We start from the raw sequence: 144179 nt of genomic DNA, 5'->3' as shown, positions 1-144179 counted from the left end.
TGCTGTCTACTTCAGGGTCCTTTATATTAGTACTCTTTTCCTGTCTTTCCTCTGTGATCTGTCTACTGCTAGTCCTAGTAGCTCAGCCTGAGTGTGATACTCCTTTTTGAAATTGCTCCAAGTCAGAGAAAAAAGATCTACTCATATATGGATACCATTGTGAGGGCTATGTTGTTAGCTAAACTTAGCTTTCCTAGTTATAAAGTCCTGTAGTTCTTAGAGGTTGAGCTCTAACAATAGAGATGATTGGCTACCTATAGTCTTACAGCAGTGAAGGTACTTAATGCCAAGTACTCTGTTTAAAAAAGGTGTACGGGAGAGGGTGTGGCTGCGCACAGCACTATATTACCACTAGGTAATATAGTTTGCACGTGCAATAGAGAAGTTGTCTTCAAATGATACATCTCAAGTTTTCGTCATTTCTGTTAAAAATACCCTCTTTAACTTGAGTAGACTGTTTTCTAAAGCTCTGCTTCTTTTTTCACCTCCTCCAAAAGCAGGTAGACTAGTATGCAGTTTAGAAGAATTATTTTATATATGTCTGGAGGGGAAGCATACAGGTAGGCATCTGACTTTGAATCACTGATATTTTTCAGGATTGTACTGATCGTAGATTGAAAGACTTCTCTTTGTGTGTAGCGTACTATTAAATAATATGCACGCTAATTATAGTAAATATGATGGTGCGAACACACTGACATTGTTAAAGTTAATGACCCAAGTCATTACCATTTAACATACCTTTTGAAGTTCACTCAGCTGAATTAATTGCAATATTGGAAAATGCTGAGTGCATTGGTTCCAGAGGTCTTGCAGCAGAGTTTTGACTGGGACTGAAATGATGAAACTGCTGAGAACCCTGGAATTTGCCAGGGGTTTATCTGATTTTTTTTCTATATCTTTTGTAGTTTGTAACTACACTATGTAATTAAGAGACACTTCTAAAAATGGTGGAAAGTAAGATACTGTGTATGTTTTTGTCATAAATTTACTGGTTTTTTGGTTTGTGGATTTTTTCTTTTTTTCTAGAGAAGCATACATACTTCCCCCCCGAATTGTGTGCTTTTTTATTTATTTTTGCTAAGGGATGGGACTCAGGAGAAGGGGGTTCTGTTGCTAGTTTTAACAGGTACTTCCTTCCTATGTGACCTTTGGCAAATTATTTTAATATCTTCCTGTTTGAGATCATTGTCTGTAAAGACATATGTAGTAATTAGCTGTCCAAAATATTTAAATGACCCTTGATATGATCTACTCTGAGCAACTCTGAATGCCTTGTATCATTTAAAGTATTTACCTTGGAAGCTCACCTGTGATGCTTCTATTTTGCAGAGCTAATGAAAGGCCATGTAACTTGCTTAGGAGTTAATAAAAGACAAGAGGGAGCAAGGATATGAAAATAGATTATCCAGGTCTCAAATTAGCACTTTAACTGTTGGATCATTCATCTGGTGGCCCTACTTTCCAGGTTAGCAAAGTTCAGTTAACTAACATTTGTGATGTGCTTATGATAGGGTGTAATAGAAGTTCAGAGATAGGAAGTGTACTTAATATGCCAGCAGACAGTGAACTACGTGCAGCCGTGTGCTAATAAATTGTGCCCAGAATTCACAAGAAGCCCCCATAGTAATTTAATTGTGTTCCATGGATAGTGCACCAAAGAGACAAAGGGTTCTTTACGTCTTTCTTAATCTAAGAAGGAAATGGTAAGAAAAGGCCCTAGTGCAACTAACAATGCTAACATATTGTAAGCCTCTCCCTCCCCCCCTCCCCCCCCTTTTATTTTTAAATACTCGTCCTAAATTTCTTGCTGTGGTGCTCAGTGTTCGGGTTCAGTAATCAGAGGACCAGCTTCCTCTACAGGAAGACTCAAGACTTGGAGTGCAACTCAGGTTGATCTTTGTGGTGCAGTCTTTTCCCCTGAGATGAGCTATATAATAAATAATGCTGGGCTGTGCAATTTATTTATATTCTCTCAGTGAAATCAGAACTTCACCATGATCAGGACTTTCAAGTGTCAATTTGCTTCTCATCATGAAAGCTCAGGGCTTTACAGTTCCTCTGGAAAGGAAATTTTATGCATGAGTAATTGAGAGCTGGAAAGTGCCCCTGTTTGTTTATTCACCTGAAAGGAAACTTCTGGTCCAGGTTGAAAAGTTACAATGTATGATTTAAAACAGAAAGGAAAAAAAAAAATAGTTTTGCATTCATCTAGATTTCAGAAAGTCAAAGCTGACAGGTTCAGTACAATATGTAGCTTAACCCTCTCCCCAAAGCTGAAGGTTTTTATTGATTAAAATAGTACGTGCTAATCAATATGTTGGAGATAGCTTTATTTCTTGCACAAAGTTAAACATGAGTATTGCAAGTAAATTTGGAGTATTATACGGTCTATGTTTCATCAACATCCTTGGTTAATTGCTGAGAGTGTTTGGTGTGGGGATTTTTGTGGTTTTTTTTTTTCTTTTCTTTTTTAACCATGTTAAATGAAACATTGGAATTATACCTGTAGGAATATGACACACTTTAGGTTTTGAATGTTAATGGTGTTTTGTCCGCAGGGAAAATCTGAGTATGAGCAGAAGATAGTATTGTCTTGAGGTGAAGATCACCTATGCTCCTAGGAACTGCAGAGAGCTCAGGAGTTGCTAAAAGCAGCCAATGAAAAATAGACCCTTTTTCCTGTCCCTAATAAGTGACGTGTTGCATGTCCTTAGTGTGCAAAGCTTTTCCAACGAATGTTGCTCTCACTATGTCCCATACCTCAGGGAGAAGCAGGTAAGAGGAGGAAAACAGACAAGAACTAGGACTTAGGAGACCATCATTTTGGTCCTCTGTTACGAATTTATTTGTGTGCTCTTAGCAAGTCCACATCATATCTCTGATTCATGTCTCCCTCCATTTAAATGGGTACAAGAAAGCTTGTTTTCTCTCCTTTCTGGGTTCAGTGTTGTTTTGGACGCTGAGATTAAATGCGGAGGGTGGCAATTTACATTGAGACTGAGCATCCTTCCCACTCACAACACAGGGAGGCAGTGCTGTTTGTGTAGAGCTTGTTGCAGAATTGGGCCTTTGCTTTCAAGCTCTTTGGAAGAGAATGGTATGTTGTTATGTACAGAAGCCATCTCACTGTGACCTTTAGGGGCCTATAGTAATGTAAACATTGTTCTTTGAAAGGGCCAGTTATGCAATCTTAAACGAGAAACAACTGCTCTTTAATAGGAAAGAAAAAAAAAAAAGTGGAACACCAGCTGGGGAGACATAAGGTTAAAAAGGCAACTATAAATACAGTGTGAAGAGATTCTGATTTTTCTGCCATAGGGTAGATTGGAATTAGAGCAGAAGCAAAATTTTGCCCACCATTCTTCATTTGATTTATGAATTTTTCTACTTGCTGACAAGGAAGAACCTGTGGTCTGGGTGCAAAGCACCTGGAGGCTTTTTCCTCTAGTTCTTTGGCATCCTGTCTTGAATTGAGTGGTTGACACTCAGCTCTTTTTAAAGGTGAAAGTGGGCAGAAAATTCTCACCCCTGCCATCTTTAGTTCCTGCAGGTGAGCACGCTGGCATACAAAGCTTCCCAAATGGCTGTCAAGCCATCTGGCATATCTAGAAGACCATGTACAAGGACAGGGCTGTATTCTTGACAGAACTGCATTAAAGTATGACTTCAAGTAAATAAAAGACATTTAAACTGGTAATGATGTCCCTGTCTTTCTCTAACCCCACTTAACAATGAAGGATCACAAGTAATTGGTCATTTGGATTTAGGGTCTTGATAGCATTTTTATGTAAATTAGCAATTGCCCCTACAATGATGAAATATGATGTCTAGGAACAGAGTAATATCAGATTAATTTGTAGTTTATGTATCCTCCTTGGATGTGGCACACAAATTATAAACACAACACTAAATGCCCTTAGTGAAGCTCCTAGTTGTGTTTACTGATATGAAAGAAAAAGAGATCAGTTGATGATCATAAATATGTCCCAATAGATCAGAAATATACCCAAAAGAAGACATTTAAGTAAATATGTTGCTGAGGCTTGTCCGGGAGGTATGTGCATATTCTTAGGATGATAGCAGAGGTTTTCTTGGAAAAGGAAAATGTCTTGGAGAAATGGAGCCAAGATGTTATCAAGATGTTATTAGTGTGAAGAAAAGAGGCAGACCTTTGCTGTCGTAGTGCTTTTGATCAGCTAAATGATTTGTTATTTATGTAGCATCACCTGTATGCATAGTGCAATTTGGAAGACAGAACCCTGGGTCTGAGATGCTTGCAGACTTGAGAGAGCCTCCTGGTTTTTCTTTCTTCCTTTTCCTTTTTTTATATTTTCTCTCTGCAGTAAATTTACCTCTGGAAATAATTTCACCCATGCTCCCTTGGTCAAGTTTCAACTACTTAAAATGCTGAAATACATGAGGCACCAGATAAGAACAGAAACAGCTGTTAAAGTCAGATCTTAAAGAGGATCTACCTGCACTGCATCCAGTTTGTAATCTTGTGCCTCTAGCTGATTCAAAGGCAGAGATGCAGTTTTCTAACGGTGTGGTTAACTGAGGACAACACAGCAGGCAGCACTGATGACTCAGCCAAGTCTCCTGGGTGCCTAAACATCTAACTGGTTGCTGTTCATTTTGCCAAACCAAATTTTGACAAGAGGCCTCCAAAGCACTCAACCTGCCTGATTTAATTTAAAGTCCATTAAAGACCTCAGTTTGGTTCTGAATGTGAAAATTAATGTATTTAAACTCTGTTGATTGCCTTTAATTTCTACAGTGATGTATCACTTTAAACCAGCAGTGTATCTCTTTTCCTTGAGGACTCTATGTTTCAGTAGCCTGTATTATTAACAATTAATGCTCAGATTTCTAGGATGGGTATACTCTAATTTTAGTAAAAGGCCTCGAAGGAAGGGTCAGTGAACTGTAAGAAATCAATCTTTCATAAGCAGTCTTTGGTTCTTATTGAAATATTTATGAATTGTAAAGCTATCTTGACGAGGCAAAGTTCAGCACAGAGGCCACTTGTGAGAACATGACAAGGTTTCATAACAGACAATGTGTATAATTAAAGCAAGAACGTAGAATGAAAGCAGAAGGAGATGTGTCCGTTTCATTACATAAGTCTTCAAGGAGTAGTAATCTGATGTGACTGCGTATTGCAAGAGGCTGTTCTTGAGTTAAGTCTAATAAAGGCTTCCCAGAGAACATAACTATGAGCAAGTGAATAAAAACTATTCATTTAAACTTTTCTCTACTATTGATGGATGCGCATAAAAGTTCTGAAGTAATAAATGCTAATTTAAGCTTTGCATGAAAGGAGGGATGTATAGTTATTCTTTTATATATAAATGACATGAGGTAAAATAACTGACTAGGCTTGTTAAACTTTTGTGATGTAGGAGAATGTTCCCGCTTTTAGAAGAAAGTTGCTCAAGTCACTCACATGTTCTGTAGCTGAACTGGGATTAGCAATAATGTATTTTGAGTCCCAGTTCCTGTGAATTTTCTTCACGTGGCTTTTACAGATTTGTCCAGCTGTGTAAATGAGCATAATGGGATAGGGCAACAATTCTTCCCATTCCAGCCCACAATCACTTAGGCTGTGAAGCATGACATTAAATGTATTTTGTCTTGTAAAAAGAAAGAAAAATATGGTTAATAGCTTTAAAATCTTCTCTCAATTTAAAAATGTTTTTTCATCTACTGAGTTCCACAGACTAAATACAAACTGTGTAAGGTTTTCAGCTTAAACATTTGAAAATGTTTGCAAGGCAAGTTAAATACGTAAAGGTCAACTACACTTAACCACTTACTGGGAAAACCAGTATGATTCTGTAGTTTGATTACTGTACTTTGAGCTTCCTGAAAATCTCTTTTCTTATTTGACATTTTACACAGGGTTCTCTTCCTTTTCTTGTGAAATTCTGTTTAATTTAATCTGAGATGTTAGACTGTCAGAGTAGTCATCTCTCAGCTCTAGAATTTTCCCTGCTTGCACTCGCAGCAGGAATTAATAGGTCTGGCTGACATCAGGGTGCCACTCTTGGAGGTCAGGGAAAGAAGGAAAGTTTGAGAAAGACCTACTGTATATGTATATATCTAGAGTTGCCTCAGTTGTGATCTTAAGAGTTGTTACTAGTAGATAGATAGAATCATAGAATAGTTTGGGTTGGAAGGGAACTCTAAAGGTCATCTAGTCCAACCCCCCTGCCGTGGGCAGGGACATCTTCAACTAGATCAGGTTGCTCAGAGCCCCGTCTGACCTGACCTTGAATGTTTCCAGGGATGGGGCATCTACCACATCTCTGGGCAACCTGTGCCAGTGCTTCACCACCCTCGGTGTAAAAAATTTCTTCCTTATATCTAGTCTCAATCTACGCCCCTTTAGTTTAAAGCCATTCCCCCTTGTCCTCTCTCAACAGGCCCTGCCAAAAAGTCTGCTGCCGTCTTTCTTATCAGCCCCCTTTAAGTACTGAAAGGCTGCAATAAGGTCTCCCCGAAGCCTTCTCCTCTCCAGGCTGAACAACCCCAACTCTCTCAGCCTTTCTTCATAGGAGAGGTGTTCCATCCCCCTGATCATTTTCGTGGCCCTCTTCTGGACCCGCTCCAACAGGTCCATGTCTTTCTTATGCTGAGGGCTCCAGGGCTGGACGCAGTGCTCCAGGTGGGGTCTCACCAGAGTGGAGTAGAGGGGCAGAATCCCCTCCCTCAACCTCCTGGCCACGCTGCTTTTGATGCAGCCCGGGATACGATTGGCCTTCTGGGCTGCGAGCACACATTGCTGGCTCATGTCCAGCTTTTCATCCACCAGTGCCCCCAAGTCCTTCTCGGCAGGGCTGCTCTCAATCCCTTCATCCCCCAGCCTGTATTGATACTGGGGGTACTGATACTACCTGACCCAGGTGCAAGACCTTGCACTTGGCCGTGTTGAACCTCATGAGGTTCACACAGGCCCGCTTCTCGAGCTTGTCCAGGTCCCTCTGGATGGCACCCCATCCCTCTGGCATGTCGACGGCACCACTCAGCTTGGTGTCACCTGCAAACTTGCTGAGGGTGCACTTGATCCCACTATGTCATTGATGAAGATATTAAAACAGTACTGGTCCCAGTACAGCCCCCAATGGGGTGATGGCCAGAGTGTTTGCATTGCCTACTGCAACTATTTTGGTGCATTAACTTTCATTTGTGATGGGATTTTACATCTGATTTAACATCTAATTTATGGGTAAAATTCCTGGGAAAGTGCTTGTCATTGAAAAAAAAAAGCAGCTCTCATGCCTTTGTCGACTCATCCAGTAGGTCGTATGTCTTGAAGTAGGAGGCTGTTTTTTCCTCTTTATTGGGCAATCGTGTGAAACGGTACTATGAGTATACTTTACTGTTTAGTGTTTAGATACTACTATTTTTGTTATAAGGAAGGACGTCAACAGTGTACCTCAGATATTTAAGGGTATTTGTCAGGGAAGACAGAGATAACTGGCAAGATTGGGTAATATATAAAGGCAAGTTCCAACCCTTTGTTTTGTCTTTAGGTTCACATCTCTTCCACAAGGCAGGGCACTGCTTTATTTTTTAACTTCTTTAAGGTGTTGCTACAGTTTTTTGCTTTCTATTTTCCTAGTTCAATCCTGTCCTTTAACCATGAGGGAGCCCCTCCTCTACTTCCTCTGCTCCCTTCCCCTACCATCTACACATTTTCACCTGCTCAGACGTTCCTTGCAGCTCTGTTGCTCTCCCTGTTTTTGCCCATTCAGCGCTGCACCCAGCCAAATTGATTGTACCTCTCTTACAAGCATTGTGGGAAGTATGGCTTTGATCCAGGTATATAGTATTATTGATTGGAGCAATTGTCTTCGCAACTAAAGAACTTCACGTAAGTGAACTTGCTTATTGTGTAGTGTTTTTATTCCAGCATTTCCAAGATTCATCTGTTCATCATGAGTTAATAAGATACATGTTATTTTTACTTTTTTTATTTTACCACTGAGTTTATATAAAACTAGCATTTCCAGAGCAGCTTTTACATTACAAAAGTGATGTGTGATTAAGCTTTGAATTTTTTAAGAGTTTCCCACTACCTTTTATCCTTCCTTCTCTCCCTCTTAATAATATGCTCTCAGGGCCAGAAGCTACCACCTAATCTTGCTTTCAGGAAGGACTGTTGCAAGCCATTAAGTTGCAATGGCTTCACAAGTTACCACTTGCAAGCTGACTGACAATAACGAAGCACAGTCATGTGTTCCATGAATTAGAAATGTAAGGTGAAAACGCATTTGTATAAAGCACCACAAAAGTGGGACTGAGCCGTTCGTTTTGAATGGAGTCACTTGGTGCTTTGAGGGTCACTGCTCAGTAAGACTTGTGTTGAGAAGTTCGTTGGTTGGTATAATTTATATTTTCTGGAGCTAGAAGACAAAAGCTGTTTTTGCACTCCCTGCCACTGTAAATTTCAGTTCATGTTAGTAAGATTTTAAAATCCTTATTAGTAGATGGACTTTCCTGGGTTTCTTCTGTGTCTAAAACACCAGCCAGCCAGTGTTTGCAGCTGCTTTGCATTGGTGCAAAACTGAAAAGGTGTTAGGTCTACAGAACGGAACCCCATATATTTAAGCTTTGGCTTTCTGGTTGCTAAATGAGAGGTGAAGACAAAATGATAAATGTTTGTCAGTAGGGAGAAGTGCATATCTTCAATTGCAAGATCTTACTGTTTATTACTTACTTCAATGGCATTATCTACAAAGGCTGTTAAAATCACTGTATAAAGGAGGGAAGGAGAAAGCTAGCTAATTGCATTATAAAACACAGTCTACATCACAACAGGAATACATTAATTTAGAGTAAAATTAGCAACCTTCTGCTAACAGAATAATGGATATTTGTAAAGGTTTATCATATTAAAAAAAGAATAAAGAAAGGAGAAGCCCTAATTGTGTTTGTTAATTCACAACTTCACCACTATTGTAAGAAAAACTAAATGTGAACAAAGCAATAATCTGCCTTGTATTCTTGGAAACCAACACAAATGCTGGTTATCCATTGCCATTATTTCAGCAGATCCCATCTTAATTACAATGAGAAACACAGAGAATAAAAGAGCCATTCCAGATTAGACAAAACTGTTGCTTCCCTAAGCTTCTTAACATTAGTTCTTTCTGGGGCTGCTTTTGTTCTTTTCTGTCCTCACCTTCATGTGAGGGTGAATATACTGTCAGGGATGTCAGTACACAGTGATACCTTACATCTGACCTAGCTTCACAGGTTTATAATGTAGCAAGAAGGTTTCTCCACATCTAAGTATTATTTTAGTCTAACTCACATTATTACTTGCTTCATCTTTTTTTGATGGTAGTATGTAGTTGTAGTGCAGAGTTTATCTATATTTATCTAATTTTTTTTAAAAAGACAATTGTTTCCATTTTCTGATAAGTTCTAGTCAGCACGTGTCTCCAAATGTGTCTAGTATTCTGTCCTTACTGTAATATTTAACCTGAAGAATGACCAAATGCTACGAATCCTGGCAAAAATAACTATTTTCTTTGTCTTTTGATGATAGCAAAATGGTAATTTAAGGTAAATTAGGGATCACAGCCGCTGATCTAGCCTGTTGCAGATAGTGTCATGTGGTAATGCTGTACCAATGACAAAATAAGCTTCTGTAAGTTCTCTGTCCATTTTCAGAACAGTGTGCCTGTCTAATGCACTTGCCATTACCATGTCCCAAGGCATAATGAAGAGGGCCAGGGTCCGAATGCTGCCTGCTTCTGCCAACTGCTACAATAAGACAGTATCTCTCAACACTAAGCAAGAAAGAAACATTCCAGAACATTCCTGACACACCATCTTACGACTTAGAAATGAATCAGTTGGGGGGTTCTGCCTTTCATTCTGCCCATCTGAAGGAACTGTGTTCCTTATTTATCCAGATAGACACTGCCATAATCCTCATACCACTGGGCTGCATGCCAGTACATTTTTAAAGTGTATTGCTCCTGACTTGTGTGTTCATCTTACTCGTAACATGATTGATTTCAGTCATTGGGCCAGAAATGCCCTTCCAAATTGTCACTGCTTAAGGGCACTGCTCAGGGAAAATACAGACACAAATCATCCCCCAAAATAAAAAGGTCAACTAGTATTGAATTAGTTCATTTACAGAACTCTGTGGAATTAGCAATGTACTCTTAAATTGCTTCTTAATTGAGGACTTTTGCCTCATTAATCCTAAACAACTTATGAACACCGTTAAAGTCTAATAGAATAATGAGTGAGACTTCAGAGACCATGCACACATACTGTACTACAGAAGGCAACAGGTTACTTTGTAATACTGAAATACACAAACAATGCAGAGCGTCTGTAAAGCAGCAAGCCCTTTGCTATCTATAATGAGAATGTGTCCCCTACTTTTGCCATAATAAAGATTCAGAGGCTCAAGTTGATAAATTATATCCACAGCCCAGATTTTTGCTAGTATAATCCAGAGAGTTCTAAGAGACAGTTGTAGTAGAAATAGGGTGTGTTAGTGCAGACATGGCCATGCACAACTTTGGAACCAATGCAAGACAAGGTCGATATGCCCACAGATTTCTGCCAAAAGAAAATAGGATGCAATATACCTGCTCTCAGTGACTCCCTCCTCCTGTCACTCATGCAGTAGTTTCTCATCTGGTTTTCTCCTGGCTTCTTGCGTTTGCTCCAGTGGATGGATCTTTAGCTATATCACAGTCTTTTGACATTCACTATGAGTTATTTTAGTCTTCTCTTTGTTTCTCATTCCCTTCCCTTTCCCCTCCCCCTTCCTCTTCCCCCTCCCCCTTCCCCTGTTTTAGTTTTTCTCTTAAGATTTTTGCTAGTATAATCCAGAGAGTTCTAAGAGACAGTTGTAGTAGAAATAGGGTGTGTTAGTGCAGACATGGCCATGCACAACTTTGGAACCAATGCAAGACAAGGTCGATATGCCCACAGATTTCTGCCAAAAGAAAATAGGATGCAATATACCTGCTCTCAGTGACTCCCTCCTCCTGTCACTCATGCAGTAGTTTCTCATCTGGTTTTCTCCTGGCTTCTTGCGTTTGCTCCAGTGGATGGATCTTTAGCTATATCACAGTCTTTTGACATTCACTATGAGTTATTTTAGTCTTCTCTTTGTTTCTCATTCCCTTCCCTTTCCCCTCCCCCTTCCTCTTCCCCCTCCCCCTTCCCCTGTTTTAGTTTTGCTCTTATTTATCAGAAGTCTGTCCTTGCTGATATCTGTGTACTGTATCATTCGAGCTCTCTCACTGGACAAAGGACTCTAGGTAAACCTACAGATTTTGCAAGTGTTGGCCAGTTTAGAATTGCTGCCAGCTTAATATTGCAGTATTATTTGATTTCTCCATGTTGTTTATTAATATATTCCTCCTCTCCCTTCCCCTCCACTCCCCTTACCTTCCTCATCTCTTTCAAAGAAGAGAGGTCTGTCTTGGGTATCTAGATATCACCAGTTCAGCCAAACATTGCACCTAGCTTTGCACGTAGAAAGACTGAATTAACTGTGTGATGTTATTACTCTAATCTTTGTCTTTCCTCACCCGTCTTCGTAGATGCTGTTTGTGCCTCTGACCTAGAGCTGCATGTGTAAATTAGACTGCAAACTCTTCAGCTCTGGGAGCAGGGCTTTTTTTCAAACTGCTCTGTAAAATACCTCAGAAAATTTCTGGTGCCGTTATGAATAATAATGAGGATAATGAGGCAATTTCCCTTGTTAGTGTTTAAAAAAAAATCCTGAAAGTGTTGGGAAGGATGGAGGGAGTTATTAGCGTCCTCTTGCAACTTATCCACAGTCAGCAGGAGCATTCACTTGGCTTGTCAAGTAGTCAAGGAAGGGCACTGTCTTACTCCATTTGTTTCCCACCTCCCACATTTCTGTGGCATCAACACAGCTGAGTGGATTGCTTCTCTATACGTCTTCACAGGTAACACCCCCTCCCTTTTTTTTATTAATGTCAAAAGACATTTTCAGCCCTGCAGGGGACAGACAGCATTACTGTCTGGTCTCATGTTGAGTTATTAATTTAACCAAAAATTTCAATTTCAGATAGCCCGAGGTTAGTCTTCTGCATTGGCAGCCCCTCATCATTCCAGTAGTGTCCCTAGGAATAACCTTTGCCTGCCTCATTACCTTTTTGCATGCATAATAGCACCATGTACTGTGGGATTAAAATAAGCATGGATAAAAATGGTGCATGGTTGTCTAGGACATTTTATAATGGTTTCTTCACCTGTTCAGAAAAATGACAGTCTGTTCAGCATATAACTTATTGTTCAAGGAATGTCAGGGGGGAAAATTCACTTTTTAAAGACCAACATCCTTTGTTTTTTGTACACATCTGTAATCTCTGTAAACTGTATTTCAGGGTTCTAATGAGGCTGCTATTTGCAAACATGTTTCTCCAAGTGTATTAGATGGCAGAGAGTATTAACAAGAAAAAGGAATTAGTGAAGGACAAAATGCAAGGAAAAAAATCACAGCACCTTTTCCTAAGTCAAATTTTAATTGAATTTGTATGCAGCAAAACTGTTCTTTTTCCCCATAAATGTTAAGTACAGAGGTTTCGCCACTCTGTTACAGCCCCATAAATTAGTTTGATCATAACACATCCTTTAAAGAACAACTGTTGCTTCCTCAAAAAGTTTGTAAATCAAGCCTAAGCTTAATGTACTTTTTCTTCCCTTGAATTTTAATGTTATTGGTGTTTTCATAAAAGCAGTATCTCTGTTGCTTGTTTCCTACTCAGTCCCAGTTCCCTGAATCTGACACTTTTGTAGATGGCTGTGATAAGCAGATCATCGTGATAATGAGTAGTAAATAATTGCTAGACACGGGCAAGCTTCTAAGAAGCAAACCCGAATGTTTCCAGGTAATGAGAGGGAAAATGTATATATATGAAATGGGGATAAAGAAATTGAGGGTCTTGCTTTTAAAATTCTTCATCACCCACAAATGGTATGACATTTCTCAAAAGACCTCAGCTTCTAATTAGCACCTTTAAAAAGTCAGGTTTTTTCAAAAGACGTGTGTGTCCCAGCAACTCCCATTACTCACAAGAGTGATAATAATTGTTCATATATTTTTCAGTTATGTGTGTCTCATGGAGGAAGACTTGGGTGCTGTGCTTTTGGAAGGGATGTAGTATGTACCTCGTGGGGTGTTAGTGAAAGCTGTATTTTCATACGGGGGAAAAGTGAGTGTGGTTTTAAGGTATGTTTGTATCTTTCTAATTGTGAGTTGCTTCAGGAGCTGCACATAGCTTTGACGACGCGATAGGATAAAATAAAGGGAGTTACAGCAGTTTAGTTGTGACTGCTTTGACAAGAGAAATGTTTGTGTGGGGAAGGGAATACTGGGGGACAAGTGTAAAATATTTTTTGTTTTTACTTTGTTTTAAGGGAGTGTGACCACTCTGGATGCATCAACAGTAAATAAAAAAGACTGAGCATTTGCAGTTCTTGAAGGAAGTTTGCTTTGGGGGAAAAGGTAAAAGCAGAGCAGAGCTGGTCACAAAAGATGATGCCTGACTGGTCAAGGGACTAGAGATAACAGGAGGAGGGAAGTAATGGTATGATTGTGAGAATGAAAATGCCATGTTTCATGTGGGCTTCTCTTTCTAGGATATCTCTCTCTGCATTAGGGAAGTATTATAGTCATATATATAAAAGATAAGGAAAGACAGTGCAAGGAAGCTGACTATGCCAAGTATTGTAGATTTGAGAATTGATTTGATCTTCATATTCCCAGGTCTGTAACTTCAGTATAAAACGGTCCTTCTCCTCCCTCTATGGGAGTTACATAGTTTATGTAATGTTTATCTATCTTTATGTGCTGTTACACAGAATCATGATTTTTCCATTCATATTTTATTTCAATGATCATTTTCTTTTTATATTTTTACTTCATTACAAGACACAATACAAAATGACATTTTCATTTTTACTTCTCCTTTCAGTAATGGGTGTCCTCACTTTTCTAGCAACAGACCCCAATCTTTATGCAAATATTATTCAGAAATAGTAAAAACAATAGTGAAGACAGAAGAAGCAACAGCCCTGAAGTATGCACAAAGGAGAAATGTGTCTAAGAATGGTGTCTTATTTGATAATAGATTTTCAAATGTTATCTTCAACTCATTCACGTATCAGAGAAGCTGAAGTGGTTTTCTTAGTTTTAAAGGTTAGTTCTTCAGTATCAGTGGACTGTCAGAGCTGAGCAGCATAGGGTATCTTCTACCTATCTATAGCAAAAGTATTGAGGAGTTTGAACTGCTTTTGCCAATAATGTGTTGGATCTCCTCCTTTTCAGTTTGAGGAGAAGAGCAACTGCTTTGGTCCTTCTTGCAGAGTATGACAAATAAGAGAGAATCAGGTATCTGCTCAGTCATTTCATATGGCTTAATCTTTAGAAAGTCATATGGCTGGAGTCAAAAGCAAAGGAAAATGTGAGGACAAGGTACTGGAGCACAGGGGTGATCCTTGACTCATTCTGCCTTAACTTTTCTAAGTGGTGGAGTTTGTGTTTTGGGGTTTTTTTTGGAGTGTGGATGCAAGCATCGTGCCTATGTACAATGTAAATGCCAGCTGCTGAAATAGAATATATTGCTCCAGAATCAGGGGAAAAGGGAGCTGAGCAACATCACACAGAACAAACACACAGAGGACTTTGGATAAACATGACAAGTGTGGTCAGCAGAGGAATCTGAACAGCTGGCAGGAAAGGTAGTAATGAACTATAATAGATTTAGGTGTCTCTGCTTAGGAATTTCTGTGCATCTGTCTTCAGTCCTTCAGCTTCTTTTTCACTCTGGCTAAGAATTTTTAACTCCAGTCTTGCAACCTCCAGCACTGGTACATGGAAGTCTTTGAGGGGACTGTATTATTGAGTTGGAAATGGGTGAAAGGAAAAATCCACTTAAGTACCTTTATTTTACTTTTAAAATTATTTTTATTTTACCCTAGTGTTGGAACTTGCCATAACCCGACAATCAATAGTCAGTACTCAGCACTTTAAAGCGGATGCACATCATGTTTTATAGAAATACTTGGTTTCACTACATTCATTACATTCAAAACTAAACTAGTTGCAAAGACTCAGTTTTCTTACTACTTTAGAGTATGATTCTAGTTCTTGAAATCACCAGAGGCAGCTTGGTGGCATAGGGAATAATGGTTTTAACGCTACCAAAGATAGTTACTTTTGCTGTTGTGATGGTAGAGGTGCTCCCAGCCCTGCTGCTTTCACTGGTTTGCTGGAAAGTGATGAATAATCAAATGGGTCATTTCTGCTCAATTGCTGTAATTTATTGTCCCACTGAATCCAGATTTTCTGAATGTTAATGAAAAAAATACCTATCACATCAGCTCATGCCATTCTATTTTATGACCTTATTAAATCTTACGCTTTCTTATCATGCAGTGACAATTACTAGAGTATAGGACAGAACTCCTTCTCTGCATCAGCTGTGGCATGTACACTTTCTCTTGTCACCAGTACAGGCTGAATGATTTAGACCAAATGAGCAGTCCTGAGAGATATTTTTACACTCTCGACAGGATTATATAACAAGAGGAAGGCCATTAACAAATAAAAAGGAATAAGCAGGAGGGAGAAGGCAGGTGAAGAATGGGGAAGTAAATCTTTAGATCTGTCACTTCATAATAAAATAACCTTCATGTTAAGATTTAATGAGCTGGCTATCCCACTAAAGAGGGAGGAAAATAACTGTCATCCTGCATATCCCAGGGATTTTTGGCACAAGACTTATCTGCTTACCAAGGCAAGACTGGAGGGGTGGGGGGTGTGTGTGCGTACACATATATACCCAGTGTAGTCTCTATCCTTATTAGTGTGATGTTTCTGCCTCTAAAATCAACCCAGTACAGAAATGTCTGTGTCTGCAGGCAGAACAAAACTTACGCGCTCTCTACAGTGGTACAGTGAGACTAAAAGACTTCAGTATATGACAATGTTTTATTTTTATATACTCCCAGAAAGCCAGTGTTACTTTTTTCCATCATGAGAATTTCTTAGCTCTTGCATTGATTTCAGTAGTTACTCTTCAGCTACCCTTCTCATTAATTCTGTAGAAAAATTATCCTTGTAGCAGGCATGATTAAGAACTAAGAGCCCTCATTCACAGCAAAGTCTGCTTTACTACTAGATGATTCAAAACAAAACACTTTTAATATTTCTGATATAAGGAACTGAACTTTTTAAAGGGCCTGCTTTAAAGCTTATTTTGAATTCTGGATTCATTGGAAGGCATTTTTAAGAGCTAATGATTTTTTTATTATTATTATTATTATCATTATCATTATTATTATTATCATTATCATTATTATTAAAAATAGCCACACTAATAATGTGTTTTACCTATTATAATACATAACTCACTGCCACACTATACAGGCAGTTGTCATGTGGCCCTATCTTACAAATGCAATCACAAAACACTGTCTTAGCCATACTGGTTTTTTCAGCCGCCTTAGCCCTCTAAGAAAAATAGCGCATCGTTTTTACAGTGTGCCTGGCATAGCAGTGTTGGTAAATAACAACCTAATCATTATATTACAGTTACAGAGGTACTAGCCACTGTATAAGAAAGATTGTCTGTGCTCTGAAGAGTTAAAATACTAAGAGATAATAGGGTTTTTTTGTCTTTTGGAAGGTAGAGGAGTTGGAAGTATTGCTGTACTCAGTTTAGAGAGAGAAATCTGAGGACCCCAAAATCAGATAGCTGGTGTCACACACAAAATGTAGCAAAGAACTACACCCAGCTGTCCTGAGTTCCGGTTGAGTGTGTTAGTGTTGTTTTTCTCATATTCTCTCTTTTCCAGTAGGTTTTACTACTGTAAGCAAGGTCATTCTACTTTTCTAGGCTAGCAGGATAATACTGTTCCACCGGGGAATTAAACATTGGAGTTTGGCACTCTGCAGCCACCAGTGAAATACTGTATTCAGTAAAGACATCTTTCAGCAATTCTCCACTAAAGAAAACAGCAGAGAATGCAGCAATTCAAAGCGCTCGAGATGTGCCATCTGATCGGCCCTCTAGGTTCCTCCTCTTTGATCTGTAAGATATTACATGGTGTGCTTTGAAGCGAGGTGCGGAGACTGTAGAGAAGGAGTGCTGTTTTCTTTATATTATCAATCACAAATTTTGAAATCAAGGATAGGAGTCAAACAACTCATTGTAGCAGAGTTCATGCTTCACCATGTAGTACTTTCTCCTTTGAGAGGACAGAGTATCTTGATCAAAAGCTAACCAATATGCTGAACATTTTCAGCACGGCTTTTGGTGTCAGAGTAGGACTTGCCAATGTGATAGTGGTGGGGCTGCATCTTTTATAAACCCTGTCTGATTTTCTAACGCCTGTGAGAGGTTCTCCCACGCTGGACAAACAAAACGAAGTTACTTCAGGGCAGATAGTTTTGATGCCACAGTAAGTCTGAAGTTGATAGTAACAATTCCTAGCCAGCAGATCTTTTCTTTAGAGGTGATGCACAGTGACAGGACTCTACAGCCCTCTGAACAGCTCTCCTGGGTTTCTGGGAGGGTAGTGCTTCCAAGTGCATTATGAAAGTTTTAATTAAAATGGGTAAAAGTCTATAGTAATATTTTCTTTCCTTCCTGTTCAGGGAAGAAACATAGCATTACAGATGCTTCAACCATGCGAAATGCTAGGATGTCAAATTGCTGGGTAATTGCAAACATCGGTCATCTCTGCAAAATGTAGCAACACATCAGTGATTGGGCTTGCTCAGGGTTGTTTGTTGGTTGTTTTTTTTTTTACTAACAAAGCTTTCTGTAGGACTTTAGGCATTGACCGCTACTTGAGGCAGCTAGTGGCTGCTGTTATTTAGTAAATAAAGCTGACAGGGAAAAAAAGAGCAAATGAGCAAAAACAAAAAAAGGGAAAATAGCCTTGAAGCTGTGGGAAATATTGGAATACTAACTACATAAAATCAAACCAATATCGCACAAGTAGAAGAGGAAAAAAAACCCGCAAAAAATCACAAACCTCCTTAGCAGAGGACAGATTGGGATTTATTCAATTTAGTTTAAATTAGTCTGTGGTGTTTGTAACCAGGAGTAGTTCTCTCCAGTGTTGCCTCCTGTCACAACAGAAGGGTTCGAGGATTTGAGTAAGCAACCAAATGGCCTTAAAACAAAACAAAAAATAAACACATGCAGGGAGAGAATCCATTTCTCTCCTTATCTTTTCTCTATCTACCAACCAAAGCCATCCTTCCTACCACATATTCTGTATTAGCTGCATTAACAGCTGCTGGGAACATTCTGTAACAAAATCTTCTGGTCTATACAACAGGGCCCTGGGGAAATCTGATGTCACTGAGCAAGTCTGTGACCTGCTCAAGTGAAGCCATGACTCTGTGGCTGGGGGGCCCCCCCAGCCATGACTGTGGCTGTGAAGGCAGCTCATTGCTTCATTATTCCTCACAGATTCTGTAATTACTCCCTCTAAATTCTGTGAAGATAGAACAGGACTGAAAATGAGACAGTGGTATGCATTGTACGTTGTGCTGAAGCATGTTAGCACTCTTTAGATGGGCTATCGTACATTAAATGACAAGATGCTTATTTTACTAGATATTTGCTTCACAAAAAGCCTTTAGTCTGTAGGAGGATGTTAAAAGTTACAGGAAATGATGTAATTTTGCAATTACATTAAACTTCATAATGCTACAATAATTCAGTTACAGGTGAATTTTTGGGACTGAACAGCTGCTTTCTTTTTTGACTTTCAAGGTCTCGTTTAAGTGGTGTCAGTTAATTATTGCTGGTATATTTAGGCTTGAAGTAGAAGAAAAGGCTTTTGAAGTGATACTTTGTTAAATGCAATCTTTCAGAATAGTTTGAAAATTGAATCCATTTTACATAATAATCTCTGATATGCTTAACAATAGGTGAGTTTTGGTCCTTCCTTTGTGTTGAAAATATTCCCTTAGTTTTTTGCATTTTCAGAATGGCTCGCCTTCCTGTAACGTCTTTCACACTTTTGTCAGTAGCAGAAACGTGGGCGTTAGGCTGGTAAAACAACATTGACTCCCCCCCCTCGTGACTGGCTCTCTCTGCAGAAGGAAGTAGCATTTCTTTTTTATGCTTTTCTTAGTAAATGAATGCAGTGAACGGAGGACAGTAGAGTTAAGCAGTAGTTCTTAATGGAGTGTGGCAGCCTGCTTTGTGGACTTGGAGAAGCAGTTCTTAGAAGACCAGGTTTTAGACCAATCCAGTAGTTTTGGCTAGATACTGTGATCTTGAATTCTTTAGGTGGACGTTCTGTCTAAATCTCATCTGTTAAGTAGTTTCAGAATAAGGAAAGTTTTGTATGTACAGTGGCTATATAAATTCCTGTCTTCTTGGTCTTCCCCATTTGAACTTGAGAGCTACATATTTTTGACCGAATGTCCTCAAAGCACATCTCTCTGCAGTGCATTATAAAACTCATTCTAAGCCAGACTATTTGATTTCTGAGACCAAAATTACTTTACTAATCAGAAGAGACCCTCACTGTATTAAATAACATTTATTAGTTGTTTGCATTACAGTGTAGATCTCCACCTTCTCTCAGTTTTAGGTTTTTTCTTCTTCCAGCAGCGTCACCCAGCTTTCACTATCTTCAAAGACAGATCAATGCTTTATTATACTTGAGCTTGTGAGCTGACATTCTACCTGTGTTCAAAACAGGTATCTATGAACAGCACATGTTTTAATAAGCTTTAATTCTTCAAAGTATGTACAGGATGAGGGGAATGAGAGTAATTATAATTTTAATTGCATCAGTAAAGATTACCTCCTGACTCTGGCAGGGGGAAGATAACTGATTCTAATAGTGGGTTAAGGTAGCTGACTGTTTGAAAGAAAATGAATTAGGCTCAATATGGTAACAGTAATATCGAAGTTCTTTGCTAATCTCGGAGTTTGTCAAGAAGCTATGGCAAGGGAGGAAAGAGGTTGGAGGGGCAGGGGAGTACTTGCAGTTGCACAATGTCCTAAGTAGTCATTTGCGCTAATGCAAAGGTGTTTTTTTTTAAAGATTAAGGGCTCTGCCAGGCTCAGTGCTCCCTTGTGCTTTGTACTGTAGCCCTATACAGACAAGATGGATAAAACAGAGGAGGAGAAGGTGGGCAGAGGGAAGCTTGTCCAGTCACTGTGCCGCTGAGTACAGAGTTGGGAAGAGAAGCTGTGGTGGAACACCAATAGACTCCAGTCACTTTAGTAATGGCTGTGTTTTAGGCATGCTTAAAATAAATAAAGGGTGAAATAAATGGGGGTGTGTGTGTTTGATTTTCAGGACTAAGGAAGGGGGTAGTTGTTTAATCTTAGCCACACCTTTTTCTGAATTATCCAGTGGTCATGTTTCATGACTTCATTGACAAGTTACAGTACAGGGCTGTATACTTGGAAGCAATGTGGATTAAAAATGGTGAAGCCTGCATTCCAGTTGTTAGGGTTTTGGTATTTGTGTATGTCAGAAGACACATAGTGAGGAGGTTTTTATTGAAGTGTACTACTGATGCCAGTTTGGCTAGAAAGAGGTGGACTAATATATGGTCAGATGACTCTGTAATACCAGAAGAGGATGATAGGTTACAAAGTGATAATCTGGTTCTCAAATAATCAAACTTTGTGAAGGAAGGAAAGCAATGTAGTTTGTCCACCAAGAGCAAAGGAGCCGTATCTTATTATAGCAATTTTATAATCAGAGTAAAAAAGCAAATTCATTTTATTAATGCAAAATGCCCTGGTATTTTTGGGTACTGCCTCCATTTCTGATGTACCTGAGTGCAGCAGGGCATTAGATGTGGACTGGGGAGCTATGCATGTGTGAAGGAATGCGGCATGTAAATAATGAGAATGCCACCCTGCTTCTGTGTTCAATGGAGACCCTCATTCTGGTTCGAAATAATCTGACAGCAGACTCTACTTGCAGCATAATTTCTAAGTGGCTGTTCATTAAATCACAATGCAATGAACTTCTTACAGTTATTTCTCTGCAAACATAATTAATAATGAATAATTTTACAATACTTGTCAAAGGCAGTTAACATGATAGTCCTATTTATTATAGAGGGTGGCCGTTACATTATATAGTGTATGATATCTTGGATGATAACAACTTAAATGTATGTAATAAAATGTTTGAAGGATATCTTGATTTATAATGGCTTGTCCTAGCATCCCCTACTATGTATGTATTAATAATACATTTTATAACATCTCACTTAAGGTGAGTGCCATACCCAGATTCTCATTTTGTCAGGCTAACATATTTGTAGTTGATGCTTAATTGTATGTGTTAATGTGACACAGTGGTAGCTGGAGTGTAGATCAAATCCATCCAGAAAAGGGCTATGTACTATGTTGAGCAGAAAGCTGAAGGTTTTGTCTCACCTTTTAGTCTTTGTTTATGTGTAGACACCATCTGGCTAGGATGGCTATGGTAAGGACTTTAAGGGGGTATGTATCACTATTCCCAAGACAGTGAAGTAAGGCTGACTAGCTAAATTATTAAAAACAGAAAACAAACCCAAAACCCGTGGTGTTGCGCTGGCTTAATCCAAGGGGCCCATCATTTCCAGTGTCTTCTCCCCACACTGGTGATAGGCAGATGTCTGTGCAATATGAAGAAGGTAAGCACAGATGATTCTTGTATTCACTTGCCACCTTCCTTGTCAAGTTGCAATGTATTGGTGATAGCTACTTAGTAATCAGAGGCTTTCTGATTGCAGGACTGAGTGCTCTATTTGCTGACAGGGTAGTTCTGTTCTTTTAAGTGGGATCTAAGGTTATGAGCTCATCTGTATGGGGAGGATTAATCAAGACAATGAATTCTTATCTGGTGCGTCTCAGTAAAGGGTATTACAAATCAAAATTCACATGGTAAATGGAACAGAACTCATGGCTTTGTTTCCAGTGATACAGGATTCAAGGTACAACCACTTGTTTAATGTAGCAATGGAGCTGTCTGCATTTTAGAGAGAATTGCCAGTGTATATACATACACAGAGAGGTTTTGCATCTTCCATTTTGCAAAAAAGCAGAATAATAGATGTTGGTTTTGCAGTGCAAAGGACAAAGATGTCCTAGTCCTGGAGTAGGGCTTTTACATATGTTCAGACAAATAAATAAGGCATTTTAGTGAAGTACCTTAAATCACATTTTAGGTAGAATGTAATTGGCATTCTTTGGGTTGTAGTTCAGACTAGTATGAAAGCAGGATGATACTCTTGAATTGTTTCGATGCTGCCAGTAAAAGGTAAACTTCAGTTCTGATCCTATTCCTGTAGATTTTGGAGGTTTTCTGGAAAAAAGTGTCCAGTACACAGTTTTCCAGCATAAACTCCCATACAAGGCTCACTATAAAACCAGTGAAGCATCCCAAAGCACTCATACCAGAACATCTTGTTTTATCACGGAAATTAATGTGCCACTCGTACAGTAATCTAAGATGTCAGTAAAAGACTCTTTATTCATAAATAACTGATATGCAGTAATTTACGTCTGTACATTTATCTTCAAAAGGCTATAGCCAAACAATTTTTGCAAACTCTACATAAAACATCCAAACTGTCCATTATTACTTTTTCAGTACAATATAACACAGCTGTTTGGCATTACCAAATATATATATGTATATATATTTATATATGTACACGTGCTGAAAAAAGAAGCCAGTGCAGCCTTTTCCAAGGAGTCTTTCCCAAGTATTTTACTGTACAACATTCAGAATTTACATTGATAGAACAAGGCACAGAAAGTGTGGTATGAAGCCAAGGCCATGCTTTTTATTTAATGTTCTTCTGTCTCTCTTCCCTACTCCTTCAGCTTCATACTAAAGAAAGCATTCAAACCTCTGCTCTTTTTTCAGTTCTAAACACACTGAAAGCGTGGGGAGAAGCAGGGGGAAGGAAGAATGCTCAGTCAAATGAGCAAGAACCAACATTTTCAGAACCTATTCATTGCAAAAATAAAGGAGCAGGAGAGAAAACAGGTCTCTCTAGGGGAATAGTTGTGGGGTTGGTTTTTTTCTTTTTAAAAATTATTATTTTATATTTGATTATGTTGAAGTTCCCCCTCCCCTTTTCACCAAAAGGCTGGTCAAAAGTTTTGAAAGTTGAAAATGCAATGGAAATTTTCAGTTAGCTTTAGTCATGCATAACACTGTTTTAAGTCTCACCAGACTGACCAGCATCACATTTTATCTCATCCAAATTAACAAAAGATGTACACTTAACGTTTTTGTACCCATGTATAAACTGAGATCAGCAGAGTCACAGTGGGCATGAATTTGATTAAGAGGTGGGAGGAGGCACTACATCTCCCAAGTCACAAATTACATGATGTCAGTTTGCTGTTCCCAAATATATACCAGAGTATTTATATGCCACATCCCCAATGAGGCGCATATCCCCAATGAGGCGCATATGTGTGTGTGTGTGTGTGTGTGTGTGTGTGTGTGTGTGTGTGTGTGTGTGTGTGTGTGTGTGTGTGTGTGTGTGTGTGTGTGTGTGTGTGTGTGTGTGTGTGTGTGTGTGTGTGTGTGTGTGTGTGTGTGTGTGTGTGTGTGTGTGTGTGTGTGTGTGTGTGTGTGTGTGTGTGTGTGTGTGTGTGTGTGTGTGTGTGTGTGTGTGTGTGTGTGTGTGTGTGTGTGTGTGTGTGTGTGTGTGTGTGTGTGTGTGTGTGTGTGTGTGTGTGTGTGTGTGTGTGTGTGTGTGTGTGTGTGTGTGTGTGTGTGTGTGTGTGTGTGTACTGCTTACTGATGCATCAGGGAACTTTGTGAGGTTCAGTAATGGTATCTGGTCTTTAGATTGAAAGTGGAAAGAATGCAAAAGTCTACAGCTTCATGTAAAAATATTCCTCCGTCCCCCTCCAACTTCAGTGCACAAATGGGGGAGAACTGAAGGAATTGCTTGAAAAGATATCATCACCATAAGGTTAGTATTCCAAATTCCAGTATGGGCAATACCAGGTCTTACACTTTTTTAAACTGCAAATACAAAGCTTCAGTCAGTTCTAAGTGAGGATTTGTTAGGAAACGTTCTTGTTCTCTGTAGCAAATACACTTGCTGTTAGATCCATGTCTTCCCCCTCCTGCTGTATCAGAAAAAACTTTAACCAGGCTTGGTGCAGAACACCTTTAACTTCATTTTGTGCTACACATTTCCTTTTGGGATTAGACAATAAGATTTATATACAGAGACCAGATAACACAGGGGTTTGACATCTTAAATCTGCAGAAGTACATTCTCAACCAAGGTTATCACACCAGGGGCAGACAAACTAAGTAGCTGCTGACAACACCACGGTCTACAGTAGGTGAGTGTCTAATCTCATCAGATTACAGTACACTACACTACAGATCAGGGATGGGTCATCTAATCTCCCTATCCCTTAGCTAAATTTTCACAAGTGACTTCAGCTCTAGTTACCCTGTGACAGCAAGGCAAGGCGGCTACCCATTGAATCCTGGCTCACCTGGATTCCCTTGTCAAGCACAAACCAGTATTCAATACAACTTTTGCAATAGCTTGAAAATTACAATACACCCCTACCCACCCAAGCCCCAGACAAGAAACACTAGTAGAATCTGTACTATTCACCTCTAATACAAAAAATATAGTGGCAAATTCCTAGACATTTATTTTATTTTTGGACAGAACAGCGAACATGGATACTGACAGATTTTTCTTTTACTTGCAGCAATGAGTAGAACATCAGTTTTGTTTTCTGCATTGCAGACACTTACTATCAAATGATTCTCTAAGTGATTCTTTAATCTTAGAGTGATTTATTTATTTTTATCCATGTTGGAAAGGAGATTTTTGCTACCATTTATGCTAGTATTGGCAATGAGAGAAAAGAGCTAGACTGTGCGTTGCTAGAAAATGACTCATGATCTTTGCCGGCATATTGAGTTTTATTTGTTGCTCCAGGTATTGTGTGTTATATACCTAGTATTTTAGTTACTGTACTTGCTCAGGAATCCTTTAAGTTTCAAGTAATTTTAACTAGACAGTTTTAATGAGACAATCATTATATATCCAAGAAGGGATATGTGCCATTTTTTATATGCTGCTGCGGAAAAACCGCCAGCCTCTTCAAAAACCCCGCCAGCCTCTTCTGAAGCAAGAATAGTGTCAAGGGAGTAATTTTACGAAAGCATATACCACAAATGAACAGCCCATAGAAAACACTCTTCAGCAGGTTTAACATGAAGAAGGTTCTCAGTGAATGATGTTAACCATTTACACTGCTGTGTAAAAAGTGGGAGAACTTCCTAGGTATAATTCAAATTAGTAAAAGAAAGGCTAGAAAGACAAATCTTCAGATCATTCATAGTTGTTAAAGACTTAGAAATAATTTCCTGTTTTCCACTCAGTTAATTACCATCCAAGAAATAATGCAGCCCTTTGCTTAAATCTGTGTTTTATAGGCAGAAATAGACTGGGGGGAAAAAAAAAAATCCAAATCATGAACAGAACTCTACAACAGTTCCTCACTTGTTTTAGCTTCACTGGATGCATAAACTATATTTTTTGTAGTGGAAAATATTATCTGGAATTGATCAGTTACTGAATGTTTTAAAACTCTCATTTAGCACTATCTTTCAAGTGAAAAAAAAGAATGGACCTGTAGGATGATGTTAATACCATGTAGTCCTACATGATCCCTGTTTTAGTGATTTATGCTGAATAAGCTTCTCTCTCAACCTGCTGAAAGCAAGCTGTGCACAGGCCCATAGAGGAGGAGACCAGCTGTTGCCAGAGATAAAAATAACAACAAAAATAGTTCCCTGTATTTTAAGAGACTTGTGTCGATATCTTTTCATCTACATCTTACAAAAAGCCCAATAAAATTTTTGTGGGAGTACATCTTGGTTTTATGGGACTTGCACTGGTAAATGAAGTTTGAATTTAAATCTGCAGAGCGCAGGGTTCCTTTCCTTGTGGCTTAAAGGATTTTAATGTAAACTAGTAAGACTGCAAAAGCAGTGTGGTAGAAACTGTAAATTAGCTTTACGATGCTGCAGTCTGGCGGAGCTGTGACGTGCACCATTTTGGTGACAAAATTGTAAGTCATTTTTAAAATGCAACTATTAGTCCTATATGATTCACAGCACAGAAATATCTGGGAAAAGTGCTTAGGAAGATGAAAATATACTAGAGCAGATTCTTTGGTGATGTAAAATCAAAATGGCTATTTCACCATCTCACACTCAGGGCAGTTAGATGGAATCTTAAGTGTGTAACATTACATTTCTCTTTCTTTTACTTTCTAGTTTGTGAAGAGATTTTTAGAATTATTTTTCAAAAGTCATAATTTATAAAATAGAGGAAAGGAATAAATTTTCAGTTTCTGGCCTCTAATCCTGCTTCAGATGCTCCTTTACATCTGTGTTTTGGATCAAATCATATATATATATGTATACAGATTTCCAAAAAATCTTTTTAACACAGGATGTTAAAAATGTGATTCTGGAGTTTTAAGATTGCTAATAATGTTCAACATATCTATTTATATAGCATTTGCATACAAATTCTAAATTACCGTTCTGAGAGAATACTGTATTGCAAAGCATACTTACATCAGGCTTGTGGGGGAGCTGGCAAAAGTCAGCTGCTTTCTACTGTGGAAAATAGGAAGCAAACATTTAACATCTTTACTTGTATTGTTTAGCTGTTTATTAATGGAAACAAAATCCATGTTGCTGCCTCATTTATATGGTAGCAGAAGCATTTACCTAAAAACCGTTCTAATTTCTCCTTCTCTAAAACTGGGACTGTGCATAAAAAAGGGAGGAGAACTGGCATAAGCCTCTATAAGTAAAAGTGCTAAGTGCTATTAATATCATCCCATGATGCCAACACAAAACAACAGAAAGAGAGCATCTGAAAACAGGCATGTCAGGTAATCAACAGATGCAGCAGGGGGAAAAGGGAATAGAGAAAAAATGTAGCGTATTTTTCCATTCAAAAGTCTAACTTAACTTCTTATTGTCTAGTTACTGCCTACCACTATTCATCATTATCATGGAGAACAAATAATTTCCTTTTTATGATTTTTTTTTTTTAAATGATTTTGAAGACATCTTTGTCACCTCAGTCTTTCTTTTCAGCTACACAGTTTTTCCTCACGGTTTGATTTTCTGGATGTTCAGGATGTATTAGCTTGAGTAATCTGCATAGTAAAGTCAGTTACTGTATTCTCAGGCATCCTGCACGCTCTCGCAGGCGTTTCTTGTGGCTTTATGCTAATAGCAAGATCTTAATCCTCTGTGATTGATACTGAATGTGGGAACAGCAAGAAATTGAGGAAATGGAGGAACTGTGATTCAGCCTGCATTCCTGTTGAACAGCAGGTTATTGGCCACTCCATCTCCAAAAAGATACAGAACTAGAGATGATACAGAGAATAACAGCAAGGATGTTCAAAGAAGTAGAATAAACCAGGGTTTTTCAGTCTAGACAACAGAAATGAAATGCGAGAGAAGCCTGTAAAAGAATGCATAATATGGACAAGGTGATTTGGTAATAGTTACTCGGTATTCCTTACTACATAGAAATAGGGGAGCCCTGTGCAATTGTTAGGCAGCACGTGTTGAACAAAAGGAAAGCTTGGAAAGGAAGGGCTGTTTAAAAAAATGCAAAAGAAGATTGTGGCATTTGTTCCTCCTGGATGTTGATCATGAAGGCCAAGTGTTTCAGTGGGTTCAAAAGGGGTCAATTTGTGGAAGGACAGTATCAGTGATTCTTAGACACAGTGGTCCAGCTGCAACCCCCTGCTGAGGAAGTCCTTTAGTACAGGGAATGTTTCTTATGTTGTTTCCCTAAACTTTCAATCCTGGTCACTATTAGGGATACCATACAAGACTAAATGGATTTTCACCGGACATAGTATGGCAGTTCTAAGACTTGGGTGTACAGCTAGATAAGCTCGCATTAGAAATGTAGGCTAGCGGTTTGGTTACTGTTTCAAACCCCATTCCAATGGGAGAATAGTAAATAAGCAGTATTGTGCCATTTCTAGTCCACTTAAACAATACGAGAGCATCCAAACAATAATAGGTTAGAGAAAGTCAGAGATCTTGATTCAGATTCACTACAGTAAGATCAGTAACAAAGCAGCTGCTTTAGCAAGGTTAACCAAAGTAAGGTTAACAACAATACTCTATTGAGCAATGTAAAATTAAAATCTTACCTTAGGCCTCAAACTGAACGGTTTCTTTTCTGGCATTGTAAGAAACTTTGACATTTATTCCTTTTCAGTACATTAATTCAGACACTAGACTTCATTGGATTTTGCATCTAACTTGGATTTTGATGTACAACCCAGATCCCTTCAGTCTGAAGGCCCTTTTAGATGTGTTTTGGAGGAAGTCAGTCTAGACACCTTCTGGTTTCTCTCTCTAGGTTTTTCCGAGCATTCAGTAGGCAGAGTTGGGTGTTGCTGTACATAGAGGTTTTTCAAAGCTACCCAAGTCTTGAAAGTAAACACTGTGCATTTCCTGAGAAAAAGCTTTAAGGTCTGAGCTCTTTTTGACCCTGTATGCTGTGTGTAGCTCGCATATATTTGGAAAACAAGAGGAGAAAATACATACAGCTCTTTGGAATGACATGAATATGGTACAGCACCTGCAGGGCAGTACTTAGGTCTTTGTTGTGGTAGCTAACCTAAGCTATTTTGAAAATTAAAACTGCATCTGAGGAGAAGCTGAGAACAAATTAACTGCTGGAGAGTGACTGTAGCTGGTTTCCCAGACAACAGCAGCTCACTAAAACTCCACTGCTTTTCTGTGGATGCCATTCCCTATTTTTTTAAATTCATGACATTTTGTCCAATGAAGAACAGGTTTCTGAGGAGGAGGACTGGAAGTCACTAGAAATACAATTCAAACACAGATAGAACCATGTGCTGCTGAAAACAGTGACAGCTTGCTGCCAAATAGGCTGGTATTTTTGTCTCAGTCTTAAATATGCTTGCAGCCATTATGAATTCCCATTGCAAACAGGAACTCTCATGTCAGGCTGCATGAAGTACTAAAGTGCAGAAAATGTTTGGGGAAGTCTAAGCATTTATAAGTCTAACACTGTTCCAGCCTGCTGAGCTGGGAAAGCAATGAAATTTGCAATTTCAGATCAGCAAGATCAAGCAAAGTCTTACATCAAGAGTTGTTCATCGTACTTTTCAGAACTGGAATCCTGGGTAAAGAAATAGTTTCAGATTATGATAGATTTGCGCACTAAGTACCTACCCTGTGGCCTATCATGCTGCTCTCGGCCAAATACAGGGGTAAAAAAAAAAACCCAGAATGCTTGTTTTCAATTTCTTGCATTTCCATAAAGCTCCTAAAGACTTGTGTTCCTATCACCAAAACTGATAGCCTTGGACCAGAGCTAACGAGCACCTTGGCTAATTTTAAAGAATATATGAGTAAAAATAATGGTTAAGTTTGGCTCAGTACCAGTTCCACTAAGGACACTCACTCACAGTGACAGCTCTCTTTTTGGTTCATTTGAAGTAATAAATTATTTTTGTATTAAATGGATAAACAATGAGGAGAATTCTCTAGTTAGATTCTGGGTTTGGTGGTAAATGCAGTATGTTTGTAACTAAACCAAGTGTAACACAGCCAGCTTTATATCCCCTAAAATTTCCAAATTGTACAATGAAATCAAGCCAATTTTTGGCAGTACCATGTGGGGTTTATTGTTTCAACCTGAAACTAAACCAAAATTAAGCTGTGCTGGTTGACTTCACCTTTACTTTTTAGTTTAGCCCCAGAACATGAAGTAATAAAAAAATGTGTAAACTTGCTAAAATAGGGCTGGCAATTTCCTGCATTTTATTTGGTTATTTAAATCCACCCCCAAAGAAACATTCTTTGACTAACTGAAAGTTTGCAGACTGAGAACTTTAGAAAATTTTTCTCACACACACTGATTTCACAGAGAAGGGTTTTGTTCTGTTATTTTGTTAACAGAATAGGCAGGAAAGCTCTGCAGCAAATGTACATTCATTAAGTGATTGAATTTTTAAAATAAATTGTTTGGAATATACATGATACTAATTAAATAGTTATGAGATCTTCTAATTCCTCAAACATCTGAACAGGATAAGGCCGGATTTTCAGTTTTTCTGTAGCAGATACCAAGTGACAACATGATGCTATCAAATGACGTTTTAAACCCACTCTTTAAGTGTGGTAAGTTAGAGATGCAGGACAAAGGGGAGTCCTTGACAACAGGACTTTGTCAAGGCCCCAAGACAACAAACCTTTAAACTAGGAGTAACCTCTAGTGGCTCTAAATAGTCAATATCATGTTTGCTGATTTTCACTAGGCATTATATTAGCATTACTGTTTCCTAAATACATTATGTCATAATATTTACCTTTTATGGCTCTGTATCTCACTCCTTCCTGCCCCAGGAATGATAGATGTGTAGTTTTGTTTTTGACATTAAAACATGAATTTTAAACGAGAGAGGACAGGGAGAAGCTTGTGTTTTCCTTATTACTGAGATGATTTTTAATAGGGCTTCTTCTGCTCCTCCAACTGAAAACTGCATTATGGAAATGAGTGTCTGTTTCCATACACACAGTGCGCAGGAACCCTTATTTCCTCCCTGCCAAAGAGATTCTCTAGTGTAATAGTCAAAGCTGGCCATCAGTTCTTGAATGGAAAAAAGTGACTAAAGTCCATTTTGTCTGCTGTAGTTGAAGTCAGGCTCTTCAATCTCAGTTTCTGTTATGTCTGAGATTTTGGAGTGTGTCCTTCCTATTTCTTCCAGGGCACAGGCTAGGGAGTCAAGGTCACCATCGTGCTGATGTCGGGCTTCCCAGAGGTCCAGAATGACAGCAGATGGACTGCTTTGTGTAGCAAAATAGGAGAGATTCCTAAAAGGAGGGGAGAAAAAGGTGAAACAAAAAGGATGAGGAACAGTATATACTGTAGCTGCCATTAATGTGAAAGTGCCCTCTGTTGTGCCTAGCACTATGGATGTGTTTAAGAAACAAAAAACCTTCAGCAAGACCTAGATGAGATAGTGGAGGCAACCCTCAAGAGGACACACACTGGTGTATTTATTCTTCAAATGTCACTTGCTCAGTTTAGCAGAGGTAGAATGAACAAGGGACTTTTATATTCTGAGGTACATAAATGCTGGCCAGCAGTACCATCCTATATCATTTCGAAAATAAGTCAGTTCTGGAAAGCATCATTAGTAAACTTAGCAAGTATTCATCAGGGACAGGAATTATATAACTTAAATTGATGCTTGTGATGATGTGAAGATATGACATCTTTTAATTTGTAAATTTATATTTTATTAATATGTAGGTTTTAGGACTTTGCAGAGGAGATATTTGCAAAGAATTTGGTAAAACCAAGTGTTTATCTTAAACACGTTACCCTATAACCCCTTCTATTTATGGGCTTTGGACATAATCATCTGAATAAATACATTAACTTCACAGTCACAAGCATAAATGTTATTTATAGCATTTGTATTACATATAGATACATATCTATAAATACAGGAAGAAACAGATAAACCTGTAGCATAGAAAAGGAAATTTGGACTTGAATGCTATTGCTTGGCTTTTTAAACCAACTCCATGATAATTAAATATTTGCTACTGACCATTTTTGGACTGTTACCCATCAGTAAAAAACTGGCAGATACCATTTTTTTTTTCCTCAAGCTTCGCTAATTACCTTTCCTCAGTACATTCATCTCTATTGGTGATCGGAAGTTAACATACAGTGAACAGTTTGTGCACACGTGTGTGTGTACATGTAGTACAATTCCAGCTTTAAAGACATTCCTTGTAGCAACAATATGAATAGTTTCAGTGCATTGAAAGAACAGATTACTGTCCCAACTGAGGAGCTAAAGCCAGGCTGTTACTCTTGTCAAGTAATACCTTGACTTCAACAGAACTGCTAGGATGGCAGTGGCCTGTATTTTGAAATAGATGGGGGAAATACTATGATGTCACTAGTGGATTATGATGTACAGCAGATACGTGGAAATCTATGAAGTCAAGTATTTATGCTCTACCATCTGGTTTTATAACTACATTTTGGTTTGTTTAAACTGCTCAAAACCTTCCTTTTTCTATCTACGAATTTGATTTTATAAAAATAGATATTGCAAAGACCCTACCAGGTATCTCCAACACAGAATCAAAAGTTAAAGGGCTATCATAAATTTAGTCTTACGCAAGTCAGTGTAATCTCCTTAGTACACTGTCTCTGTTTCCTGAGAAAGAAGACATCTCCTCCAGCTTCCTCTACACATGAAGAACAGAACCCAGGGGAGATTAAAGTGCCTGACAATAGGCAGCAAACACTGATAAGTAAAGCAGAATTTTCTGACTCTCTCACTATAGATTACTTTTTTCTTTGGTTCAGATGTGGTTTATTGAGATTGCCATGCAAAGCAAGAAGTCAATGAAAATTTATTTTGCTTGATTTAAGTATTCCTCTACCCTCTTGGGAATGTATTTATGGTGTTTGTGACAATCAGAAAATATTTCTGTGAGTGAACTGTCTCTACCAATTTAATTTAGCCAAGAGGAAAAAGCAAAATAAGTAGTAAATTAGTTTTTACTGCATCTTTCAGTTTTAATAATCATAATATTATTACTCCTAACAGTAGATCATGACTTTCTTTTTTAAATTCCTCTACCCTCTTGGGAATGTATTTATGGTGTTTGTGACAATCAGAAAATATTTCTGTGAGTGAACTGTCTCTACCAATTTAATTTAGCCAAGAGGAAAAAGCAAAATAAGTAGTAAATTAGTTTTTACTGCATCTTTCAGTTTTAATAATCATAATATTATTACTCCTAACAGTAGATCATGACTTTCTTTTTTAATGCCTTTTCCTTAAAAAAAAAAAAAAATTTGCAAAGTGTATAATTCATTTTGGAAAAAAAATACGAATAAATTAGTTTTTACTGCATCTTTCAGTTTTAATAATCATAATATTATTACTCCTAACAGTAGATCATGACTTTCTTTTTTAAATATGCCTTTTCCTTAAAAAAAAAAAAAATCTGCAAAGTGTATAATTCATTTTGGAATACAAAATACGTAGATAGAAGCCAAGGCAACAGGCCATCCAATTTTTTTTTGAGAGAACACGCAACCTCCTAAGTCCTTTAAACCATGGCTTTTGTAGTACACAACAGTGCCAAAATCCTTCCACGGTGTTACATACTTTACCAAGACCCCACTCTTGTGGGTGTACAAAGAACAGGTCAAGTCCAGAACAAAGAAACTGACCTTAGAAGCAACCATCAGGTAGGACAGGGCACACGGGTTTATTCAGAGGAGAGAGCGCTTCCTGTTTTCAGCAGCTACTCGTATATAAAAGAATGTACAAACGACAGCTTATCCTTGAGAGTAAGTATGTTAATTGCTATGCACACATCTTTAACACCAGCAAACAAACAAATAAACCCATAAGAGCAGCAAGTTATTGCCATTGCATATGTAAATGTTCACCTTTCAAAATTGCCTTCCATTACCTGTTAATGCAGGTTTTTTGTGCTAACATCTCCCAGTCTTTGCCTTTGGCATTGGGTGTGTCAAATGTTGCACAGATGCGTTGTCTAATAGAGTAGGGGATTTTGAATGCTTTTGGACCCATCTGTGCAGGGAAGTTGCTGTCATCATGTGCAAAGAAAGCGATGGTTTCTCTTTCATTCTACACAGAATATAAAAGCAAAGCATTTAGTTAGGGCATCAGGCTTTCTGTCTGCCTGGGCTCTGGAAGTGGCTCTCTTTAGCATAGTAACAGAGTAACACCAAGAGTCCTATCATAACACTCCACTCTGTTTAGAAATGGGGAACTGAGACAGGATTTCTGCATAGCCTCTTCAGAATGAGAATAGCTGTAAGTGCAGACAGTTCTGTACACTTTTTGCTGCCTTGTTATGCAGGGATCTGCCTGCAGTGAGCCTGCCTACGTATACCTATTGATGTATCAAGTCTGCTTTTGGAGGAAGAAAGAATCAAACCTGAGCCTGAGTAGTTTGTAGAATTGACAACAGAAAATTAAATAGCTAAGAGGTATTTTTCTGATTTGTGAAGGAACTTCTAGAACATCACAAGTACCTATGTATAAAAACATTTAAAATAGTGTCATTTTCCTTCTACAAGGTTCCTCTTCTTGTTTATTTTTGTGTTACAGATGAAGTCCAATAGAGCAGTGATTGGTAGATGGAATGCCACAAAAGCATATGGGTTTCTAAATCTTTAATTGCTTAAGCCTAAAATATGGACACATAAATCCCTCGTTTGTGATTTTTTTTTAAAAACACCTGAATTCTGTAAGTACCTCAGTTCTTCCATGTTAAAAATCTCTTTGGAATCCAGGTCCTTTTGTGGATCTGGCCCATTCTTTTCCTATGAAATTATACCAGTCATGTGTAATAAGAGTCACATTTCCATGCATTATTCATTTCAGTGCAATGCATCATAAATATTAAATAACAATGATGCTATAGTCTCTTCATATAACATTTATGACACATCCCAAAAGTCATCCATGCAAAGTAATAGCAGTGCTGTAGATATATCGCATGGTCTGACTGTTTCAATTAAATACGCAGAACAATAGTAGATTTTCATACCCTGCACATGTGAGATAAGCTACTGCTACTCCATGCAAAGAATAGCAGTGCTGTAGGTATATCGCATGGTCTGACTGTTTCAATTAAATATGCAGAACAATAGTAGATTTTCATACCCTGCACATGTGAGATAAGCTACTGCTACCTGGTTAGTTCAGGGAATTGTAAAGCAATGAGCAATTCAAGTATTCAGTTGGTTTTTATATATTTATTTTACAGTTAAATTATCCTCACTCTTCAATCACTTTTTGAGATAGGCATGAGAAAGCCCTTCCATACTAGCAAATCCATTTGAAGACAGAATTGTAACATGCTCTAGGGACTTGCGGACAGATAGGTCCCTTTGAAAAAAGAGACCAAAAAAAAGGCAGCAGCAACATTGTATTGAGGTATATAGAGAATGACAGACCTTTTTTATGAAATAACAACAAAGAACTGGAAAAACGCTTGGCCGGATTCTGAGGATGTTTTTATACAGAATGTTGTTTGTGGTTTTCTTACTTAGTTGTTGCATTCTCTGCATAGTGTATTTAGCAAAGGGCATATATCGTTAATCCAGAAGTATTAATCTGGATTAATCAACAAAGATGCGCAATAATCTAAAAAAAGCAGCCAATGTTTTCATTGCTGAAGGACACATCACCAGGTTGCTTGACTACCTGTTTGATTTCTTTCACCTGTGAGCAAAGTTACAATCCTTGCAAGACATTCTGTGTACACAAAAATGCTCTAATAAGCGAATAGCCAGTGGCCTAACAGCATACAGCAATCCATCTATTTTCAACTCTCGGTGCTCTGCAAGCTATTCAAAAACTTTTTGCAAGAAAACTATTGCCACCAACTCAAATATAAATTATTTTTAGTGTTGTAGAATCTCTGTACTTTGATTTCTGCTGGAAAAGGAATCTGTAAGGCTTTATATACTTGTTACGGTTTTGAACAGGGCATAAGAAACTACACAGAGTTAGAAAGGACAAAAATGGGGAGGGATCATGTCTCATACTACACAGCAACCTAACAAAGCAAAAAGGAGGGAGAACACTTCACCTCTAGAATGGATGTCTGGATCTGTAGGATTTGCTCATGACCCTTGACTTGTCGGACACAGATCTTGCAGGACAGCTGTGTAGTCGCAGGAGTGTAGCGCTCCAGTGAAAAGGCACAGTGCAGTGGCTTCTGGCTGCTGCACCACACGCGAGAGAATGGGACTTCCTATGAGAGAAACGTTTCCCACAAGAACGGGGAGGCAGGCGTGAGGAAGAGAGAGAGAAGTTGTGACAGTCACAAAATAGGGGAAAAAAAATCCATTATTTTTCTCTGCAACTGCTTTCTTACTAATGTCCCTGCAAACTCAGACTAGGACAAAACTACTAAATGACGATTCAATTGATAAATACTAAGATTTTACATTTAGTGAAAGCTTAGATTTCATTCAGTGACACAAATGATGAGAGACTCCCATCTGAAATGAAACTTAGGAAAGATGCACTTCACTTACTCCTCCTAGGCAGGGATCAGAACTCTTACTCTAATCTGTGTCTCCTTGCCATCACCTTGTACTACAGAATCCAAAAAAAGGAACTTCCCATCAAGAACTGTACTTCCTCTGTAAGTTAATGCAGCATAGAGCATGACAGCATATTTTCTATATTTATGGTCCATCCAAATTTAAAAACACCCACCTGCCTGGGTAGTCACGTGCAGCCCACTGCACATCATTGGTCAGTCTCAGTTTTACTTCTTAGTTTCATCCTGTTATATTCTGTGACTACTTTCAGTGACTCCTCTACTTCAGCCAGGGACAGTTTATGGGATGAATGCCCTCATCAAATGCTATATAGACAACTGCAGCAATTAAATCATCAGAGATTTCTGGCATCTCTGGTTGCTTTGAGTTCCTAAAAACGTATGGAAATAGACAGGAGAAGTACATAGGGGGCAGCTAACTTCTGTTTTATGATTACTTTCTAAATACCAAAGTTCTGTTACTGGTCTCCTCTCTTTATGCTTTCAGAACATGTTTGGGGTTTTTTTTCCCCATTTTCAAACTAACATCAGCTATAAACCCACTATGGTGTTCTACATTGTAGCCGTGAAGGCATGTAAATACTAAAAACAATTAAACCAAATATGTTCTTTATTAATTTCAAAATATTGGAAAATACTGTAGAATCGGCAACCTGGAGAATAATGTAAAAGGGAAGAAAAGACTGATATTAATATTTTGTTCTATTGTATCTTAGCATTCATCCATATAATTATAGGACAGCATTAAACAGCTTCAATGAGCAATTATTCCAACACGAGAAAACTAGTTTAAAGATTTTTACATTAGTTTTTCTAGAGGAGAATTATGAATTTTCAGATTATTCTGTCCCTTTTTCAGGTACTATTTTTAAATTTTAGAATTGACTTGAATGGCATGTGAAGCTGATCCTTCAAAGAAAATACAGTAATTACTATATGCAAATTTAATCTGGGCATGCATTCTGCTTGCATTTTTCAGAGCTTTATAAAGGGTTAATAAGTGACACCGACAAGGACATAAAATGTGCTGCCTATAGGCAGCTATAATTCCTTCAGTATTTACTACTGATAGTTATAACTGGGTGACGTACCAACTAGTCGCTTGTCATAATTAGCTGTTTAAATCAAGTAAACCATGCATTTAACTCTTATGATCAGTTTATATATGGAAGCTCACCTGAAAGATTACAGCTCAGAAAACACGCATTTCTTCATTCTTGCCTTCCTATAAGCAATTTTTATTGGACTTAGGTTGCGATCTTTTCTATGTCCCTGAAGAAATTAGCTATGCGCTGGTAATCTGAGAATGTACAGCTTCAAAGATCAGCCTCACCCTATACTTTGAAGTACAGTCAAGACTAAAACTAAGGAGAACATCGTTGTACTCATAGCTGATACGCAGTTTACTGCTTCTTAAGAGTGTCTCAGGCTATCTGTAATGATGCACTAAGTGATAATGACAAGCTCTGCATTTAGGTCCTGAGTTGGTAGCAGTAGCAAGATACCAACAGCGATAAAGAAAACATTAGCAAAATATTAGAAGTGGAGCAACTGTAATTAGATTTTTCCAGAGTAATCATCTCTGCTTTCATTCAGAGTGGAAGAATCACTCAGCTGAAAAGAATTATGTGAAACATAATGGGGGGGGGCAAAGCATGGTGGAACGATAAGTGTTTAAAGCATTCCAGAAATGCTTTCAGTTTTATTCTCCCTTTATAATTAAGTTCCTAGCAGACAGAGGGAATGTAAATCATCTCATAGCTACAGACAGACACTGGATCCTGCAAGAGACACAAGATGCTAGGAAGACAGCTGCTCTTAAGCCCCAAAGGTGCCTGTCTGACTTCTTAACATGCTTGTCACAGCCTCTTCCTGCTCTAACACCCAAGCAGTTTTTTGAGGGTTCCCCCTAGTTACTTGTGAACATGGTGAACAAGCACTCAGCATCTCTCCTGCAGGGTGGCCAGGACAAACAAATGCACTTAGCATAGTCTAGAGAAACTCTACCACCTGCCATTAACTGCTTTTATGCCACAGTTTTACATGATGATTTATTCATCTGTTCAAGCCTTGAAGCAGGATCTTTACTTATCTATCTGAGAAATCATTAACATAAATCTTTCCTCATCATACTATCTGATAATGGTTTCGTTTGGTGGACCAAACAGACAATTATGGAACAGGCTCTTTTCAGTTGATCTTGACAACCACAACAGCCAGCTTGTTTTTAAAGTGAGGTACGTAGGAGAGAAAACAAGTAAACACTGGAAGAAACTCCACTTGAAGAAACAGATTCTTTCATATATAAAGAAAGAGGCTGGAACCAAATCAGAGCTGTCAACAGAGTTGGGACATTTCACAAAACATTTCACTGAGGGGGAAATACAAAGCCAATATAAGTTGTTCTGCAGTTTCTGTTAGAAACAATTATTGTATTTCTCAGCTGTCCAAGTCACCCAAACTATACTCAATTATAAAATGTAAATATTTATTTGGCTTCAGTATCAGCAGTGTGTCAGACCATTCTGTCAGCAGAGGTTTTTTGCACATGCTTCTTTCTAACTGAGTGGCTGCTGAGAGAATGGGTAATGCGCCTGCTATGATCAAAATCTTCAGCAGGTCTGCCATTAAAGCAAGCACAGCACTTAAGCATTCTTCTGTGGGTTATGACTCCCTCATCCGACTTTTTATTTTTTGTTTTTATCTTGCAGCAATAAATTTAATAGCTATTTTGGACTGTGTGACTTGCATTAGATTCAGCAAAGTGAGGTCCTTGCAACGCGTGAAGATTAGTATAGAGAAATTTGCATTGGCTATCATGTCTTGTTTTAACAGCACCCTGCAGTTCAGTTTTGACTGGAAACTCTAGGCTATTACTTGCCAACAGAGAACAAAAATACCTGAGTTTAATATACCATAAGCAATATATTTATTCATAGAAGTTGTACACAGCATTAAGAAAAGTGCTGAACCGCACACAAAGTATTTTGAGGCCTCTGAGTCACTCTCAGAACTTTGCATGCACCAGAGACTCACAACCAGCAAAGGAAGTAATGCCCCAAAGAAATAACAACTTTACAGAAATTATCAGGCAGAAATAATCCTCCCTGAATTCTTAACTACAAAGAAACATGGAGGCTAGAGTAGTAAAACCTCTTACTCTGGTCATCAGCAAAGTTGTTTGCAGACAGCACAGTAAGTGGTGTTTTCTGCAGGCCATTTTTCTAATTTATCATACCACAGTGTTATTTGGGTTCTTAGGGTCTGTTCCTCCTTCTGTAGTTGCAATGCCTTTCTGCAACAGTCTTAGCAAACAATATGAACAGTAATTTCTACTGTGTCCAATATAAGGGAGTGAAAGTGTTCATCTCTGAACAGTTTTATATTCTATTACTAGAGCTATTTAAAGAAGTTGCTTTGCTGCAAGAAAAGTCTAGGACATTTTTCACCACGGTAAGGTGGTGTTTTTAAGCGGTCACCATGGCAAGACAAGTTCAGTTAAAACTTTCCTGATTTTTTTTCTCCTGTACACTGGACATTTAACTAATACACATTCTGCATGATGGGCCTGTGGAAGGTGTTTTGTCTGCCTTCTAAAGCAGTCAGAAGAGATCAACATAAGATAATGCTACATATATTTAGTTCAGATCTATCGAACAGTTATTAGAAAGCAGTTTTCAGAAAACAGACTCTTTCTAAATGGCGCTTTGAGGTTGAATTTTAGTCTGTCATGCAGATTTAGTCTCCAGGATTGGACAAGGGATCAAGAGACAATAAATTAATCAAAGTACAGAGCTGTGTTTATAGTATGGTGTGAGGCAAAACTCAATTTGTTGTATTAAGAGAAAACTCCCATGATTTTTTTACTGCTCAGGAAGGTACTAGTTTTGATAGGTATTTGATATAGTAGTGGGGGCATCCTAATACTGATTGGTTTGTCTTTTAAAATGCAATTAAGTGAGTAGATTAAACAAAACACTTAAAAGCAAGCAGTTCTTCATATGAAGCTGAAAATGATGCGGTTTCTTTCAGTTCTTAAGTTGTAGCATAAATTATCCTTGTATTCTTAATGATGTAAGAATTTATCTGGATGTAGATCAGCCCATCAGCAATGGGCTCTAAGTTTCAGAGAAGTTTGGAGAACATGGCAATACATTTAGAACAATTTTTTTGCCAAAATACTGAATGATAGATAACTCTCTCTCTATATGCTTCTGGGAAAAGGGAGATTATATAGTCTAAGTAAGTTCTGTATTTTAAAAGACCAGTCCACTGTATGTGCCAGCACATTGCTTATAATTTCCAGTAACCAATATACTTAGAAATTCTTTTGTTTTGATTTTTACTTTCCTGTCTTCAACAGCGTCTTTAATTAATATAGTACAGAAATATAATTTGCTCTTCCTCAGTTCTCATTCTTAGTATATATGTGCTGTAATTTGAACTCATGACATTTAAATGTCATTTTCAGCCATATATTCATAGTTATATCGAAATTGGAATGACAAAGATACAAGAAACATCTTCACGAGTGATAAATTTTAACAAGAATATAGGCCTTCCGTTGGAGGTAATTGAAATGAGGAAAAGTACAAGCTTGCATTTTTGTAAAATGAAAAATGTAAAGCATTCTGTTACATATGAAATCTGTGTTTGTCAAAATCATAAGGCAATGCATTTTTGTTGCATGCTCAAGAGATTAAAACCACACCTTCCAAAAATAAAAGGGACCATTGTCTTATTTGGGTTATGCCTGTACCAGTGAAAATTCTTACTTCCTCTGAATGCAAATGTAAACAAATAAAATTGACAGGTACCTGACATGCAGTAAATGGTTTAATTCTCCAAAGGAAAGGAGGGATATCAAGGACAGATATCTGAAGGCTGAAGGTATTCCCTTTGAAATGCAAAAGTTTTGGTTCCTCCAGTAATTGTCCTCCTTGGAGTCTTTCATCCGAAACCACTTCCTGCAACGGTAGAGTATTAGGAACGAACACCAAATCTAATGAACATTCATCTTTATGAAAGGTGCCTAGTTCACCTACAGCATTACCAGGGTACAGCAGTGGAGTATTTCTCTCAGGGCCAGATGATGGGCATTGACATTTATATTTCACCACTGGAGTTAAAAGGATGGTTAGGCATTGTCAGCTCTATTTCCATGTACGTAATGATGGTACTTGTGACACTGAATTTTCTTGTTGGCTACCTCAGTATCAATACCCACATACCTTCAGACTAGGAGCGCAGTACTTGAGAAGGAATCTTTAAGGGTATTGCAACACAGTAGTGGCTGTCTTCACATTTTGGGGTTTCAAGTCAAAGCCAGCCAGTTTTCTTTTTTACTGAAAGTTACTCATGTTTGACTGTTACTATTTTATTGCATCCCACAAGATCACTATTACAAAGGAGAAGTTTACCAGCAGTTCATTACCCAGAGCACTCCCTAACATCAGCATGAAGAGGGAAGCAAGACTATGTCAGCCCATTTCCAGGTAAAGCTATTTCCCTCCAAAGAGGAAAATGGAAACTGTTTAAACTGTGACATCATTGTAGGTTAGTCCCTCTTGTGTTCTGGAATAACACAACTACCCTTGGTATTTTAATTAAGCTTTTGAATAAAAAGCTCCTACAGGTTGTGTCTAGTATTCCTTAAAGACTCGACATACAAAGCTGAGCGAGATATTTACTTAACAGACTAAAAGGACAATAGACAACATAAGGCATGCTTGGTGAATAGTCTACTCAGTTACAGATTAAGTCAATAGCAGTTTTGGTGAGGAAGTAACTCTGGGGACTTTAAAGAGCACTGAAAGAAACACAGCAAGCGTACACATTAGACAAAACGCTTCAGTTTCATTTCTCCTCTCTTGGACATTTCCAGAATTACTGGGCCAAGACCCTGAGCAATCTTGGAAGGGCTGACTTTGAGCAGGAGTTTGCACTACAGCCCTCTAGAGGTCTGTTCCAACCTAAATTTTTATATAATCCTGTGAATTTAAAACATAATAGTAAAAAAAATCACCCCTGCCTGTACTTACGCAATGTTTATTCCTGTACTGTCACAGTAAAAATACTAGTGAGGAGGGAAAGCTTGCAGGAGTGTTTAAAAATCAGCTAGCAAGAAGTCTTTCAAAATTACCTTTTTTATCCTCATAAATTATATAAAATCTGTGTACAATGAAGAGGTTTAGTGCTTGTCAGTAGTAAAGTTATTGTTGGAAGAGCTACTGGAATCATTGTGACCTTCTGAAAATATAATGACTGCTAGAGCTTTCTGAAACTATAATAATGGATTTCTATTCTAAACCAATTTACAGGCATTCAGTTTGTTTTAACTCCTGATGGCTGGGTTTATATGAAAGAAGGAATAAGAAGGGAAACTTTAGGTTTTGATTTTCAACAGCAAAGGGACTAGCTTATTTCAGAACTATTTTCAAAATTCCCTGAATGTGTTGCGTTTTTTTAAAATGTACTGTAGTTGTAGAAATACTGCTCTACCTTTAATAATGCATAATGGCCCTTAATTCCACAAGCGTCAGCAGGATTATGGCAAAATACAGAATACAAAGGACTTGGTTCTTTTATCTTTTGAGAGCCAAGAGTTTCCCAACACAATAGGAATTGCATGAAGGGCAAAGTCACCTGTTAGAAAATTAAGGTAAGTTTTCACACCGGGACAAAATCAAGGAACTTTGTATTCCATATAGGACTGCACTGTAAAGGATTAACAGTGTCAAACAAAACTTGGTAAGCCTGACTCCAATACTTTATCAAAAAAAAAAAAAATCTGTATTTCCCATGTTCACCACTTAATATTTACAACACTAGCATGAAGCTGATGCAGCATACTTTTAAGGGAAGTATAATTTCATAAATATACAGTCGTCTCATTATGTACAAACACCCTGTTCTAATTTCTGTGAATGTGGAAAACTGGTAATTATTCTTCTAACACTTTTCTACAGAAAAGCAGCAAGTAACTTTAAAATCTTACTTATTTTAATGTGCATTAAGAAAAAAGTAAGTCAGTCTCCTTCATCGTTTTGCTGAATGTGACAGTAATTTGAAAAACAAGATGGTACAGTCAAATCAGGCTGCTATGGGTGGGGGCTTTTGTGGGTTTTTTTAGTTTAATATACTGAAGGTAAAATTCAGCATGAATGAATCACTGAAAGAGACTGCACCATGCTGTAATGAAGGAGTGTGAAAAAAATAAACAGTTGCTCTGAATAAGATTAATCTCATTTCCCTCTTGTGGGCCTCTTTCGTAGTTGTGTTGCACAATTTTGTGGGAGTTTGTTTCTCTATCTTTAAAAGTTCCGAAGATTTTTGTACATTTTTATAAACGTGCTGCACAATACTAAATGCATACAGGCAGGGCATAACTGATGCAGAGTCGCTAAAGGCATCAGACAACACATGTTTATATTAACTGAATGTAGGACTCAAAGCTACTTCTATGTGTTCACAAATGCCTAAGAAGGAATTCGGGCCTCTGAATTTCAGCAGACTCATCCAGGAAAATACTGGTAACCCACAAATTGTGTAAGTGTTATAAAGGGTATAATTACAAAGCTTTTGTAAGTCTTTCTACAATCCTTTCAGTGGCTTTGCTTTTATTAGAAGCACATAGACATTAGTGCGTGCTTCATTAAGATTCATGTTTCTATTCTGTACGACAGGAAAAGGAAGCAAAAATTCATCTGTCACAACTGTCTTCATTTCAGTTCCCAAAAGAAAACCATTTTGTTAAAGCTTCTGAGTTTACTAAGGCTGCAAAAGCCAGTGAATTTCATTGTTTTGTCTTGGAATTCCATGTAGAAAAATCATGCTAATTTTAATCAGTACCTGGGGATTGTTTTGTGATTTTTTTTTTTTTTAAAGGGGAAATGCACAATTATAATTTAATTTTTGTTTAAAAAGATGGTGGGGCAATCTCTTTCTTCTTGCTCAAATTGTAAAAAGGAGAGGAAATCCTGAACTGACTAATGACAGTGTAAGGGTAATGAGCGTGATAAATACTATACATCAAACGATAACGACTTACATTTTCTGCTTGTAGTGGAGTAGCACTCAGCTCCAGATGCAAGCAAGCGCTGCCTGTGCCCATGTCGTAGCCAAGGCACTGAGCCCAACCTAACACTCTTTGCTTATCAGCTGTAGCTTTGTGCTGTGTTAACCATGGCTGTGAGATTTTTGGTTACTCTAGAATGTGGGCAGAGTGGGTTTCCATCTGCCTGGCAAAAAATGAAAAGAGTTTGGCTGTCCTAAAGCTCTTGCAGTGTAAATCCACAAGTGAAACAACAGTGCAGAGAAATTAAGGGACTTGGAATAAGTCATGCAGCTGTGGCATAAAAAAAATACAGTATTCTCATTTGTTTGAGTTGTGGACTATTGCTGTTGCACAGGGACTATCCCCAGGAATAAAGGAAAGTTAGTATTCTATGGAAAAATAACTAAAACCAAATTAACAAAGTGAAACCATTTACCTGAAATGCACAAGGTGTGTTATCCATACAATATACTCTCAGATTGTAATCCAGAGAATTGCAAGACAGGCAGCCAAAAACCGCTACTTTCAGCTGTCGAACGGCACAGTCAGAGATCGGTTCTCCAATAAGAGCATAAGTTCCAAAGCTGTTTAAGAGAATGTGACAGGCATAAGGATCCAACAGGCAGTAGCAAGAAGTAGTTTCCTCTTCCACAGACATCACTTCCTGCAAAATGAAATTCAGGACAATAGGAGTTATGACATTATTTGTTTATTTTTATTCAACTGGAATGTAAAGTACTTCTGAGAGCCAGTCTGTGCACTCTTTACTCATGCTGACCTCAGGGAAGGGGAGAAGATACCTATATGAGTAAATACTCCCAGTTTAGCCCTGAGTCAGCAGTAGGATTTATGGCAATATATTGTGCAGAATTCAATGTGTACAGCATATAATAATAATGATGATGTGTAAGCAATTTTAGCATCTTTTTTCAAGTGCTCTTGACTTTCTAGCTAATTTTTTTTCCCAATATCAAGTTAAGAAATTACTTTGAAGATTAAAGTCAATAAGCAAACCTTGAACAATAGTTGGTATTTGACTTCCTTTCAGAACATCCATTACAGTTATGTTTACCTTCATCAGAAAACTACCTATCCCACTCTTTTGCCTTTCATGCTTAGTTCTGCATTACAGCATTAGATGAGGTATCTGAGCAGTCTACAGTCTGGTGTTACGCTCCTCATTAATTCCAGGGTGTTTGTAACCAACACTGATGGAGCTGACTGAGTATTAAGTGCATCTGAAGTAGGAAAACTAAGCTGAGCTTGAAATGCTTTAAACGAGAGCAACAAACTACATAGTGGTTTAGAGGAGGAAAAGGATAGTGAGTTATGGTATCCATGAATGTTTTAACTACTGGTTTTTTCCCTCACTATGCAATGAACCAAATAGTTCCAGCAGCAGCAGTGCAATAAAACCTGATTGACTATGGATTTGCGTCTAGTTACCGAGTTCTGCAGTTCTAATAACATGTACAACAAACACTTTAATAGTTGGGAAATTCAGAACCTTTCCATCCTGTGTGGATTTCTGTAATGTTGAACAACAGTTCGGTTCATGTTTTAGCCATCCCTTCAGGAGTATTATTAGTAGGCTGTCTCCCCAGATGATGCAGAAAGTTTACTATGTTTGAGACTGCTGCCTACCAAGCAGTTTCAGTTGAAGATGGCCAGTGGGCTTAAAAGTGCAGGTGGACAGACACAAATGATTAAATGCCCATGTCACAAATGCACAAAGCTTAATTTCCCCAGTAAATCAGGATTAGAAAATGCACTTGCAGCTAAAAAAGCAAAATATTTCATTTAATGTACACTAATTGTTCAGAAGTTACGAGCACAGGGTGATCACTGAATGCCCATTAAAATGACATGTACAAAGAGACAAGATTTTTAAATCAGGAGGATCCGTCTATGTTAAAAAAAACTGAAGTGTATATTTTTAACCAGTTCCATAACTTTCTTTATGTCATGATAAATTCTTGCGTGGATGTAACAACTGTTCTGACATGAGTCTCTTTGGTAGCTATGATCTAGCAAAACAATGTTTTTAAAAATAAATGGCTACTGGCTCCATTATTAAGTGATCTGAGAAAATGAATATTTTCTCATGTCACATGGGCTAGATCATAAAATTGACCCTTTCTTGCACATCTTGGTAAAATAGTTGAGAATAGTTTAGCTGCTTCTTAACAAAAAGCAAAATTTTTTTTTTTTTAAATTGTTTCTTTACGATGACTGTTTCTATCACTTATGTAATCTTTGACCTGCGCCTGCATGAATAAGAGTAATCATGTTTCCATCGTTAGTACAGCCTTTTAAGTGGGAGCGGAAGTCTAAACTTACCTCCCATTTTCCTTGCTGTGTCCTTTTTTTCAAGTGAATATTCCAGTGCTCTGAATTTACTTCTGCGCAGTGTGGTATTGTCAAGGCAAACGGAGTACTGACAGACAAATCTGAGGGCCCACAAGTTACTTCTGGTCCTAGAAGAACATCTGTGCCTTCTGGCTGTAGGCTTTGTGTGGGGGGAAAAGACAATAACGTCTGTCAGGCTCTTTTTAATAAGGAGTAAAAATCTACTTTAACTGCAAATTTTAAAATATTTTAGTTAAAATCTAAGTACATTCATCTGTTACAGAAAACAATAAGCAAGCCAATTACTGTGCTAATTTTCATGTAGAAGCAGTAGCTGGAGATGAAACAAAACTATTAGGCCACATCTACTCAAATCGTTGGCTGGTTAGTTTAGGATTCTGGTCTTTAAAATACATTTCAATTTGCTTAAACCAAATACAACACTAAAATTACTCTATGCAAGTAAGCCTTGCTTTATGCACCAGCTGGTAGTATTACCATCTAATTCTGCCTTCAAAGACTGTCATCAACCCTATTTTCACAGTAGTGAAGGTAAAACAAATTATGGTTTAAAAACAGTGTCTCATAAATTTTTCCAGATTGAGTGTGATCTCCCTGGTTTGAAAACACATTTATATTCTGCAGAATGAACAAGCTAGGTATCTTATAGCAGACATCAGGGACAGAACTTCTTTGCTTAAATTTAGAACTCTCCAAGGTTGATATGTGCATGTGGGCTCCATTACAGTCAAGGGAGATCCCATCAGCACAACTGAAGTCTAGGGATTCATCTAATCTGAATGTAATCACCTATGTTTGGTTAGATTAACTGCTTGCTAAGTTACAAAGATGAAGTATCTGACAAGAATCTTCTCTTTCATTCAAACCTAAATTTAATCCTGTCCCACATAAATGTGCTTTCCTTACCTCTTACAATAAACACCTTTGCAGAGCCAGTGACAAAGTGGATGAGACTTACTTCTTAGACATTAAAGCTAGCAATTGAAATGTCCTGTTGGGTTTTTTGGTTTGTTTTTTTTGTTTGTTTGTTTGTTTTTTGGGTTTTTTTTACACTGTAATACTTCATCTGGGTTGTATGATCCCAATTTTTGGCTTCTGAATTACTGGACATGTAGTTCACGCTTAAAATTAATCAAATGGTGTTTCCAAGATAAAAATAAGGGGAAGAACCTCAACCAAGATATAAATAAGATGATATAATAATACGAAGATATAAATAAGAGGAAAATCCCTGCTTGAAAATTAGGATACAGTTCTACTGCCATGTCACAAGCTAACAACAACATTGCCCTTAGAGCTTTGCAATAGCAGCATGGCAACAACCAAACCATCCCATACTGCCTATGCTGCGCCCAATGCTTCATGGCTATACTGTTGAATTCTAAGTTACCCAAGCCAGCTTGGATAATATATTAAGTGAATGCAGCTGTCATGTAGGCACACTTATGTGTAGCCCTGCACTTAAATCAATCAGGTTCCAATCCTGCAAATTGACTTTGCACATCCATCTAACATCACCTGTGGGTAGCATTCTTGGTATAACTGTAATAGCAGGTACTCTGAAAATGCAGTTAAAAATACCATTCTTGCTAAAGACTTGAAAAGTTCCAACAACTTCAGTGGCATCCCTTACTAAGGACTACACGTACAAGTATCTGTGAGATGAAGACTGGAGTGAGAAAAAAGAAGACACAACATGCTAACAAAAAAGGCCAATTTTGCTGTTTCAAGTGTCACAATAAATGCTCCCTAAGCCTCAGTGCTTCTAAGTGTTTGTAGGATTCTTAGGCTAAAAAAAAATCAAAGCACGAACACAGCCTCTACTGTAGCTGCCATGTTCTTCTTGAATAGCGGGTGTGTAAGGGGGGGGAAGAGCAGAGAGAACAAAGCAGGCAGTGCTTGCAGGCCTTGCTGCAGCAAAGCATCTCGGCAATGGCAGCAGTCTTACCACGTTTAGAGACACATGAGATAGACTGTGTGTTTTGTTGAACTGATACCAGAATGACTATTCTAAGCAAACAGTTCAAGCAAAAAACTACTTGCTTCTGCTTATGCCTACGAATAACAAACAACTTTTCACAACTCCTTCATTGCTAGGAAAACACTGCTTTTGCACAAAATACCATCACTTAACACCAACCCCTGCTACCCTTTACAAACCGTTATTTGATTTCCTTAAAAATAAAACCTTCCAGCAGTTACCCCAAATCACTTCTCTTTCCAGCCAATTTAAGAAATCATCCAGTTACTTACGAAGAAAAATGTCTCAGAATTACTAGAAACCCTCAAGCCTAATTTATACATATTTATTTTTCAGTACGTTACTCAGTTCATATGATTCCTCTCTGCTGTACCTCAGCAGAGGCTCATACGTTCTACTTCCTTATCTCTGTTTTGACGCAGCTGCAGGAAGGGGGTAACAAAAGCGTATTTCCAGAGAAAGAGTCAAACCTTAGTTATTTAACTTGGTTGGTGGATTTCTATCCTCTCTCTCTCTCAAAACACATCCTTTGCGCAGTGGCTGCTGCTGACAAATGCATAAAATACGGGGAGGGTGGGGAGGTGGTGGTGGAATTTTGCTGAAGTTAGTTACCTACAAAGCTAGTACAAAGCTTGACAATTCATCTTCAGTAATGGGAGCAAAATATAGGTTATTTTGTTTTCAGCACAAAACCCTAAGGAGACATGAATCCAGAGTTTTAGTTATGCTACTGGTGATGATTCCCATCAGAAATAGCTCAAATTTTTCAAGCATCAAGAATGAAACAAAATACAAATATACAAGATACAAAAAGAAATAACATCAATAGTGGTAGGAGAGTCCTGGTAGCAGCCTAGCAAAGTCGATGTAAAAGATGACTGGGAGACTACAATTGTAGTCTACCAAGTGCCCTCCCACCCACCTCATTTAAAAAATAAATAAATAAATAAAAACCCTGAAAAAGCCAGAGTCACTGAAATAGTGCAGGCTCTGGTCACAGCCACTGGCAGACTTCCAGGGTCACTCGGTGTAATTGCTGACTGCATACATCATGGAGAGAGCAATGGCAGGGATGTGTGTGAATGACCAATGACAAGCCAGTCTGAAAGGAGCTATTTAATTGCTTTTAGAGAATCATTCCCCTTGTAGAACATATTGGACAAACATATGGGAGTTCTGGGAGTTATTTAATGCCAAATGAACTGAAATCAGTTAATTAGATGAACTCTCACACTTGTTGCAAGTAGCAAGAGTCTTTCTGTGTAATAACTGACATGGTATTACGACTCGCATGCAGTTCTGAGCCATTTATTAGGCAAGGCAGGAAAGGGAAACATTACCAAATGCAAGTGTTTAATATTCCCATTGCTGCAAGGTAAAACACATCAGTAACAAGATCTGTCCCCTCAAATCCATCAAAATCAAAGGTGTCTAAGTTTTCCAGTAAAAGACAGACAAATAGTCACTACTGCTGAGCAAAAATGTAAAAAATGTTTTTTCTAAAAATACTACACTAGAAAGAAACATCAGGAATTTCACCCCACAATGTTCTGCGCTCTACAAAGTACTAGTAAAGAGGTTTCTTGCATTTAGAGTTTCAGTTTTGGTTTAGAAATTGCTGCTAGAGGGACATTTGTACCTGAAGCCAGAATACTGAGAAAACTTTATGGGGAGGGGGGCTAGTCCCTCAAGGAGAGGTCTAGTGCTGCTCAAAGCCCCGTTCATGTCAGCTGCCAGAGCAGCTGATTGTGCGTCTGTCAGCCTAGCCTAAAGCAGCAGCAAATGGTGCTACAAATGCTAGATGTTCTTGTCACTTTCTGCTGTGCAGAGGCCCTGAGTTGCAGGTGTGGTAGTACCAAGGTGCACATTCCATCCCAAAGCACTGCTCCATTAAAATTCCATGTTGGAATACTGTGAAGGTTAACTGGAAAAGCAAGGAAGTGAGGAGGAAACAATGCTGAGTGTCCATTTTTTTCTGGACGCAATCAGTTTCAGAGAAGAATTTAATATTTGCCTTTCAATATTTACTCTCTCAGTGGCTTACCATAAGCATCTGCAACAGAGAACCTAATGGCATAACAGGCTCCTAAATGAACCGTGATACCTGGGAAGTGAAGACTGTCTGGTAATGAACACATCTGTGCCTTGAGCCTGGATTTCTCATTGCAGTTCACTCCTTGGATGGCAAAAATACTTGCTTTCAGACTGCTACAGACACTGAAATACTGTTTTTTCCCTCCCCTTTGCACCGACACTCATACAAGTGAACGTGATGGAAAAACAGCAAAATAAATTCATGGTTTAAAAAAAAAATCAATTTAAAAAAGGAACAGCATGATATTTAAACTCTATACCCATTGAGTCAGCAGTTTACAGCTGAAATGGATTCTATTGCTGTGGGCTGCTTTTGTGAGATGAGAAAATTTTGCCCTTGGAAAATAAAGGTACATTATTTGTCCCATTCATATGCCACATTGCGTGTAAATGCATACATTTATGAAGCTTTGATTTTTCAAATTATGTAATTACAAAATATGTTTAAGTCTGGCTAAGACTGACTTGTTTCATTCTGACTATGCAAACGCCAATGTGTGAATACTATATATAGGTGTTGGACACTCGAAGTTAAGTGCGCATCAGAAATACATTCCATTTTTCATATTGTGCTTCCAAATGTGTTCAATCACCATTGAACCTTCACATTTCTGCTAAATTCCTACCAAAGAAAAAGACAAAACAGGGGGAGTAGTGACATGAGACCTGGTCTTCTCAGTCCTCTCAGTTTTCTTTTCTCCTTCTATTTTTCCACTCTCTAATCTTCCCACTCTTATTTTGACTGTACGGTTGAAATCTCTGAAAACCATTATTTTACAGTATTTTCATAATCATTGCATCTCAGTTATGCTTTTTTCTAATATTTAGAATATAGAGGCATAGTCAGAGTTTCTAAGAATTTTTTGTACGATACTAACCAAACACACTAATATACTTGTACAACTCCCAACTTTATGTTTGATGGAAGAATGTGGTGTGAGGGTTTCTATATATTCAGGGACCCAAATCTTTACAGTTTATACTGGCACATGTAAAGAAAAATAATTTGTTTACACTGTAGGTGACTAAATGGTCATCTTAATTAAGAATCACTTTGGCTATTCTCATCTTTTCTCGCATTGCAATTGGTATGGTATTGGAAACATACTATTAAAATGACAGTATGTAGAGTGTAGCATAGGAGAAAAAGTTTGTGAGAAAGGAGAAATAGAAAAAAATGGCCACCAGGAAAAATACAAATATTTCAGGGCAGATTCTGCCTTCTCTTATAGCTCAGTTAACCTTGTTATTTAAGTATGGAATACAGACCGCATTCAACAAGGAAACTGTATTATCTGAATAATTGCAGACTGACATTTTTCTCTTTGATACAGTTTTCACACAGGGTATTTTATAGAGCTCTACATGCATTAAAGGCATGTAAGAGAACTGCAACAAATTTGCTTACTGCTTCAAAGTGAATCAGTAACATAACTGGGACCAGAACCCAGGATCCCAAATACTTGCCCATGCCTCATATCCTCCCACCCTGTCAGCAGGTTCTATCATGAGATGATTGGATTATCAGCCCTTTCTGACTGGACTATCAAACCTTTCACTGCATTCAAGAACATCTACTCCTCATAGGGCTCAGCATATAATAATCGTACTTTGCTGCTTTTCAGCCTGCCTCTCTCCAACATCTCTTTTTCTTACAGTTTTAAATTTTTTTTTTAGTCAGAGTATTATGCTCCCTCTATAAAAAGGAAAGCTCAAAGCTGAAGCATCACACTATGTAAAAGGTGTCGGTGCTTCTAGTGATTTTGTTCCAGCTGTTCTCATCTTATTTCTAGACCCCAGTAAGACCAGCTACTCTGCCACAGCTGGCAAACATTTCTCTCTTTTTGTAACAATCTAATTGGATTGCAGTATGTATTTTTTATTTATTTTTCAATTCTAAAGCCTCTTCAAGCACATATGCTGGCAGCAGGTGGTTGTGGAGCACTAGCATTTTAAAGACGATAGCCACACACTAGACCTTGTGCAAGCTCTTCCGTGATGAGCATGCGGGGTTCAAGAACAGGCTGTTGTGAATGGACACGCAATCTCTAGTAGAATCCTAAAGTATTTCGGTGCTATCGTCCACACGGAGCTGCTGTCATATCTACTGAAATATTGTTTTGCTTTTCTTGAAGAATATACCTGACCTGCCTCCTTGGTGGGGAGAATTCGGGATGGGGGGATGTTAACATTGGCCTAGGGGTGAGGAGTCCTTCCATGTAAGTTACCTACAGGCTCTGGCTGATTCTTGGCTGGATACAGCTAGCAAGAAGATCTCCCAGCCAACAGTACTGAGACTTACGCATTCCAGTTCTGTTAACCAAGTGACAATTTCTAACTGCACAGAACCACTCACTAGCTGTAATTCCCTGCAGCCTGTAACTAACTTCAGTGACGCATCTTGAGGCGTTCTGGTTCAGGGAACAAACCAGCAGATAGTGATCTCTGTTCCAATGTAGCTCCGCTTAGTCTTTCTGGCTTAAGTACGAAGTCAGAATTATGCAGGGAGGCAAGAGACATTCACTCTAATTCTCACTTGGGCCAGAATCAATAGCTTTGTTGTTTCTTTCACAAACATCAATAACCTGTACTTTCTGCCAGCATCAAAGCATGTGTATGGTGTTTGAAGGTTGAGCTTAGCTATTTTTCTCCGTAAGTAGTCCTTCAGTGGTTCTTCAGGAAATTCTAGCTGCAAGAAGCATCCTAGAGGATCTGTGCAGTGAAGCCCATATATGTGTCCCTAAGAGTTTATGGTTTGGCATCTTTTTGGAGGGACCACCAGTTCCATCACTGATTTGTTCAGTTTCATGAGACACTAAAGAATTTTCAAACCTGAATTTGATTTCTGTTTAGGATACAATGAGTTGTTCATTCCCCAGAGGATTGTATCAATTTACAGCAAAACCAGCTGATAATCTCATCACAGTATCTGTAGTGCACAGACAGGGATTTTTTTTTTCCCCCCACTACAAAGTGACAGTGAATTCAGCATAGCTCTATCAGATCCCATATCATCTCTGTTCCTCTGTCTTTTAATGTATATCTCATACCAACCTACTTCAATAGCTAAATGAAGATTAGAATAGAAGTGACAGCTAACCCGCTAGTCCTAAATAATCTAAATCTGAACAATACGATCCTTGTTCTCTCACACACATTTAAGATGCATAAAGTACCTATTATGGTGAGTTCACATCTCTGCAACACCACCACAATTAAATTCCACTGATTACCATACAACTTCTGCGACTTCATTTTTAATGGTGATACATCTTCAAACTTGTGAAGTAAAGAAAACCTATTCTCTTTCTCTAATCCACTATTTTACCCTTCCTCCACATCCAGGCATTGTGCCTGTCCAGATGAACAATCATCTACATTTTAGTGATATCTGCATGACAGCCCACATGCTTATATAGCAGTGCTGCAGTGTGGTTTAGTACTTCTGTCTATCATCTTCCACACACACATATAAATCGGGTACTAATTCTGAACTGCTGGCGTTTCCTCCCACCCTCAGAACACGGGAGCCCACGGGCAATAAAGGAGAAGGCTCCCTACACATCAGCGCAATCTGCAGCTGCTAGAAAAGTCTGGTTTATTCCAGCCAGTTCAGATGGGTGAAAGATACATCAATCTTGTCTCAACTACGTGAAGAAAAATACAGTATTTTGATTGGGGTGGGGGGAGAATGTTTGCTTTTGTCTCACTTTATAGAATTTCACTTTGAAGAAGAAGGAAGGAAAAATCTCCCTGTGATAATCTTCAGTTTGGTTTGCTGCCTCTGCTTCTGCCCACAAAAAAGGAAAACTGTAGGCAAAATTTGCTGCTTGTTTTTAATTAACCTATTTTAATTCATTTCTGCAGAACCATTGCAGATAAAACAGCTGGGTTTTTTTTTTTTTTCTTCCTTCCTTTTACATATCTTAATCTTTCATTGAAAATGATCAAAAACCTGTGGCAGCAGATGGGGATACACTATGAAAGTTTTCACGAAGGAGTTCAGAAATCAGAGGAGAAAAAAAAATAGATTTCACTGTAAGTTTTGAAAAATATTTCTAGGCTTCAGGATTTATAGGCAGCTCTGTGTCTTTCAGTTCCTAAAGGAAAATTCCAGCAATCATTCGGCTGTAAGTTATTGTAAGTAAATATTTACTGTATATGCAGTTATTTTCGTCTTTCCACATCTCCTCAGGTATACCCACCAATTTTTCAGTGCTTTTAGCTGAATGTATATTTAAGGTGAGGGAGGTAAGAGAAATAACTGCTGTAAAGCACTATAACCAACTCTCCTGTCTTCAGTTGTACAAACCTGCCCTTGACTACTATGTCTAAAAACTGTCCCTCTCACAAGCACTCAAAGTGAGGCTTAATCAGTGAACCACTCTTCACCAGGACCAACATCTCCTGAAATTATCCTTAAATTAATCAATTAAAGTATACACTACAGATTATTCACTTAGCTCTGTTTGGAATGTAAATTATGAAAGTGTAGTTTGAGAAAGCTAAGAAAGTTATTTAAGAATTTTTTTTTTTGCAAAAATATTGTTTGGAGTGCCTCACTGCAACTTGTAAGACTGGATGTGAAGGTAGGACCAATAAATTCTGTCAGTGCACTTACTGAACTACAATTTGCCAGCCTCATGCAGAATTAGGAGCAGCAGAAAGATTCAACGTCAAAAATAGAAGAAATCAATTCAAGAGAAGTTTAGATTAGAGCAAGGAAAAAAAAATCAGAAAATGTAACTGAAAAGCCTCAGTGGAACAAAGCTGCATTACAGAATTAACGAGCCCTGTTGCAGAATCTGCACATACCAGTTCCTCAGCAAGTTTAAAGTATCTCTGACACTTTTCACTGGATGAAGAAATGGTCTTGTACTTGCAGAGATGCACACAAGATGCAGCAGCTGACTCTGGCAACGACTCAAAAGGGGGGACTGTAGAGTGCTTTTCAGTAGCTTATTTCAATTAAATAAAATTTGATTATCCCTGTCACTTTTCATCTGACAATCTCAAAAGATTTAGTAGTTATTTATCCTCCAGAGAAGGGCAGTAGAGAGATTGCTTTGTCCACTGCTGAAACATGGTTGTTCAGAAGTGTGGAAGAGTAGCATGTGACAGTTTAAGGACACAGAATACCTTACTACTTTAGAAGTTGATGTCTGGTACCTAGATGTTCCTCTAGGTTTAAATGGGGGAAAGACTCTGGCTTTAATGATTTTTTTCTTTAAAACCATCATTACATACCTTTAGTGACAGCAGGAGGTGAGAAGTTTGGTTTAGTCGTAGAGGCCTACCTGCAGCAGTAGAGCTCTATCTAGCATAGAAAAGGGGAGGGATGCCAAGGTGAACAGCACTGTAAAAGAGATGTAAATTGCCATTTCTGCTGCCTGCAGTATGAGTATATTCCTGAGGTCTCATCCAGGCACTCGACTGACTCTATTTAGATTTGACAGAGTCACAAAATAAAGAAAACCCATTGTAAACAGTAAGTGAAGAAGGTGGGTGGTACTTAGTGGTAATGAAAACAAAGCCTTAAATCATACATACCAGAGTGTAGTGCACAAGTCAAAGGCTGAGCCCAAGATTTTTGAATGTTCTATGTTTGCTGACACTTAATCTTTTAAGGGTAACATCAAGGTTCCTTAAACCGGGGATGGGAGGGGATATACCTGAATAAAGTATGTAAGCCAGAATGACAGTGGCAGGCTTTCCTGAGTAATACCTCACCAAGAAGCTAAGTGACAGGGTATATTTACCTGTATTTTACCTGCAAAAGGACACAAATTCCTGGAAGACACAGGCAGGAAATGGGAGCAAAACAAACTGATAAGAGAAGTTTCTAATGTATTGTTCAAACTCAAATGCTTGCATGGGGAGAGGAATTGGGAAAAGTATTTACGACAATAGGTGGAGGTTTCATGCTGACAGTAGACAGCACGACTAGTCATTAATAATACTAAAAGCTTTAGTAATTTGAGAGGTATCTTAAGTATTGCTTAGTGTCTAGACAGTAACTTGAGATCAAACTCCTGTTTTTCTCTCCCATTCTTCTACTACTGGAATTTCAGACAAGATGTTTAAGTCTTAACTTCAAATGCATTTTAGTTCTTCATGGGCAACTTGCAACCCAGTACTGCCACTGTGGGCTCTTCTACTACTGGAATTTCAGACAAGATGTTTAAGTCTTAACTTCAAATGCATTTTAGTTCTTCATGGGCAACTTGCAACCCAGCCCTGCCACTGTGGGCCACTCCAGTGGCGGTCTGGCAACTAGACACATTATTTAGTTAATGAATGGTTGCACTTTTTACCCTAAGCTCTTCTAGCACTTTTCACCTCAGCTGTTAAAGAGAGTAGGGCAAACCCTGGTATCTCTCACGTCCCTTAAATTTACATGGAACTTGCCAAGAACCAAACATAATAGTTCTCTGAAGTTTTCACTTTAGAATAAACTTATCTGAGAAACTAAATAATGCAAACTTTTACCTCATGAAAAAAACCCACCACAAACAAAAAAATGGTCTTAAGGAAGAAAAAAAACCCAAACGTAGGTCTAAATATGACAATATGTTCTACCAATCTCAACAGTTCAACACTATGGCTAGCATTTCATAAGCTTTACCTTCCCTCCGAATCCAGGTATTAGTCTAGTGAGAATGCTACACTTAGATTAAAGAAGCTCTCTTCATTTCCTGAATTACACTCAATTACACACCAGTTTTGTAATTTTACTCTCTTGTAGGGTTTGATCAGTTTCTAGCTGAAAGCGAGTGAACCAAGCAAGCAAACTGAACTAAACTTGGGTTCTGCTGATGTGTGGTCTGTCAGGCTCAAAGAGAACGCAGAGCACTTTGATTCTTTATAATCCATGTTGTGTGAAAATTAAAGCTGCTAGGAAGTCTTTTTATGGGAACAGCTATCAAAATCTGCTAAAACCATCTGTTTCTCTGGCCATGTTTATTCATAAAAATAAAGGGGAAGATCCATTCTAAAGCAAGGCACTTTGGGCCAAATTCCATTGTCTTTCTAATGCAGAATGAAGGCAATTGAAGTGATTGCAGTGGCATCGATGAAAACGCCCACATGTGCAGCTGCAACAGAATTTAGTGCCATGCATCTAACAGAACATTTTTAAAGTTTTAAAAGCATCTAGAAATGAGCTAGGTTTCTTTTGTACAACAGACATTTGCAACATACATGGTGCAGCAACATTAAAAAACCCCAATGACCCACATTTGCCAAAACTATAGTTCTTCTGTTTGTTTTCCTTTTTTTTCCTTCTTGTCTTTGAAATAAATATGACAGAGCTGAAACCTTGAGAACCTCAGAGAACTAACTTGTCTATTTATGAAAGACCACCAGTATTTCAAACATCACCTTCTTGTCCCACCAGACGCAACGTTGAAAAAAAAAACCCTAAGGATCAAAGTGCAGCTTAATTTCTACTGTTCATCAGCTGGTGCTGGCAAATCCAGCTGGGGAACAGATTTTAATGGTGATTTATAAAACAAAGTAATTTAAGAAATGGTCCTGAGCATTCACTTATTCGCATCATCTAGGCTACCAAACATCTGTCATGAAGTAACAACAATTCAGTACCTACATACAACAGGGTCATTCAGACTGATGACCTGGATAGTGAATTTTAACCTGTTGTCTGCACAAGAGTCTATGGACCCAAAGGTTCTATAACAAGTAATTAATGAAAGCACCTGTGCTGTTACTAGACTTGCATGCCGTAAGCCTGCAAATCAAAAATGATAAAATCACTGACTCGGAATTCAGCACATATCATACATCAGTCTCGTCAAGGTATCACATCCATTTGCAATAATTCCATGTGATTTCACAGAAGCATCACACAAAGATCATTTTTGCTGTCATTTATACAGATACAGCATATGTCACAACAGTGTGGTCACACCAGCAACAGGGAAGATGGAGTGACTCTTGCACATTCCATTCCTTTAGACAGTGTTGACAAGAAATGCATTCAATGAGATAGTTCCACAGATTCTGGATGTGTGTGAGGATTTTTATTTATTTCTTACCTGGACTCCTTTTGAGTGATGGAAAGAGAGATTTCCCATGAGCTCTCTTCAGGAATAGCTCCATGTGGTATCAACAAACTGACTCCTACAAAAGAGCAAAGGCAGAACTTACCTTTGGGAAAGGCACTGGACGTAAAGAACAATGCACAATTTGCCTCTGATTTACAAGACCTAGAAAGGCCACCTACTAGAGCAGAAGAATGCTCCTCTGAAATAGTCGTTCTGACTACAACATTATCAGATTGGATAATAAATGTAAAGGAAAATACATTATTAATATGATCCACGTAGTTATTAATATTTAACTGTCTTACAGCCTGGAACTATATAGACTCATATGCTTAAAAACTTCTTGCTACAACAGAGCTTTTAAATAGTTGACTTCCCATTGTTTTGTGTCACTAAATGACACTGGATTCATAGTCTAGATGTGACTGAAGGCTTCTCTTCTTCCTTGGGTACAGGCAGACTGTCTGCTTCACTACTTATACAAAAAGGAATCATTTATGGAAACAAAAGGTACAATCAGCTGTTTCCTTAAGGCTTCCAGCAAGAGTGGTTTGTAATCCCAGTCATTTTGATGGTCTTGTTACCCTGATACAGTCTTTTATCTGATGCAGCAACAGAACAGGCTCTTTTGCGTTCCCTATTTAATTGTTCTTTTCCTTTTTTTTCCCCTTAAATAATAAATAGAGTCAAAAGCATGTGTGCCTTTGGTAACTTTTAAGTTAGCCTTTGCCAGCTTCTGCAAGGCAGTAAGGGCAAGCCAGTTACGAAAGATTTTCATCATTTGTTGGCTCTTTCACTCGTATTTGCCAAAATGCCTCTTAGTGGTACACATCTTGTCATCTGCATAGCTCCATGTTTTACAAGACATGATCATGGTTTAAACTTTTCTTGAAACCTCTTTGCCCCTTTCTGACTTTGAAATCAAATCTAATAATTCTAGGATCACAAGGAATCTCATAATGGAGAGACTACCTAACCAAATTAATCTGAATTTGCATGGAAATCACCATACCTTTTTGTTCATATACGTAACAACTAGTGAATCCATGTGATATGATTTTCCTTTTACTCCACTAGTATAAATTAGAAGTTAACAAGGATGCTTTCCACTGGGTACCAGTGAAATTAAACTGTTGTATAGCATACTCAATACAGGAAGACTAGCTTTTACTTTGCGTATGTCAAACAATGCAGAACCTCAGCTAAGTACTAAAATGACTGCACTATAATTTACAATTGGCTAGCAAATTTGATCTTACATAATCAGGCAGAAGGAAGTACATAAATTGCAAGCGGACCAAATAGGTATTTAAATAATCTAATTGACGGGACTATCATTATATAAGTAGCTAAATTTATAGTATGAGGGACTTCTTCATTTATGGCTTAATTGACTTAGTGCTTCTGCCTTTGTAATATTCATTCCTGAACATAATCTGTGAAGAAATGAACACATTCCATATGTTGTGCATGATTGTACATGAAATATTATATCCCTGAATTATATACTGTTATCAATCTTCTCTAAATACAGACCACATTTTTTATTTTACCCTTTAAAGTACCCGTTTTATGAAACATGAAGGATAAATGCTCTAAAGCATTCAGTTCAACTAGATACTAAGAGATAAGCCTGGACACACTAGTCAAATGAAATCAAAGTTGAATTTCAAGTGAATAAAGAGTTTGGAAGAGATCCTCTTAGCTAGCAATGGTGGTAGCTGGCTATTTCTGCTACATTTGCCATTTTGAAAAAGAAAGCATCCAACATAAGGGATTTTATTCAGCATGATACAAACATAGTGATGTAGTGCAACATACTGCAGGACTATGATTTTAACATCCTTTATTTGATTCTGTATTGATGCCTTTATGTTTTCAGCTAATTTAACAAACAATTTCTTAAGTCTAAAATACGTGTCTCAAAACTCTGAAGTCACAAAACAAATTCTACTTCTTAAACAATGCAAATTGAGCATCTCTACTGCGATGTTTTGGTGCATAGCCCAATCTTGAAATGCCAGTTGACTTTGAAGTGCCCCACTGTGGAAATCTGTCAAGCTATTAAGCTAAAAGAAAGAGAAAACCAGAAAGTCAGGAGTAAATGCTAACGAAAGCCACACGAGTTTTCACTGAGAGTGGAAGCTATTCTCCAGAGACATCTGTTTGTTAGATACTGCAGACTTCAGTAATGTAATGAAGCCTGACAATGTTAACGCAGTCAGATGTTGATGCATGTAGATTCTGCTTTGAATATGACCCCGTTATACAAGATGCTGATCCAATATCGACTGCCTTCCTGGGGAGCCCTTCTTTTGGATCAGGATCCAAGTAGGCAACAGCTTTGATCAATAGGACTTTCATGCTGAAGACATCAAGTGAAGCAGTAATTTATAACAGTTCAAATAGACATAATGCCTCTTTACGACTCATCCCAAGCTTTGTTCTGATCAGTCATCTCCTGTGTGGGCAACATGCTCTACTTCCCAAAATCTGCATTAAGGGAGCCCCTACTTTTTCTTTTCTTTCCTTTTTTTCCTTTAGTTACAGAACATGACATCAGGCAAAAAAAGCTTAATCTGAAATTATTTTATATGCTTTTAATGAGAAAGGATCTACCCACCTGTGTTTGGAACCACTAAACGGCCACCCAGGTGTCCAAAAATGGCAGTTGTCTTCAGCTCACTTCTTGTTGAAATAGAAGACAGGTTCTGAATATATGTAGCCTTATTTCTAGCCTGTATTGTACCAAAAGCTCTATTATTCCCATGAGGAAAAGTCCCAGAATGTGCCTTTCCATGATATTCAGCCCTCTCTGTCACCCCTAGGGACACCATGAATGAACTCTGAACTTTGACTTTGATGTCTGACAGTGGGTTGAACAGTGAAGACTCTGTCATTAGCTCCTTGTCCATGGGATCCTGCAGGCAGATTGGTCCACTGTATGTTCTGCTCACTGTCAAGTCAGGCTGCATAGATGAGTTCAAAAGCAGGGAGTTACCTGGTAGAATGAAGCAGATCAGGGAGTTAGTTCCTGTATTAAGACGTTAAATCTGAAACCTCTTTCTGACCTCTCCACCATTTCCTTTTTGACTTGCTCTTCCTTCCTGATACGCTCAAGAGCTCAAAATCACATAAGGTAATGTTAAAAAACAGATGAAATGATGCAATAGATCTAACAGGTACTTGATCGCTATGTTTTCTGCACTTTGGACAACTCCAGAGTGCACGAATCCAAGAAGGAACTTCCTTCTTGTTTTGGATTCAGGTTTGTGCGTATGCCTTTTTTCTTTTTTTTCTTTAAATTAAAACCCATTGGGTGAAAACACATCTTCCTGCAGACCTTTCCTGTGAGCTTACACGAAACAATAGCTTCATGCCTGAGGGAAACTGGGTTGAAAAGAAAGCGGGACAAGAGTAATATACGGAAAAATACTGGAGTTATTCATTTAGGAGCATTTTAGCTCAGAAAACACTCTGGAAAAAAGAGAAGGCATGGATAGATTTAGGGCCTGAATCCTTTAGCTGGTTTGGTCTTTTTGTTTGTTTGTTTTTGTGGGGGTTTTTGGTTGGTTTGTTTCTAATAAATAGAAGTTTTCCAAAGTAAATAATTTTCTGGAAATTATCTATCTGTACTGCATCCTTGAAAATCTGATCACTTTAAGGGACTGCAGGTTGGGGTGCTAACATTATAAATACATTTCTCCAAAGAATAAAATTTGGATCACTCTAATCCATTGTCTGTATGTCAGTATCGTGCTCTCTTTTCTCAGCAAACTGAACAGAGAACTGGCCTTTTTTTTTAGCAGAATTGTTTAGTTTACAAATGCTCTTATTTAAAAACCCACAGACAGAGAACCCAAAGTAAATGAAACTGAACTAACAGCATCCTGGCATAAGAGAAATTGGTGCACTCAGATATTTTCAGTGTCCAGAACTAATGTTTCTGAAACATTAAGTCAAACAAACAGTTCCCCAGACTCAAAACAAGGCTTCAGTGGCAAACTGAGCAAAGGAGAAAGTTACTATTTGAGACAGTCATTGAGAATTACATTACGCTAATTAAAGGCCTGGAATTTGAAATGAATGAGTAAACATCCTTCAAACATCCTTGTCTACCAAGCCCGTTTTCCAATTTCTGGCAATTTACGCTTGGTGAGGAACTGTAAAAACACCACCACAAAAAAAACCCAAACTCTGCAACATATTTCACTTTTCCGAAGAGAGAAGAGACATGGGGATACTTTCACACCCACCCACCCACAATAAGGCAGGTGTCCATTTTAGAATGTCAGTACGGAATTAAAGAAACATACTATTTTAAAGTAGTCACCACTTGTATTCCTCCCCACCTTTCTGTCCAAAGGAAATAATATTCCAGAAAACATCTGAGTGCTGCTTTTAGTAAAAGTAAATATTTCTTCCATATTTCATTGTATTGGTGGCTTTCTGAAGTTTGTTTGTTTTTTTAATCAATACACGTTTACACACATCTCTCCCACAGACCTCAGAATGTGGATGTTTGCATGATAACAGCAGCTTATAAAAATAAAGTTGGGTTTCTCAAATTAACAGTAAAAAACTAATCACTTTTATTGGAGTAAAGAAAATAGAAGATCTGTAACTGAATAGGAAGGAACTACAGACATGCTTTCTGGGTTTGGTTTGGTTGGTTTGGGCTTTTTGTAAGTCACAAATGTCAGTGTAGAAGCTAGTGACGGTATTTCTAAAGCACTTAGTGGTCAAGAAAGATGATGTATTTGTCCAAGTTGCCATGACAGATCAGTAGCAGAGACAGTAAGAGATGGTTCTAACCACCAGATCCTGTTCCTTGTACTGCAGCTGCCCTTCCCTGGCTTTCAACACATCTGCTCAGCAATAAGCTGGAATGCCCTCCCACAGCCAGTCATTGAGCTCAGTATCTCTTTGCAGTAGGAGCTCTGGAGAGAAGAAAATGAAATCACAACACTACCTTGTCTGAACTGTTTTAAAATTAAATGTCTGGAAGCCTCCTGTCAGTGCAGATGAATCAATCACATCCACGCCGTACTCACTCTGACTCCGTCTGTAAAGGGTAACGCCAACCACCAGCACAGCTACAGCAATGACTGCTGCTCCCAGGCCAGAGTACAAGGCAATGTCACTGGCAGTCTCAATATCTGAAAGGAGAAAAAGTGGGTACCAAGTCAGCAACACTCATGAAAACGTTCTGACTGGTGCTGGCTGGCCGTGAGCAAAGGGGGTTATAGGAGGCCAGAGCAGTAAAGCTTGAGACATAAATGTGGAGCAGATCACAGCAGGATAGTGGAGCACAAAGGAACACTGAAAAGCAAGCATTTGAAAGCACGAGCAAATTTCCTGATGCATCACTCCATATAGGTGAGCTTACATTGTTTCAGGGATTGCATCATGGTCTTTTACAGTTTTTTTTAAAATGGGAGACTTGGACTCGTAACAGTGAGAAGCAGAGCGCTTACCACTAAATACCCTTCTCTCTCATCAGCACACATTGCTAGCTTGGGCTCCTTGCTGAGGCATGCCATTGTTTCCCATTCCAGCCCAGTGGAGATCATTAAGGTATGGTAATGCAGCCCTTAAAGGGAGGATGTGGAACAACTGCAGCTAGGGAGGGCTGCTTCAGGTATCAGCATGAGTCTCATCTATTGCTAGCTTCCAGGGACATGTAAGTTTTAGGTTTGAATTCTGGAGCTAATCCAGGAGGTCATGAATCCCCTGAAAATTCTTAGTGAAGATTTCCCCTTCCCCCCTCTTTATTGTCTGTGTGAGTTTTGGTATAAGAAGGAACAGTCCATCCTCTCACAGCTCAGAGAGGGGCTGAGGAGATCCCACATATCATCTTGGATTCCTGCAAGCATCTCAGTCTTTAAAAATAGGTTGGAAACCGAACCTTCCCCATGATCACACCCATGCATTAAGCTTACAACCAAGTTTTCTAAGACTTCAAACTTTTACAGCAGAGAAGAATTCATTGCTTTGAAAGAATGAATCCAAATGAAACCTGCAATATTATGTAATTGAATTATCCAGTCCCGCTATTCTAGATCTTCTGGGATTTGGGACCACGTACCATGAAATTAAATTACTTGGCAAGTACACTTAGTGGGTCCTTAGATAGTTCCTTAATGCCAAACTCCAGCTTAGAGGAAGAGATAATCAGGTATTCACCCTATACATCATCTGTTATCCTCCTATGCAGTGCTTCTGCTGTCAAGTGAGAAGCACTTGGTACAGAAAGTGCATTGATTTATAACAAATGACAGAAAAAATAATTAGGAAATTCAGACTACTCAGTATCAGTAAATAAACTGCAATGTACAGAAATAGGGTAGGAAGTTAAATTCAGCATTTAATAAATAGCCAATTACTGAAATTACTTAATTAGTATTTGGGAGGAGGCTTCTATTGTGCATATGTTTTTCTGCAGAAAGTCGGATAACTTTATTTTAGCTGAGTTTTTAAAATGAACATGAAACTTAAGACCACTGAGATGAAAGAAATGTGTACCTATGGGCAGCATCAGAAAAGCTAATTTTCCTGGCTCGCCAGTTTCTTATGTAAACTAAACGCCTGACAACTAACAATACAAGCAGCTGAACTTCCTGGGAAGGCGCATCAGCTGCCAAACGCAACTGCTGAGTACCGACTGTTCTCTAACATAAGTGAAATGCCATATGACTTGCAGCAGCAAGGAAACTGAGTACGTAAACACTGCTTTAAGTGGGCTGGAGCACATGGAGATTTGCTGTGAATAAGGCAATGTAACCGATTTTTTAGTTGGGCAGTTGAATCAAAAGTAAAATAAACTGTTTGGCTCAAACTTTCTTAATAGAAAACACCCTTTCCATCCCATTTCCATTCTCAAAACTGTTCCCAGTCAACCCCAGAAACAACATTCCAACATCCCATTCATCCCAAAATAAATGTTTTGAAATCAGTTTTACTAGGACCACTATTTAGCCCAGAAAATACTTCTGCAGCTGTTGAATTTTCAAACAACATCATACTGAAAAGGGTTTCCGTTTTTAACACGTTTAGAACTTGCTGAGAAGGGGGTGGGGGAACCACAAAGTTTCCATGCAAATATCAGCTTTTCAGAAGAAATCCATCTTCTGTGGTATGTCATGACAAATAATCACAACTGAATAAACTTGTAAGTAGCTCTTATCCAACTTCTTAGAACATAACAATTGCCACACAGTTCTACTAAATAAATTACTAGAAAGATTTTTTTTCTGAGGCCTTTTTTTCCCATTTTTTTCCACGAGATGCTCCCTTGAAAAATGTTGTAAAGAGAATTTTAAGCATTTTCAGTTCAGAGTTAGGAATTCTAGAAAGTAACCTGTTAGCTGACAATGTAAATGTGTTAGACTAACAATGGGAGATGCCCACATTCTCCTATGCCAGATGGAAGAAGTAAATGCAAAAATACAGGGTCACAAAGGAAGACTGGAAATACGTCAAATAAAACCAAGACTACCTGAATCCCAATCCAATGCCTTAATCACATACTGGTTTACTTCCATTTCATTCTCTAGTATCAGGTGCAGAAAGAAAAGTACAGAAACTAATTACATTTCTATTTCTTCCAATTTTCTATTCCCAAGCTATTTTGTTGTTACAGGGAATTAATTATGAAACTCTATTGTTGACTTATTTTTTGTGGGTAATTAGTACAATGAGTAAGCCAAGAGCAGGAATGCTACGTATCTCCAGCGGTAGAAGAAACCTAACAGCAAGCGGGTTCTTTTCCTTCCTAGAGAACCTAGTGAGCTGGTAGTTATTTCACCATAAACCATCTTTAAGTCTTCCATTTTGATCGTTACCTGAAAACAGAAAAGTGCTGAAAAATCTGAATTAGCTCATCTACGTTCTTGGGATAATAAAGTCTGAAACATGCAGAAATAACCTGTCGGTAAACAATTACTGCCACCATAATGGCAACAGGTAGCAAACATAAGAGCTGATCTTTCACCATCAAAACCAGAATATAAAACACACCTCAAACTCTCACCTGTCAGTAACTGTAATTTATTACTCTAAATCTATTTAAATAGTTTAGCTGCTTCTATTCAATCGATTCAGACATCAGATAATTTAAGTTTTATACTTTTATAACTGCACAAGACTGTTGGACACGGGGGGTTAAAGATGAGAGCAAGAATACAGAATTTTAAAAAAATGAGAACAGTTTGACTCAAGCAAAATTTTTCTGGAGAGAATAATTTTGTTTTCAGTGAATGCTTTTAAGTATCCCTAGAACTTGAATTTGACACTTTTCTATAAATTATATGATTAAAAACTCTTACAGTTATTCTTTCTGAATTTCCTTATCTTTAATAAAATGGTCATTGTTCTCTTTCATAGAAGACCTGGATGAGTTATTCAAGTGTTCCCATAACCATTTATCTTAAAAGAGTAAAACAAGAGTGACATGATATTCCTTTGAGTTGTTCCTATGGAACACAACTGCTTAAGAAAGGGGACTTCCATTTTTATTTAGGACGTTAGTATTTCTTTAGAAACAAATACTGGGTTTTTAAAGTAATTTTAATCTCTTCTCCTTTCTATCTTTTCTTATGGATAATTCCTTTTCCATTGGAGACTAGAAATTAAAGAAAAAAGAAAAGCATGGCAAATTTGGGGAATGGGGTAATTTTCTGCCTTTATTTTTTCCCAGAAGGGAACAAAGTGGAAAAACAAACAAACTGAAAAAGAAGACATTTATAGTCAACCAATTACTATTTAATGAACTGCATCCTCCCAGCTCAGAGGAGATAGGGACTCCGGTAAAGCACTACGATTTTTATACATTTCAGTTACAGGATACATGTTTGTGGTAATTGTAGCCTATATTTCACTCCACCTCCTGACACTGTTACACAACATTTATTGAAAGCACATTTGATGGTAATGAAGTTTCTATTAACTATGATTAAGTTTCATAAAGCACCTGAAGATAATTTAAGATGTGCAGGAGCAGAAAATGAAACATTTGGTTTAGTACATTAGGAAACGTAATTGATTAAATTATCTCATTTACAATAAGTGCTTTCCAGGAGCTATGCAGGGCATACATTTCCCCCCGTCTACCATTAGTTTGCTAGGAGAGCTGAAAGATTTTTCCCATCCTCCCCCAGTTTTCCATCACTCTCACTTTTGGGACCCCTTAGCAACTTGAAGTCCATTTCTTCATATAGCCAGTCTTTGAGAACAAAGATCAAAAGTCGGAGAATCACGTAAGAGGTTATTTCGTAGAACAGGTTGTTTCTCAATTATCTTCATAATTGACTTTGATTTTGCATCAATGATGATTCATGCAGTCTTAAACTAAGTTCCTGTTTCACTGAATAGCAACAAGCTGTATTACATGTTTCTAACCCCACAGCTATAAAGAAACCCTTTAATTCTCCTAGGTATCTTATATGCTAAAATCAATTCCATTAAAGTTACTTTTTTAATAAATCAGAAAATAAAGCGATTGGACTGATATTCTTTCAAGATTCTCTAATTAAATGGGAACTGCGCAGATAAACAAAAACATATCAATTGCCTGAGCTAAGTTATGACACAGTCCAATTGTATGTGACCAGTTAGGAGTCGATTCCAGTGAGACAAAGACAAAACAAAATTAAAAAGGCTTAAGCAGCCAAGGCAACCACAGCACATTTTTGAGCTACCTAAATTTGATTTTGTGTACCCTTAGAAATACTTAAGAACTGGAAGCGTAAAGGAGAAATATTCTCATGCAGGCTTTCTACGTATTCAGAACCGTTTAAAGGGTGAAGCTGGGTGGCTGTCACACACCCTACATAACTACACCATATTAAAAACTGAGAGCTTTTAAAAAGCCAAACACCTTTCACTCACCAAGATTTGTAGCCATCTTGGACAATAACTGTGCTCCTCTATAATTATTATTTTTATTGCATCACATTTTTGCTGCAATTTAGTTCCGTTCCTTTGTAAATAGTTATGAAGTTATCTGTGGATAACATGGATTTGAACTTGACCACTTCCTTTAAAACTCTTGTTTTATCAGACAGAGGAGTACTCTGGGATCTGATAACCAAACAGGCTTCATTCAAGCCAGCAAGAAATTTTGCTGCAGAATGTTTTGACATTGCAGTCTACAGCATGTGAGCTCAAAGTAAATATATAGTTCAGGTTAGGATTTCCAAATGTTTTCCTAATGATTTAGAGCCCAAGTTCCATAAAACTTCAAATAATCTGATCACCCTATGCCCCTATATCCTGGAGGAATACTCAGACTTAAAACCTACGTATTTTGTAATACATAATAGAAGAATCTGTCTTCAAAGAACATATAAATAATTGCGTGCGTTACTTCTCAGTACAGGTTAATTCTTGTTTTAAGTCCTTCAAAGGAATTAAGCCAAAAATGTGTTTATAAATATATTTGTCAAATTTTAAAGACAATTTTTTGTTGAAAATTAAGCAGTCAAAAATCCTCAAAACTTTGTGTACAGTTAATGGAAGAAAAAAAAGCAATGTCTTCACTTTAAAACAGATAGGCCTCATGGAAATTGTGCTTTTGATGAAAATTGGGTCTTTTTTTTTTCTTTTTTTTTAATGAAATCTTGTCAGTTAGTCAATTCACTCCAAAGTGCTGCTCTAAACTAAAATTCCACTGAAATCAATGGAAGACAAAGAAACAAAGAGTACAGGAGAGAAGCCCCCCAAAGCAGTATATAAATGATATCTATATACTCTTCACAGGGTAAAGCATATCAACACCCTTTACCAGCTGATAAATCAAGGCCAAAGTAAGCTGAACAAGATCAGACAGAGCCAGTAGTGGAACCAGATTTGAACCAAGAAAACCAAAATCCTGTATTAATTTCTTTTTTTCTAATTACAAGTCCTCAAGAGATCAATTTCAAGACAAGCAGCCCTGTAGAAAGGGCCCCCAATCAGACACAAATTACTAAAGAACGGTCACTTTTCTATTTTTAGTCTAAAACCTATGATCACAAAGTTGCTAAGAAGATGCTGTCAGTAGATGTGAAAGCCTTTCATATAACCTTCAGTTTTATTTAGCTCCTAGACAAATAAAACAGACTGGCAGAGAAGATGAGAAAAATCATATTTACAAGAGAAAAAAAATAAATTACTTTGGGATTTTATTTCATGAAGAGGTTTTTTATCTGAGAGAGAGAGAGAGAGAGAGAGTTGCACTTAATAAATTTACATGGAGCATATCTATTTCCTATATCGCTTCTGTCTAGCTCTATGAAAGAAACATTTTCTCCTTGTTTGCTGACAATATGAATATTTTATGTTGTCCATATTTTCCCCTTCATCTTTTTTTTCTCCCCCCCTAAATCTCTTTCAGGATGTTTCTTTGCAGTAATTTCTCAGTTGGTTAATTCAAGTATTTGTTAGCTTTATTAGATGTTTTTATTTAGAATATTACACATCTCAGCAATAAGGAAGTTCAATACTTTTAAGGCCGATCACTTGGCAAAGAAAGTCAGTTAAGAATTAATTATTTCTTTGTGTGTCTGATATATGGAAAGATTAGTGACGGACATTTAAAAAAATTATAAAATATCAAAATGTACAATATATTCACATTTATATATCTAAATATACACCAATAATGACATCTATATGTGTTTCTAAAGAACATACAGAATCAATGTACTACCATACATATGCAAATATATTAGAAAATAAGTTTTATACAATAGTGCATCTCTCAAAAATGAGGCTTCTCTGTCTCCCTCGTAATAAGCGTTTGAGTTATCCTTTATAACCTAATACCTGGAAAAGTAATCTGTAGAGAACGGGAGACTCGGGCTCGTGCAGCACCCAGACTGCACAAGTGCAGACTCTGTAGGTGCACACGGCAACAAAGCAACCCACCGGGCATGCCGGTCCCAGCGCAGCAGTCCAGAGGGAACACGTCCGCGATTTCCAAGACCCTGCTCAGGAATTCACGTTCTGTGTGGGGTTGCCAGGACTGTCTCAAGGCTGCCCTCTGCATGCTCTATAAACACAGTCTCAAGATCAGTTCTGCCACCCCTTAGTTCCTTGGGCAGTCTGCCTAACTTAAGCAACTCTTCCAATACCTTTTGTTGATAGGGTGTCTGAAGAAAACAACAGAACACAACATATAGCTTGCTTACTTCTATAAAACTTGACAGAGGCTAGCAGTTCAGCAGAATTAGACTAATCTAATAGAATAAAATGCGGGATGTAAATCCTTAAGCAGATAAGACTACATCCATTTTGTAGGTGCTTCGCGACGTAAGGAAATTCCCTTTGACTGAGCTGTTCCCCGATTTTGGATTTCTTTGTGTATGAAGGATCTGGTACTGGTTACCTCTAGAGGTCGGTTATCAGCACAATCACTGTTACTGCAGTCTGATGATCTACATTGGCAAGTATTAGTCTTAATGGAAACCACATCAAGGTACAAGATGTTCAGCTTATTGTCTTATCACTATGTGGTAACGTAAGCAAATGAATTACGAGGCGCCTTCTATTATTTTTACTATTTGTGAAAATGATGGGTTTAATAATACTTAACCCAAAAGATTCTTGGATTTTGGCTTTGCCAAAAAGCTAGGTGTGTGGGTTTTTTTCTTCTTGGGGTTGTTTTTATTTTTGCTAGGAAATGATGTACGTAAACACCAAATGAATAGTGTCAGACTTGAGCTTTGCAATGGAAACAAACATTGTTGTGCTGCTGACGTACACTGCTATCTACAGAAAACAGCTATGGAATTGAAATGCATTTGCCATATAAACTGGTGAGATTGCTGGATCCAGAAGCCTCTTGCAATATTCAGTATCATGGCTGGTTGAAAAATGGAAAACAGTATTATTTGTGATTTATGACGCATTAGTAAAAACATGTTTGTCATTCATCTGTTTATGGCCTACTTGTTTGTTTCTTTTTTGGGCACTGGGAAAAGAAATCAATAGTTTTTGAAGTTATAAAAAATAACTTTAAAGCAAATAGATAAAAGTAAAACAAAAAACTCTACAAAACCCTCTCTCTTATTGAGCAAAGAAAAAGCTTTCACCTCTGCAAGATAGAGAGAAATCCACCATGGAAAAGTATACTACTGAGAATACTGGTAGGGAATAAACAATGACAGAACAAATATGCAAGAAACTAGGAAGTTTTATTAGGACTATCTTGAGTGAAAGCAACCTTTGCATTCAGATTGAGTCAATCTCTGTTTTTCTCCCAACTTGGCAGGCCTGGCAATCTTTCATATATATCAAAACCAAAATAATTCCACCTTTCTTCTGCATATAAGTTTACATCTATTCAATTGTTACAAGTCCTAGAAGAAATTCTCTGGAAGAAAAGCACTTTCAGTTGTTCCTCAGTTAAGGACTGGACTATCTGGATCCATCCAGAAAATCAAAAACCAAAGCAAGAAAAAGGACGTTCCTGTGAATGAAAGGGTGTCATCTTTGTGTTATTCCCAACCTCTCCTGTCAGGGACTGAATAAAGACCCTGAGACTAGACCCTGTTGTATCACCATTTCGTTTACTGGCTCCAAATTTGAAAATTCACGCCAGGGATTAGTATTTCTTCTGCCAGTTCAGAATCAGGCCTACGCTTTCCTGGCATCTTACGTTCTCACCCTTACTTTCATTTAAGTTCTTATTTGTTAACCAAAACAATGTTTCATTTCTATTTTTGCCTTACGGAAGGAACAAAGTTAACAAGTTGTGCCTGATAAATAACCTCCAAGAGATTAGTTTTCTGTAGCACAGTACTGCATTTCCTTGACAATTCCCCATGGGATGAAAAGCAGAGCAGAAAAGGCACATATTGGAAGATGAACCGGGGAAAAAGATTTTAAAAAATAGGGTAATTGCATCAATTCCTATTAGCTGAGAAAGCAATTACAGTCCTAAAAATAATTTGACACAAGTGTATACATACAGCACGAGCCATAAAGGAGTAATAGGATCACACTCCGAGATGAAAGAAACAAGAGACACTTAATACTTCAGTCTGTTTGAATGCATATGGAAATTCAACTTTCAGAACCAACACGCACTCCCTGGTACTACCCATCACAGCAAAAGGAGGAGACGAGCTCATTTAAAACATGAAGAACACGTAGGCCAGGGCTGATCCCAGCTCCACTCGTCACCTAACAGTAACAGCTTCTATACCAGCAGGCCTTAGCTTCCTCTTTTACTACTTAGCTTACTCAGTTCCAGTGAAGTGCTGTTATATGTGAAGGATAATACTGACAACACACTCGACTCCAAATTACACTGGAGTAGATTTTTTTTTCCCACAAAATACCTGGAGATCAGTTTCTGATCCCAATATTAGGTGAAAAATTGCTGGTGTGTGCAGCAGAGAGAAATCTTCCGTTATATTTGCCTTTGAATTAATTTTAGAGTATTGTTGTTAGTTCACAGCTTTTAACTGCCATCTCACCTTATCAAAGGAATAGAAATACTTCACCCAGCGAGATTTCTCCATGGAAAATCCAGCAGCAGCAGATTTCCCCTCCCCCCCCCGATGTTCAGCATAAGCTGAGAATTTAATTTTGTTAATTTTAAATAGTATTGCTTTGATGTCAACATATGCATCCCTAGTAGGCTTAGATTTTAAACAGCTTTTCAATTCAATCAGAAAATTTGTTTTTTATTACTTAACCCACTTATCCTTTGTAAAATGATTTTGATAGTTCATTTTCAACATCGAAGTTATATCTTACAGACTTTGTTTCACAGCTGACACTAAGTTGATTAAATCTGTACAAAATTTACTTATATTTTAAAAAATGCTTTTTGTCTTTTCTTAGATTTTAAACAGCTTTTCAATTCAATCAGAAAATTTGTTTTTTATTACTTAACCCACTTATCCTTTGTAAAATGATTTTGATAGTTCATTTTCAACATCGAAGTTATATCTTACAGACTTTGTTTCACAGCTGACACTACGTTGATTAAATCTGTACAAAATTTACTTATATTTTAAAAAATGCTTTTTGTCTTTTTACCCATAACGATCCATTTATTTAAAGAAGGCGTTCTTTACGCATAGTGTAGTAAGAACATTTTAAGTCTATTAAGAACATTTTAAGTCCCATGTGTAGAAAAGTGATTTGCTTCTGAAAGAGAAAGCCTTTGCTATTCCAGACACTTGTTTTCAGACATACACTGTTTACTTCACTTCTGTTTGCACATGGTTGTGCAAAATAGTTACATTTTCTTAAAATTGCATCTATAAAGTGATTCTAAATATGTCATGGCAAAGAAAAAATAAAATTCTTCTGAAAAGGCAATGATGAAATCCCATGCTAGTTGATTTCAACTTGTTGGGCATTTTTCCTTTTTACTGCAGTGCCATTAGCCAGGTAAATTAGTGGTTCATTAATAATAATATTCTTTGCACCAGTGGCTGTTCAAACATAAAGCAGAGGGACAGTACCTGATCCAAAGAACTTGATTTTATACAAAGCATATGACAGACAACACCACCACCACCACTAATACTACTACTACTAAAAATAATATCAGATAATTATTAAAACTAAGTTAGTTGCCATGTTGTAACTCTTCCAATAGCCATCTATCAAATAATTTGGTGGTAAGGGCTTTCTTTCAACGCTTGCTATTGGAGTTCTTAATAGGGCACATTAACAGAGGAGCTTAAGTAAAGCAATCGCAGGGAAAGCTATACTTTATTGTATTTTATTCTACAGATAAACAGAGATCCTATGTCTCCAGGGTTGTCAATATGACATCTTTTATAGGCATTAAATTTAATAACAGAAAAAAATAAATACTCTGGCTGCATTATATGCGTATAGCTAATCAGTGAAACAACTATCATGGGACTGCATTATATGCGTATAGCTAATCAGTGATACAACCGTCTGGGGATTTTTCCCTTCCCCTCTCAGAAGGAAGGTGAATTGGCAACTGGCTCCTTACAGCCTCAAGTTTTTTGCTTTCAACTCCTAGTGATGTTCCTTTGCAGGACCTTTCAGAAGGCAATCTGCTTTATTTTCCACAGCCAAAACTACCACATTTGTGTCTGCTGGAAAAAGCCAACCCCTCCCCTGTCTCATACCCCCTCTGAGATTAAGTGAACTGTTTTGGACCAGCTGACATCCTAGCCCCTTTCTCTTTCTGTCGAAGGAACCTGCACACCAGCTTCTCACTAAAGCTGCAGGCCATACAGATTTAGAACCTGAATGCCTTATTCAGAGTTCAGCACTGGTAACCTGGGGCTAAAGGTTGCTCATTAAGAGAAAGCAGTCACTTACAAAGCATGTTTTCAATAAAGGCACACAACATGTACAGAGTTCACCCTTGAGAATTTTACAAGGCAGCTTTTATATTTCTTACTATGAAAAACAGTCGTCTTCTAGGGAACACAGACACATTTAAAAAAAAAAAAAAAATCAAACATTGCACTGGTAACATGTCTGTGAACAGAACACCCAGTCCCTTTTCCTCTATGTGCAGTAACATGGATAAAGAGATTTCATTTCACTGGTATATGAAACCTTTGTTCATACAAAAAGCTTCAGAGGGCTTTATCCTAGAATAGTTTGTGAAAATGCACTCCTGGAATTAGCAGTAAACGTCAGAGGTAGTCCTCAGAAGACAGCTGGCAAGCACAGCACCAACCTTTTGCACTTCTGTGACATCTGAGGAGGACTCGCACTGATATTAAAGTGATAATTCACCACTGAACAGAGCGCAACAGGGACATTCTAAAACCTGCCTGTAGACAGTGTCTGGATGAACTCCGCAGAGAGGGAGAGAGGCTAAGAATGGAGAAATTAACAGCTGGAGAAGCTACCAACAAAAGCCCATGTGATACCATACCTTGTTGATACAACAATGCTCAGAGGCCCAGTCTGTACCTGAAAACCAACTGTGCTACAAGGGCTCCAGGAGTTTCAGTGACTTTAATGGCTTTAAACTAAAGGGGGGTAGATTTAGACTAGATATAAGGAAGAAATTTTTTACGCTGAGGGGGTAAAGCACTGGCACAGGTTGCCCAGAGAGGTGGTAGATGCCCCATCCCTGGAAACATTCAAGGTCAGGCTGGACGGGGCTCTGAGCAACCTGATCTAGTTGAAGATGTCCCTGCCCACGGCAGGGGGGTTGGACTAGGTGAGCTTTAAAGATCCCTTCCAACCCAAAATATTCTATGATTCTACTTCCCCATGGAATGAAGCCATCGCCATCAAGTAAAATGCCTCATGACTCTCAGTGCTTCATAACCGCAGCTCTTCCCCAGGCCACATGCTCCTTTCAGACTACCAAAGTAAGCATAATACCGTATTTGTTCCCCTACCTCTAAAGCGTAAGTGCAGCATAGAAGATGACACACAGGACTGACGCATAACTACACAATATGAAAGGGTATTATTCTTAAGGTAGGACAGGTCATCTGTACCTCCCTGCAGTGTTGCTAAGGCTTTCCTTGGAAGCAATGACCTGAGTAGGGCCACCTTTTATTAACTCTGGTGAAAACCACAGAGGGAGTCAACTAGATGGCAAGTCAACTCGTGCCTGTCACAAACAATAACTGTGCAGACCTCAGCTGCATCTTTTCACGCCCCTTTCAGTGCATCCTTCTGACAGTCTTCCAATGGATATGGTAATCTGCACACTTGAATGGATTCTGGATTTATCAAGCCATCTGCAGGGAAGGGCATTCATTTAATGTAGAAGAAGGAGAAAGACCTCAGAAAACATCATGTGATCACCACGTTGGGCCTCAAAAGCTGAATGAATTGCAGTGCTCTCAAATTCTCAGTAGTTAGTCTTCTTTAAAACATGGGGAAGGAAAAAAAAAAATCTACATTTCATTTATGTCCTTTTAAACACCGAAGCTTGTCTGCCTGACACCGTGGAGCTGGAGGGCTGTTCTGTAACCCTGGAAACTTTGAGTAGTCAGAGACATAAAGCAAGACTGCTGGGTATTCCCTCCCTCCAAAGCCAAACAACATCTTATTTAAAGTATCAGCTGAGGCATACGTATTTCTGAAGCCTGAAAAATATACAGGACACTATCTGCCATTGAGAAATTATTAAAATCTCAGGGCAAAAAATTTTGTTTAGAAAATTATTTTCTTCATCTCACCATATGTACTTCATTGAAGAACTGGCTGGGCACAGTGGCTGTTTCTTTCTCTCTAAAACTGCCAACCAGTATTAGGAGGGTGCACATGGGGGAAGGCCATAGGCACTTACACTACTGTAAGCACGTATGTGATGGTTAGAAGCACAAGGCTTACGATTTATAGCCATATTCCTTCTGTTGCGTGCATCATGGTGGAAGAAGAAAATGACTGCTAGGCATAACATGAACACACATATGCAAAAAGTCAAGAAGGAAGGGTAATGCAGTACCAAAGAAACAAAGAAAGAGGACTATTTAAATACAAAATTAAAGAAAAAGTAGACTTATTTAAGTTTACATCTTTCAGCCCTAGCATTCCTGATTGCTCCCGTGGCTGCCACTTCATTGCTAGAAAGCGATGAGGTGACAGTATCGCTTCACAGACAGGGAGCAGTGTTCAGTGTAGGAATAAACCCATGAATTTCTTCTTTGTTTTGACACTATGCAGCTGTCCCTGGGTGTTCTGCAACGCTACAGCTGCAGGGCTGATCTTCTTGGCTCCTAGTTGTTTGTTGATAGTAGCAACTACCGAATGCCAGATGCTTTCCAGACATTTATGAAGGGCAAATCCTTTCACAGGGAACTCACCACAGAGTATATTTGCCTTTATTTAACTTCTGTGTTAAAGGCAACAAATGGAGTAAACTTTGACCTTAAACAGCTCTTGTACCAAGAGTATTCATGTTGGTGCTTTGCCAATTTACTTGCAAGAGAACGTAGAAGGCTAAGTAGTACATTCCATGAAATATGGTGTAGCAGGTGGTCATAATTACACGTTGCAAAAAACCTTTATTTGGATTTTTAGAATCATCTGATAATTAATAGCTAAAGTATATGCTACACAAATCCAGTGACTCAGAGACCACTGTGGATTTCAAACTTCACATATGCAACCCTTTGAAAACAATCTATTTTTTCACAGTAATATTTCAACCAGAAGAGTTCTACTGACATGGGTGTGTGGCAGATACACTACATTACCTGGATTACAGTATACATTTTAGGCCATACCTCCTAAATCCAATTCAATGCCAATTGTTACTCACCTTGAATGCAAAGCCCTTCAGTGCAATTCTCCGACTCTTGACTCAAGCCCTCGCAGTACTTCCCTCCGTTTCTTGGAGGTGGCGCAATACATTCCCGAACTCTCAAATGCTCGCATTCCGGACTGCACACAGACCACTCACTCCACACCTCCCAGTTTCCATCCACTGAATGGGGAGGAAGAAAAAACATGCATCATCACCGCATATCAAACTGGTGTAGTTAAGAGGTCCCTACCAAGAATACTTGATTCATATCTCTCCTCAGGTCACAGCAAGTAAAACAAAGTATAATTCTCAGGAGAAATAAATATAATTTCATCAGATGTGAAGTTAAAATCCATCATTAGAATGTACCACCTCAAGCGTGCAATATGGAAGCTTTTAAAATAGCACCAGTATATAACATTCTGTAAATATAGTCAATTAAAACTGCAGGAGGAAACATTTCCTTTGCCACCTAGCTATTAGCTTCTAATGTTTCAATATAAATTCTACCTTAAAACAGGCTGATGTAGAGAGGCCACACATTTTCCTACCAGAGAAATGATGCTGACATTTACAAAGAGAGCATAGCTGGCCTTGTAGACTTCTGGCTAATGCCCCGAGCAAGACAATGGATCAATATGTTGGTTTGCTGACTGATTTATAGCTGTCTCTGACCCTGTCCCAAATGAGAAGGGTTTTCACAGTTCCCTTTCTTTTTCATGCATAAATCAGATTGAAGAACGGTCAGATGAACACAGAGACACATGTAAGTAATATTAAGTTCTTTAAATCCCAGTTCAGGACATGTTGTATCTAAAAACTCATAAAAGCTAGAAGAGAGATTTGCCAGAATCCACACAAGTTATGCTGTGACCACAGGCAAACATAGTCTCTTAAAACATACAATGCATACAATCCTACTAACTTTCTTTAGCTGTATATGTGAAACACCAATTCCAAGATCAGATAAGGGAGGCTTCAGGTGAACAAATGAGGACATGTACAGTGTCCACGGATGTAACACCAAGCTCAATTTCAAAAGGTTAATATACTTGAAAGCAAACTTTCGCAAGCTAAATACTTTTAAGTGAAGTTCTCAGCTTAGGTTTCTGTGTTTCTAGCGTTACTAACATCACCTCCCCTTTCCCTATGCCCCCACCCGCTTAGGTGATTTTTCATATTGAACCAGTTGCTGTTTTGTTATTATTTAGTTAGCTGCAGTGTAAGTTAAAGCACTGACAAACCTGGCAGATCAGGCCACAGGTGCTTGTGACTACTGCTCAGACCCTGCACAAGGCTCCGAGCTGTAGTCTAAACAAGGATGCAAGTATTTCCAATTTCCTTTTTGACCTCCGTGGGCTCTTCAAAGCACAACTGTCTACCTGGCGTTTCAGACTGAAAGAGCTCTCCCATAAATGTGACATCCAAAGTTATTCCTTAGTAGACTGTGTATATCTCACCAGGGCAAAGAGAAGTGCAGGTAATTTTCTGCACTGACATTCCTTCACAAAATGCACCTCCGTTGAGTGGAGCAGGGTTGGTACAGGTCCGTGATCGCTTCTGCCAGCCCCGACCGCACCGTGCATTGCAGTTTGACCACTCAGTCCACGATGACCAGCCTCCATTAACTGCAAAACACAAACATGCTTGAGGTTGCAGTACGTGGGCTAAGAGACCTCAAGCAACAAATCTGATCAGATCATTTCATTCAAAGGCAGAATTTTGGTTTTACATTCTACAGGTAAATTCCAAGCTGCAGTAGGAGCATTGCTGCCTATCAGTACACAACTACATAAAGGCCATGGTGTCAAAGAACACAAATGTTTGTTTTGGAAGAGTAATATGCTAAGAAGTGCAATGACTGAGAGAGTCTGGGAGGGAGGTAAAAGCAGGCACCTCAATTCTCATAGAATATGCTTTGCTTAAATCATAAACAAGACTTCTTTATTTTAAAAAGAGTGATTTAGAAATGCTCTGCCCTCCACCAATAAAATGTCACATGCAGTAATAAACATGGCAAGCACAGAAGATGGTAATAAAGCAATGGTTCTGCTCTTTTGTCCTTTGCTGTTAACATCTAGATTCACTAGTCAGTGCTTGGACACTGCAGTACCACAGATCCAATTAAGGCAGCCCTTTATGTACCTCCCTAGGCACGTGCTTCAGGGTTTCCCGATACAGGCAAGGCTTATTTATGTGGTTTAGCTTATAATTGGATCTTCTCAATATCTGGGGCAAGGATTGTTATTATTGACATAACTTCTGGGAATCCATCACAAACAAAAACCTCATAATTCTAACCACTCTAAAAGCAGGCATGATCTCAGCCTTGAGCAACAGAACTGAAATTCATCATAACAGGAAGGAGGTTACCATTTGATTTAGAACCAGTTGTATGTTAAAAATATAAAGTACTCCAGCAATAAAAGCACACACATCTAAGTTTTTTCCATAATTATCACGTTTTCACTGACCATACACCACAACTGTCGCAGACATGCTCCTTCTCTTGGCAACAATGTTGGCAGCCATGCAGGTATAGTTCCCAGAGTCAGACAGACGTGCCTGTCGAATGATGAGGTTGTGGTCTGCTCTGGTGTCAATGTTCTCATCCAGGTTGGAATCTATGGGCTCCTCATTCTTTAGCCATTCCACCTGGGGAGGGATGGAGCAGAGAAGAACATGAAGCAGGAAAAGAAAAGATGGAAGCAGGAAATCTGCAAAATTGTATTTCAGTGATTTCGTTAATAAATGTCATTGCAATCTTTATTATGAACATTAAGGTAAAAATGAAGCTAGGATGGGATTCCCAAAAAGGTAGACATTCACAAATTCAGAAAAGGAACTATTCCTATTAACAATGGCACACCAAATGAAATGTTAGAACATAATAAAATAACAAGTAATAAAAGAACAGAAAAAAAAATGGCAAAGAGCTCGTTCAGAGTTGCAAGGGTGTGGATTATAAGGGAAACATTATTTTTGTTCTACTGGGAGAAAAGGAAGGAGAGATGAGGAAGAAGAAGATAGAAAAAAAAAAGGAGGAGAACAATTAATCACACTTTTCCTTGTGGTATTAGGTAGTTACGAGGCTTTAATATTTAATCCAAGGAATCAAGAATTGATGATAAAAAATACTGGATCATTCTAGTTGAATATATTTCATTTACCTCCTGGTTCTCTTCACCATTAAGTATTAAAGCTTGAACCAGAAATAATTTTCTTAAATAACTGCATCTTATTATTTCCTCTATATTTGTTCTTGAATCTATATGGTGTATTTTGTTTTTATTATAACTATTCATTTATTCAATTATTGTTCTATTTAGGAGAGCCCTTTTGGCTTCCCTAAGAGAATGAAAAAACGGGAAAAGTCTGTAAACCTGTAAAGCCAGACCAAGGCGCTTGATGCCTTGGGCTAACAACCTCATTAATCTGATAGGGAAAAACCTGTTTTGACTCAAGTAGCAGAAAGAGAAACATGACCAATGGAGATGAGCAGTCCAAGTGAAAGTCAGCTAATGATTGCCACTTGCCACCCCCACCCCAAACCTCAGAGGAAGGCGGCGTGGGCTAGTAACTTAGAAAGGCCGATTTTTACTCAAAGAAAATGGAAGAAAATCTCAACCGAGAGAGAATAAGAAATATTTTAAAATACTGCTCTCAATATACAGTGCTTTACATGTTCAAACAATTGGACAATGATCAGTTAAGCTTCATAATAGATTGCGATGACATGTATTAAGTATTATTAATTCCACTTTTTTTGAGAGAGAAACAGACAGAAGGATGAAATCGCTTGACATCACACACAGTGGAAGAGCTAAGTCATCATAGTGGATTCCCAATTTACATAAACATTCTTAAACCAGAGACCATTAGTGTTTGTTGTCAAGGTACATAAATACCGTGAAATGCTGTGTATAATATATTTCCATACATCTTCTCTAGTTCACCAACCAACATATCTCTGAGTATACCCAGGAATTAACTGCAAGGCATTTCTCTACTTGAAACATTAAAAAAAAAATAGTTAAGGCATAGTAAGCTGCTGTTACAGAAGTGAAAAATTAAAAATAGAACCAGAATCAAGAGATTCTGTTAAAAGACTCAATAAATGTGAGTTATTTTAATAGCTTTTCTAGACCTGAAGGAGGTATGGCTGTACCCTGAAGTCAAATACCCTTCTCATCTCAGTTCCGATGAATAACCTCATTTAGGAACTTGTGGAAAGACTTGGAACTTTGTGGTAATGAGCTTATGGATTTGCTAGCTACAGGCATTCATTAGCACACTGTTCCGCGCAGATGGTCTGCAATTTGTAGATTTTCCAGTTTATAAACAAATCTGCAAAAGCTGACCATCAAAGCCAATTAGATTTCATGCCAGACAGCAGGTTCCCCTTCCAGTAGCATCAGTCATTTTGCTTAGTGGGGACAGAAGGTGTGTGACTGACGCATCCATAGCTTCTCATGTCCCGGCACCACAGCAGTCAGCTGGGAACTTACCTTGAGAAGAATCTAGGTCTGTGGCACTGTTATCCTACATAGTGACTATGGAATTAAATAAAGCGATTATTTTACACATCTGTCAAAAGAGGCATTACCTGAGTATGAAGTACATTATACATTTCATACCGAAAGTAGTTAAAAGATTTTAGCTCTGTATACTTTTCCTCAAACCACAGTTAACCAAAAATGGTAACAAAGACAGAATGTCGCCTTCAAAGCTTACATTAAGCGTTCAAGACATAGCTGTCTATTTCTGCATTCTTATAAAGCTCTCTCATAATGCTGTTTTGTTTTTCCTCTCAAATCTTAACTTTTTTTACTTTTATTTTTTAAACAATCTCCTTCACAAAAGTTTAACGAGTTTTGGGACCGCATGACTTTGTATGCTACAGTGCACATCAGAACAAACATTTAGAGCGAAGTTTCAAGGCAGTGAGTTTCTAAGGTATGCCCCACAACATCAACGGCCAGGCAGTGCCCGGCACAGGTACACTTATTCAGGTAAACCCTGAGGAGATTTTTCACCAAAAGTCTCACTCCCTGAATTTGCTTTCCTTCATATTGTTAGGAGATGCAATCATGCTTTGTCATGAACTTAACACACCCAGTAGCTTGGGCATTCTAATTTCCATTGCTAGAAGCATCCCAGGAAATCACGTGGCTAGCATTCATACTCATTGCCTTTCATTCCCCAAGCTCAGAGACACAGCTGACACTTTCACCCGTATTGACCGCAGATGGCCAGGCACAGCTCCGGAGCTGTAACCAAACAGCCTTACTAAATCCAGTAATGCTGAACTCTTCCCTTAATGAACGTATTACATTTCCCTGCGGTCTGAGTAAGACGAGGAACAATCAAGTAATCCATTTACTATTCAGTTTCCCTTCTGCAGTTAACTTTAATACTGATTATCAGAGGGGGTTTCAGCAAAGAAACTAGGAATGCAATTTAAATTATGGAACAGCAGCACTAGCATAAATCAAGGGACAGAAATTCAATGGTTGCAGTCAGAATTAAACTCACTTTATGTGCACAGTAATGACAAACATAGTAACGTTCAAAGAAATGACAAACATGTCTAGTATTACTAGAGTTCATTATTTCACAAGTATATATATAAATTTTGCATTTTGACTCTCATCAGGTCAGGGCCTTTTGCGGGGTGGTGAAGGGGCGACAGGAGGGTTCAAGGTCCTTGTTACTGTTACACTGGCACTTCGGGCTATTTTTCCCATAGACAACTTTTCCAGGAGGGAGCACACACTGATCCACTGAGTGTAGGACCACAAGGCTTGGTGAATGAAAAACATTTACATTAATGCAAAGCATTTAAAAGAATTATGATCACGGTGAAGGGAGAGCATTAAACAGACAGAACATAAATGTGAAAGTGTTGAGAGATGTGCAATCCAAAGCTGATTTGAAAGTGAGGGCATGCATTGCCTTTTGCATATCTGGAGGCTTGATGACACTGCGAATACTCATCTCTAATTCCAGCCTTCCCCTCCCTTGAAGAAAAAACAGACTTATTCAAACTCATTCACTGCCTTTGCCTCAGCAGAGAAATGCTTTCAAAGATGGAGAACTAAGGGATGAATTTATAGAATAAACTGATAAATTTGAAGGATTCATGATGACAAAAGGTTGTTGTCACTTGCAGCGATGCAACCTTTGGAGAAATTCAGTGCACACACAAATACACACAAAAAACAATCAAGCAAAATAAAGGCAACAAAGAAACCTCCAATGTCTCCATACTGAAATGAGGCACGGCGTTCTGAATTGCCAGCCTGCAATGCCTGAAGAGTAGACTCAAAACTCATTAGCATTTAACTTCCCTCGCTTTATCATCAGTGGAGATCATACAGTTGCTTGTAATGCAATGAAATATAGTTCTTTTTAAGAATTAGTCTGTCTGAAGATCTTAAATGTTTCTATCTTGAACTAGACTTAAAAACTGCTATAATATGCCATAAGTTTATATAAAGATATCTGATTTTTTCCCCTGAAATTAAATCTGCTCAGAATTAAAATACCCCCATCAATTTCTAAAAAAGGCTAATCACGTAATGATCTACAGAAGAAATGCAGGGGCAGATATGGATTAACTCAGCTATGACATATTGGGTGGCAGCAGATGAATTAGCATAATCATAAATTTGTTCCAATTACAGAAAGCAATTATCAAAGACCAGCTTACAGCATTATCAAAGTAAGATCAGTTAAATACACAATATCCTAGGTAGTTTATGATGGGAGTTAACAAACTCTTTTTCTTTAAAAATAAAGCTTATCCCAACTCAGCCATATTTCTGTCTACTGTATACAACGTTAAAACAGCCTGTCAGCTTCACATCGCTGAGTCTCACTGTGCTTAGTATGTGCAAAATAAATAATGTATGCGTGTCAGCCTTATTTATATATGTATCCATACAGATACTACAGACATTCATCTTCTGGTTGCCATATAGCAAATTCAAACGCACTGGGGACTCGCAAATACCCATGAGAATATTGATGGAGGCAGGAACATAGCTGAGTTAGAGACGGTAGGAAAGCTCTGGCAAAGGTTGCTACGGTTCCCTTAAAACCCTGCCCATTTTATGGGTTATAGTTGTGGCTTCTGTGGGAACAGCATGTCATGCCCCAAAATCTCAGCTGCTTTTGAGCCTGATGGCAATATCACTGGGAGCATGTTATTTCACTTTGGCAGGCACTGTCTTAGGACTTTACACAGATATCATCCGTGTAATTCCAGGAGAAAAGCTGACTAACTCCAGATGAGGAAATAACATTCTTCTGGCTAAGCATTACTCCTCCTCTGCCAAATTTGAGAGGGAGGCTATACAGCTGTTAAACCTCCTGTAAGACTAAAGAATATTCTTATTTGCAGTAATAGAAATCACTTTTTTTGTTTGCTTGGTTTTAATACCAGACTTATTATTTAAACCTTAAAGATGAGAGCAGGTCAGATACCAGATACAGGCCTTAAATGATTTGATGCACTAAGAGTCCTTCATCAATTGCTCAATCTAATTTAAGTATCCTGAGAGCTGGCTGCCCATGACTGAATTTTCTATTCTTTCTAGTGTATCTTGCTTGAGACTATAAAGAGATTTAATACCCAACAGGAACAATACAACTCAGGGTTCTTGTGGGCACACATGATAATTTTGTAGGTCAGAAGACAAAAGACCTTGGTACTCCTGCTTTTAGATTATGCTATCCTGCCCTTTAAATACAACATCTGACTTTCTCATGTGGTCAATAACCAGAGTACATATATATCAAAGATAATATAGTTAGAATGTCAGCTCCTCCTGAAGAGAGAATCAATTGCTTTCTCGATGCAAGATAAACGCTTCATGATTTTAAGACGGGAAAGGTCAACACCTGACTTACGGCAGCACAAATGTTTCTTACAGCATAGTCAATTTACAGATTTTAAATATTCTTTCTCTCAGATCGAGAAAGTAGTAAACACATCCTTAACCTTCCTTTAAACCAATACCACTGTTCATTATGTTCTTAGAGAACAAGCCAATATTTGTATCTTTTGGATAAAACTCTTTAGTCAGTCCCAGACTCAATATTTTAAATGTAAGTACAACAGACTAGCGTTTAGAAAGTATGGTAGAGAATGCAATGAATAAATAGGTATATTGCTGCTCATGAGATTGCAGATAACTACACTAAATACAACTCTCTTCTCTGATATCTTATGGTTCCCTTGCAGTGAGGCAGAGGCTGTCTTTTTGTGAACCAGACAAAACCTGAAGTAGTGCACCAAGGAGTATGACCAACCAGCAAGTTTACAAGTGGCGATGATGGTAAGTATTTCTCAGATATTTGGCCACACCTGACTAGATGTTAATTTAAAACCAATGACCTGAGATGAAGTGCTTTGCAACCCTACATTTTGTCAGTGGCTCATATATTTCTCAAGCATTTTTTTGTTCTGATTTCTTTATTCTCAAATTTCTTCTTCCTCCATACATCTGCCTACTGTAGCTGAATGTGCACATTGTCTTGTATTTACTAACATTAGCTCTAACTTCGCAAGGGTCAGAACCCTGTATCTGGTAATAAATGTTACCCAAAAAACACATTTAGTGTGAAGCTGTTAAAAATACCTATGATACAGAAGACAAAAAAAGTGTGTTGCGGGGCAGAAAGGGAAAAAGAGATGGAAGTCTTGACGCACAGGCCATTTAAAGAAAAGGTAACAAGAAATAATCTGGAATGTAGGTGCATTTTATGTCTGTGTCCTTTGTCCATAATACCTGTTTGACATATCCATCATCCGTTTTTTAATTAAACATTCCTCCCCTCCTCAACTTTCAATGAGAGGAATAAGTTTGCACATGAAATTTTGACCTGACAGAACCAAGCTATCCAAACTGACAAGAATTCATTAAAATATGTCTCTTAGAGACACCTCTTTGGATCTTAATTCTTCTTACACTGCTGTAATGACAACTGCAGAACAGTGAATGTTATCCTGAAGTTGATTCTGATACCATTTTTGCTGTTGCCCATGAAGGTACTTAATTAATTCAATATAAATAATACAGAAGGCACCTCTACTTGAGCTCTTAGCTCCCTAAGAACAAAAATAACACTGTTACATATACAAAAGAACTAGGCAATACCATATTTTCCCCTCTAGAATCTGACTTTGCATTAAAAAAGAAGGGAGAAAAAGGCTGAGAACTTCTAAAACTCAGAATATCTAATTCGTAGCTGAAAGCTTTTTTTTTAACTGGAGAAGAAAACATGTTTGAAGCTGATTTCTTTTCTACAAAAAAGTTTCTTTTTATAGAAAATGTTTGCAATAGATTCTCCTCCACATCATTATTAACAGCAGGTATATCAGGCTTCTGACACCTTCTCCACTGACTCTAGAGGAGCAAGCCTAGGGAGATTGTATCGCTAGGCCAACGTTAGCTTTTATGAATATTCCCCCCCCCCAATACTAACCAGCTCAGGCCTCTGGCTAGGAAAAGTTATTTCTACCTTATCATTGATTTAGGTCTTGTATTCCCCCATCTTTAAAAGCCTTTTTAAAAATGGCTTTTTCAGTGACCTATAATGTTTAGTGGAAGAGAGCAAGATACGTTCCTTTCAAATCTAGCATGAAACTCCTGTTTCTGAAAATTCAGGTGTGTCTAAGCTGGAGAAATCTTCCTTGATGTTACAGTTAGAATGGATGAGTATAGGCAGGGCAGGTGCTCCAATTACAGTGATGCATTAAGATGGCAGCATATCTTTGTTAAAGTTTTACTTCGCTTTCTACCCTAAGACTCAAACAAATAAGTAGGAGAAGCCTCCATCGGCATAAATCATTGTGGGAGATTAATAAAAAACAAAAGCCAGTCTGCTGGATACCAACCATTCATATCTACCTTTCGGACCACATAGTTATTTTATCAACACAATCAAAAAACATTAATCTTCCTTGCTAGGAGCCTATCGCTAGCAACACACAAGAAGCGGGTCAGCTGTACCTGCTGCATTTTTTTAAATTAATCCACTGAGGGAATACTGTTACCAAATCGTTTAATCACAGCGCTGTCACACTGTTCTGGTAAGCATATTTTCCCTTCATTAGATTGAATATATAATCTCATTACATAAATCTGACACACTGACTAACTCATAAATCAGCCTGGGCTTTTGTTGGCTGTACTGTGGAAAGCAGCACAGGAATCTTCTCTTTCATAGAATCACAGAATGGTTTAGGGTTGGAAGGGACCTTAAAGATCATCTTGTTCCAACCCCCCTGCCATGGCAGGGACACCTTCCACCAGACCAGGTTGCTCACTTCACTCTTTGAAGAGATGCACTCAGTTGTTGCAAGAGGGATCATCTGAAAACTCAAGTGCTGCATGCTGCTAATGCACATTTTCTTTATTATTTCACTTGATGTGGCATGCAGCTCGTATATTTGCTACATAAACCTCCAATAGGCAGGGAAGCCAAGAGACATGACATTCACTCAAGGCACTCTATATACCATAGCTCATACTCTGAGCTATGTCCGGTTTGCAATGAGCATTTTTGTTTGTGTGCTTTAAAATCACAACCAAAAATTCCTATCGCTGAAAAATCCAGAGGAGGGGAAAAAGGCTAACATGGGAGGGGGTGAGTCAAAATGAAATTAAAATATGCTTTTGAATAAGTATAATGGGAAAGGTGACAGCCTGTACGTATATGTCAATTTATAATGCTAGAGGTGGGCAAGGAGTTGACTCAGACATACTATTTTAAAACACTGCTATAAAGATACATTGCTAAATATGCCATTACTAATGGTACGTTGTCTGATTGTTAAAGATCTGATTGGATCCCAAGTAAGTTTATTTTTATTCCTATTTTTGGAGGAATAAGTATCTAACGTTAATTAGAATACTGCATGCAAAAATTATGAATGAATCAGCATTAATAAACCCAAAAGTTATTATGTAGGTTTATATGGTAGTTTTCCAGTGGGGCAGTGCACACAAATGACTTGACTTCAATTATTTTGTGGTAAGCGGAAATAAAGGATCTAGTTGAAACTCAAATCCTAGTCCCTTGACTATAAAGCTCAGAAAAATAGGCGAACAGATGAGACTCATCTAGAGCTTTTCTTTTTCTAGAAACTCAGAATCTAAGGATATCTAGTAATCCACAGATCTTGTTTTAAAAGTATGCAGTGCACACTGTATGTTTCTCAGTATTGTGAATTAGGATGCTAGAAAGAAGCAAACAGCTAAAGGCTCCAGGGAGGATGTTCACGGTGCCACACCAGTGAGGTTTTATTTGTTTTTCAATGCACAGACATTTGGAGAGTAATTATAAGTGCAGTTGGCACCAAGAAAACATTTTTAGATAAGATTATTGGAAATTATATTTACAGTGTTTTGCTAACATGGCATCCTGATAGGCAGTATCACATTTATACCAAATTCTTAAGAGATAAGGAAATCATCACAGAAAGCTTGCAGTAATTGAAAACAAAGAGTACAAATAAAGGGATCTCTTCTCTTGCACTTCTAACTGCTTCTGATCAAACATCACCGCATGGCATTACAAAACCCAGCAGTATCCCTATCCATGCTTCAGATTATTGCTCTCAAGAAAATTTAGAAGAAAGGTCCAAGTCTTTGAAAACTAAATGTCAGGAGTATTGCTCAGATAGCACACTAGTAAATGTGAATACGATCCTGCCTAGAACTATAGTCTCTATTATTTACTTTCAGTAATCATACCTGAGATTAGTTGGTTAGTTCTCATTATTTGGTTGGTTGTATGGCCTCCTCATCTCGATTATCACAGCAACTTCTGTACTCCTGTTCTGTACATTACAGCAAACAAGGCTATAATTTTACTGTTCTCAAGAGTTATGGTGAATCATTAATACATAACGTTGCTCTTTTTTGTTAGTAGCCTTCAGGTATGATAATCTCAAGAATGTAACTGTGAGAGATTACTAACAGAAACATCCTTTAGATCCGTTAATGAATCATCTTTTTCTACACACTGGAAAAAATATTTAAACTCAAACTCTATAAAGAAATACAATTGTTAGTTAACAAATGTGTAACATTTATGCTGTGTCACTAGATGCATACTAAATGCAGCTGAGCGCCAGATTCACAAATTACTGCTTTCTCTTATAACATTGTTTGCAATTAACAAGGGCATTGATCTATGTCCAGAGAGGTAAAACATTCCCTAAACCTTTAATGTTACAGCATTTCAGTTTCACAGTACTCTAATGATATTTATTCCAGATTATAAAATGACCAGCACAAGTATATTGCATCAGCAGAGTCTGAACAAAGAGAACCCTCACTACGTTAGACACAAAAGACATGTTGTAAAGAAACACAACTAGAAAGTGCAATAACAAATATAACTGCTACTTTGAAGTTACTAAAGATCCTGAAATTGATATCTAGCAGTGGGTGTTTCCTCATACCAGGCTGGTTGGCTGGGTTGACTATTTCAACCTATCAACAATCTTTTCACCTCTGAAAGAGCATAATCTTTTTTTTGAAAAGGATTTAAGTTTTCCCCTTCCTGTGAAGTTAAGAAATCTATCTGTCAAAGGATAAATTTTCTTCTTAGAAGCTTATGTTTGTATGTCTAAATGCAGCTCCCAGTAACTACGGTAGGACAAAACACCGTATAATTATTAGATGGTACTGCTTTCCTTTGGTCCCATTGTGATATACATCAAGGTTAGTCCATCTGCATTGTAACTACATAGATATATGCACATATATACGTCTTTATACACAAAGAAAGGTAAAAATGCATTTGCATTAGGAGTATGTTCAGCGTGTGTGTTGGTGATGGGATTCAGGAGCTAAGACGTGTTTGGAAATACGCAATTAGACTGAGATTTGGATAGGAACAAGGAAATCGTAAGAATCTTGGCAAAAACTGAACATAAGGACATGTACACATCTCCCTTGCTTGTGGGAGAAGACAAGTGGTTTATCAGAAAGGATCAATATATTTGGGGACTCCTCATTTTGAGAGGGAGACGGTAGAGGAGCTTCTTTAGACATAAAAGGAAAATTCAGTTGCACAGAACTCACAAAAATAAAAAGGAAGAGCAAGAACAGCTTCAAGGGCGATTAGCAGACTAAGAAAAAAAAACAACAATATGAGCACATGGGTTCATCACAAGATACTCGCCTTCTAGCAGATGACATCTGAATCTGCACTAAAGTGTAGTAGATACGGAAACACTTTACTCCAAGGACATCTTGCATTTTCCCCTCTCGCCTCTCCCCTTCTCGATTAGAGCGCTAGTCACAATTGACAGCAAACCAGCTGCTCTTGCTCTGACTGTGAGAGTGCAATTTAGCAAAATGGGCACTGATGTCAGAGGATCAAAAATCGCTAAGTCTGTTTTACTTCATGCCAAGCTGTGTCCTGGTTAGTAGCAACACTCCCAGAACCCACACTCAGTCTAGAACTGACTCCTAGCAGATCGTTCCTTCTCGCACTCAATCCTCCCTGCAGTTCTTCATGCACCTTCCTTCTTTTGCTCCAGCACAAACTGTACCATATGTTCCTGGCAACTTTGGCTAGGAAAAAAACAAACCCAACTCTAAGAGAAGTTTTCTCTGTAGCTTTGAAGACATCATATATCCCTCCTGCCTGTTTCTGAATGCATAAAATGGGGAAGGTTTGAGAAATGCTCTGCTGTGCTTCTCTTTCCCAACGACCCTTGCATCTTTTCCTTTCACAATAGCCCACTCCCCGAGCAAAAGATACCACATTTCTGAATTCTAGTTGTCCACGTGACATTGTCAGGTCTTTGTAAAAGTATGTAAATACACCAACAATCAGAGGATAATACAGCCTTCTACCAAATAGATTTGATCCTTCTACTCACAAACCTTCGCTTTCAGCATTCAAATTCAGAACTTTGAATCCCACTGAAAAGGGAATAAAAGCAGCTGCACATGAAAGTATTGTGCAAAAGTGCTATATGCACAGACCGAGAAATACAGCAGGTTCGTTGTATTATAAAGTTATAAGTATCAGGAGAAGATTGCCAAACATGCTGAAGATCTAACCTTCAGGAATCAGGGACAGAAAAACCAAACAAGACCTCTAGGCACTAACACAGCAGTAGTAAGTAACCACAACAGTCATTCCTCCTGCTGACCAGAACAATAGGCCAGTATCGATAAAGCCTCCAACTATCTTGTTTGGTCAAAACGTACACCACAGTGAAGTTTCCAAATCCTTGTAGGACTTTTTCACACAATTACCTTTATTATTTATAATTAGAAACATAATGATAAAGTCTTATAACTTATCCTTTCATGTTCAAGCATTCAAAATTAAGAACATTGCTGAAAATAGTACCAGAAAAGTATATGCCACTACAAAACAGTACATCAAAAAAAGAAAAGCCCCAAAGCACAGGTCTTTATAAAAAGGACTTACCTATTCAGGAGAACTACAAAGTTATTTCACACACACACACCCACACCCAGAACTACAAAGTTATTTCACACACACACACACCCCCCCCTCATTTTAGCAATCTAATTCAGAAGTGTTTTGCTCCAGCATTTCATGACCTCAGTAGCTCCTGGGTGTACTGATTTACTCAGAACAAGTCAAATCCCAGAAGGAAAACAAACATTTTTTTCTACTGGAGGAAAACACAGTACACAGTTCACTTGCTTGCATGAAATCCAGCACATGTACTCATTTTGGAGAGAACATCCAAGGATTTTTTCAAATAAAGGGTATATGTGCAGTAACTAAGATGCTTCCGATAGCTGCAAAATGTACAAAATCAGCAAAAGAGGCACCTGGAGATATCACTGAGACGACAAGAAGAGAGCTGACAAATGCCATTGTTTCAAATAATTGGTACAGGTAAAAAATGAAGTGACAGATTTAACACATTCAAACAGCGCAGTGGTAGAATAATGGAAAGGAGTACAATCTCAAACTGCGTATTAGGATGGCAGAAGGCAACAAACACAGTCTAAGTGTTCCTCCTCTCTCTAGTGGCTGGTCTAAATGGGAATGAAGAAGCTGTGGCGGCTTCTAGTTAAAGGAACAGCGCTCTACTGCAACTTGGTGGAGTTCTGCATACTCATGGTAAAGTACATGAGTTCAAACCACGCTAAATACCTCTGAGCTTGATTTCCAAGATAAATCAAACACGTATCAGAAGCAGGGTTTCCACAACACTGGTACATTGGGTATTTCTTCTGGCCAGTAGACATACCAGTGATGAATGACTGGTCCAGTCAAACAGACTACCTCTTGGGCACAGGTGTGAAAACTCAATTTAGGTGACAGCTCTATTACAGAATGAGAACAAGTGTTGATCTAACACACAGAGTCTCCAAATAAATAGGTTAGTTTTATGCAGATCTTATACAATCTAAGACTCCCTGAGATTGCTCACGTATAATGCAAGATATTTTGTCTATGAGGCTATGGAGATTGGCAGGTCTTTTATGATGAGCTTGAAGAATGGGCAGCAACACTGAGTACATGAAAAATGCTCAGGGCATCCCTACAAGAAGCCATGTAGAAATACCTCGACTCAAATACTCAAAAGGCATTTTATCTGCCCATGTCACTTTGTTAACGCTACAATTTAAAACAATGCAAGACAGTCAAAGTCTTAAAACACATTATATGTGGAGGCTCAAGAGCCAGCTACATGTGACTCATGCAGCACACCTGGCTGACCTTGTTTCCTCATTCAGGTATGGTTTAAAAGGGACCTTTGTTTGCTCATCAGCTGTCTGCACTGGAAACAAGGACAAACATTAGGAAAAAAGCATTGCATTGACAACATGGGGTCTCCATAACATTTCAGAGTTGCCAATGCCCAAAAAAGAGCATCCAAAATACATCCAGTTCGATGTTAAATAGTTTAGCAGTAAAATTTTTAAAAAATGTGATTGTAACAAAGCAAAAGAAAAAAATAAATTCACCATTAACCTAAGTTGCACAACCAGATATCCCAATTTATGTACTTGGTTGTGTTGCCCTGAAATGTATACAGCTAACAAAACCCACTAAAATGCCTGTAACGTATTTAAAAGACTACCAGTTCTATGCAAAACCATGTCCTTTTTATTCCCCGCTTACACAGAATAACTGTGAAATTTAAGGCTTTTTATTTTACCATATTGAGCAATAGCATTAAAGTGGTTCTTACAAGCACTGATCATCACAAGCCTTTTTTGCCTTTGAAACCTGTTCTTTGTTTGAACCTCTATAGAGTATTACTCCAGGCTCTGTACTCTGTATTACAACTGCTGTTGTAATCCATGACCTAGGTTGAGTAATCCATAGTCTAGGTTGAGTAAAAAAAAAAAAAAAAAGTTCAGGGCGTTGAAGATAAAGTACTTTAGGAAAAAAGACAGAAAGATCATACTGAAGCAGACATTTCTCTCAAAGACGACAGGTGATGAAGGGCAAGGCATGAATACTAGATTTGACCAAAGATGAAACAGCATATAAAATAAACTAAATCTTGATTCTGTTTTTGCATTGTCCATGCTTCTATGAAGCAGTCACAGGCTTGAACAAAAAGGCTTTAATTGAGCAGATGTTTTGTAGAATAAAGAGGCCCTACATATTATTAGATTGCCGTGTTCTGAACACAATCAGTCCAGACCAGCATGTCATGTATTATCCGTAACAGCAGCATAAAGTATGAAAAACAAAAATGATGAAGTTGCTCTTAAAAGCAGCTAAAAATCTGAACTGCACAGGGCACATTTGTGTCTGTGTGTGTGTGTGCAACGGAGAGAAATGACAATTTTAAAATGCAGAGCAAATAAAATTGGAGAAGAAATTACTAGAATAATTAAATGAGCAATTACAAGTAAGCTGCCGCATGGTTTCAGTAGAATAGAATCAACATTTAGAGGTTGTTCTGTTTCATTCCATAGGGTATGTTGAGAACTGATAAACAGAGATTAAAGGGAAGGCAATCTGATACTTCCAAAATCTGTAAGGACTCTTCAGTAGAATTTTATGTTCTAAGTGGGTTCAAAACTGCTTTGTCCACACATGCAGCCACTCAGTTTCATTAGCCTAGTAACTGCTGCTTTAATCTGTGGCATTTTTCACCATACGTACAGTGCTGGATGGTGTCTTAATAAAAAAAAATCTGAATTTCTTTGGATTCTTGGAGGAGTAACAGGAAAAAAGTAGTAATGATGTACATACCTGGAAGAAATACCTATTTTCCCCAGCTAAATGAGTAATTCGTCCTCAGTCTGCAAGTGGTGCTGTAGTTAACAAACCTTCACTCCCCAAAGACAGACTTAGACAATTAAGTCTATGAAAAATCATGATCTGTTCAAGGATTCACACAATGTGGCTTGACTCTGGAAAAGTTTCTTGCATTCGTATGTGTGTAGTAACTTCCAAAGTGATACCTGTACTTTGTAATTCTTTACTACTTTATGCCAAAACTGATCTTATATACAATTCCACATGGAAAACACTCCTAAGTTAGATATTTGTGCAATTCTTAACATCTCCAGAAGATGCTGTGGGATATGATATATATGAACTGTCATTAAAACGTTGCTTCTAGAATAGGGTATTTTTTTCATTCATAAACGGCAATACCACAGAGTATACATACCAATCCAACCAGAATTTTAAGATAGTTTATTTGTCAGATAGCTCTCACCAAAATGACCTGAAGGGTACATATGCCTTGCTGCAAGTGTAGCACCTCAGAACTTATTAATCATTTTAATACCTTTATATCTTAGAAGTCTGACCTGCTAACCATCATAATATAGCATGGACTATTTCAGGGTGAATGTAGCTGTTTAGAGACATTAGAGCAATTACCGTTAAACTTGGATTTGTAATATGACCAATTTCTGTTCCAGAAACAATACTCCTCTTTAACAGTTTGGAGTAACGCTTCAGTAGTAGGCTGAAGATCTGAAGTGTAAGACGACATTCCCTCCCGCAGAGGGGGGAGCGCTTTAGAGACCTTAGAGTGTTAACGGCATATGTGCTACCAACCAGCTACAGAGAAACAGTCACAGGTTCTGAAATGTTGAAACCTACTTTTCATTACTAACAGTAAGAGTTAAGAATTTGCATAATCCCTTCACAAAGCAAAAGGAATTTATTTCACTGTTCCAAATGCAATGTCATCTAATTTTGTCATGTCTAAGTCAAATATTAAATTTCTTACAGCTTCCCATAACTTTATGATTTTAAAAATGTGAATGTTGGCTGCAGTGCTTGCTTAAAAGTAAAACCAGTCTATAGGAAGAGCTTCAATGTAGATAAATAATCATTGAGACATACTGCACATACCCGAGCTCAGCCTTGAAAGTGAAATGTCTTCTGTGAAAAATGAAACACATTTATTGTATTTGTAACTAATGTACCTTAAAAGTAAAGCAAATATTGATATTCCAGACACAAGACCCAAGATCTACAACTAACTGTATAAAATGCATGCTGTTTGCATTCAGTAATCTTACTCTGTTTTCTATAACTAGAAACAAGATTCATTGAAGACTATAATTCACTAGCCTTTTTTGCCATAGTGTTTTACTACAATACCATTATCCTGCCATATTACATTTTACTGTATGTGTACAAGTCCCATAAATACACAAGCCTATGTAAAATAGGCAGCAATGACTCACTACTTTTGGAATACTTGCAGGTTTTGATTTTTATGAGAGTTTTGCATTTTGTTGATGTGTTTGCAATGGAATATGTACTGCCCAGAAGAGAAATGGTTTTACATTTCCATTAAAAGCTATAGCAGTAAATAAACCATCAGAACTCATGCAGATATTCACTGGAACACCTACAGCAGTCCATTAAAATGTCAAAATCTGTGTTAAACATTTGAAAAAGTAGCACTGGATACAGCACATTTAAAACTTAAATATATGCATCTATTAAATGCTAAAGATATTTTAGAGTATTCCACAAGCCTCTGCAGAGCACTCAACACAAGTTTACACTCATCACTAATAGTTTAGCACAACAGCTGCCCTTTTATTACAAAAAAAACCCAAAATCAGACAGTAGATGTAGAAAGAGCTGCAAGTTGCTACTAATGCTCAAATATGAGCTATTCAGAGATTTAGTCTCAGAGAGTATTTATGTATAATAAAAGGGATTTAGAATAAATTTTAAGGTCAACTTCTGCTCAGATTTGCACCTCATGCATCACAATGGACTTCAATACTGTTACCCATCAGGCATTTCTAGTTGGGAATTGGCTCCCCTGAGCTAATACCGTATTCAACACAAAACCGCAGGTCTCACATTTAGCAGCATAAGAACTGCAGCATTGTTGTAGTAAAGATGAGCAGAGTCAAGTAAGCTAAAGATTCTTTAGTTTTGTTTTTATTTATTTGAAAGCCTGAGGTTTGTAAACACTTATCTTGTATATATATATATGTGTATATATATATAAAACCCATGTAAACACATGGTTTATATGGCACTTCAGTACAAAGGGACAGACATTTCTAACAATATAAATCTACAGTAACTACCAGCAATGACAGAATTTATTAAATACACCCCAGGCCAACTGTGAGCATTTCAATGGCAGTTTTAGAAGGTGCTCCATTTCACAGGACTATCAGTTTCACACCCTTCTTCAAATTTAAGACGTACTAAGTTCACATTAAACCCAGGTCTCAAGAAGGTGACAGAAACTCCTTCTGATGGTTAATGTCAGTACAGAATATGGAAGCTCACTATCCAATTAAAGAAACATTTAAAAACCTCATTATCAAGTCTGCTGAATTAAACAGGAACAACCTATGACAGCTTGAGAAATTTAAAGCCCTTTTGTCACTGGTGGAAGATTCAGTAGTAGTATGCCTCCAACGTACCACAACACCTGTCCAAAATAGTGAAAGGAACTTAAAACCAGTTGTCTAAAAAGATTACTAGCTACAAAAGCAAGCACTTTGTTTGCTCCCATGCCAAAAATAATTAATATTTTACTCTATGAAGCACTAATAAGGTAGAACATACAGAACAGAGGTTATCCTAAACTTAATTAAATGGATATTGACCGAGTATTTTCCAGGTTACAGTTCAAGACTGGTTTGACAACAGTCATGAAGTGCAACATCATGACTATCAAGAACCAGACAGTAAGAAGGAATTACCATCAGTGAACTAGAGGATGTTATATAATTTATTCTGTTTGCTGACTCTGTCGCAAACCACCAGGATCTGTTAGTCACACTGATTCCAGATGCTACACCTAAGCTGGTACAGAGCTGCATAAAACAACAGAATCAAGTTGTCCGCATTCTTCGTTGTTTTCACTTTGAAAGTAAATGATTGTGTCACTGAGAGGCAGTGACTCCCGTGCTCACTATGTTTTTAAAAATAATAGAAAGAAAAATATCCTTTGGCAAGAGTACAGGAAAACACTAAGGTATGATTAGGGTTACCAACCCGCCAGCATTATGGATATGAAATCTTACCGAAGTTGCTTTATATAGTCAAGGTAATAGGTATGAACAGCACTATATCATGTTAATGGCAGGACTGTAATACATAGAAAATAGCAGTACAACATGTATTTCTCAAGGATGAGGGCTTAATACCCATTTAGAAACTCGCAGCTTGCATCTCCATTGCTTTGCACTTTGTGTATCGATTTAAAGCTGAGATTTGTAAAAAGCGGCTGGCAGACCTAGCCTGGCTGGCTTAGGGACCCAGATGTGTTCAACTCCTTGAAACATCTTTGTGAACCTACGTGCAAAGGGTTACAGAATCTTAGATAATGTGGTAGCATCTAAGACTTGTATCATCAGACTATACATGGCATCAAGTGCAAAATTCCACTTTAGTTTCCTAGCCCTGCAATCTGGACCACGCAAATGCTGTTTTACACCCCTGGGGGCCCCAGGGGAAGCCATGCTGAAGGTGAACAAAAGAAAAAGGACCTCAAAGAATATATGCTTTAGAGAAGAATTATTTAAACTCAGGAGGAGGAAGGAGGAGAAAGTATTAAACAGAATGAAGGAGAGACTGAAAATGCTAATACTCAGCAAGTACAGAAAGAGCAGCAAGCTTGCCAAATGCAGCACAGACTAGAGGAAAAACTATTTAAAGAAAGAATGAAAGTAAAGGCCAGCTGAGCAGATAAGGAAAGAATATGTCAGGAAATTCACTTGAGAAGATGTCTAGGAGAAGAAACAAAAGGTCTTATATATTATACTCTATAAAATGGAGCACTGCTTAAAAAAAAATCAGAATTACATGAACAGACAGCAAAATCAATCTATACCACTTGTTGACTGAACCGCACACTGAAGCTCTGACTTCAGCGTATTACTACTTGCATGATCCCAAGATGGACTGCATAATTGCCTCCTGATAAACCTTTTTCCAGGATTGGGATGAATGAAGAGAAAATGCCCAAGAACTTGAGAAGCAGGGGTGGGGAAGTAAACAGAAAGACTGCTGAACTCCATTAGGCACTATGCAACACATTCTCTTTTTTAAAACAGGCTAAGCTATGCCTCATTTGCTCCAGCCAGTCTTCATTTCACATTTTCAAGGCTGAACTGTAGCCATTTATAAGCCTTAACACAGGACTTAAGAGCCTTGGCTAAAGCTGAATGCAGAGTATATTTTATGCAAGGCTATAGGTTAAGGATACGCTCTCAGTCATCTAAAACCAGTGTAATGCTTTCTTAGTGTGAGACAAAGGAGTGCACCATGAATAACTGCTGTGTCTTCCTAGGAATAATGCAAAGCAGTAAAATAAACTTACACAACAACAATAAACAAGCGCAAAATATATACAGAAAACATAGCACTGTGCACTGGAAAAAAAAAATACAACCCAGGTATGAGAAGCACTTTACCTCAGTAACATGATGAACTTTTAATAGCAGCTGAGGCTAGTCATACATGGGGCTGGCTGCCCACTAGGACAAGAATCTGCAGATATATATTTAGAGATGAATTGATGGGCTATCTGATCTCACAGAGCCTGACATGTAGCCACGCGCTAGCCCAAGGTGCCACCACGACTGAATAGGCATGTAGGACCTCAGCTAAGCTAAGCTGCTCTGCACCAGACCCCGGTAAAGGTTTCTTTCTAATAACAGAAGTTTGTGTGTGAAGGGAGGCTACCAGTAAGTCAGACTAGCAGATAATGCAGCTCGAAGAAATGCATCATGTATTATGTCACTGTCAAATACACTGCTTTTAAAAATGTCTTTTTAATAGAGTGAAGCCGTTCTTCCCTTCACAAATTTCTTCAAAATGTTCCCAAAACAACAAGCTGTTGAATGAATAAGGTTAGTCTTGTGAAGAGATGCCGATAATCAGCAGCAGCAAGGCTAAAGATGTTGGCTGTGGCAAACTCAATATTCAACTCCACAGTTTCTGAGAGGAGAACTCAGCCCCCCCTTTCCTCTCATTTTCATCATGCCAACGAAAATCAGAAGTAGTTCCTCTGATATCCCTGGAGTGAAACAGTCTCAGCAATACAAAAATTGGGTCCAGAGGTCCGAGGCCAAGGTACCCACCTCGCAGCCTAACCAGAATGACCAGCAGACAAGGATTCATCAGAGTTTAGCCGATTCCTATACTATACAACTGCCTCACTGCATACACTCCAAGCTAAATGAGGCCTCTAATGCACACAATTAATAAACATATCTATGGGGAGAATCTGTTGTGGGGATTGAAAGCCAGAACTGTCTCTTCCCTAGGCCAACTCTGCATCAATAGTGAAAGAAATGGCTCTGGTCCCATCAAGCCTGTGCCAGCAGAGACTCTGTTATATTTAAATCAACATTTGCCACAGCAGGGGATTATCAGATGCTCTACTTAAATGCTGGATTTTCTTTATTTTGATGTTTAACTCATAAAAAACTGAATTTACTTGGGTTGGGTGCTGATGCCTGCAAGCACAGCTGCTCACCAGCTCTGTTTTGCTTGCCACGTGAACGCATGCAAAGAGGATTTAAAACCTTTTTCCAGTCTGCCTAGTGTCAGGATTTGGATTTTCTTACTCTCTTACTGCTGTGGCAATGCACCCAGAATCCCCAAACCCTCAGCAACCTCCCAAAGCAGAGATGTGCAGAATTTTCTCATGTTCCCTTCTTCATAGAGGCAAACTCTGGAGATGGGAAACCTGCTAACAAAGGCTGCAGAGACAGAAATACAGGGTGATTGAAGACAGCTGACCTGGACCTGCGGATAAACAGAAAGGCAGCACATTCTAGGAGCAGAGCCACGGTGCTCCAAGGGATGGTATGTGGTATTACCACATTTAGAGGTAGGTGCCTATGCTGCCCATACAGAATTCAGAATGGTTTCATAATTTGCTAAGGCTGTCTAAACTATTTGAAAGGGTAAAACAATAGGTAGGTACCACAGTTACTCAGTTTTCTTGACTGCTGTTGCCACTTGAGGTTTTATTATTAGTAAGATCAGGCACATTCAATAGTATTTCATGCACAAGAGATGGACTTTGGCTCCATGAAGAGCATAATCAAATTCTTGGAAAGCGAATGCAGATTTAGAGAGATGCTCCTTTATATGTCTTTTACTTAAGACCTAGCTGACACAAGCAACTGAAATTTGCTGCTAAATGAATCAAGACAGTACCGTGCATTTCAAAGCAGCATTAAAATCGGTGCTTGCCTCAGCAGGATTTGGTGCTCCTGATTCATGCCTGTATAACATTAAAGCTGAATTAGAATACTGCCGTTCTTTATTTGTAATCCTCCTTGATTGTTTGCTTTCACTAACATGTTATTCAGCTTAAAGAGTATTTACTAAAACTGAACTGTATGAGCATGCAGAGCATTGACAATGTCACATGAGCTCCCATTATCTGTAAATTATTTTATACACACCAAGTTTTAAGCCATATACAGTTTAGATACATTTAAACTATGGATCCAAACCTTTAATCCATATTGTTCTAACTCCTTTTATACTTATTGCGTGCGGAAATTAACACATATAAGCAAACTTAATTTGGGTATTTTCATTGCTACTGGTGATGAGATATGGAAGCCTTACTCATTCTGGAACAGATGGTAGAAACAGAAATTTCTCCCAACAAAACTAAACTTGATCTAGAGGAATTCTCTCTAGAGAACCTCTCTGTGAGGTTCGGTCTTGATCGCTGTATGGTCTCTGTGTCATCGCTGCTGTCCCACCCCAAAAATAAATTTAAAAAAAAAAAAAGGATTAGTACTGAGAGGCACCATTGGCAAAGATGCTGACTGTGATGACAGCTCAAGAATTCTGAGATGTGGACCCCTAATGCTGCTACTCGGTTAAACACTTTTTCCTGCACAAAAGCACAGTAAGGGGTTGCCACTGATGGCACATAATGGCATAAATATGCCTGGGAAATGCTGATATATTTAGTAACAAGTACCTCTGCCTACCAAGAACTGCTGAGATCCACTCACTCAGTTTTAAACAAGGAAACATTAGCAGTAGCTAAAACACTTAGGTGAAAATATTTGAGGTGTGACTAGAAATGTAGAAAGGAATAGCGGGAAGGAAAGGCTCTTCCTCCTGGTAATTCTGAGGAACCTATGATGTCAGCCATCACTAAAAAAATATCCCTGCTTTCCACTTCTTATAGGACTAATGACAGGATTTTTCAGATTAAGCTATGGTGTAGATCAAGAACATTTAGCTTTAATGCTTCTATCCTTAGATTTAAGAAATCTTCAGTGCCTATAAGCTGCAGAAAAACAATTCCAGAGATAAAGATTTATATTCTTGATAATGGGGCAGGCTCACATAAATAATTGAGCTGAACTTAAATTTCATTCCAGCTGTAAAGCGTCTGCCTCTTATTGAGCTGCATTGCATGATGAGAGGTTTGACTACATCAGTCATTCATAGCCATTGTCAGAAATAAATTGCTAGATTAACTTGTGACTATGGCAATCACAGGAAATGTGCGCTTTTTGGGAAAATAATGTTCCTGAACTTCTGCACTTGATGGAATAATCAAAATCTTCCCAAGGGATTCAGACAGATATTGGCATGGTAACGTGAAAGGGGCTGGAGTGTCCTATCCATTTTGTTTTCATTTTGCATTTCCAGGTCCATGCAGAGTATGGATTAAACAAACAAACAAAAAACAATGCCACAATTAGCATCTATTTTGCATCTAATGAAACAGAAGTCGACAACTACTTTGTCCGTAGTTATTTCAAGCCTTACATTTCCATCTAGGGCTTCATCCAAACTCTAATGAAATAAATTCTTGGATCAGAACCATAGATTCGTTGCCAGCACTGGGTTTTGAAACCTTCTACACTCCTCAGTACCCACATAACAATTATTGAGGAAGACTTGCAGGCTATTGCAGTTATTTCTCATCCACATGTTTAACAGGGCAGGTCGTCTTTAACGTGAAAATACCAAAAGACTTTATAACCTCAAGCTTACTGCCACAAACCAGAGACACTACTTATTTGAATCTGGTACCCAGTATCTGAAGACACTGAATTATTTCCAGTAGACCGTTTACTTTGATGAGCATAGAATTAGCCTTGCATCCTGAGTCTTTATGTGAAATTTTATTTGTCCAAAGCAAATATGACCTGTTAAGATTTACAGGCTTTATTAGCAGCAATAACAATTTTACAATCAACATCAGTAAATCAGGGTTTATTGAAAACTCTACAATTTTTATCTGTAGAAAGCATAAAATGTCAGTTTTTCATTGGATATAATTCCTAACTGTCATAAAAGACAGATATCCTGTTTAATTGTTGAGTGTAAAGCAGTGTAGTTCAAATAATTCTAAAATTGTCAGTAAAATTCCAACAGTGTTGACTGAGAATCATAATTTTTTCCCAAATGGCTGAATTCCAACCAAGATAGCATTTTTGGCTATTTAACTACACAGAAATTGGAAAGCAGTCAAATGTATGCAATCAGTTCAGCAAACCATACTTGTTGGGTAGAAGTGTACCTATCATCATTTGTTTCTTTTGGTCTCAAAGAAAACACACAGATTTTATATAGTTTTTCACTTGAAAACTTTCTGCTCACCTTTAAACGCTGTATTTTTAGAATAAGTAACAAAACCAAACTGACGTACATGGTAGCATACTCTTCAAACTATGAAAATAGTCAATGTAGAAAAACATACTACAATCTCCTAAGGAAGGTACTAGGATCCTTACCACGTTAAAGAATGTTCCATCAGTGAACATACAGTGTAATGCAAGACACAAGGAATACTTGAAGGCTACAAAGTTTTGAGAGTGTATATTAGGCAATTGAACAGAGGAAAAAAAAGAGTGGTGGGTAAAAGAGAGCTGAATTCAAAACCAGCTCTGACTAGAACTGGGAAGCCTTTGATAGTGCTTACACACAGGACAGAGAGCCCTAGAGCAGCATGTCTGGAAGGGAGAGTGGGGGAAGGAAGAGGAAGACGACCAGAGTTTGAAGGCACTGGACAAGGCAGAGTTTCTCCATGAAAACTGGGCTCCCAAGGCTGACACACACCACCAGGACTGCAGGTCAGATATATTTCCACTGCCAAGAAAGACATTTTGCAGTCAAGTAGAGGCCACATCACTCTTCATTTCACCTTGTAACTACTTGTTTCCAGCCTTTTTCCTGCAACTCTGCACTTGATTTTGGGCATTTTGTTAATAAACATTCACTTGTTTTACTATAAAGTCTGTCTAGTTTGTGGAACAAGGGGAACCAGGGTGAAAGGAATAAGCAAAGTCAAAATTTTTACCAGAGAGACAGCAAATCTATCTGAGACAGGATACACTGGCAATCTGGAGGGATATGCATTCAGAAAACCTGGTTTAGCAGTGCACATTGAGAGAAAAAGGTCACTGAGGTTGCCAACTGGTGGCTTTGAGGAATCTCTGCAGGCAGTGATTACCATCCCTTCTGCAGAGAGTATGGGCAATGAATCCCTCACAGACCAAGGAAGTTTAGGCCATTACACCTTTGGAAGTTTGTTTTGTCTACAAAATAGACATGTTTACCAGAATACACATTTCAATAATTTTGGCAATTCTCTGTAATGCAGTATCCATTTTTCTAGTTACACTAAACATGAATAAAAATAATACACAGCTGAGGAGAATGTAGTAGCAGAAATCTGAATGACAGAGTAATGCAGATTAGATGCCTAGATACAAATTCATCTACTCGCCATTCTTACTTCTAACTCATTTTCCTTCTGGTCTTTAACACTTCTACCTGACTGTCAGTGTGGTTTGCACCCCAGTTTGCTGCATTTCTCCTCTCTTTATTTTCAATTGCATCTGCTCAACATGCTTCTCCTTAATGAAAAAGACGCAGGTTTCTTTGGAGTTTATTTTTCATTGCTTCTTTTGTTCCTTCAATTAGAACGTACCACAGCAGTAGTGGAGATAAGGGGCAAAAACAACTTCTGAGCGATACTATTTGTCTTACTCATCAAAAGATGCTAAAGAGCACACTGCAGAGTGTGCAATTAGAAATACAGCACAGTATTACCGGGCTGCTCCGCAGCTCTAGCCCTGTGGCTGAGCCTACACTGCAGCCTGAATGTGGTGACTGTAGCTCACCCAGATACACAGGAGTTCGGTTTAAACTACTGATCTCAGTCTTGCCATGGCAGCACTGGCTGAAGACTACCATCACCAGTCTGCTTTTTGATAGGTAAGAACAGTGTGATGCCACGCTGGCTGCCACCATCAGATTTTCTTTTTTTTTTAATGCCTCTCTAGCAGATATTTAAACACAACCCACTTCAAACATCTTCCCCCAAGAACAGTCTGGCTATTATCATTTTAAGGCATCCCCATTCATTTCCTGTTAAGATTCAACTCTCTTGACAAAAAACATGTTTAAAGCTAAGCAAAAAACCCCCAAATTATTATTTGCAGCAGATTTTCTCTCTCCAGCAACAATTTATCAGAATATTTTTAGGGTTTTTCTTCTTTATTTTTCAATGAGAAAAGTAATTTCTGAGAAAATAAGTAACAATCTCTTTTCCATTTGTAAGCATAAAACTTGAAAATTTTATCAAAACTAGGATTTTTTCAGCAAACGATCCTGAATTTTGATAAAAAGCTGTACTTTTTTAAAACTTATGTAATGAAAAAATACGGATTTAAAGCAGTCAGTGAGAGAAGAGCACTGTAACCAACACTGGACCTTGAAAACCACATGGTAGCTAAGCCCTTTCTGCTTCTCTCCCCGTTTCTCACCAGCCCAGGAGGCATCAGCCACCAGCAGTGACACTGCACAAAGCCTCACCTCAGCTGCAGGGACTCCCTCAGGTGGCCGACAGTGGAGAACGATCATCCCTTCGATAGGAACCTCCTTCCCTTGTGGGTCTTGCTCAAAGTTTTTCCGTAAATCTGCAGAGTTTAATGCAATAATTCATTACACCTCCAAAAGCCATTCCTCCCCAAACAATAATATGTAGGCTGCAGAAGTGAGCAACAATACCGCTTTGCCATATTCTTCTCTTAGGTGTGTGTATAAAGCAATGGACAACCGAGAGCTACTAATTCTTCCCCAGAGGAGAGGCAGAGAGATCCTACTGTCTTTAGCTGTGTTTCCTTTTCTCCACCTTTAAGAAATGATCTGGGGGTGACTACAGAGACAATCAACATCAGAACCCACAGACTCCGTGGTTCCAGTTGTGCGTTTAATCTCTTAAGCCTTTCCAAAATGGAAGAATTAAATGCAACAACAACAACAACATGGTACTGTTAGGACCAACTGAATGAATCCAAGACTTGGTAATTTTCCTAGTACATGCTACTTCCAAGGACCAACTGAATGAATCCAAGACTTGGTGAGTAATTTTCCTAGTACATGCTACTTCCGATGAGTGCCAGGGTATTTTATAAGATGTTCTAAGCTACATGTTTTGTTTAGATCGCCTACATACTGCAAGCTGTAGGGAAAGAAAGGAAACGACTGAGAGCAATTCCACACATTCCAAACTGGCTGATTACAGACTGCTTCATTTCAGATACCATGGCCAAGCTAATAATTCAGGATAAGAAACAGGGCACATTGTCTCAGAGCGACACTGATGTGGCCACAGCACTTCAATGTACAAGTGTTCGGGTAAACCAGGACAGACACAAAGGAAACTGTATCCAGTGACATTGACCTGACCCAGATATGCCCATGAATATGTAAAGTTTTGCTTGCTGTGAAAGGAAAACAAAACAGAAGAAATGTTACTTACTACATGTGCTTTGAGAGTTAGGATGTTTCCATTAGACACACTCGTTTTCTTCAAACAGTGTCTCAAATTCCACAGTGTGGATTTACTGATTTAATTTTCTCCATTGCTTACACTTCATGAAATACAACCCCTTAAACAGCAGAGGCTCTGAATCAGTTACACTTTAATATATTTTATAAAATACATTAAGACTTATTTTAGCGAGCTGATCGCTAGAGAAAGATACATGCAGTGCATGTATTCTCCTTTTTATGATTCTTTGTTAATGCTGATTTTTTTTCCACACAGATAACCAATATCTTTTCCAGTACCCTATTTAAAAAGTCATTCATTAACAGTTAGGCTGCAGTTGTGCCTACAAATGCCTGTATTAGGATGAAAAATGGAATAAGAGCCATCTTCTCATTTTCTCTGTGTTCCACACTATCATAAAGAAATACTTACCTCCTTTTTCAGAGAAATATAAAGTGCTGTAATGCTTTGGACTTGACTCACAATTCAGAATCTCTAGGCTTTAAGTGCAAACCAAAGAAAAAAGGAAAGAAAGAAAAAAAAAGAATGTCGACACTACCACACTACACATCACAATGACAGGTGCTGTGAAAAAGTTATGGGTTCTGTATGCTATCACAAATGGGACCTACACATTCTCATCTCTAGTCCTCCAAAGGGTATTCCCCAAGTCAGAAATCCATGCCCCAAATTAAGTGGCTAGGTTGTTCACAGGATGACACAGGTCCATGAAAGGGTGAGCCCTGGAAACTCACAGGTATCTGTTGGCAGCTATTCATTTTTTCCGTCTGGACACTAGTAAGTCCCATCATCTCTGCACTCAAGAATTGCTGTTCTTTTCATAAAAAAACATGGCTTCGAGTAAAAGTAGCACAGCAAATGGCCAGTACAGGAACACAGTTCTCAGACGAAACATTCAGCCATGCTCAGTACATTACATAAAGCAGAAATGAAGAGCACTCTCTGGACTGCCTGCTAGGTTAATATGGTATCTGCAGTTAGGGATGGCAGCCGGGGATGTGGTTTGCAGAGGAACTGGTACCACAGTGATGGGTTTAAAAGTCCCAACACACGGCTCCACCTGCTTCTGCTCAGTCTGATTTTTACTCATATTGCCATATTATGGGGTTGGGAAATCACAGCACGGAGAAAAGTCAATAAAAATTCAATTCAGAATAATAGTCCTTTGCAGCTTAGCAATACAGGGGAATTATTAGCTCATTCAGTGTTATGACAGTTAATGCCGTAAAATAAAAAACTGAATTTACACATATTTACCCATTCAAACTAAATCAGCCAACAAAAAAATCCGTCATTTATAAAATCAAGGAGTTGTTACGTTGTCCTATTACTTATCTCAAATGCTTATTTTACGTTATCCTGTTAAAAGATTTATCAAGAATTGCTGGAACACTAGCTGATAAAATTACCATTCAGAGTTTCTTGCTTGAGCCTCCCCAACCCGTTCCTCCTGCCCCTCATCTCCTTCCAAGAAGCATTTCTCCCAACTCTTTTCAGCTTGTTGCCATCATTTCCTGGGAGTAGGTCTTTAAAGACCTGAACTGGTGATTCAAAGGGTAAGGGTTCACAACAGATTGGGGGAAAGTAATTTCCTGAATTCTCTGCTAGCAGCACTGCTGCAAAAGGATGGTTTCCCACTCTCGTTCTGTTAGAACAATGTAGCAGATCTAATTGCAAGGTAAAAACTGGGTGAGTTTGAGTATCTCCACAGTCTCATAGTAACAATTGTATTTGGGTTCTGTCTTTTTTCTGTCCCTCTTGCTATGATGGCATTTATTGCATTTTCCATTTTTTGCGTCTTTCAAATAATGATCTGTTGATTGAGAATTATAACACTACAGCATGCTATTTCAGATATGAAGAACAGAGATAAACTGAACACTTCCTATCTGGGGACAATGGTTGGGTTGTCCTTTGCTCCCCACTGTATTAAAAGTTCTGGAATGAGTCTTCTAGATTAAACAAAATAACCCCCTTCCCCCACAACTCTTAATTAATCTACAGTGGTGTTATTTAAAACTTAACATTTGTCAGCCTACAAGACCAGAGTTATTCCCTTTGTTTAAAGTAGGAAGTAATGATACCCCTCAGCAAATAGTGACAGCAGCTACCGTATCCACATGGCCTTCTTCAAAATTACCACTGGTAATGACTCCGTCCCTGTTTGGTATGACTTAGAAAGAGATACATTTTAAGTGAATAATTCACAACTCTGCACAGTGGAATTCCTTTCTAATCCCATTATGGCAAGCAGCAGGCATATAGAATCATTTATAAGTAGCTTAACAGCACAGTGTAATTATGTAGGGTCCAACGGTCCAATTTCTTAATACTGGACATCACACCATGTGACTCTCTAGGTCACGCAACTGGCTTCAAAGTCAAAGCATAAGCCTTGTGGAAGGCATACGAAAAAGCAGATGTTAGCACCTGGGAACACACACCAGCCTCAAATCCATTCCCATCTCCCTCTGGTAACCTTCGGTCACAACGGGGATGGCAGCAAGATGGAATAATCCTACCAGCCAGAAGTTGAAGAAGAGTATTGCTATTAGCCGTCTTCCCACACAAGAAGGGCTGATCCTCTGTGTAATGTCCTCCAGCATGGGAAGCACATGCTGAGCTCGTAAGTTCTTCATTATGATCCATGCAAGACTCTGAGAAGCTGTTGTCTGATTTTCCAGTCCAAGGATGAAGTGCAAGAATAATACTTTCACCTTGTTACAAGAAGGAAATTTTTCCTAAGCTGCTTTAACTGGTCTGAATGACAGATTCAACCATCTGATCCAGATTTCCCATCAACTACGTAGTTAAAAAAGTGGAAGACTACTTACCTTGCTTACGAATGATTTTATTATCTTCAGTAGTGGCTCTTATAAATGTCTATATGAACAGCATTTTAAATTATTTTTTTCTAAACAACATATGCTTAGTCCCATAAAGAAATGACAGAATTTCTCTAGCAGTCTTAGTTCTGTTTAGGATGTTTGTATCTCATTTCCTCATAGAAAGGAGGGAAGATACTTTTCCCTCTATTGATTGGAATTATTCAATTTTTCCTACTTTTATCTCATTTTCCCCACAGCTTATCATACCTGATGACCAATGATATGCTTCAATATTGAAAACCAGATTTAAAATACCATGCTACAAAAGTTTCTTATGTATTCTTGCTTTTTTTTTTATACAAAGTGTAGAAGACAGACATTGTTAAATGGATTTTCATATTGTTTAGACCCCTGTGATCAACATGGAGCAAAAGGGCACTTTTCAGGGGATTTTCAATTTATCATACCTGATGACCAATGATATGCTTCAATATTGAAAACCAGATTTAAAATACCATGCTACAAAAGTTTCTTATGTATTCTTGCTTTTTTTTTTATACAAAGTGTAGAAGACAGACATTGTTAAATGGATTTTCATATTGTTTAGACCCCTGTGATCAACATGGAGCAAAAGGGCACTTTTCAGGGGATTTTCAATTTGCATTAACCTTTTTTATTACATTGCGTTGTTGACACTGTGTATATATGCAATCCAGAATTTCTGAAACAGACTTTCTCAGTGTAAATGCAAATCAATCAATCCACCTTAAAATAAGAGAGAGCTCTGAAAAAAACCCATGGCATGCTTTCTGTGACATTCCTGCAGTATCTCATAGGGAGGGCTTGCAAAGACAGCAGTACCTTACCAGCATCCATTTATATTTAACACCAATGATATGCTTCAATATTGAAAACCAGATTTAAAATACCATGCTACAAAAGCTTCTAATGTATTCTCGCTTTTTTTTTTATACAAAGTGTAGAAGACAGACATTGTTAAATGGATTTTCATATTGTTTAGACCCCTGTGATCAACATGGAGCAAAAGGGCACTTTTCAGGGGATTTTCAATTTGCATTAACCTTTTTTATTACATTGCGTTGTTGTGACACTGTGTATATGCAATCCAGAATTTCTGAAACAGACTTTCTCAGTGTAAATGCAAATCAATCAATCCACCTTAAAATAAGAGAGAGCTCTGAAAAAAACCCATGGCATGCTTTCTGTGACATTCCTGCAGTATCTCATAGGGAGGGCTTGCAAAGACAGCAGTACCTTACCAGCATCCATTTATATTTAACCCTAAAAGAACAGTATGTTTCCATACCTTTCAAAACCTAAGAGCAGAACATTTACTTTACTCACAAGCTATGCGGACAGATGCTTTCCTACTCTTTGACGTCCCTAGATGGCTCCATGCAACACACTGGCACCAGTAATCTTCTGGCCCATGAAAATCTTCCACCTGCTGTCTGGTCACATTGATGAACACCTCTCGAACTTTCAATCCTGAAGGGGAAAGACACAGAAAATTAGCTGATACAGGCTATCTTACTTGGGCATAAAGCTAAGGTTAGCCAAACCTTTTCTTTTAATTAAACAATTCCATTTTTAATCAAGGTAAAGCTCTAATTACTTTGACAATAATATATTGCCACTAATTAAATTCTAAAAGCTGAGTAGGTCATAATGCATCGAGTTACAAGAATTACCCCACCCACTGTGGTCTTTGCAAGAATATAACACCTCCCTCAGAAACCTTGTCTCTTGTGCCTTTTTCATCCAGAATGTTTATCTGAAATTTTATAATAGAATATACAATAAAATTGTCTTCCCATCTAACATCTCAGTGCCCTTGAAAAACCTTTCTGAAATAGCCTGGTAGGCCCCCAATCAAGTCAAACAGCCAGAACTATGCATGTATGACAGGAACTAATCAAATGCCCCACTGAATTCCAGCCTGTTCCAGCCACTACTACCACAGTTCCATCCAGCAGCCATTTCCTCATAGGGGAGAGAAAAGCTGTGTCTCATACCGCAGTGTAGAGAAAGCTAAGCTCAAGCCATTACAGTCTGGAAAGAGGAGGAAAAAAAAGAGAGGGGAATAAATTTCACAGCTCACAACTGGAGATGGTCCTCTTCACCACCCTATCCTTCTGGGAAACAGTGAACCAGCTACAAAACTGAAGTCTTGCCTTTCTTAACTTTCACGAACAGAAGTGTTTATAACATCAGACAGATACCTTGCTTATTTAATACGGTTTCCCAAAGTATAATCTTGCTAAATTCATCTACAGTGCAATGTTGTTGTTGTCTACTGCAAATTTACTTGTTGTTTATCAAAATACATGCATGCTTCTTTCCTGAGGTACGAATCAGTTACACCTAAAGAGCTGAGAAAAGGATCTAAGGGAATAATCAAGGCTAGCCAGGAGTAAAGATGGGAAAAGCCCTGTGCTTTTTCTTAGCCTGCTAGCATTTTCATAACCTCCTGGGCACAGGTGATATTTAGCAGTATTGCCCTTCTGACCAGAAGCATTTGCTTCAGACAAAGCCTGAAGGCAAATACAAGACATCAAGAAGCCTTGTAAACCTGACACCTTGTTTTATGCACTTGGGATGTTTGCCATATCTGCAACTACCTCTGCACGACAACCTTGGGGAGAGGAAATATAATCCAAATCTGGGTTAAAAGGCATTAGGAATCACTTGAAAGAGCTAGTCAGAAAAACATTAATTTGAAAATAGAAAACATTCATGCCTACTACTTTCTTCTTTCTCCTCCTGTGCAGTCCCAAGATACTTATTTCCCCTTCACTGGAAATGAATGAAAACTCAATCTTAAAATATTTCATGCCTGTGAAGTTTATAAAGCAGCAAGACATTTCTAAACCCAAACTCCATAAAAATTGGCTTCCGCTTAATCTCAGGCATCATTAACAGCTGGGTATTTCACTTCTGAAAGGCACTAGGAAGTCAACATGTTCCTTTGGTAAACCGGAGAGATGAGGCCCACTGGGGATGCTCAGTGAAGAAGGGCGGGGAAGGTCAGACAAGCTTTAAATACTATAAAGCAATACAAAATTTTTGCTACTTTTCCAGCAACAGGCAAAGGGGATTTTTACTTCTTTTCATTTAGCCTGTTTGGCTTGCCATATGTCACAATGATACCCAAAGACACGGACAAACCTGCGATAGCTTCCTAAGTTGCCTCAATAATCATTTTAGTCACTCAGATATTTATTCACTCTGTAATAAACAAACAGAGGTTTCCTGGTTGTTTTTATTTGCATTTTGAGGTTTTTTTTAAGTATGTTGATGCAGTTTTCAACAAAACTGTTTACAAAACATCCCTTTATTTTCTGCCATGGTGAAAACAAGCCATTATGAAGTAAACACAGCACATGGAACTCAGCAGTTCTGTCAGAAACTCCTCTCCTTGCTGACATACTGACCGTGAAATGCACGATGAAAATGCACCATCTCAATTTAAACATCCACATTTCTCTGGCAGCGATGAATCCTTGGATTCTCAGTCATACAACCATTTTGTAGAGCGATCTTTAAAGATAAGAGCAGCTGCAGTAGGAAGTTCCATCAGAGAGCATCTGGAGTCCTGGTGACCTGACACAGCAGGTCTTAACTGGCTGAATATTTGGCATCCCACCACGCTATACGACACTGACAGACATACACTTTCGTGTTACTTACCTATGGCAAATCAAGCTGTGTGCAGTCCCTGAATGATCTCAATCAAAGCTACAAAGCATCAAAGCGCCAGAGCCTCCAAATCCAAGCTCATTTGCAGCCATGTCCAACAAGGTTGCAACCCATCTACTTAAAGACTTTTTCAACAAGGGTGTAAAATGGTTAAGTCCTTGACAAATATTGATCTTTCTGAGATGGCCTGTCTCCAGTCAGGAATTGCTCATCCAGCATTCAATTAGCTGACATGCACTTCTGTGCAGCCATGTACATCATATCTGTCTGCCTGTAAACACAGTGTTGCTCTGTATGTTGCTGTGAAGGTAGAGCCTCTTGCTTGTACCCGAGTATCTCTAGCAATCCTCCCATCCCATGATCAGCTTATTCCCACTATGACCTCTAAGTAGCATCTTCCTGGGGAAGAGAATACTCCCTGTCACCAGCCATAAACTACAGCCTTGCTGACAGTGCTGCCATTCACCCACCTGGTTCTGGTACACTGTCGTCTGAACTCTCAATTTCTGAGCTACTCTAGGAATTTTTGGAAGCAGCAAATAGAAACAAGGGTATGAGAACTGCATATTATACAGCTTACTAGTGCATCCATGCTAACGACGACAGAACCTTTACTGATACCAAACAAAAAAATCATCACATGCTGATGATTTTTTTGAGAAGCAGAAGCCATTTCTAGGCTCATTGGTACTGTAAAATTCTGAGCAGTCATCAGTGAATACAGGCATTTACAGCTGCAGATGTAGTAAGGTAGAATATTCTCCAGCCCAGCTCTACCTTTCATTGACACATTATTTAATTAATTTATATATCAGCCCATATTTTCTGAAGCAACATTTAATGTGGTTTGAATCAGGCAAACAAACAGTACATGATTTTGAGAAGCTGGTGGCTCTGCATTTTGAGAATGGGACAGGAAGGAATTCAGGTCCTTTTAAAGGTCTCCCAATTTGCCAATAGACAAAATAAATGCATCCAAAATAGCAGAATCACGGAATTGTTGCAGTTGGAAGTCACCTCTGGAGAACATCTAGTCTTTGGGGAAAGTTATGTTTTGTTTATGGAGAAAGTACACCTATTTTCATTTGTTTTAGAAACAACTACAGAAAGCAAACCTATTGGGAACAGAGGCATATATTCTTCATTTATCATCACTATATTTCACCAACAAATATACTCACCTACCCTCTGCATCTCAAGAAATGCCAGAAAAATTGTTCATAGGAAATGACACAAACGAAAAATCCATGCAAATAAAAACAGGCACGCAATAAACAAGAACAACATTTTACCTGTGACTTGTATAACTCTAATAAGCACTGCAAGTCCAACCCTTTAAATTATTGTGCAAATTATAACCATCATCTTTTGTTAACAGTACAGCCTTACAGAATATAAAATTATGACTGTGGTACTGATATGCTAATAAGCTTTCTGCACTGTTGGATGGTTTAGCTGCAGACAGACTAATGCTGGCAGCAGATGAATAATTGCTCTCCATGTACTAAACATAACAAAGCTGCACAGAACTTCAGCATTTGTCAGCTTTATTTGTTTAAATGAGAAAAACACTGACAGCAGTTATTGCTGTAATCCTTTTATTTATCAGACAAGAAAACTCTAGTTACTCTTAGCAGGTTGGATCTTCTGGTGAAACCAAAAGTTGAAATATTTGTAAACTAATTCTGAGGTGCATGCTGCAATGTTCAGGCAAGAAAAATAAAGCAGAAGGAAATTAATCAAACTGTAATTATTTCATTTTTATCACACTAGCATCTACTAGCTCAGGCTCTCACTTTATGAGGCAGAGTACATAGAGAGAGCAAAGTTCCTGTTCCGCCACATTTCTGGAATAAACAGAAAAGGCAGACTATGGATTACTCTCTTTTCTGCAACTCAGGAAATAAGGCAGGAGAAGATGAAATAACTTGGTCTCTAACCGACCAATTGACTGTGGCAGCGCAGAGATGGAAACCTGTATCCACCGTAGTTGCAGTGTGTGTTGGCTTGCCTACACTGATTTTCTGCACAAACAGCAGCAAATCCACAACAGGAGAGACTTCAGTGCAAACTCTTCAAGCCCACCAGGACCCCTTACATTCTCAGGCAGCCAGCACGTGTCACAGCCCATAACTACAAAGCTTACAAAAATCCTTCCTCTCCTGCTGCTGCTCCTCCTCTTCAAATTAACAGTGACTCCTGTGCTACTCTAAGATTGTTATTTCTGCCCTATAAAAACAAAATCATGCGAAATTGGATTCCATGTTCATCACAATGACAGAATATACGCATTGTCTACCAACAGCTGTCCTTCCTGTCCTTTTATATGTACACGATACAGTGCTGTAGGTAAAACCCATCAGAACAGTGTGCCTTCAAGTGCCAAGTACTTCTTGCATATGCCTGGCTAAGAGGTTGCTGGCAGGAATTTATAGAGATGCTTAGATACATTTCCTGTATTCAGCATTAAATTTCCTCTTGTTTGGGTTTCTTGTTGCTATTTTTCACCACTTTTCTATACATCCTCGCAGAATTTTAATCACATAACAAATAGTGGAAGGATGGAAAAGGACAGACCCATTTTAATGTAGCGTAACCTCCCTTCAGTGAGCACACCAGACTCACACCCTTTAACCAGAGGCACCATCCTTGGCATAAATTCTAGTGCAGTTTTTCACAGATGGAGCCCACGCAGTACGCAGAACACTGTGCATGCTTGGTAACAGACATGTTTATGCCCCAGATTTGACTCCAGAAATGAGGGCACTGCCAGTATGCACGTTAATTCTAAAAAACCCCGATAGTCTCCTGTTTACTGAGGGCTAAGGAAGAGTTCCAAAATAATTTATGGATATGGATACATCATGGTGAAAGACTATCCATGCCTGTCCTTCAACATTACACTGTATATAGCCTTTACTTGCATTTTTGTGTCCTAAGGACCATTATGGTAGTTTTTGGAACTAAACTGACAGACACACTGAACTGCCTGGACCACACTTATGTTTAGAGAACAGTACTTTTAGGGTTAGCTGCATCCCTGGGCTAAATTCAGACCTGCAACGTTTATATTCCAGGTCCCATTTGCTAAGCCTATGCCTCTGTGTCTCAAAGCCCAATGTTACTGGTGTTATTTAAAAAAAACACCTAACGTTACTTTATCTTTTTTTATTGTGTTATTAATCCAAGGCTTAGAAAACATAATTGCAGTATTCACAAGACAGATTTTCATTAACCATATGGAAGAAAAACATTTAGTGACGACATTTCTTCTATATTGATTCAGCAATGCCTTTAGAAGTAAAGGTTATGCCTATTAAATTATTTTCGAAAAGGTAACTGTAAAAATTAAAATTCATCCAGATTAGCATTTACAAAGTCTTCAGTATGAAATTTCTCCAGAATGTGTCACTTAAAAAGAATGCCAAACACCACTTTAGGAGACGTAACTTCTTTTTAAATGGCATTTTTTTCCTCCAAAAAGGAATTTCTTGTATTGATAGAGAGGATGTTATGCATACACTGCTATTTCCAAGACATCGAGTTGCCTAGCAATCTTGGAATTTAAGAAGAGGAGGAAAGCAATAACAAAACAGAATTGTGAAATTACAAGACGGTGCAGCATTAAATTGGTTTGCAATACTTATCAAGATGCTTCTAAATGAGAAAAGATATAGGGTGTGCTGGGAGCATGATAAAATCTGTTGATCATTTTCAACAGTCTCCCTTCTCGTTCTCTTCTTTTAGATACGCACTTTTACACAATGGATTTCTCCTACTTAAATTTATTACCTACCAACTACCTATCACTGCTTGGGGGTGAAGGCAAATTTCAACCACCACATTGGCAGTTTTTCAGGGTTCATCCTGACAGAAATTTCGTAAAAGCATGTGTGTCTCTGTTTCTAGTTCCCACTACAAATTATGCCATTGAAATTCACAGAACTACTATTCCCTCCAAAACCATGATTTTCTTTCAGAAAGGTCACTGTCTATGGTTAGTGTTTGATCAGGCCCTATGTCTCCACTTGGAAAAGCTGGTGGTGCATATCCCGTCTGTTGCCATCTCTGTGTAACACCTCCTACATCTACAGTCAGTTTAATTCCCTTTGTTTTCCCCATTCATACTATGCTGCTTCTGCCAGAATCTGTGTTCCCCTTCTCTGCCTTTCAGCTCTGCCCTTTTCTTCCCCTCCTCCACCCACTGCTTTCTCTTTTGCATTTTGGGAAACGGCTTCTCCCAACTCTGCAAAGCTGTGTCTACATGGTACATCACAAGCAGACATGAGCTGGCTTTACCAACACACCAAGCTAACCAAAACACGTTGTCACAGTAGCCCAGCAATAAGCTTAGGCTGATACACTGCGCCCTCCTGCCATGGCTTATTGGCTGTGCTCAGGGCAGAGCGGACATCGTCGTGTGACTTCTGAATTAGAGCCGGTTCCCAGTCCTTCAGCTCGGTGCAAGCCTGCAGCTATCTACAAAGTCACACGACTCTCCTTGTTTGTGTATCTCTGAATGTGATCTCCTGTTCTTTGCTCCATTTCGTATATTGTTGATAGACACTGCATTCAGATAGATCTCCCGAAGGACACATTAGCCCTTACCTGTAGTCTCATCCATGCTTTCCTCAGACACGTGCTCATTTTGATGGACCCATTCACCATTGCACTTGAAGAAAATCTGCATAGCTGGCATAGCTTTACAGCGTAAGACAATGGGGTTGCTTTTTATAATGTAGGCATCATCTGGCTCCTCCATAAAATGAGGCAGTGTTCCAGGAGCAGATGGGATAGACTCTGGAAGGGCTTCACTGTTATCATTTCCTGAAAGGGAAGGAAAGGAAAATACACATTTTTCATGTTGTTGCACCCTTTGTATCATGTCATTGAATTGATTAAATACCATTTTGGATTTTATTAAAAACTAGTTTTATTACAGAAACACCTGCAGAACTCAATAGCTGTCAAGATTGTGCTTTGCAAGGAATTTGACACACATACACACAAAAAAAAATAAAATAATTTAAGTGTAAGAACTGTCAAGAAAATTGGCAGAAAAGAAGCATCAGACTCATCAGAAAACTGCATCATCACTATTGCCAATTTTATAGACGGGGAACTGAGGCACAGACAGATTAAATGAGTCACCTAAGGTCATACAGAAAGTCCATGGAAAAAGTAGAAACTAAACCTTATTCTCTTGAGTGACAGTCCAGTGCCTTAACTACCAAATCGTTCATTCTTTCACTGAATTTAATTTCCTTTAGACATTTGCTGCAGATTTTACAGGGATCAGAGTGTTAACCACAGAGAAATATATTGATATGAACAGCATTACTGTAGCGCTCCAACAGTGGAATAAGCAAACTGTGATTTCATACCCACTTAGAGGAAATTTTCAATATGCTTTTACACTGTTCCCATTTACTACAGCCCCTTTAAGGTGAGATAAAAGCGGAAAAGTGGTTTCTGTAGGGCCAGAAACTACAAGACTGAGCTTTCTCAGCTTATATCACAGACAGTATGATCCAAGGGCATTCATTCAGCAACGTATAAGCCCAGGTGTCTTACTTTCTGAATTCCTGTGCTTAGACATGAACATGGAAGGACTGGAACACAAGCTTTTCCTTTACTACAACTCTCCTAATTGAGTCAAATCCTAGTTGCTGCTGTCAAAACCAGGAAATTCCCATTGATTTTTAGGAACGCTGGGATTTATTTCAGTAGTTTGTCAGTTTTGTGAGAAAATTCAGAGAACAGCAACAAAAGTAAGTCAGAAGGGATCAATTTATGAAGGAAGATTAGAAAGTACTGAATACTGTTATCATTTGGCTACTACAACGTAGCCAAATGGTAACAGAGGAGGACATAGTCTATATGCAGATGAAGGGAACACAGTATCAGAGAAAGAGGAATAGCTGAGGGCAATATACATGTGATTTAACCAAAACCAATGAAATTAAGTTAGATGAAAGATAAGTTATGATGATATGAAGTAAGTCTAAATACCTTCACAGGTCTCCACAGATTACGGAGTAATGAGAACAGGCTTTGCCTTTATTTCTATTAAAAACAGGTATCTCTCACTTAGCACTCAGTGTATCTGTGTGTGCAAATATACGCTGTGTATGTGCTGTGAGATCATTACGACTTTCAAATGAATTCAATGTTTTAAACTACATTCACAGTGTACTTTATAAAATACTATCATAACTTTTAGCATTTTACTACTGAACATTTATGCCAATTTCCATCTTGTCAATCTTCAGTAATACTGCGTCCCTGCAGGCTTTATTAAATCCATGCTTTATAGGAAATAACAAAAATGTCATTATAAGATTTTGGAGAGGCTTGGAAATCCCATGCTCCCATCAATGCTTTGAGTACTTCAGAAGGCAGCAACACGCTTGTGCTGAGGAAGAATAGCAGACAATTTTATAAGGATCATTCAGCGAGAGAACTTAGAATGACCCATTGTTATTCCAGCAAATTTGCTATTTAGGGCAAGACACAAAGGATTAAACCCCAGCCCCGCTGAAATTAAGGGCACAATTCTCCTCGCAATGTGGCATCCGGATTTAATGATATGGCTTTACATTCTTGTTAAGTGTTTCTGATGAGCACCTGAAAACAACAGATTCTACACCTCCTATGGGATTGCTATGCCTTTGTCCAGCTCACCTCACCAACAGATAAATTGAGTGAAGCACAAAATATTTTATGCTATCACCAGCAGAGTGTATTTCAGCTGTGGAAGTGGCTCACTCCTAAAGAAAACATCTACCATAAAGAGGTAAGTCAAGGTGCATCTTTTCACTTAGATGTAACTGGCACTACATTAAGTGCCCTTGGCAATCAAACTAACAAAGATCACACGACACAAAAGGAGGAATGATTTTCTATATCCTATCCCCAACAGACTCACAGATAGATATTACTATATTTTTGCATGCTGTACAAATGTAATTGCTTGAATTCACTGTTGTACAACATTTTATAATCCAGATGAAATCAGCATCTGGCAAGAATGTACTTCACTGAGTACAAGAGGTAAGCAAAGCAACTCATTACCCTATCCCGTGTGAGGTTAGGCTGGAATGCAACTCTGTGCCTCTAAGAAAATTCACAAAGGATTTGCATTCCTTGCTTTTTGTTTATGGAGACAGTACTTTTCTCCATATGGCTACCTAATCAGACAGGGACTGCAATGACACCCATTAACAGTGTTGTGATATCTAGAAGTTTTGCATCATAAATATTTAGTGTGATTTATGATACACAAGACTTACTTTACTGGTCCTTTTATCATGCTTAAACAGAAGAGTCACACAGCAGTATTTCAGATACATTAAAATAAATACCCTTCTGCATTTAAATGTCGCACTCTAACCCTAATTTAAATGACATTTCCTGCCATGCACACTAAAAAAAAAAACGTTTGATGATGAGACAAGTTGCAGTGTCTACAGCTCCCTGGGACTGGAACAGGTATGATCACACTCTGAACAAGTGCTACTGTTTACTTAACCACAGCTACAACAAGAAATTTATCAGTGAATTGAGAATGCATACTCGTCCATTTTTAACAGTCTACTGATGCCAAGAGTGAAGTTAGATTAACAAATGAGGTATTTTTTTCCTTCACTTTCAAAGGGCATCCTTTTCTTCACTCTTACTTTTTTTTTTTTTTCATCCACCCTGCATCTTCTGCTAGCAAGGACTCCTTTCTAGCTTTGGAGTCCTTCCAGCTTTTATCTCAAAGCTGTATGTTCTTACCAATCTGTATAAGTAAAGTTTGTCATACTAAGGAAGGACAGACTCGTACAGAACTTCTCTCAGCGAGGGCTCTGAGAGTGCTTTACAAATCTTAAAACCACAGCATAAACTAGAAGACTCTGCTTTAGCAGAACTGCATTTATGTTTCACACACTACCTTCTCAAACATCTATACAGCAACTAAATGCATTTAAAAGCAATCAACATTAAGTCTGATCTCTGAAATGTTCCTGTTTAAAGACCATAGTACACCAATTAGTATGAAAAAAATTTAGCACTTGTACAAGCTGTCCACCATTAGATACTCACACGTTCATTGACAGCCATCTGAATCAGTGGTGTTCTGTGATTACCTTAAATTTCTTCAGTAACAAACATTGGTAAGAGGTACTGTCTCTTCTGGTATTACCTACTAGATTAACAGACTCCATACCTACACACAGGCATGACAGAACTGAAAAATTTTCTCTTTCTAAGAGATACTACTCTGATTCCACTAGTTGGTATGTTGCAGTAAACCCAAAAGAACTCCTTCCAGTACACTGAAGTTCTTTCAACCATATTGTACTATCAATAAAATTCAAATTTGCTACATCCTTCTCCCTGTATTTTTGCAACTGTTAGAGGGCAACTTCTGACATACTGGTTTCGCTGTGTACTATCACTTTTTCAAGTTGATGGGCCATTTCCTCAAGACCACAGCAAAAACTGGTCTCTTGATTTCAAATTGCATTGTCTAGCTCACTGCTCATCTTGCTGCTGTATGAATAAGAGGTCACGTAACAGACTTTTGTACAAGCTTCAGGGAGGGTAAAATTATGTGAACAAAGAGACTAAAGAAAGGAGTATTTGGCCCAAAACATTATTTCATGTTCAAGTCCTAAGCAGTTTGTCTACTGCAATCAATAGCAAAGCAAGATTAGATGAATTATTATGAGGCATTTCAACTCTCTAAAAACAGTCTAGAAGTACTTAGCTGAAACAGGAAGATGCATGGAGCCAGCCAAATCTGTATCATGCAACTCACCTCCTTCAACTGATCACTTGAACTGAATGCAGTTCATTGTTTCAGAAGTATCCTTCTTGAAAGTACACTACAGAATCCGAGCATTCCGGAATATAAAATGAAGACACCATATGATTAAATATGTAAATATGTAAGTAACAGGAGCTGTCACAGACCTTAATCACATCAGTGCTAATTATATAAACCATAGGAAGATGATGCCCAGACTGATGTTCTGACATTCTAAGAATCAGATACTGCCCATTCTTAATCAGGTAGAACAAATCCCAGGGTCGAGTCCCAAAAAATGTTATTCAGAAGGCTATTACTGATGTTATATAAATACACACGCATTTCAGGATAAATAATATTTTAGCTGAGATAACTACAGTAGCTGCTGACCAAAGCAAAGCCTCTCCTAAAGTGCACTTAATACTTGGATTTTTTCACTTAATGCATCTTTCTTTTGTGCATCATCATTTCTGTACCCTAACTTGTATTCAAATTCATCTGAAAGCCTACTGGAACTTTGTAAGGGTTTTGATTTCAAATTAGTAAGGTTTTTCATTTATAACTGTCAGTTTTCAAGATTCAGGCCACTCATAGTTATAGAAAAATGGCTGTTTTAATGCATCAGTGAATGACAGAAGACCAAACTATCAAACACAATTCTTGTATTTTTCATTCCTGGAAAATTACCTTCCAGGAAGTGTTTTGTGTTTTATGTTCTGCACACTAGTCCAATAGGAACTTTAAATCTTTTTATGACAATAATAGAAACAAAAAAGAAAGGAGGGGGGGAAAAAAAAGTTAGGAACAAACACTAAATTCTTCTACGAAATAAATATACTGCTGTTAGTTGTCAGATCACATTAGAAAACCTTGATAGCAGCAGACATGAATCTTTCAGTATTCCAAAACTCATTAGGATATAATTTAGATCTAAAAGTGAGATTTTTAAAACAATGAAAAATCATGAGTTCTAAACTTTTTTCCAAATTAAGAATTATTTAAAATAAGTAAGTAGCATTACTTTCTATATTTAAAAAAAAAAAAAAGTTAGGCGTGACCCAAACAAGCCAAGTAACTTGCTGTTATGAATAATCCTTTTGTAACAATCATCCTCATAAGACAACTACATCCTCTATTGCCACCCATCATGGAAGATTCAACTATTATCACCACCACTTTCAGATTATAAAACCGAGTATAAATTGAAGTATTCTCTATTCCCTTTATCTCTCCATCTCCTCCCCCCACCCCTACAAAAAAGAAAATAGAGTTGTCTAAGGGCTGGAAGCACAGATACAAAAACTGCTCATAAATCTCTAAACACAGTCACTTTTAAATTTTGGTGGTACAAGAAAAGCAAAGCTCTAGACAGAGTAACAAACATGATTATTTTCCTACCTTAGTTTCCTCCCACTTTAATGAAGCATTCCTAAGAACAGAGGATCCCTGCTTTCCCTTTCTCCCTGTGGGATTTTTTTTGGTTTAGTTTTTTTTTTCTAATTTCTGTAACTGCCCTGAAGACTATTTCCTTCCTTTATTAGCTGTGCCCACAGGGAGACGAGCCATTCTGATATAAAAGCACTCCCTCTAACTTCCTTGCCTTGCTCAAAAGTTCCTCCCCCTTTGCTTCCTTTTTCCAAGTCCCCTGAATTTATAAATCTTGGCATTAGCATTTGGTTTCTTTATTAGGCTTTTGGATATCTTCCTGCACTCCAAGCCTTACTCCCCTGTAGGCAATGCAGAAAAAAAATGCCTTTTCCCAGATGTAAACATCCCAACCACTTGTTTTAGACAGGTCTATGCACTAGTGGAAAGACAATTAGCGATGACCAGAGTTCTGGACACTCACTTTCTTCCCTTTCCATGTATCTGATGCTGCTGATTCCTGTTGAACTTTGAACCACTTGCAGTCATTATTTTCTACAAAACTAAATAATGCCAACTGTCTTCTACACATACACTCATTTTTACAGGAAAGTCAGAAGATGAAAAAATTCATATTACAGAATACATAACTTCCTTACGCACAGAATGGTTTTCATAATGAAATCCGAGTCATCATTCAGTCAGAAAAGCAACTTAGTGAGATTTGTCTATTTTCTTTTAATCAGATGACCCTGTCCTATATGCAACAATGTGGGTTTTTTGGAAGTCACTCAGATATTGATGCAAGTATGAGATTTTGTTTCCCACATGAAATCCTTTAATGCCTTTGTTATTTCCTCTAGTACACGGATTTACTAAAGCCTATAGGGACATGGTATTTAGCAAAGATTGACAATACAGGAACAAGTGAGAATGGTCGGTAATAAAACATGCATGCTGATGAGTTTCACTGCATAATTTTCCTTTAAACTCTATATATTGAAGGGGAATCCAATTATTACTTATTCAGCACTCCTGGTTAATGATACAGAACTGCTTAATCGGTATGACTGCCACAGACCACCTACTCTACGGCCATTTTCATTTGCCTGCCAAATCTGTATCAATATATGATACAGATTTGTAGACAAGCAAAGTGGCACTAACTGATGTTCTGTTCCAGACTCTGCAATCTCAGAGTCAGTGTTTTCTCAGTGTTTCCTGCTGTTTCTACTTAAGTATATTCCCCAAAGATATAATTTGTAAACTTAGAGAAGTGCTTCATTTTTTTAAAAAATGTTTTTAACTGAATTCCTGGTTTCTTCTGGCTACTATATAGCACAATGCCAGATCTAGTTTTATTAATGAATGTCTGCATGCACCTCCAACACCTGTGGCAATGCACAGATTTTTATATATATATAATATCCATGTACTATGACCACTACTATGCTGATACTACATCTGTTGTGTACATTATATGCTTCTTTCAATGTAAGCCATTTTATCTGTGTAACCTGACACATAATTGCACACAAATGGAAAACTACCACGCGAGCTGTTGGTCCTCCTCTTCTCCAAAAACACATACTTTTCAGCAAATTCAAGAAAAACTTCATAAGACTAGTAAAGGCAAAGAACTAAATACTTAATTCGCTTGATTGGGGATTAGGAAAAATAATCTTTGATATTCTAAACTTCAATTATGATCTGTGCTGCATGTAGTTATGTATAATATACTGGAGAAGAAGAAAAATGTTGTTGAGCACGTGTGAATGATGCAAAACTATGACACCCAGTGAGAAAATTCTTGAAGACTGTTAACACATACTGCAAAAGCTAAAAAACTTTCTTCCTCCTGCTCCTCGATATTTAAGATGACCACAATCAACATGGGAATGGTACACTCAAAGAGCCATCCCTGGTTACCAGCATGTGATCCTGTTGACGGACTTGGTCATGAGCTATGCGGTAAAATTTTCAAAACTGTTCCAGTAACTTGCGCTTCAAAGTAATTTCTGTTACCAAAGGAACTACCCAAGACTTTATCCTCAATGCTCTTAAATATTTGTACCAACATCTCAACCACTGGTGACCCTCAACATAAATGTCAAAAATAGTCCACATTTGTTCCTAGTCCTGTTGGGAAAACGAGGCTGAAGCTGGAAATGAAGAACCCACACCATTACCAGTTAGCAGTTTCCACTAAACAAAGCAAAAGAAGAACAAGATATGGTATGAATATGCTACAGCAAAACAATGAGTAGGGAAAGCAGTACTGCTTATGTTCAGACACATTCATTATCCAGTGTTACTTTCCACCAGATTTCACATGACAATGATTTGCTTAAATGATGAATATTTAATTCAGCAAACGAATATATTAAAAGCAGCTTGGGAAGAATGTTTTCAGAAAGAAAATGTGCTTATACACCTGTAAGTACACTATGCATTCACAGGTAAGAACTACAATGTAGGTAAACCTTTTCTCATTGCAGATTTTCCCACAATGCCTATAAAATTTCTGTATAGGGTTTAATGGATTAATAAAATTGGATTTAATTCAATCAATAATTGATTGGGGGGAATCTTTGGCATTGTATTTTACTGTTGGTATGATGTGATTAAGCATAGCAGAGTTTGCTTACATTTGTGTTACTATCAATTAAGCCTACTTTATTTTGGTAAATGAACCATGTTATAAGAAACTGGTCAATATTAGAAGGAAACTTCACTGCATGTGAAAGGCATGGAATTAAGAACCCTTCTTAATGTGACTTCTGTGCCTAACCAAACATTATAAGACAGTTGAAACACCTTCAAGCATATGGAACAGGTAATTGCAACTGAAGCACATACATATATCGTAAATATATATATTTAGGGTCATTTTTCTTTCTCCCATGAGATGTTTGTTCACTTCTCATTTCAGTAGGGCCTGAAATTATAATTAGGTTGCCAAGACAATATTGCACAAGTATAAGATAATAATAAAATATCAAGGTGGAAAAACATAAAGATGTCACTGATGTTTGAACTGAAATGACTTTCTGATATGAAAACAAAACAATGTCAGTGCAAGTCTGCAGAGACAATGATACAACAGTAATGCAAAACTGTCAGTGCCAATACAAGTCTACATTTACAGTTTCCTCTATAGGAAACAGCACAATGCCAGTGGAAATCAACGTGATTTCTGTAAAAGCACCTTTTGCCCATCTACTCCTCTCTAATTTGCACGCTGGCACAGGGTGTGGTTGAGCGGATGTGTATTGCACATGAAGGGAAATCTTCCAGAGGACTACCTAAGAATTCAGACAAATTTCTCATCCTAACATTTCAGTATAAGACAATGCACTTAAGGAAGCTTCTCATTGCAATGTGACAACTACCCACCAGGGCTTCACTAAAGAATAATGCTTCATGAACCAAACACAAAAATAATTACCAGTTATACCTGAGATACACATGAACTACAAGTATTCTGGGCTTACTGTGACACCAAGGCAGAGACAACTGGAGAGCTGTCAAGCAGATGAACTCGCTTTTGAATAAAAAAATACCTTTGAAAGTAGCAGACATCAAAATAACGTGTACTTGCACTAGTTCTCTCTGGTTTTGTGTATTCTAACTGTAGTTTTCAGGGTTGTGAAACACAAATAAGATAGCCTAAAAATCAAAGAAATTCAAACCCAGAATCATCTTCCATGATCAACTTTGCTTTACTGAAAAAAATAAATGGCTAATATCACAGTGAAGATTCTAAACTGGTAAAATCATATTACAGCTGAATTATTTCTACTCATTTCCAGAATGGACTGAACCTCACAACAAAACTCATGGCTTAAGTGTAAAGTACCTACCAAAAAGGCTTGTGAGGAAAAAACTCTCTTTTTGATGATGTTTTTATACCCAGGAGTACAGAAAACTAATAACACAAAAGTTATCAGTTTCAGAGCATTCTGCAAAGCAGAGAGAATTTTAAACACCTTTGCAACCCATTAATACAGCCTTTTTTTTTTTTCCCTGGATATTCATCTGCCCTACAAGGAGGGAGCATTTCTCCTGCTTTTAAGTTACATGTCTGAGGTAGTTGCCACATGTTTCTAAGATACTCTCTTAAAAACTGACATCTCATAGGATGCCATCTGGTGGAGAAGTGGAAGTAAAAACTACAGTGCATGGACCCCTTTAACTCCTCCTGCTGTGCTGATGAAATCTGCTACACTGATAGGGTCTGAGACATATCAGTACTGGAAAAACTTGGCTGTGGAAGTGAAAACCCACATGCCTCAGTAACTAAGTCAGGCACTTAAAAGGATAGGTGTTCCTTTGAACAAAACAGAGTGCTGGTGGGAAATCAAGGATTGCTTAAAAACATACTCTACGACCATGATCATTCCTGTATTTCACACCTTAGCAGACAGGGTCTCCTAAATTTTCAGCACATGTTGAAAGTCACAAGTGTTGTATATACCTCTCAGCAAGCCAACTTTTGATATCAGTGTATTAGTTTCATCAGACCCTCTTGCTTCCTATGGATATAAAGTATAAACTTCCAGCAGCTGTACCATAATCCTTCCCATCAAATATTTGGGCGACAGGTGGAAAATTGTTCTGCCAGCTGAGGAAGACAAAATCCATTCCTCCTGGCAATTTTCTGCAATGAAAGCTCAAAAAAATGAATTTGCAATAAGTTGTGGAAATAAATCTAAAATATTATCACACAAAAGCAGTGTGCTCAGAATCTTTAGCTGCAAAATAACCCTGCTTATCTGAATTTTAAAGAATCTCATTTCTTCTTCTGTGTGCATAGGACTAGATATTAAGCTGGATGCTTCTACTTGAAACTACTAGTTATACACCTGTTTTTTTTCCATTTTGCTTTGCTTTGAAATGCACTGTGGCTTCTTTGATCATTACTCTTTTTTGCATGCATCAAGGAAGTCTGACGACAAATCTGGGAAGCACATATTATCAATTTCATTTTACAGAAGGGTAAGCAGTCAGTCTGAAAATGGACTATGTGAATAAGAGCAAGCCATGAAACTAGGAACCAAATGCCACAAGAGCTGTGTTCCAGTACTTAGTAAAACCATGCTGCTAAGCTGCATACAGTATTCCTCTGTTACTTAGGCGGCTTTGGATGACATTGTCTCCAGCTTATTAGCAGGAAAGGAGAGTGAAAGTCTATATATAATCATGAAAATAAGTTGTCTTAATAGGATTAAAAATCAGGAACTGTGAAGTTGAATAAGAGCAAGCCATGAAACTAGGAACCAAATGCCACAGGAGCTGTGTTCCAGTACTTAGTAAAACCATGCTGCTAAGCTGCATACAGTATTCCTCTGTTACTTAGGCGGCTTTGGATGACATTGTCTCCAGCTTATTAGCAGGAAAGGAGAGTGAAAGTCTATATATAATCATGAAAATAAGTTGTCTTAATAGGATTAAAAATCAGGACAACTGTGAAGTAGAATATACATACTTTTAAATGCCTGTTCATCATTCACTTTAACAGGCCTTTCCTACATAACTTACTTTAGTCTACAAAGCTGTAAAAGGTTAAATGCGTCTTCAACAGCAGTAAAACAGACACGTGAGAGAAAGGCCCAGTGCACAAGACTACCCACAGACTCCCAAGTGGTGAGTGGAACTCTCTGGAGAATGACAGAATGACCTGCCACATTGTGAGCAACTGAGCAAGCCTACTTTAATAATTCACTGCTCCTTGGCCAAAAAACCATGATAGCTAACCATGTGCACACTATTTGTCCATTAAAAGGCAAGTCAACATGTTGGTCTGAACCGCCTGTTCTTCTCACGGACAAGGAGCACATGTGGGGTCAGCTGTAACTGAGCAGAAAAGCTCTACTTCCCTAAAACATTCTGATTTCTTGTATTTCTCTTCCCCACACACACTTTTCACCAAACAGCAGCAACAGCATAATCATCCGAATGTCTTCTCATACAGAATCCATTTGAGAAAGACCCTATGATGTCAACAAAACTTTGCTGTGCCAGTATTCTTTAAGAATATAAAGTACTATTACTTTAGTGAGCAGGACTTCTTCCACAGAAAGGATTTTTATGCTAATATGAGTGAGGCCATTTTCTCAATCATTTATTCCATCTTCCTTCCCTTTTAATATCTTATGAGCTTTATTTAAGGACTGTATACTTTCCTTAAAACTCATAGGCCTCGTTTAATCTCTGCGCACATAGCAGAAAGCACAATTTAGTTACATTTATTTATTTATATAAAACAGAATAAGTTTAAAAGCATCACACCTTTATCCACAAATTCCAGCCTTATTTCTTCTCTGACTCTATCAAACAACCCAAGTAAAAAGTACTTCTGCAGCTCCACACAGGGCTACACCTTCAGATGTTTAACTGACTAAGACAAAACTGATACCAGTTCTACAGTTGATCACACCACCTACACAGATCAAGAATGAAAGCATTCACCTTTCACCATCTCCACCTATTCTTAACCCCAAGCCAGAAACTATCAGCTCACTTCATACTGCCAAGTCCCAGTGGGATTATCGAGCAGTCTCAGCAGAGCAACCAAGGGAAGAATGGTACGTGGAGACCAGTTCCCATTTATACAGCTCAAGTGGGTTCTTTTTATAAAAAGAAAAAAAGGGAAAAGAAAAAAGCCCTTTTCACTAGCACCACTTTCCCTCTAGAATTTAATTATTGGGCTGACATTGTTGTGCCCTCTCTTCAGCCATTTCATGAGAAACTTGCAGTTCAATGAAATTCATAGAAGTAATTTTCCATAAACCACATTGTTAATGGGTTGCAGGAGGGTAGGGTATTTATTTTCACCAATGAGGATTAATATGTTCATAAACCATTAGTGGTCTTTTCTATGCCAACAGAGATGAATGTGTTATCCTATTGTAATCCCTTATATACTCTAAATCTGTAAGTTATACATATTTATAAAAATGATATATTGCATTTAAGTGGATTACAAACTTGAAGAATCTTTCATACATTTATTTAACATCTAGATTTTTTCTTTAAGCAGTATGCAAGGAATACAAATCTTTAAAGGCAAAAAGATTCACCAGCATTCTAAACAGATGAATCTGTAACAATAAGTCTTCCAGCATACAATGTGTGAAGAGTATCAAACTAGAGGAAAAAAATTACTTTAAAAATGCTCTGAGAAAATAGGTGGTAATACCAGACTTGTACATGTAAAGAGAATCAAATGGATGCGGACAATGATTGTATATTTAGCTAACAAACAGGACTGAAAAGACCCAGGCCTCAATAAATTATTGAATAACCTCAAAACAACCCTAAAAGTTTCAGTACGTATCAAATAGCTACTATCACATGCTGACTACACAGGGTTTGTCTTAAATGGCAATAGAATTAGTTATACAAATTTTAACAACGGTTTCCTGGAAATACATCATATTTATCAGGTGGCTGCAGGAGAGAAGGGGGAAGCTTTACTATCTCACTGTGCAACCACATACTTCCAGATGGTGTAATAAGACCTCAAGATGTGTCACCTTTGGGGTTGATCACCTTTGGGATCAACAAACTGTCTTGAAGATTCAAGCTTTGTTGTTGCCTAGGATACTTGGCCTGTTTAAGGTGACAAGAAATGAACTCTGAATAAATTAACCAGTATCATTTCGCTAACTGATGTTCCATGTGCCTCAAAGGGCTGACACCTATAATGGTTGCCATTAAAAAGTCAAATATTTACTTACAGTTTCTACACTACGGAACAGGTCTTGCAGGCAGCTGGAGAAAGACACTACTACAATTTAGCACAGAAGCATAAGATAAGGCAGGAGATATAAAAGTGAGGGACGGCTTCTCTGGAGTGCTCTGCTTGGATTTTCTGTACATTTAGATGATCTCTCACATTTACACTGAAAGCTACACACATATTTCTGTAGTAGACTGGTCTTCGGCACACTAAGGCAAATAAACTGTCTTGCTAAAGTCTAAATTTAAGGTGTTTTTTAACTAAAGGACATTTTTAGAATTTTAAATTAGATTTTCAGTTCATATATAAAAAAGTAGCTTTGAACTTCAAATGCTTATGACCCAGAAAGGGAATTAATTAGAACCAAACTAGAGCAAGGCTAAAATGCTAATTTTGTTCCTCAACAATGAAGGAAAAATAGTGGATTTTTTCCATCTGTGAGAATATTAGGAAAAAAACTCCAATGATTATTTTACTAATGATACTAAGAGTGCAGCAAATAAAATATGTAACTGCTTGGATTCCTTTCAAGGATAACAAATAATTCACTGACAGAAAGTGAATTAAGTTAGGATAAAGTTAATGTGCTTATTAACATAAAAGTCAAGGGGAAATGATCATAATGTAAGTAACTTGTTTTTAAATATCACAACTCATTTTTATTAGGAACCAGCAATTTGCAGAATATATTTGAGCCCAAATCTAATCAGATATACACTAACAGCTTTAATCTGCTGCCCTCCTTCCATGTTCCCACCCCCCAAAGACTGAAATCAGCTTTGAAATTATGAGGATGGGATTCTTCAGCTGCTGATACTGCACAAAAGATACTCCACCATGACTGCTCTCCCTTGACTGGCAAGACTGTAATTACCATTTGGATCAGCTGCACTGTGATATACCAAAGAGAGTAACTTCCATGGGAAAAACTAACCTGAAGTACACTAAAAACTCCAATTTGTCCACAAATGGTGAGTGGAAACTAGGATTGCTCCCAAGTACAATTACCGACTTAATGTACCTGCTTATCAAACCCTGGGCCAAAATACAGTACCTGATGATGCAAGTACTGCTAGCTCAGCAACAAAGCAATAATAAATATAATGAATTCATACCCAGTTCATAGTTGCACCTGTGGTACAATGCTTATTCTTAGCTACAGCAGCATTTTATTTATAGAATGAGCCACAGAGCTCTTTCCTCCAACTTAATTCACAAATCAATTGTCATTATTAAGGCTAAAGGTGTCGACGTGCCCAACTACCCATTCAACTGCTGGAGGAGATGCTTACTGCAGAGCTATTCACATTCTGCTTCAAACTGGACTACAGACAAGTTTTTGCTTTGTTTGCAAGCAAGTAATAAGGCTGCTGTACAACTGCTGATAATGTATTAAAAAAAGAGGGTGCAAAAATAACCCACACATATGCCAAACTGTTCTTCTCTTAAAACTACTGCAGCATCAAAGCTGTTCTGCAGATAAATGTCAGTTTAATTTCTTTTGTAAGAGTTGGAGGGGAAAAGAACCCCCACCTTTCTTCCTCCACCACCGAATGATAACGCATACAATTCTTGACAACAGATGTTGCATAACAAAGCACATCAACGTTTTTCTTGGCTGCCAGCATAGGAAAGACAGGCAGTACTTGTTTAATGCTACGCTTATAATCTCAGCAGAAACTCTCCCCAGCCCATCCATTTAAACTCCTCAAATCCCTGCATTTCAGTAAGAAAGGTATCAATGAACTGATATTCTCAAATACTGAGGAGAGACGATTGCATCGGGGTCAAGAACAGAAAGTAGCATACAACACTTCTGAAAGAGAAAAACGGAATGATCACGGAATCCTTATTTGTCCAAAGACTTCTATTTGCATGAATAAAGTAGGATTTGTCTTCAGCTACAAGACACCTCAAGACAGAGTTTCTAAATATGCAAACATTAACAGCGAGTCTCATTATTTCTAAATTCAGATAAAAATAATCTTCTTTTACAAAAATGCATGGAGATTCTACTTGCAATTTTCAAAGTATTCTAGAATTGGATGTTTTCATATTAGAAGTTTCATGTTACTATAATTTATCTCCTATTCCTTTGAGAAAGAGCATAGAAACCTCAGGGTTTGTGCTGAACCGAAGTGAAAAAGCCAATTTCTTCCCTTGTACTTAATATTTAGATAAAACCTGTACTAATACAATGAGAAAAGCCTTGAAAAAAAAGTGAATTGGTTCAATGTAAGTTGCTATGAAGCCAGCTCAAACCTACTTAGCTGAGAGGCTCATTCTAGAACTTGTTTACCTTAAGATTAGTTAAGCTGCACCACTGTGGAGGCAATGCATGGTTTGGCATTAAAACCTCGCAAGATCTTGGTTTGATCCCAAGTAACACAAGGCAGCCATCCAAACCCCATGTGGATTTTGATATATATATAGGAGTTGTGATAACTAGGGATAAGACAACAAAGATCCTGAGTGGTATGCAGAGAATGATGTAAGTATATCAAACTTACACTGTTCAGAAATAGCTCTTATGCCTACATGCACTACTTCTAATATCACCTAAAATATCGTTCCCATTTGAAAAGTTGGCATTTTTCATTTCTTTTCTTCTTTTGCCTTGCACAGTAACTTTGCTGTGAATTGAACTCAAATATCAGTCACTGTCATAAGGAAATTATAGCATGGAAAAAAGTATGGTGTTTAAATTGTTAATGTCTGAATAGACAATAGCACAATTCCAAATACAAAAGGAACTTCCCCTCCCATACATTCCCTTTTTTAGCCATAGCCAGTTACCAAATACATGAGTAATGTGGCGCAAAACATGAATCACAGGGCTTCTTTGGGTTTATTTAAAGGTATTGTTTTATAAAGGTATAAAGTAAATTAAAACCAGGACCTGACCTGAGATGAAACAGATACAGTGACTTTTCTGCCAAGTAAAATATATAACAAGGAATAGAAATAAGAGGTCAGATTTCTTTCCTAGCATGTGCAAACAGCTCTCTCCAGCTCCTCCTTAGCTGACATAATCTCTTACAGTCCACTGTGTCCAAAGTTATCCTAATAATTATACTTACATGCAGTTATTCCATCTTTTGTTAAAATTCCAGTGGTACTCACTAAATAAGCCAATCTGTTACCCTTAATAATTCATCCCAAGAAAGTGAAAGAGCATTTCTCTTCAGAAGTCATACAAAATTCCCTAAAACATATTAATAAGCACAGAGTCTTCAGCGCACAAAGTGTTCACTAGCAAACATCCACCCTTTATTTTTCTAGTCATATTGCCATTCAGTAACAAATATGTTCCTAGTACTGACAAATACAACTTCTGGAAGAAATGGATTAAAAAGACGACTCCCTAAATTAACTCATCTGCTACTAAAAACTTTATGTTTCACCTAATAAAGTAATGTTCATTCCTGCTATGTTCACAGAAGATAGTATTATTCCTATGATGAGATCTGGGTTCAGTTACCCTTAATTACTGAGACAATGATATGAAAATGCTCGTTTGGAAAAGACATAAGCTAAAAGAGAAATACAGTTTTGTTTCTTCTAGCCCGAAGTGAGAAAGAAAGCTCTTAAAAAGATATGTCCTTTATTTTAATGATGACAGTTTTTGACACCACTGCAGTAGTGCATATATAGAAACACAATTTAGGTACACTCAGTAGCCAAGAGTAAGACATCACAGTGTAATGCTCATCAACTGAGTCTTAAATCCCTAATGATCTAATTAAAATTGGACTAAAGAATGCTGTAGTTCTTTTTGCTTCTTCAGGTAACTCAAACTTTATAAGAAAATAAGTAACATTAGGTATTAATATACATCATTCCAACCATAATACATAGTGCACAATTAAGATACGAGTTTAGACGAGAAGAATACTAGATTTCCAAATTCCTATAAAATACAGAATAACAAATCATATATTAGCTGTATTTGCAAGCATTTTCGTTCCTTGTTGCACTTTACGCAAATTAAATAGAGAGATGAATTAAATTGAATGACGGATCTTGATATTCTGAAATTTTATTTTATTATGATTGGGGGAAAAAATTTTCTCTGCAGCTAAATAATACAGTTTTGGAAGCAAACAGTTACAATGCTTTTTCTTACCAAAAAAAAAAAAAAAGGTATTTCAAATACTATCCAGTTTATGAAGTATCTGGTATCCTTCACAATGAGGAAGATCCAATTAGTAGGTATTTTCTACATATGTAGAGAGACTTGAGTCACAGAGGTTTTTTAGATCTTTCTGGAAATACCAATCAAAGCAACAAGTGACATTTACATTTTCAAATATTTTAACGTGTGTTTGCAGCAACTGAATGTAATGTAACAAAGGGAAAAAAAATAGCCAGTGCGATGGGCACTATAGCGATCTTTGTGCTTCCACGTTAAAGGATAAGTCTGTACTGGCTATTAATTTTATATCTATGTACTTTTTCAAGGTATCCCCCTGCTTCAAATATTTTATGAAATAGACACATGGCCAGCTGCACCAGCTAAACAAAATAGACACAAAGAGAGAAGTGGGACAAGGACATAGTAAAATACACATCTTTTACAGTTTATTGGTATAATGGCACTGCAGACTGGTCAGTTCTTCATTAACCCACCTGCCACGTACCGGTCATTATTCATCCACAGCATTGTTACCCTTGGCTGGCGTGCATGCAACCCGATCCATCTGCAGAAGTACAATAATTCCAATTCTCAAACAGCAGTTGAGATGAAAACCCCAAAGGACAACCCAGAAACAAACACACACTCCCATGTTCCTGTACTCCCCCTCCAATTAAAGACAAGAATTCACCAAGTCAGACATAACGGGAGGAAAGATTAGGCGACACAGGGAAAAAGAAACAACAGGAAAATTGCTCTAGAAGGAACACTGGACACAGTTATCATTAATGTTTCAAATTAGCACAAGTTATCTCCATCCAATTGTACTCATGACGCATGCTGCAAGTGAAATATATATGATATATTCTCAAAACCAGATTGGCTTGCCATATCCACATCTGCTGAAATCATACGTTTTCAGCAACATCTGGCAGTTTCTTCTTAAGTCCCAAAGCAAATGGAACCCAATTAACCTGTGGACTTTACTCTTATTATTTCCTATTGACTACGCCAACTTAATCTGGAGTTGAAAGCTTGGATCCATTACATAGCTTCCTCTGGCTCCTAAGCATCAGGGAACCTCTTCTCTCAAGAAAGACAGCCTTTAAATTCACACGCTTCCTAACAAGGGGTAACCAGTTAATAAGTTGAAAACCGGAGGCATTAAATGCCAGGAGAATAGCTGTGTTTACTCACCTTAATATTACTATTTTCAAGGGATAATCTTAAATCAATATGGGTTTTACTATTATTCTGCTGAAAATATCCTGTAGCTTTATTGGCCGGTTTGATTAAGCCAATACATCTGCAGTGTCATAGCCTGCAGTAAGCAGATGTGCTCTGCAGAGTCATGATTTACTGCAAAGAGTATTTTCAACTTTAATACCTTAATGAATTTCAAGGTATGATTGGGGCTATTTTCCTACCCAATACAGCTTAAAATTTGCAATAGATATTAGTAAAAGATCTAATCTCCATAGAATGTATACTATGTATACACACATATAATTAAATAAGAAAAAGCTTATGAAACATCACTTTCATACAGGATTCCAGAATCTTAAGTCTTACATATAGTAAAACAGTGGACATTAAAAAAAAAAAACCAACCCCCACACACATACAGAAAAAACATTACAGACAGAAAAGATGAAAAAGATGCATTTATGAGACTACAATGTGTTAGCATTGCCCTCCCTTTTAGAATTAATTGCTATCCTAACCTCCATGCAACTAAAATTGAAAGTAAAATATTCTAGCACACTGTAATATTATATACATAGACCTGTGAGGCATTTCAATTTATTTGTTACTGTAGTTCTCGTAAGTTGTTTTCTGCACTAGAACATGGTAAGATTTCTGTAGTGCCCTCTAGTTAATTGTTTGAACAAATAAATATTTTGCAATTCTTCTTTCATTCTTCCTCTTACAATCAGATAGCTTTTCCTAAACCCTGGAAGAATTTAAGCAAAGATACCCTACCTGAAATGAGAGAGTAAAATCTTTTCCGTTTTCTTGAGCGTGCCAATCTTAAAGATCCTTTAAACAGAAAACCTAAAAAGTCACCCCTCAGCAGCCACTGTGACCATGCAACTCAGGCTAGACATACCTGATAGATCCCCAGCCCAAGAAAGTTGAGTTACTGAAGGATTGGTAACGCAACTCGAGTGCAAATACTCCCCTCCTCAACTCACACAAACCACACCATGGACTGTGACTACTGAACCCAAAGCAACAGTCTCTGAAAAATGTACCTGGTTTGGAATGGAGAGCAAACTTCCCTGCAAAGAGCTGTTCCTGTTCCTCAATGGGATACACTTAAATGAATGTTTCCTCCTCTGGGCCTTAACAGAAACTGGAACCTTTTAACCTTTTTGACTGGCTAAAGCAAAATCAAAATACGATAAGCTTTTACAGAAACTATCCACTATCAGCAGAAAAGAACAATCTAAGCCATTCCGGATCACAACTTTGGCAGATAGGTAGTTTAGCATCTCCTACCAAAATCAAATTTCTGTGATAACCTGGCACAGAATAATTTCTCATTCAGCTGCTTACCAATTTCTTAAATTATTTCCTGCCCCCCTTACATTTCCCTTTACAGTGAATCAGAATCCAGGGGTGGTAACATTCAAGTGTGATTCTGAGTGAGCTCTAACTCACTCACCTCCGTTTTCTGTAACTTTTGCTACCTGGCAGCTATTGTCCTAATCATGAACTTGAACTGCCTGTTTATTCAGCTACCAGTGGGACAAGAAACAAAAGAACCCCAAAACAAAGCAAAAGAGAAAAACAAAAAGAAATCCATTTGAAAATATTCTCTCAAGAACCTCCCACACTAAACGCCCCTACAGCTGACAGTTTTGTGCAGCACAAAGATTAGTAATTTTCAAAACCTGACATTTTCCATCTGAATCGCATGCTACTTTGTGAAAAATCTTTTCCATATCCTGCTCCATGCTGCTTTTCAAGGAGAAGGGCATTTTAGGCTTTGACTGCTTTTGTCATGTTAAAGACCTAAAAAGACTTACAGCTGTTGGCTCTGCAGCAAGTTGTTCATACTGTAAACATGCACTGCTGGGTGAGACTGGCAATCTATATTTGAATAGATTATCCATTTATGTGTCTCAACTACATTCTCTTGTACCGAAATCTTTATACTGGCATGTACACACCTTGAAGTAATAAAACTCATCCACCCTTTTCCCCCTCCTCCCCCCAAAACAGTCAAAGTACTCGCCAGTGTTACAGCTCACCCTTGCATGAATTTCACTGTTTTCAACTTTGTCTACCCATGTGGTTTCAAGCAATTTTACTAAATGCTGTACTTTCTGATCTTTTACAGTGCAGAATGCTTTACAAAGATGACTACAGCTGACCATTCTTTAATGCAAAATCTGGAATCTAGACCATTTACTGATGTTAAAAATTCCTGTGTTTTAGGTAAGGAAGCATGAGCCCCCTTAGTTTCAGTGATTCAGAAAGTGCCAGGCCAGCATCCTGAGAGCAGACCTCATTTATCCTGTAAGCAAGACTGGAAGAAACTATGGGGTGGGATTTTTGGTTGATTTTTAAAGGAATATTTTTGCTTTTTCTGTTTTTGGATTCCATGAAATTAGAACTTCATCTGCTGCTGCTCAGTTAACAACCCATATTTCTTTTCTGCATAGGAAAAGAAACACCATGACCCAAACAGTTTTTCTGACAGATAAAAGGCTCCAGGGAAAGAAGCCACAGAGCGGTGATTTTCCTTAAGTCTTGGTAAGGACTGTATTTCTTGCAGAGGACAATGCAGTCCCTTCAGATTCCAATTCACAGTTCAATTTTTCTAGACTATACTTTTTGTCCAACAATACAAGACATTACATTCTTTCTCATAACGCATCCTAAAATTACTGGTAATTTTTATGTTGAACAAGCCAAATGACTAAATCAACAAAGCACCCATTGTACAGGGTTTTTCATTCCATTATGAGCTGCACTAGTTCAGTTTTGAACTGGAGGCTACTTCATGGCTTGAGAGGCAATGTCATTATATGTAATACAACCTACGAACTGAAGTACTAGACTAAAGCAAGAACAGGTCAGACACTGGTACTGAATGCTGTATATTCTTAAAATGCCCATGATAGGCACGTATAACCTATATAATAGGTTAGATAGGCTAGAAACTATACCTGATAACATACTACTTCCCCCCCCAAAATGGGAGAAGAGGGGTAGATGGCCACCCTTGTGCACTCACAACTCAAGAGCCACTCTCAAAGCAAAAAGCAGCAATAGCATCCCAGAACACTTCCATTTTTTCCCAGCACGTCAAAAATTATGAAATATGACATTAAAATCCATCTCCTTCAAACTCCACAAACATGATATCTAAGTTCAATTTCTCAGTGTTAAGAGACATGGTGCTTTATTAGCTATAATAAACACCAACTTTCAGTTAGCAATTTGATGGATAAGATACCAATTACATGGAGAGCTGTTCCCACTGAAGTTCAGTACAGTTGGGGTTTTGTCATGCCTCACCTGCCAAGCCTTTCACTGGCAGGTAAAGCAACGTCCTGCTGAGGGACACGATGAAAAGCTGAGAGTTGATCCAACAATATTCTCCTAATTCATTCATTTACCATATAAAGCAGTAGCACATATTTATACCCCACAAACACTGTATTTCTATTCAAGTACTATTTATCTGATGACCTCTGATGATCAGTTTGCAAAAGGAGAAAAGATGCTACATTTCTAAGAGAAATATCAGCCCAACAATCTTGAAGTGAGGCTGGGTTAGTTTCTTCATCATTATGAAGACACTCAGTGTCTAGAACCTTCTTTTCCTGATACTGTGTGAACAGCTAAAAATAAATTCAAGCTGATGACAGTGAAACAGCATTAAGTTTCCAATTTAGCACAGAACAGCACTCATATTGCTTTTAAAAAGTCAATGAGATTTAAGCACATGCTTGACTTACAGCTTATGCTTAACTCATTTGCCAAGTCTAGTTAATCTGAAGAATTGCATTCTATCAGTGATTGATGCATCTGATCTCCCCAAAGCTGGTATCAATTTATGACAGAATATTTAACTCTTAAATAGGATTTTACTTAGATACACGAATGAGAGTTCAAGTCAATATCATCCCTCTATATGCCTCCGCCTTAAAACACTTAGGATCAGCAGCATGGAAAATTGCACTGATGAAACAGACTCCCTGCAACTTGTCTGTGCTGTAATACTCGAAGTTCTTATTGTTTCCCGGCTTGGTCCCATTGATCTATGTCATAGGAAACAAAGTGAAACACAATACAATATATATACAAATACAAAATATAATACACAATATATTCAAAAAGACAAGTACCTATTACAAAACCATGGCAAATCTATTCTGATTCTTAAAAACCTCAGCAAGTTCACCATACACATAGAATTAGCTCTGCTAAATCAACAAGTACTCACATACTTCACGTTGGGAACTGAGAACAGAAAAAAATTATACTGATAACAATCTTTTTATTAATAATGTACAACGCCTTCCCTCAAAATCTTAGATAGCCTGTCAGAGACAAAGGCATTTGCAGTCTTTTTTTTTTTAAAGCAGAACAAAGCATAGAGGTTTTTATCTTCCCTTCTAAATGCCAACTGATCCTAAAAAGGTTTGCAAATGCTACTGTTGCCTTACCTTTAATAAGGCTGTTGAACAAAAATATAGTGCCACGATACATGACTCACTGAACTAAGTCATAAGAGATGACATTGACAACTAATCCCCAACATACTGTTTAGATCCATCTATTCATTTACGTAGTCTCCAGGAACGTGGTATTTGACTACCTTCCAAAAGAATGACTGCAGTGAAATTTCCCTCTTACCACTTGTCAGCAGGAGGCAAGCCCGATTATTATTGTTATTATTATTATCATTATTATTAATTTTAAAGAAGAAAAAAAGAAGTAAAATAACAATAAAGCCCTCTATTCAGATAGTGGAAAGTTCTTAAAAAAAGTCATGCAACTATAGAAAAAGAAATTAACTGAATGCTATGTTAAAAAAAATAAAAGGTAATAATCCCACTGAGATTCTGATCTGATTTTTTTTGTCCTTAACATCACAGAAAGTTTTCCAAGACAGTGAAGAAAACAAGGTGTTTAACTTCTTAAAGTCTGTGTACTTGATTTCTATTTAATTTGATTTTCCTTTTAAGCTTCAGTAACATTTGCTTCTTTCTGTATTTTCCCAATATTGGAAAGCTCCATACATATATATGTATAAATACATTTTTTTTTTTAATTATTTCAGAAAAATAAATTACCCAACAGTGGCCTCGTGTATGAGGCAAAGAGATTAGGTTTCAGTTTCTGGCTCTTGCCAAAGAGAAAGTGAATGTGGGTTTGAGCATGTACCTTGGTTTTGAGCTTCAGTTTCTGATCTGTAAAATGGCACTTCTTTGCCTTCATTCTCTGTGCTTTTTATGTTGCAATCTCTTCACAGCAAAGCTCTCTTGTCAGTACAATGACTTGTATTGCTTAACACAGCACACTAATTTAATTATGTTTGGAAACTACAGCATACCAAATAAGAAAGCCATTATAACATCAAGAAAGGAAATGAGCACCATAGAGCGAACACAACAGGTAACAGGTAGAAGTGCAAAAAGCACGTATTTTGAAAAATAAGGATTTGAGTGGGGATTTTTATTGTGGGGTGGGGTTTTTTCTCATTGTTGTTTTGGGGTTTTTTTTTTTAAGGTTGGGAATCTGCAGCCAGCTTTCTAATTAACACTTCCATTGGTGCTGCTTGTGAACTATGAACATAGATATAACGGTTGGATCACATAGCTGCCAACATTCCCATATTACTTCCTCCAACAGTTTGTGCAAGTATCTAATATCCTCAGGCATAAATAATGAGAATTCAATCATAAAACTATTTTGGGCCTTTTCACCAAACCAGTAAGTTAAGTAACAAAAAGAACTTGCATTTCAATAAGACTTGAGAACTTCTCCTGTAAAAGTACAACTCACGCATACAATACAATTCCAGAATATGAACTGTATTTTCGAATGGAAGTTCATGACACCACAAGCAGTGTGAGATACGCACACTTTCAGCCCAGGAGCCGCAGCAGTGAGTTGCACTTCACTGTACACACTATGTAAATCATGAACCGAAAGAGAAATTGAAGGGAGGTGAATTGAAGCAAATTTCACACAAACCCCAGCAAAACATTACAGCCTTTTTGGAAAAGTCACAAAATTAAGGATTTCATGCAGAAAAAAAGAAAAAAAAAGTGTTGCTTCTGTACATGCTTGACCAACTAGATGAAAACGTGTACCACTCAAAACTAAGCTATTACTTTTAGCCAATTTCAACATTAGGAGGGAAAGAAATAACACCTCTTAGAATCTGCCAGCCTGCAATTACCTTCACATATTTAAGAACGTGCATACATGCAGCACACATACACATTGAACCTGTAGCTAGTAAATGATCACAAACTGGTTTTGGACTGCCCCCAAGCCCTATCAGCTACGTTCAGAATGTCTTTCCTTATCTTTTACGAAAAGCACCAAAAAGAATGTGGAATTATTCAAGAACTATGTTTGAATGCTCTATGAACAATATCCTTTTCATATCTGCAAGATGATAAAAATCACTTGTTACTTCATTGCTGTTTGAGTCATCTTCTCCCTAAGAAAAGCGGTATTATTAACCTAGTATGTTTACCACCAGCTCTGTGATTGAAAGCCCTTTTGTTCCAAGACTTGAAGATTTATTTGTCAAGTCTGACAGCTCTGATGTACCCTTGCAGTGAACATCAGTGTCTGAAAAGGAATTTACAAAATCATGAGCTGTAGGAAATAGCCAAAATCATGGCAAAGTGTGATATTTGAAATGAGGAGGAGACAAACTATATATCTAGATAAAAATCTGCATTTCCACAAAAAAAGACTCACTAAAAAAAGATCTCACATGTGTTTAACATATACTTTATAGATTTTATAGAAGATATACATCTCTAAATTCCATCTAGACATCTTTTATTCTAGATCTTGAAAATCAACAGGTACAAATGAGACATAGACATTTAGTGTGAAAGATAAGATACAGTCTTTGTTCTTGCCTGTGTAGCAAAATTAGTGGTGTTACCTTAGGCTGAATTTAAATACATGAGTTTGGAAAATAAGCCCTTCATATAATTAACCTTATCACATTTTCACAGTGCTGTATTATGACATATTTTAAGTAATTTTCTTAATCAGAAAATTCCATAGTATATTGTGAGAAATCTAACCTAT

General features: G+C 38.0%; 1 protein-coding gene across 1 annotated transcript; it reads right to left on the bottom strand.

Annotated features, from left to right (window-relative positions):
- Positions 1-30755: 30755 nt before the first annotated feature.
- Positions 30756-122302, bottom strand: UNC5D (unc-5 netrin receptor D). Its single transcript, XM_009286198.1, has 17 exons — positions 122260-122302; positions 118446-118664; positions 111483-111626; positions 106308-106411; positions 80480-80660; positions 79466-79633; positions 78021-78185; positions 69952-69984; positions 63808-63957; positions 61422-61799; positions 58790-58874; positions 46631-46799; positions 44727-44954; positions 41052-41201; positions 35755-35919; positions 33601-33779; positions 30756-30960 (listed from the first exon to the last, which is right to left on the bottom strand). Exons 1-17 carry the CDS (start codon positions 122300-122302, stop codon positions 30756-30758), a joined length of 2766 nt encoding a protein of 921 aa, XP_009284473.1.
- Positions 122303-144179: the final 21877 nt, after the last annotated feature.

Source organism: Aptenodytes forsteri, unplaced genomic scaffold (assembly GCF_000699145.1).
Source record: "Aptenodytes forsteri isolate BGI_AS27 unplaced genomic scaffold, ASM69914v1 Scaffold168, whole genome shotgun sequence".
NCBI classification, from domain to species: domain Eukaryota; kingdom Metazoa; phylum Chordata; class Aves; order Sphenisciformes; family Spheniscidae; genus Aptenodytes; species Aptenodytes forsteri.
Note: the sequence above shows the minus strand (reverse complement) of the source record. Positions and strands in the feature narration are given on the sequence as shown.

Coding starts and splice junctions, on each gene's coding strand:
- UNC5D (XM_009286198.1), bottom strand. CDS start 122,302: ATGGCCCATCAACTTGAAAAAGTGATAGTACACAGCGAAACCA. Junction 63,958..69,951: donor TCATGAAATAAAATCCCAAA/GTAATTTATTTT, acceptor TTCTCCTTTCAG/ATATTGAGACTGCCAGTGAC. Junction 30,961..33,600: donor CAAAAAACCTGCATTAACAG/GTAATGGAAGGC, acceptor CCCTCCTTTTAG/GAATCTCTCCTATTTTGCTA.